Below are 134,843 nucleotides of genomic sequence, written 5' to 3' on the forward strand. Positions count from 1 at the left end.
TTAAGTACGAACGTAAAGCGCTAAATTAAATTAAATCGCAGGGTTTAAAGTCACGTTTAAAGCGCCCTGAGCGATGCCTGCACATAGGAGTCATTTCGGCGTGAGGGAGACCGACTCCGAAGGCCCTCAGACAAGACCGAGGTGGAGATGAAATGGATAAAGACTATGAATAGAGATTCCATTTTCCCCAAGTTAGAGCATGACACACACAGATACAGGGCACTCACAGAAAATCCATAAATGCAAATGGGTGTTTCAGATGCACCGTGGTGGCTGCAGGACACGAGGAACTGCACATCAACAAGCTCGTTGGTTCACGAGGGGACGAGTGGGTGCTGCATTGATTTCTGGCAAACACCTTAAAGTTGATTTACTTATTCTTGGATGATATTTATTTATTTACTTGCTGCCTGTCGTGTCTTTTTTTTTTGGTATTGTTCTGAACACTGAGTTAGGAGGTAGCCACACACTGAAGACAACAACTGTGGCTTTATTATCTCACATAGGTGCTTCAATTTTTTATCAGAACCGTTGGGAGGAAAATATTACAACTTAAAATTAGATGACTCACCCACAACTGTCTCTCGTGTGACAGCAAATAAATCATCACAAATTGGAAGTGTTATTAGATAAATCCTCGATGTGTCTGACTGTGGGTGTAAGGGATGAAGTGGCAGTGCTGGATTCAAATCTTCAAATGTCAAGTAGCTGTTAATTATAAACTGTATATGACCTCTTTGTCTTTTGAAGCACATGGCCACTTTTTGTTTTTGCTTTTCATCCAATGCATCATCCTCACTTGAGACCCTTTTTCCAACTCCCCAAAGCCTAAATGCCGCGAACAGCCTCCCTAGAGCTTTGTGATAGACGAAAACCATGAGGCTGCTATGAATAGTCTTCTTTTTCTTTCTTCCCCCGAACAAGAACATGAGACACGACCGTCACAGTGCTGGGAGAAAATCTATACATGCAAATCATGGTGTGTTTATTGTGGTAGCTACCGAGCAAGAGGATCTCCATATCAAAGCACGATTAGCTAACCGGTTGATGCAGTTCAGTGGTTTTCAGATTGATTTCTGGAAAAAATGATCACCGTGGATGTTCTTGTTTCCAGGGTATCGTGTTTCCTACTCACAGAAAGCTTGCTAATATTTCCACACCCACACCATGTGTCGAGATACATGAGCTACCTGTCTGACACCGGCAGTCAGGAAAACAGTCACAAAACAACCCCGAGCGACAGTAAATGAATACATAAAAGACGTAAAACTAAAGTTATTTAACTGAAGACAAAGACTGGACATAAAAAATATTTGTTTTTCAAAACTGCCAGAGAACAACAACATGTCACGATGTGCCGTAGGGCCCCAACAACCCCTGGCAGTAGAGGGTAATGTGCATATAGCCCATGAGGCAAAGCCCGGGGCAAAGAAGCTCACTGGATGCTACCAGAAGGTGTCAAATAAGGTTATAAATGTCTGGCTCCTCCTTTCTTACCTCCCGTGGATTTTGTTCAGTGAGACCCTGAAGAGCAAAAGTGGAGAACTTGGACCTTCTGCCCCCAATAACAATGTGTCTGTAAGAGCTGGTTTTAAAGGAACAAGTGCAAACTTGTTTCCACTTAAAGGCCAAAGAATGTAACAAAATATTAAATTCATGCTGACAAATTTGTTGAAAGTGACTTTCAGCATGACGTGCAAAACAGATGGTGCCAACGAAGAGACAAGAGTCTGAATAAAAGTACACGTCAAACAAAGTCGTTAAAACGATCTTCTGTGATAACGTTACTGCGTGATTTTAATTGTACAAGCACTTTATTTTCACATGAAGCAAAGCTGATAGGCAACATCTGCATCTACAGCAGCTGTGGCTCAGGAGGCGGGTCTGCTATGATCACAAGGTTGGTGGTTTGATTCCCAGCTCCTCCAGTCCTCTTGTTTACATCAAAAAACCTAAATAAACTGCACAATTTAGGTGTTTAGGCAATAAATTCACCAAGTATGACATAAATTCAAACTCATATATGCAACTTCAAATTTAATTCTTCTTTTTTTTTTTACTTATGAGAAGGTTATTATTATTTATTTTTTAATGGTTTCAGGGTTTAACGGGTTATGTGACCTTAGCCAAGACACTAAACTGCAAATTTCTCCTCCTGCATGCACAGGATTGTGTGGGTGATAGAAAAGGCGTAAGAGAGGATTTAAAGGCACATCATGAAACGGCTGTATGAAAGGCTGAATGTGGCTTGTAGTGAAAAAGTGCTCAGTTAGAAATGCAAGGCGCTATATGTAAGTACCGGTCTGATGAGGTGTCCCAGTAGGTGGGAGCTGCGACTATTTTTAAAGTTCATATTTGACCCCCTGGGTTAGCTCTGCCACTGTAGTAGTAAACAGACCTGAACCTGACATTGGAGCTACAACATAAGAGTGAAAGTCACGAGGGAGATGTACTTAGTCTTTATCACACACTGACTCATGTTTTATCAGATGGAAACACTATCAAATAGCTTAGCAGAGCCCTGTGGAGTTTCTGATTTGCACCAGTGAAATAAACGGTATCTTTTCAAATACGTTAGAGACAACAGGCCGTGTGATTCAAGTCCTGCTCTGCTAGCAGATACATTCGAGTGCTGCTCTTGGTCCACAGCACTGCTTAGGTGTCAAAATAACATCCACACACAAGTCAGGCCTCAAGGTTTACCAGCAGAAGGTTGCATGAACATTCATTGTAATATGAATCGGATTTACGTGCTATTTACATGAGATTTTTAAGCAAATCGCAAAGTAAGAAATAATAATATAGTGAATTTAGAGCCCAAAGGAGGAATCCACGAGCCAGTTCCTTTCTCACTTCCACACAGAAAAGAGGTCAGAGCTTCAACTGAGTGCAAAAAAAATTCAGATCCTTGATCAAGTAGTCCTGAGCTACAACAACAAACATACAAAATCCACACATTTGAATATGTAACACGATGCGTTTGAAGACATTCTGCATGATTTGAAACGGCAGCTTTGGAGTACGTGCTCGAGTTCATTTATATTTTACTGGGTGGATGTAAACTGCAATCATGGATTATTTATTATTGTAGTCAACATCTTTTCGCAAGCTTGCATGTCAGCAATGCAAATGTGAGGCATGTTATTGCTTTGGACTACGTGTCACATTTGCATCATGGCGGTCAAAGACATGTCAAGCAGGCATCGTCCAGAAATGTGACAAACATTTACACCTAACCTGACGTTTACCTTTAAAAAATGAGATTGTGCATTCAGCCCAGTCTTTGATGTATACAAGTAGACTTTATTAACACAGTAGCCATAATCAGGAAATGTATCAGATTTCAGAAGCATAAGTATTATTTACACACGATTACTGTCTCCACAATTTGACTGTTTCATAATAGGTTCTTAAGACTGAGTAAAGAGATGAATAGATGCAGACTTAACATCGACCACCAGTACGTGATTCAGTCAGAACGGTTTGCAGCTGTACTTAGAGAAGCGATGACTGCTGGCATTGGGCTGATTCAGCAGCTAAACAGGTGCTGTTGGAATTATATCAGACAGGATCCATTCATACTTAGCATATCCACACTTTGCATTAGGCAGCATAAAATTTGCAGGAGAATAATTGAATTATTAAATACTTTCCTGACATCAGGGTGAACTTGATAAAAGATCACCTTCACAAACCGAAGACTGAAGAAAAAAGAAACATTAGATTTTTTTACTACTTTAGGAAAACAGAGTTTCTGCTTTTAAGGCTTGAAATGAGAATATTTTAGCTCAGCAGGAGCACACACACACACACGCAGAAGGACTGCCTACTAGCTTTTAAAAACCCGCATCTTACATTTCCCATAATGCAACTTTTCAGCCACATTTGTCCATGACATATGTACATACATGATGTTTTGAAAAATGCTTGCTTTCTGCTAAAGTCTTCAACAATAAGTGAAGTCCAAGACGTAACAGGATATTGGTCAGATATAGCCTGAAATAACACTTCTGTGACCGGTCACGTATCTTCTACACCAAAACTATTTAGTTCCAAGTCACTGACCTCTTTAGATGAAATACAGCAGCTGCTACGAGAACTTCACTTAAGCTAAACAACCAGCTCAAAACTGCTATAAAATAACACGTTTTAAGCTCTGATGAGTTTTAGTCAATAAACAGCTGCTGTTATAGGGTTTGGCTGGATGTGTGAGATGAAGCTGTTATGATTATGTGGTCTTGAGCCTATGTTGGATGGCGACATGTCCTTTGTTGACTTTTTGAGAAATAAAAAGCAAAACAAGTACAGCAACAGACTTAACGAATTACCCAGACAAGGTCGGGGATCTAGAGTGAGCCGCTCAGTCAGCTTTTACGTAAAATAATGCTGATCGCATCTCGTGGACAAACGCTCTGCCAGCTGATTGCATCACTTGCAAAACAAAAAGCAAACTCTGCTTAAGCTGCTCTTTAGTTTTAGCTTTCTTGTGTTTCCATTGAGTTATTCTCTCCCACCAATGCAGCATGTTTATATGTAGCATCTGCCTGTTTGTTAGCAGTGTAGCATCCAAGGTATCATGTTCAAACTTTGTGAAGGTCGATACCACAAACAGCAGATTTAAATGTGGTCAAAATCATGTCAAGGACATACCAAATGTGACATTCTTTAAAAATATTATATCACCCACAAACTTCACAATAATATATCTAAGTTTCATTGCACCTGAGGAAAGGGCACGGAGAGATACAACATAATATGACTTCACAATGACACATACATGTGCATTTATCAATTATGCATATTACACGTACATGTTTGATACATGTAGTGTTTTATATCGTGTCCACTTGAAGATAATAACATCTTCTTGCATATTATGAAGAAATCAAAAGAATTTTGATTTTATTTGCAGGAAACAAAACCGTGTTTGTCCATGGACGTGTGAGATGTCAGGGAGTCTTCAGTTTATTTTCTATTTATTCTCTATTTTTGATTTCTTATGTTAAAGTTATGTAAGGTTCGTGTGTTATTCTTAGTTAAGGGGGTAGTTGAGTTATTTTGTATTTTTTGATTTACTATGAGATAATGTTAAGTTGTAGTGTTAGTATTAGTTTGTCTGGAGTCGTTTTAGTCTGATTTATGAGTCTTTCCTGTCTTCTGTGTAAGTCTTGTCTTTGTTTTACTCCCTTATCTGTTCCCATGTCTCTGCTTGTGTTCACAGGCTGTCTGTTCCACATCCTGTTGTCCAGCTTGTGTTGTCATGTCTACATCTCTCCATGTTTCCTGTTTTATTGTGAAAGTTCTGGTGTCTCCATGTTCAGTGTGTTTAGTTTTACTTCCCCTGTGGCGTCGGGTTCATTCGTGTCAGCTGTGTTTCCGGGTGTTTCCACTCCTCTCATCACCCTGCTGTGTATTTAAGTCTCTGTCTGTTTACTTCTCAGAGGTTTTGCTTTAAACTGTTCAGGTTCAGGCTCATGTCAGGTTAAAGTTACGTCACTTTCAAGGTTTTACATGCTCCTGTTAAGTTTTCATGTTATGTGTCACGTCGTGTTTTTCATAATTAAGTTAGTTCAGTCTCAGTTTAGGTTTTACTTTAGTTTCATTTCGCCTCGCCTTGTCTTTCTGGGTTTTTTGTATCAGCCGCTTTTGTTTAAACCTCAGTTCGTCTCTCCTGTGTCCGGTCCGCTCCACAAACCCACCAGCTGCTCAGCCGTGACAAGAGTTACAGATGAAGCCTCGTAGCTGTGCTTAATGATAATAAAATAAGCAGCACAACATCCTTTAAGGGCGAAGATGAGTGGAAAAGAATGGTTTTGGCTACAGAGATCGCCTTCTCTCGTGTTAACTTTGGCACTTTTAAATGATCAAAAGGAGCTGAGTGAGGAACTCGTGAATTAATCCACAATCTGCAAGAGGCATCGCTCGTGAATTGGAAGTTGGCACAATTTGTGAGGGTTTGTAAATTGCTTCTGTGGATCAGGCCCCAGAACACTCAAGTTCGAGTAAAATAGTGTGTAGGAAGTGTACAAACAAAATAGCTGTGTAACAGTTGTGTACGTTCAAACCCTGCTGACTTTGCCACCATCACACAACATCATCCGACAAGCAGTTTTGATGAAAGCATACTGGCAGCCTCAGCGCTATTGTGTGGGGAAGGTCGAGGTTTGGTTGTTGTTGGGTTATATTGAGCAAAGTCAAACAGAGTTGTGTAACCGAGAGAATTGTGATTATAATTGATTTGTCTGATGGCAAATGCCGAGCGGACGAGATCCTCGCCAGAACCTCAAACCAAACAGGACCTTGACCACATTCCTTCACATGGAAACATAGCCGGCCTCCCTGCTTTGAAAAATGTGTGGTGAACAGACTGACGTGACCCAAACATGATCTGGGAAAATGTGAGCTTGTTCTCACGCAGCTCGGAGCAAGACTACAACAACCCGCCTGCTCGCTTCGTCTCGTGTCCCCCGCTTGTGATTTATTGGGGCTTTCTGCAAGGTGAAAAAGTTATGGCTGACTTGCTACTCGTCTTCCATATTAATTACATAAACGGAGTCGGGTGAGAGGCAGAGATGGGCACCGATATTCCCCGGAGTTACACAGATCAATCAATATTGATCAACAATACCTTGATGTATGGCAACATCTCACACCCGAGACCTTGGGCAGCTTGAGTGATGATAGCGTCCAGAAATGGTGCTGTCTCTGAAACAATTTCTCACAAAACAGATAGGATGGAATAGAGATCTAAGACGCAGACGCACACACCTCCACACTGTCCACCTCATTGTTTCCCCTCCTTCTTACTTACTTTCTCTCACGGAAACATGATTTTGTCTCAGCGCCCCATGAAGACACGCTCTCTCGCGGATCTTTTTTCTCCGGGGTCGGCGAGATGAATACGAAATGAAATCCATATGCTTCTGTCAATATCATAGCTGCCAACACAGCTCCACGACTATTATAAGTGGCTACACCTCGGGCAATACGCTGGCTAATGAATAGTGCAAGCAACCAAAACGAAACATTACTTCATAGCAGCGCCATAAATGAATAAACATGAGTGAGAGGGTGCGGGGACAAAATGTTTACTCATAAAAATCCTGTTTCACTTAAACACATTTTGGATTTTCATTCTGACACTTCAATTTAACTGGGTGGCTTTTATTTAAATCAAATTGGGAGGAAGCGAGGAAATGGAAGGATAAGAAATTATGGGAGAGAGTAAACACGCATGCATCTAGTTCTATACAATCTCACATGACCACACACACACACACACACACACACACACACACACACACACACACACACACACACACACACACACACACACACACACACACACACACATACAAGGACAGAGGGGAATTAGCAGAAGGCGGAGGCAGGTCTCTTTCCCTGGTTGCTTTAGGCTATTTCAGGCAGCTATTTCAGGTCTTCTGTCTTCTTCCTGTGTCTCCTCTCTCCACATATCCATCTGACTGCAGCCGAGGGAGGACAGAGGAGTATTTTTAACGCTCTTTCTCAACAGGACCGTTTATTTATTTCTTTTCCAGATCTACCTCGGCTCATGGTTTACCACTTTCTGTAAAGTGAGACGGGGAAAAAGACCCTGCTAGGCTTTAACATTGAACTGCAAAAATGGAACATTTGACCGGCGTTGACACAGATGCCGATTCAGGCGAGCTTCACTGCTGCAAGACCTGCATGACCTGAACTATCAGGTCAACAAACAATTCTGCAGAGTAGAAGGACTTGTAGTACTCTAGACTTTAATATTAAAATGTGTTAATATATATAAATATCTCTCTATATATAAATATATATATTTGTGTTATATTTGGCATTTTCATGGGAGCAAATGATGTGTTTTTGCGACAGATGGCAGTGACAAAGTGCCTAAAGACACAATTAACACTGGTTCATTGCTAAGTTCTTACGCAGACACAACACTGAGTTGAATTAGGTGCATTTTGTGCATGAACAGTTCATAAGTCAGGGTTAACCCATTGAAAAGTGCCGTCGGGGTGGCTTCTTTTATTTGTCATTCTTTGGACGTCGGATTTCGCTCCACTGAAGGGGATGTTTTGTAACACCAGGTGACTACTGAACGTCTGCCGTTGTCCTCCATGCGACCTCCGTGTACAGGCCACAGTGTGGTTGCTGATGTCAAACTTCGACTCGTTACAGACGTTGTTTTTATACTGCTTCTATAGGCCCTGTAGTCTCATGTTTCCAGAGGGTGGAGGAAATGTTTTCTGTACAGAATCAGTTATGTGTGAAGAAATGCAGAGTGATCAGCTGACATCTCCAAGATGCTGTGGGCTCCTGAGCTAAAACGAAAGTGAGCAGCTGCTCGGTGGATTTTGCACAGAGAAATCTCCCCAGCTTCTCACAGACAGTTTGAAAACGTGCACATCGACAAAGACTGTCGAGCAGATACTGCAGTTCATACATACACAACTGCACAAATTTGTCGTTCTTACTGTCGCAACTTCTCTCAGTCCTGCTACCGATCACGACCACGTTCACTCGCTCCTACAGCTCTCGTCACAATACAACAGGATGCTTGTAAAAATAAATCATATATAGTCCAAACGCTCTTTTAAATGGATGAAATACATTGTATTTAAAAGGAATTCCAAAATAATTTTAAAATGTAACAAAAATGTAAAATAATTAAAAAAAACAACATATACTGAACAAATCATGTTACATAAATAATCTGTATGTATCGCATTGATAACAACAACACTGATGTTTGTAAATGAAAAAATATTACATTTAATAATCATGTAAATTTTCTGCACCTGCCATAGACGTCCAAAAAACTACCCATATGAACTTCATATTGCTGTCCAATTGTGGACCAAGTTTGGACATCGTGTAAAGCCAATACACCCACGATCTGCACTAACCGGCGCCCAGTGTTTAGTAAGAAGTGGCTTAACAAATAAAAGTCATTCCTCTGAAAATGGTCATGTGCAACTGAAAGTGAGAAAAGCAGCAAATGTCCGAAGAGGAACTTGGAAAAAAACTTCAGAAATCCTGAAGAACTTTCACTGAAGACCATACAAAATGAAAAACCATATCCCAGAATTCATAGCGCGGCCCAGCCAATTCCAGTTTCCAACAATGGCAGCAGCTACTTAGTTTTAATATTGCTCTTATTAATCTTTCTGGGTCGCAAAATGAACTTTTAGCATATTTTCAGGCGAGAATGTAGCTGAGTAAACTTCAAACATCTGAGCCGGCAAGAACAGCGAACTCCCGGCACATCGTTTTCAAACCCCCGCGGTCTATATATACGTGATATATAAGTCACTTAGATAACTTAAAAATGTTATTGTTTGGCTTTTTTCAGTGTTTTATTTGTTCCCGAGTAAATCGTTTGGCTGAGATTAAAGTTCTAGTTTTCACACAGCTGAATAAACGTCAAACAGAAAACTGTGAGACGGTCGAGAGTTTACTCCAGCGTCCTGTTATATTTTAGATCAGCGGTCTCCAACCTTTTTTGCGCCACGGACCGGTTTATGCCCGACAATATTTTCATGGACCGGCCTTTAAGGTGTCGCGGATAAATACAACAAAATCAAACCGGTACCGAAAAAAAGAAGATTTACTCATATTCAAAACACACGAAAACCGAGTTAACGATAAAAACGATAACAAAATAACGCTGAAAACTGATAAAAACCCTGAAAACTAAACATTTCACACCTGAGCCTCAACTCTTGCGGCCCGGTACCAAATGACTCACGGACCGGTACCGGTCCGAGGCCCGGGGGTTGGGGACCGCTGTTTTAGATAGCAAGGAGCAGACGGCTGAGTTACACTCCAATGAGCGAGCTCGTGACATAATTCTGAAGGCTAGACCGTCACAGTCGCTCACTTCCGGTGGTCAATGTGGGCCGGGTCCCACATTGGCCGCAAAGCCCCCCCCCCCCCCTCCCTTTTGGATGTCTCCCTAATTCTGAGGTGTCAAGGTTGGCAAGTATGCTCAAGACCACTTTTGCAAAGGGAATTGCACATCATCACAGGGTGCTTAAGAAATTTCACAATAATTTTCCCTTTTTCTTTGGAATTGGTCAAATGGACTGCAACTTAAGAAAAGACGAGCAAATAGAAAATTGCTGCAAAAGCACAAAACACAAGGGAAATGGAAAAAAGGCACCACATAAGCCAAAACATGCAAATTGTATTTAGACACACTTAAAAGAAGTTCATCGTGTTGTGAGGAAGAAAAAGATTTATTTTTAAATTTCAGTTGTCGAGTTCGTCTTTATCCTTTGCATTCGGTTCATTTTTCCTGCGTGTTTTGTGTCCTTCTGCAGCATTTTTTCTTCTTGCTGGTGATTTCCTGAGTTCCATTTCACCTTGCAGGGCCACCATATTGTTCTCTACTAAAGTCCATTAAAATAAATTTTTAATTACACATCACATTTCACGAACAGAGGAAACTTTTATCAGGAAAAAGGATTGCACAAAACGACAGCACCACAAACATTATTACACTGAATTAAACTGTGGACCTGAATCAGGGAAAACCAGCATGCAGAAAAATAATGATGACAATAATATTAATATAATAATAATGATGACACACTGACTCACTTGGGATCCTATCGTGTTCAGGGAAATGATGCAGCTTCATATAGTGCTGACATCTGTGTTTCACAATGACATTATATAACGGCAATGTCGTCCTGTGTTATGTAGAGAAACAAATGAAATCTCACACCTCTGGCACATTTTGTTTTTCACTTGCTGTGAGATAATTAGATCGAATGATGCAGCTGAGATGAGATGATGATGAACAGCACTGTCCTTCTCTGCTTTCACGGTCAAGAAGTAATGCATGAGTTATGTGGCTGCGGTTCTGTTCCCACGTGTTTGATTCTGATCAGACTCTCGAATATTTCCAAAGTGTATATGAGAATATTTGCTATTCTTTTTTAAACAATGCAAAGAGAGCAAAAAGGAAAAGAAAAGAAATGTATAAACTTGGCTGTGCAGCTGGCTGTTTGCTACCTTGCCTCAGGTACAGACTTCACAACCTTGTCCCAGTTGTTTGGCACAGACAAATGAACTGAATCCCAGTGTGTCTGGGACTACAAGCAAAACTGAAAGAGTTGAGCAGGCAGTCCTGTAGTGTGCTATGGGACACTTTTTATTTAGATTATGTCCCTATGTGTGTTTCCTGCTTTAAAAGCTCAGGTTCTGTCACATTACGTCCTTGTTTTAAACCATGTTTTTTATGTATTATTTATTTTGTAATTTCTGTATATGGTGTAAAGATAGTGCAGCCTTAAACATGGTTCAGTAGGTAAGACGAGATCAATGTTACAGCATTCAAAGTTAGTTAAAAAGAAGCAAGGCAGCACAGCATGCACTGTGTCTAAAAATATTTCAGACACAGAACATGTGCAATTCAATCTGAAAAGTGTTAATTTGTTGGTAACCAGCCAGCAGCACAAACGTTTCTGTGATTGGCAAATTAGCTGTTTGGTGCAAGCAGAAGCGCTAAAATGTAAAAACACATGTTAAAAACAGCCTGACCGTCAGGGCTCCCCTTGGGTTTGTCACACCAGCAACCTCCTTGCAACTAGTAAAAACCTGTGATTTGGAAACCACTTGCAAGTAGTTACGTGACAACTTTTGATCACAAGGCGATTAGTGGGAGACAGCATTTCTTCAAAAAGTCAAGATCCCACTCGACTGCAGCCACTCTCAGACTGACTGGTGAAAGTTGTCATTCATAAAGCTATGAAGCTTCACTTTGCAGTTGGAGACATGACTCACCTCATTGCCAACTGGTTGCATTATATTCCTGCATAAAAGCAAAGTTGCTGAGCACTTTTTTCATTTAAATCGTCATCCTGCAGCAACTACGTCAGTTTATCAGGGAAGTTCTGCTTCAAACCTGAGGTGCTGACTGGTCTCTGAATATAAATAATCAGTTTCAGTTTATATCGGTGAACATTGTGTATGCAGACAGCAGCAAACTGACAACAGACAGAAACAGATTTGAGGCTATTTCTCACAGACGATGTAATGCGTTTAATCACAAACTGACGGCAGCGTCCGCAGACCTGCGAAGGAGCCGTTTGAAAGTCACAACTTCGTTGCTCTTGCTGAACTCTACAAACGCTCTTTTGTGTGAATGAATTATTTGCCGATTGCTGCTAATTGCTGGCCCTTTTTGTGCCTTTTTGTGTATTTTCAATGAAATAGCTTGATAAATAATATGGATCGTGAAAGTCACAAGGATTTCTTCTCAAGGGAGTAAAATCCATCTAATGCATCTACTTATTGACATATTACAGCCTGGACCAAAGCCAAGGACCAGCAGACTGACATCAACACCACTAACATGGCCAAAAATCAATTAAGCTGCAAGTGCAGCTTTAGTCATTAGATTTTAACATCTTGTGTATATTAATCCAGTTTCTCCTGTTTTTCAGTATTCCGAGTGAAAAATGTGCTTTTGTTTTGATGAACTGTTCGATGAATTAGCTGAGACAGAATTTGAGGCCAAATTTGAACAGAGCTCCATGCTTATGAAGATATACCTGCTGTTCACACAGCAGTCGCACTTGGTTTCCTGTCGTTCCCTCGTAGGCGATATCAGCTCCCACAAAAACAGACGTTCAGAAGCAGTGCCTGGCAGCTGATGTTGGACCGCAGCTGCTTTATGGATCTCTGCCATTTCTTCACATTTCCCCAAGGGCTCAGTGACTAGCTGGCCAGAGAAGAGGAGAACAGGATGTATTGATCAGTAGCTAAGAGTAGAACGGAGCCACTCAGAGTGTCAAGCCCAAAGGGAGAGGACAGAGGAATTGTACTTCTACCCTGTGAGTGTGAAGAAGTTGAGGGAGGGGGGCTTTTATCTCCAGTCTGACAGGGCCCCTTGATGCCTCATTACAGTCAGCCATGCCTGTCCCCTCCCCATGTTTTTCACTGGACACTTCTGTCTTTCTTCGAGCTCTTGAACCAAATATACCGTTGCCTCTTTGAGGGAGAGATTTGGTGTAAGTAAATGTTCAGTGTGCTGAGCCGCATCACAAAGCCCTCCTTTCTCTGTATGTCTGTCTGCTGAATCTGCTTTAAATTTCTCAGTGGAGTGGGAACAAAGGAAAGTGTTTGAAAGGTAATCAGCATTTCTTTACTGGTTGTAGCTGCGGAGGGAAAAACTCATTTCATTTCATTTTCAAAGCGGTGGCTGTACAGCACCTTGCTTCGGTAATTGTTACCCTCGGAGAGCTGCCAAGTGGTTTGATGGTGTGCCAGATTAGCTGTGTGTGGTTTGTCTCTCACTTGGGCCCACCTTGTACGCGGCCTATCGCCCAGGCCTACGTTGGCACGGGCCCGTACCATCTGTCAGAAACTTGGGCTTTGAACCACTCCCCCGCTTTCCCCCATATGAAAAAGAAATCATTCTTGCACAGAGAAACGGTAACAACTGAAGACACCAATAGAAATATTCTTAAACTGTTCTTGCTGGTTTATTTTAGTTTGAATGCGTGTGAAATTTTATGTAAATTCACCATTTCTCAGGCAGTAACAAAGACGGATCAGGAGTTTACTTTTCTGTCAGCGCTCTCCTCAACCAGCCTTTTTTTCTTTTAAAGAAAAAACATAACAGGAACAGTAACTGGGAAGCAAAAAGATCTGAAGTTGATTCAAAGTGTCAATTTTTCTTTTATACGTTTTCACTGTAATTTTTAATACGATGTTCAAAGTGATGGCCGTGCAAGTACAGCAACCCATTCATTTGAGTGAAAAATGTAAAATGATCCTATCGGAGCGATAGCATACATTTTAGAAGTAGATAAAGAAAATATCTCTTCTTTAAATTTCAACATTAAAAGTCTGAAAGACTGCATGAGACAATTACAGTGGCCCAAAAAACCCTAAAAACTGCCAAACATGTAACCAAGTGAAGTACACTCTCAAGGAAGTAGGCTTATTATTGTCCCACCAAAATACACGCGCCTGAGTGGAAATACAGAGTTGACAACAAAGTGCAAACCACTGGTTACACTGAAGAACAGGAAGGCCAGATTACACTTTCAGATCTGGAAAAGAAAACCTCACACAGATGAAACCAGTAGCAGCAGAATGATGGCAAGGGAAAAGCACAGTGGGGGGGATATTATGGCTAATAGTGGTGTCACGGGTAGGGAGAGGACTCCAAAGTAAGGAATTCAAAGTTCAATACGACAGTTTATTTATACCAATATATACATGTAGGGGGGAAATCCAGGGAGTCGAGGGGTGATTCGGGAAGGGAAAGGTCCTCTCACACACTTGCGCTCCGCCACACAAATCCACACACCAGCACGCTCGTAATCCAAAGCAGGAAAGTGGGCAACTATCACAAAGAGTGACAACTCTCAAAAGGCAAACTCACTCCCGAAATATCACGAAAGCTAGGAACTAACACTAACGTGTCTCACGCAATCATCCAGCAACGACAGGAGCCGAGCCCCAGCGTTAAATAGCCATGGCGTAATCAGCTGAGCAATTAGAGCCAGGTGCGTGGGCCAAAGGCAGGTGCCCGCAGTTAGCTCCGCCCAGGCAGAGCGACAAGGGGGAGAGAAATCAACCGTAACAAATGTCAACTCATGGGGCCGCCGGCAAACACAGGGACCCTGACAAGTGGAACCAGGCACTAGTGTTTGTTGAGGATGTCATTCTGATCAAAGCAGCAGGATGAATTCTGAAATATGCAAGGCTATACTGTGGAGATGCACACGGCTGGAACATTTAACAAACACAAACTTCAGTAAAACAGCAACGATCACAGCACAGAAACTTTAAGGACAGGCAAGTACATGTCTTTAGGTCTGTTAGCAAACAGTAACTGAAACTTCTCTCTGTCTCCTGGGCTGAGGTCCAGTTCTGTGCAGACAAGCAGGGAAAGCTGGAGGGCTGAGGTGGGTCAGGCAGGTTAGCAGTGAACTATGATCAGCAGCCCCTTCAACAGGTTTACTAAGAGGAAAACAGGAGTACAAACACCAGCGATTCCACACACGCAGGTAAGCTGCAAGCTGACATACAAATTTCAAAATTTCGTTCAAGTACTAAAAGTGTTTGAATACTTATGTTTGTTTGTCCAATTAATGTTTAGCCTCCGAAACTGAGGACTGTGAATACATTCCTAAACAATGCAAGAAATTATGTAAGACAACTTGGAATAAAGCTGAGAGTCTGTACTTCAGTCACATTATCAGAAGATGTGTTATCGTCCAGCAAATTGTGAACTTAACTGTACAAGAGCTGCACAATGTGGTGATCTGGTAGCCGAGTGCGTGTTAGCGTCATTATAAATGTTTTGTTTCTGTCGCCGCTTTAGTTCTTTGACTCGGTTACATGTCGATGTTTAAGAGTTTGTGTATGTGTTACACAAAGTGGACACAAAGGAGCTTCTGGTATTTCAACAATTTCACAGAATGTTTCATGTGTCGTTCTACAAGATATCCTCAGTAATTGAATCCATTTATTGTTCCTATTGCAGAAACATTTTAATATTTTAATTGAAAATCTGTTTTTCTTCATTTATTGCCGCTCACTGTTGTACAAGTCCCATTCAATCATCAACCATGTGAGGAGTTCGCACAATCAGTGATCATTAAAAAAGCCCAAGCAAGGCTACTGGTTCTGCTTTGTTCGTGGGTAAATACCAGGGACGAGTAGTATACACAGAAGGTTTGAGGAACTGTCACTCACTAATAGGAAAGGTGCTCGAGAAAAATATGACGGCGCACATTAGAAAACATTATCCTAAAGCAGCTGTCAGCGAGATAATTTTCTCAGTGATCTGTGGAATAGTTTGCTCTGCCAAAACTGCAGATAAATATCTTAAAGTTAAAAGACTTAGCAATAAGTTTCCTGCAATTATGACAGAAATGATCTAATGAACAGTATATAAATCTTATGTCCTAATGTTGTAATACAGTTTATCGTGGCATAAAAGCTCCAAATGAACTGAAACTGTGCGTAATCATATGAATGTTAATGTTCAGCTGCATGTAGATCACATAACACTGGATTCTTTCACCACTGATCCACAACAGAGGCTTTAGTAAAAAAATAACTTTTTAAGAGACATAAAGGGTCAGTATTTGGAAGGCTGTCACTTCTAATCACACTTTGCAGGAGGGTCAAAACACGTAACCTCACCAGCCGCACTTGGCAGACTACAAGCGCGCTTGAGAGACAGCAGACAGTCTGGACCCAAAGCACTCCAGGGAAGGGCAAACTTGGCAACAATATTCCCTGCTGCACACAGGGATACACGTATATACACATATACACGTGCTCTTCTCTCAACCTCCTGCCCCCATCTCCAACATTACACAAAAAGCACCTTGAAAGAGCCACACCTGCTTGTCGAAGCCATGGTTTGAAACCCCCTGATCACTGGTGCAGATGGATGGCCATGGACAACCGGCAAGATACCAGAGATGGAGAGAGAGACTGGTGGAAGGGAAGAGGGGCGGCATCACTCTTTACATGCTGCAGCTCTCCCCCTCAGAGGAGCATGTAATGCTGCAGTGACATTAGACAAGGTTTGCCTAATCTACAACCCCATCAACTGTCAGTTGAACACACTCTTTCAGCTGCTACTGTTCCTAATTATGCACGCACAATGCAGAGCATCATTTATCGTTTCTGTTCTATCACTGGGCTAGCTCGAAAGCAGCTCCTTCTTCTTCATGCCCTGTTTGGACGAGAGAGGCTTCCCCCTACCCGAGCCCTTTGAATAAGTTGTTTTCCAGCTAATGATGGAGTAGATCCAGGGTGGAGATGCTGGTCTGCAAAACTTTTCACCAATTATCTCAGGCATGCAAGTCAAAAACAATAAGAAGTGCATGTAGTTTAAGCAGTAATATCTGTTCTGTAGGTAAATTGCCACTGTGGCTTTGTAAGAGTATCCTGTTGGCTTTGCACTACTTTCCACTCACAACACATAGTTGTTTTTGTTTTTTCTAAAGTTCAAAAATAGATTAACCACGTTACCCACAATGCAACTCCACTGTAGCAGTCTGTGCTTTGAGGGCGCCTTTAAAAAGAGTAAGGGGAGAAGTGAAGGTTGAAGAAGACCAATGCAGCGCTTTCCTCTTCACATGTCTGCACTGAGCTTCTTCAGAAAGTCACGTATCCATGAAGGCACATCTTCTGTCTCAGTGCGGCTTATCCTGACTAAATTATCCTTTTATCATTTTTTTTACATTATTAAAATTGTGTTTTAAAAGTTAAACCACATGTAATGAATTATGAAATTCATGCAGAATAGAAAGGGGAAATGGTTGAAGAAACCACACATCGGTGGGGAGCGTCTCCCCCCCTGTCGGAGCCCCGAGGCAGCAGCAGATCAAAACCAAGCCACACATGAAAGCATCAACTATCGTGTGATGAGATGATTTGTTTTGCAGTCTGAACTTTCAGAACTCTGACAACGGCAAACTTCATCTTTCAATAAATATCTGTGAAAGAAGAAAAAACCTGCATTGTTAATCACTTAGTGGGGGTTCAAAAGTACTTCATACCACGCCGTTACATGAAACACATGCATTGACCTCGGTGTTCAATTTTTGCCTGTTTGATCTAAAGCTGCAGGTCACAAATGCACCTTTCACTCTTTTACCCAGGTGCAGTGTTCCCAGAGCTCCTGCCACCCATAACATCAAATGAATGCATGATTCACCTGCAAGACCTGTGACTTTGGACACCGTCTAGGAAAGAAAATGACAGATTTTAATTGAAAGATTGCTTTGAGAAAAAGCTATTAATTGTGCATTGCATACAGCACGAAGAGCAATGAAAGCTATTAGACTGAGGCTTCCCAGCTGATGATCCAGTTAATCTCCGTACTAAGGTTACTCTCAGAATTGATCAAGCAGAGCAGCGTCCACATTAAGCAAATTGTGCAGGGTTTCATATGCTGTGGTTATTGGTGGTTTTATTGTATTTGATGCTGGGAGTATATACCCTTGTAGCCTCACTCTGGAACTGCATACTTTATGTTCAGGTTTTACAGATGCATCAGCAAAATGTCCTCAGTACCTACTTTAAAGGGCACCTATTATTCATTCTCTATTCCAGCTCCATATTTCTATTCTCGGAGTTGTAGCTTTGCCCAAGAGACAGTTTATACTTTATTACTGGGCTTTGGCGAAGCCCGTGAGTTCATCTTACTGCAGTTCCTTTAATCTGGTTTTCTTCTGATTGGCTGCCAGTCACAAACAGAAGGTTTGAACTGCAGATGGGCGGGGCTTCTTAGCTTACAGCTGCTCTCTATGACGTTACAGAAGTTTTAGACTGTTTTCAGTGTTTTGTTTTTTGGGGGCTTTGAGCTTTTGGCTCAGAAGGATAGCTTGTACATGTGCTGACATCATTCACTGAAGCTTGCTGTGATTGATCGATATAGATATAGATATAGATATAGATATAGATATAGATATAGATATAGATATAGATATAGATATAGATATATATGGGAGTAAATAAGGAAAACAGGCCATGATGGGCCCATTTCAAGTTAACTAAGTTCATTAATATAGCATTTTTTTTAAATGTCTCAGATATGAGGCAGTCATTTTTGTTCTTTAGCCTGTTTTTTAGCGTCAGCTGTGCATAGAGAACATATCGGCTCATGGCTGTTTTCTTTGCTGTTTGGAGGAAAATGATTCTCACTGTTCACAGAGACTGAAGGTGACTACAGAACCTAGAATCCTGATATTTATTCCCCATCATACGTGTGTCTGTGTGCACGCGTACTGTGTTTATTACAAGAAGAAAATAGAACGATACACATGCACACCTTCAATGTGAAGCGTGGTATTTGCTTTCTCCCCTTTTAACTGCAGCCCATAAAAACTTTACTGAGAGCCCTCCCTTCTGCTTTCATCAGCATATCACTTTGAGCTGCTATTATGCAAATGAAATCACAGCTCTATAAACCATATGTAAATGGAAAACACAAGCATGTCCAGACAAAATTACAGTCATAAATTTGATCAGGAGCCCTCTAATAATCAGAACAGTAAGTGAAGCTTTCCTGTTCTCGGCTATTCGGCGAGATCCTTTCCATTCATCAGCGCGACATGGCAGTCGAGACGTGTCAAATTGCCTGAATTTGAGGTCTGATTGTTGGGAAATATGTTGCAGCTTCTGCAATTGTTTACAACCTTTCTGAACGTCCTTTTTGGAGCACTCAGAGTAGTCTCGTAATATACCCACGGCAGATGAAAAAGGCAGTCAGCCCGTGTCCTTAAATCAATCGTCTGTGCATTATTGAGATTTTCAGTCATTTACTTTAAATGTATCCTCTCTCTGTTACTGTGATGTATTGATCAGCTGGATACAAATCTCAAATCGCATATATACTGTTTACACTTGAAAGCACAGAGATTTAAAAAGGCAACGCATCGAGTAGAGACCAGAGTGAGACGGAGAAGCAGATTTAAAGCCCATGCGAACTGAATGGATCCCATAAGATTCCCCGTTACACTAACAATAAATATAGCCAACAGTAGACGTCAGTGGGATCCGAGCCCGTGAAGCGATTGCTTTGACGGTGGGAATATAAAACTGATTCATCATCGTGGATAAGTGCTACACGTCCGAGACACAAACTCGCAGCTAAAATGTCTTCTAGTAGATTTCATTTGAAACTTGCGCATTCGGCAAACCTGAATGCAGCCACCTTAGACATTGGACGCTTCAAACTTTTGCAAAATTATTAAGTCTGCTAAGCGTCCCTGAATCACGTATACCTGCTCGTCTACTATTGCAGCAATCTGCAGTGACATTTGATACAAAGAAATAAGAAATCAAAAAAACTGTGACATGTTTACTTTTAGTATGTTTGCCCAATGCCGTTTGCAAGATATTTGATTTGTCTCAGTATCGATGTTTAAACCATTTCTTTCTCTCTCCTTTGTTCCAGCACAGAAATGCTCTAAACAACTCCTTGGCATAGAAGCAGTTATGGCTGATGCATTTGTACATAAACAGCATATCGGAGCATCGGCAGCCCTGATCCTATATTCATGTTTTTACCTTGGACACAGGTGCCTGCTGCCTGAAACATCACTGATGAGACTGATCATGCTAAAATAAAACTGTCACAGGTGTCAGAAAGTTCCAGTGTAACTCTTGCTTTTCAAATTAGAACTACGATCTGTTGCAATCCAGTACAGCCACAGCCGGCACATCAAGGCCCGATGCCAAAGAGCACCCCGTGCGTGTCTCTGCATCACCAGCGGATTTGCTCAGACTCAAAGTATTTGAAGCCCAAAGTTCACCAAAGTATAAAAAGGTGTTAAATGAATTTTCCACTGCAACATCTTCAAACACTCTCTGTCTCAAGGCGCCACTTAGCAAAACTCTGCCGTCTTTGAGCCTAAATTAAAATGGCAAGCAAGGAGCCATTAAAATAAAAGCTCTACAAAATAATGAGCTTTCAGATCAATAGCCAACATCGTTGCGTGTAAAAATCCTTAATGGTTAAAACAGAATTTATTCTTAACTTATATTCAACAAATCTGATGAGCAGAGAGTGTTCTCATATAAAGGAGCTGCCAGAAGATTATCAGACGGTGCCCTGGCTCTTTGTTTGTCTCCTGCTGCGTTAATGGGCGCTGGTCCACATCCAGAGAATGACCAGCCCAGCATGGCGCCGGTTACTTTAGCCTTCATAAGCTATGACGCTGTCACCTTTATAGCCGCTTCACAAGTGACTGATCGCTGTTTGTGTTTGGTCAAACAACGGATCTTTCTGTCTGTAATGGCAAATGCAGGGAAGGCTTTAAAAGACTCGTGTGTGGGCCGAGTAAAAGGGCACTAACAGTGGGTCTATATTTATTGTAGACATCACATGGCTGGGTGAGAAATAAGGGCGACATAGTTTGCTGGGTTTTGTTAAACAGCCACAAAACTGAATGCTTCACCCAAATATTCAGTTAATTTATCTGCTCATTCACTCATTAGGGAACTGAGACATTTAAATTGGATTTTAAAGGCAATTAGATGTGAACAAATGAATGGCTGGAAAGCATCATGGTGCCTACCGGGGATTACCTGCACATTAGAATTACTTAGTTGGGATTTTTTTAAATAGCTCCTAGATGCCATTATATGTAATTAATACATCAGACAGATGTACTTTCATGCATTTTTCTTTTTGCATATTTTTATAACCTCTTTAAATTATGCTAAAATATATTCTTAAGATGGTTAAATTGTCTCTTTTTTATGACCTAAATTAAAGGATCTTTTGTTACTAAATATCTCTTTTCTTTTGTCCCTTTGCTGCTTTAGGAGCTCCTTCATGAAATAACTAACTGTGATGCAGATGAGGAAAGAACTGATAACCTAACTGATAACCTAACCTGTGGGCCCCGAGCTGCCTCTTCCTGTTATAAGATTTTGCACATAACTGTGTTTATAAGGCACTGGGGGAAAATGAATACATCAAACTACATTTTGCGTCGTAAAATTCAATTTCCCGTGTCTGTGTTGGCTTCTTGGCTCTGAGCACCACTGGGCATGTCTGAACCTTTGAACTCGAAGCGTTAATTCTCCTGTGTCTATAACCGCAGTCTGACCCTGGTTGTGCAAACGCGGCGGTGACACGCTCCCTCTCTACAGGCTGTCACCTTCAAGTGAGCGTTCAGACAAGCCCATTTCCTTTTCAGGAGCCTCTCACAATATGCAAACAGCACCTCACACAACCTGCCTGCTCCACACATGAAGTATGAAGTCCACACACACATATGGCTTAAATAAGCCTAGATGTAAATGTAAGCATTGAGTGGTGGTGGTGGGGGGGGGGGGGGGGCACACACCTGCCCACCACCTGCTCATTTCCTCAAATACACTTTCTCGGTCCGCACACACACACTAACATCTCGGCTCTATCCAGCCTGAGGGCTGATCAAAACCGCCGTACAAAAGCTGTCTTGGTTCCCAGAACACAGATTCGCTCTCTCAGTCGCTCTCTCCCTCGGGGCTCCTGAACCGTCCCGCCCTGCCATCCTCAGCAGCCCAAAGATGAAACAATAATTCCTCACATATTGGGGTTACATGTCACATATCAAACAATATGGATTTGGCAAGTGGAGCGCGATCAGATATTGGCATCTTACTAAAACACTCTGCTCGGAGACTTGCTCTGCTAAGGAAACATCCAAAATACCATCCAGTCTCCACAGTGGAAAATGACTGTTTTAATATTTAATTTCTTCATATAATTTTGTTCTATTATATATAATTACATTTCTTATCAAATTATTTCTTGTTTGCATTTCAGACTTTTCTATGACCCTGTACTGCATAATAACAATTACTTTATGTCAGTGCATTCAAAGGGCTGCAATACAGCATCTGCACTTAATAGTGTAGTTATAAAGAGGCTTTTACTTTGACGGGACAAATATACATCACATGACTTGGAAATAGTGTTTATGTTGTGCATGTAGTGTAAGCTCAGGGTAATCTTTTTTCAATGGGACTTTTCTCCTTTTCCAGCAGTGACAGTGTTTAGTCTGCATGATGATTGTGTCAGTGTGTACGCCGCGCTGTATCTTGGTTTTCAGGCACAAAAATAATATTCAGTTGCCATTCTGCCCCAGTACACCTTTTCATTAGCACTGCTCATCCCAAAGCCAAGCTTTTAAAACCTCACAGTGCACTTTAAAGCCTCCGGGCTCACAATGTCCCGGACTTCAGTATTTTAATGCTTCAGGAATGAATGAGTGTCAGGCCTGCTAAAAATGTTGGTGCAGAAATGAAGTCAAGGATCGTGATTTTTGACAACGAATAATTCAAACCACACAGCAGCAAAATAAGCGGCTTCTTCTCAGACGCCTGTGTTGACTGCATTTTGGAAAGGATGTTCTCAGAGCATCTGAGTGGTCAGGCGTTAATAATAATAACCTTTATGCATAAATGTACAACCAGCAATCAATTTAAATAGGTCATAAATATCTATATTTTTGTGCAATGATGTTCCTGTGCTGTATTACAAATGCATAACTATCATATTAATGTGTTATTGTTACAAAATATTTTCACTAACAATTCAAACTAATACTAAATACACATTTAATTATTTTTCTTAATTTCCGATGATGCTGATGGCAAATAGTTGTTTTGTTTTTTTTCAAATATTAAGTATTAAAAACACAAAATTATTTTGTTTCAGTATTATTTCATGTGCTGCCCTATGCAGACTCGGTGCCCTTTTTGCCTGTACCTTTTCTTTGTCATTGCAAAAATTTGAGAAAGAAAGTGGATTTTAAAATACATCCTGTAATGGAGCTAAAAGCACCGTGAGTGGTTATTTGGCTTCCATCACCATACAGTTACATCAAAGTCTACAGAGGGGACAATTCTCCTCTCTTTGGGTGGCAAGGAAACAAAATATCAGCCCCTGTATGCAACACACGCAGTGACACTAGATGTAAATATAATACTCTGAGCCAAAATCTCAATCTAATTGGCAATTAAAGACAAATTAGTTTCATTGTCTGCCGCCTTTTTTTATCGCTGGGTTTTGTCACTCACTTTTAAATGTCAGCCCCAGTTTTGCTGGTGTTCCTCAGATGAGGTTTACAGCGGAAAATCGAATTACGTTGAACCTATTTAACCCGTAACTCTCTATTGTCTCCAAGTGGTTTGAAGCTTAATGTGAGGCTTTTTGCATTTCTATTTGTAGCTTTAAGACATTTCATCAGTTCACTGACTGAATTTGGATATCGATGTTGGAGCAGAGTCGTAATTTTACAAAATCATAGTGTCAATCACTACTTTAACATTAGCTCAAGAGCTCAAGACAACACAGTCGAAATGTAACTGTGTGAAAAGTGAAATTAAAACAGGTTGTTTTTGAGTTAGAATTAATTACATAAAGTCTGAACAGCATATGATCTACACGTGACAAGGAAAACAACAAATGCCTGGTCCTATGAAACATGTCTGCATATCAATGTTTAAATGAAATCTGTCTGTGGACACAAATCTCAGCAAAACATGCAGCAAGTCTCTTAAAAAGCCTGAGATTTATGTTGGGAGATGATTCTTGCTGTCAGCACACCACAGAGCACTACGCCTCTCATAAAGTCCGGTTCACATACGCTCAGGTAAACACAGTCACATCCAGACTGACAGCCTTGAAACTGGCAGAGTTCTGCATGAGTTGCTTCCCTGAGCAGCTTAGTTTGTAGCGTCCAACTGCAAACCGTTCAAACCAGGTTCCTCACCTGCTGCAGTGTTGGTTTGATGGTACATATATTACTACTGTTACTACGATTACTACTGACAATAATAATAATTTCACTATAATGATCATATATATGTGTGGGTGAACTATACCTCTTCCTTAATGGCTTTAATAGCTTCTAATAGCTTTTAATTTCCTTATTAAATTTTAATATATATTTTTTTAAACCTTTGTATTGTTTATATTGTCTTTTTTATTACTTAACATTCAGTTTATTTGAACCTTCGTGCACAGCGCTTTGCGACGGCCTGTCTATGAAAAGCGCTTAATAAATAAACTACTTACTTACGTATTATATATTATATTTATCTCATCATCCTCCCTGTAAATGCATAGTTATACTTTCTGTTTGTGTTTGTTTCTCGTGTCACGTTACGTGTATTTTGCCCGCACATAAAAGTCACCAGCAAAGAGAAATAAGCTCGCATGTTTCCCCCGTCAGAGACTCTGCAGTTTAAAGATGCAGTTAGTAATGTTAGGTTCATTGGTTGTAGAAGTGAATGTGATATATATACTGTATATATAGGGGTGCAACGATACACAAAATTCACGGTTCGGTTCGGTTCGATACTTTGGTGTCACGGTTCGATATTTTTTCGATACAAAAAAAATGTTCATGCCTTTTTAATTTGTCATTTATTAAAATTATAAATATATATTTTAACTCAAAAGTACAGTTTTTAAATTTAACCCTAACCCTTGTGCGTGTTTTTTATTTTGACAGCGAATGCGCACCTGCGGACCACTTATGTGCAGCCCTGGTTATTTAGCTCGTCATATTGCAGCCACAGAAATTCTTTTGTCCATGAAACCATAAAGCTGCACTTTCTTTTTGCCTTATAGTCTGATTTGTCATAACTTCTCCGTTTTGTGGTAAGCTTTTCTTTGGCTGTCACTTCTTCACCCTGACCTGTCTTATTTGGCTCAGCAGAACTAAAATATATATCCTGCTGCTTTTACACACGCACTCACATAAGCTCAGCGATTCTCTGCGCGATCAACCTCTCACATGTTTAAGCTGCGGGAGATTTCACTTGTCATGTTTGCATAGTAAGCTAACGATTAATAAGACGATGTCAGAGGAATTGGTGCGCAAATTATCATCACTCACCAATCAGTGCTGTCGCTCTCTATACACAGTTCGCGATTGCAAAGTGAAAGCAAAAAACAAGCGCAAATTCAAACGCGATTTCAATATGTCACATATTGACAGTGGCTCACCGATGCCAATGACATAATTACCCAGCTACATTTCGAAAGAATGCAAAAGCATTGACATATATTTTTCCTTCCTACAATAGCCCGACGGGCAGGGCAGAGATAGATTTTGGTAGCCCGACTGGAAAAATCGCTAGCCCCGGGACGTCGGGCTAGCGATTTTGCAAGCCCTGTATCTGATTGAGGAATCACTCATCTTTGGAAAAGAGAGTTTATTACAGAGAAATGTCTCTTTCCAAAATAAAAGCTATACTATCCGCTTCTTCTGGGCTATATTCTCAGCAGCATATTAAACTTAGAGCAGCTCTTCCTCAACCTCCTCCGACCACAGGTACAACATGCCCAGGACCCACTACAGTTTGCATACAAGGCGGGTGTCGGAGTGGAGGATGCCATCCTGTACCTCCTACACAGAGCCCACTCACACCTGGATGGGGGAAAAGGCACGGTCAGGATCCTGTTTCTTGACTTTTCCAGTGCCTTTAATACCATCCGGCCCTGTATGCTTCAGGAAAAACTGAACAGGATGGAGGTGGACCCCTGCCTGGTCGCTTGGATCTCCGACTACCTCACCGACAGACCACAGTACGTCAGGCTGAAGGACATCACGTCTGACACTGTGGTCAGCAGCACAGGAGCACCACAGGGAACTGTGCTGTCCCCTCTTCTCTTCACCCTGTACACCTCTGACTTCTGCTACAACTCTGAATTATGCCACATTCAGAAGTTTGCAGATGACACGGCCATCATGGGGTGTATCTGGGATGATCAGGAAGAGGAGTACAGAAGTCTGGTGAGGAACTTTGTCGCATGGAGTCACACAAACCACCTGCAACTCAACACCTCAAAGACTAAGGAACTGGTTGTGGACTTCGGGAGGTCCAGAGAAGGTCCACTGCCGGTTCAGATAGAGGGGGAGGAGGTGGAGGTGGTCAACAAGTACAAGTACCTCGGGCTGTGGGTGGACAATAAACTGGACTGGTCATGCAACACAGAGCACCTGTATAAAAAAGCCAAAGCCGACTGTACTTCCTCAGGAGGCTGAGGTCTTTTAACATCTGCAGGAAGCTCCTGAGGATGTTTTACCAGTCGGTGGTTGCTGGAGTACTTTTCTATGCTGTGGTGTGCTGGGGGAGCAGCACAGCAAAGAAGGACTCATCCAGGCTGGAGAAACTGATCAGGAAGGCTAGCTCTGTGGTCGGCATGAAGCTGGACACTCTGGTGACAGTGGCAGAGAAAAGGACATTAAAGAAACTGATGGACATTATGGACAATGCTGGGCATCCTCTGCACACGGCCATAACAACAGAAGAGTCTGTTCAGTGACAGGTTGCTTCTCCCCAAGACAAGAACTAACAGACTTAAAAACTCCTTTGTCCCACACGCCATCAGACTGTTTAACTCCTCTCTGGAGGGGAGAGGGAGGGGAAACAGGAGGACAAAGGAGGGGGGAACAACTAAGCTGTAGTGCCTCTTCACCTCACTGTGCAATACTTTTGTAAATAGTCAACAGTGCAATAGACTCAATACTTGAAATGTGCAATTCACTTGTATTTTTATTTTTTATTCCTATTTATTCTATTTATCCCCTTCGTATATTTTATTTATATTGTCTCTGTATTATATATATGTGTGTGTGTGTGTGTGTGTGTGTGTGTGTGTGTGTGTGTGTGTGTGTGTGTGTGTGTGTGTGTGTGTGTGTGTGTGTGTGTGTGTACTGTACTACAATGGTAGATTCTCCTACTGAACATGGCCAAAGTCATTCAGAGGCAGAGGAAAGAAGCTAAAACAGGGAAGACAGTAGGTGAGATGAGGGGTTGTACCAGTGACATGTAAGATAAATAAAGATGATTTTGAACTGTGACCCACGCCAAGCTTATTTAGTCAAGTAGAAGAATAGAAATGTGGAGCTGAAAATTGCTGTAATAGGACTGCTTTAAATGTTTGTCACTCATTAGCAATTTATGAAGGAGGGAATAAAGAAAGTGTGTGTGTGTGTGTGTGTGTGTGTCTGTGTGTGTGTGTGTGTGTGTGTGTGTGTGTGTGTGTGTGTGTGTGTGTGTGTGTGTGTGTGTGTGTGTGTTGTGTGTGTGTGTGTGTGTGTGTGGGTGTGTGTGTGTGTGTGTGTGTGTGTGTGTGTGTGTGTGTGTGTGTCAGACATTTTTGGTTAGATGAAAACATAAATGAAGCAGACACGTCTGTGGAGTGACTGAAGATTTCTTTCATCCTGTGCAGTTGTGTGTTTGCATTGCAGCTGTCCTGTGTTAACACAAGCTTCATGTACGCAGGTCTCCATAAATCATCCGTTTTTCAGATGATTTATTCATAAATCCTTCATAGCCACTTTTACACAATAGATATGAATTTACATGCTACGCCTCCAGCTGACCATGTGAGGAGAAATACAAAATGGAAATCACAGAAAGCAATATTTAAAATAAATTACCAACATGTTGTAGAATCCAGGCTTCTGCCATTTTTCAAGGCTGCAATGAGCAAGACCTCAAGTTGCTCTGACGCGTTCCCTTGAGTCAGATGAGCCGTGGATTTCACAGAAGCTGTAACGTACGTGACCCCGTCTAGAACAAACGCAGACACGTGCCCGCTACGGCCGCGGTGTGCTCGTGAGTTTGAAACCAGCATTTGTTTTCTTGTCTTCTTCTGTGCCCTTGAGTTTACTCTGCAAGGTGAAAAATGCACTGAACCAGTTTTAACATCTCCTTTTCTTTTCCTCGGGTGATCCTCCTGCTGGATGAGCCATTTTTAGCTTTTCCAACGGCACATAATCATTACATATTATGTGCTCATATTATTTGTCATTTTCTCTCATTTACTGCCATAATTGGCATCCCTGATATTTTTTTCAGGTTAATCAGCGCACTTATCTAACTGTGGATGGAAACAGTTGATTGTAAATACAATAGCATATTTTAAGTCACTCTCACAGTGTTTAGCTTTTCTTTACCTTTCCAGTCTATGCTGTATATTGTATCTCACTGAAAGGCTTGATACACTTGCACTTCATGCAATTTGCTTCTACTTCTCTAAGATTTGTGTATTAGATTGAATATTTGGAGCATTTAAATTCTAATCTTAAACAGTAACAGAAAAGATGTTTATTTATTCTCCGAGGGGTGTATGAGGAGAAGAACAGCGCTGTTATATGCTTGGGGTGTGTGTTATTTCCAGATCTGATAACTAAAGCCAGCACAGAAAATACTGATGCTTAGTGTCGTGCCAATCTTGTGTTTAAAAAGTCATAATTGTGCGTGGGTGCTGTGTCCCTCATCACAAAACAGGGTTTCACAAGTATCTACATCATTTTCACCTCCACCAAGGAAGTTATGTTTTTTGTAGCATTTGCATTAATGGCTTGAAAAGTTTGGATTCATTGGTTTGAATGGATTCTAATAAAACTTTGCAGAGGTGCAGAGTGGGGTCATGGTCGGTTGAAAACCAACAAAAAGCCTTATAGCAGACTTAATGTTCACACACACACATTCACACACACACATGCTGCACGTCTGTCACTCCAACCGTCATACAGGACACATTTCTTTAAAGTTGTACTTTTTTTTTAGCAACAACAGATTTTTCAGACTGCTAAGAAGATGCAAGCAAAAGATACTCTGAGTTTATTTTGCATTTGTTTTGTCCATAAAGTAACAGGTTGTAATCATTAAAATACTTGAAATAACAATTTTTCTAAACATAGATACATTTTCTAGCAAAATTAGAAAGTTGGTTATCCTGACATACATGTAAAGTAAAGCAGTTTGAATTCCTCGTGTCTGAATACAAATACATTTGACTGGCCTGGCTTTTCTACTTCTTCTTTGTTGTCTCTGATGTACTTTTACTGAGGTTGTTTCTACTCATTTATCATGTTAATGAATGCGCCTCTGCTGTATCCAGTGGATTTTACCACTGACTCTTTTACATGAGGGGCCACTTGGTTTCTTCTGTCACTTTGTGGCTTCTAGTAATGACAAAATCAACTACAAACAAGTGAATTTGTGACCTTTAAAAGTTTTGCTCAGCTCAGCTCCTCCCCCAGCAGAAAAAAGCAACATTGATTTCAGCCTTTGAGCTACAGTTTGTGAACTTTAAAGTCTCCTGACCTACAGCTGTATTTTTAAAAAGGTGACAGTATCAGTCATCTCATCGAAATCATAGATAAAAGACGTTTTCTTCCAGCACGTCCACAAAAACAGTTCCTCCCACTCTGGGTGAGGACACGCTGCGCAAATGCAGAAATCGTCTGCTCGTCCTCCACCCAGCTGGACGTGACATTAAGTGGACGCTGTTGACAGGATTAAAAAAATAAAAATAAGAGAAGACTTCCAAGTGAAATCATAACAGCCCGTCGTTAAAACTCCAAGCAGACGTCGAAATATGTGCTAAATACAGTAATGTGTCACATCAGCTCGTGACAGCAGCTCTTGTCGTTGCTCGTGAAGAGCTTTTGTGTGGTGAAAGAAATTAAAACATTTTGAGCAGCAGCAGCAAACAATGGACAAACCACTGCTGCAAAGACGGATTCAGATCGGCGCTTTGTTTTTGAATGAATTTACCAAAACTGCAAATTTCATATTGTTGTTTTTCAAATTCAAATGCAGCTCGTCTTCTGTTCTGTATTCCCAGAAATTATGTTATTTTTATGAGTTCCCCATATTGGTGTTACAAAAGTCTACATCTCTACTGTCATCAGAGTATTTTCAGTGTGCACCTTGGTCCACAAAACAACAGCAAAAGCCTAAATCAAAACTTCGGGGTGGAGAGATCGGTTTATCCGTATGAGCCCCCACTATCCCTCCGCCACTCCTTCAATTTACTTTGTTCTAGTGAAGTGCACCTTCATGCTTGCCTTTGCAAATTGCAGTTTTTACTTAACAGAACGCTTAATTGCAGGCACATGCTCGAGTGGTCACGGTGCCCATCAGAGGCAAAATGAGTCACAGCAGCGCAGCATAGATTATTCTGGAATCAGCAGCAGCCGTGCCAGGCTCCCACTCTAAGCTCCCCTGGTTGCAAACCAGAGCCGAGTCCATCTCATGGGCACCAACACCAGATGGCAGAGCCAGTAACAGAGCTGTTGGAGAGGAAAAAAATGGCAAGTAGGAATGAGAAATCGAGAGAGGAAATGAGAGAAAAGTCAGAGATTGAAAAGAGAGGATGGAATGCATTTGTGTTCAGTCTTATCATTAGATTTCTAAACTCAAACGGCTGCGGATGGATTTGCATAGCCTAAGGTTGGCAGTGGCCCACTTTCCCCTCACTGGCTTTCTGAAAGACTGCCAGTGCATTCCATTATTTGTGTCAAGGCGGGTTCTGTGATGAAGAAAATAACAGTGCTGGCACATCCTCAGAGTTTATGGTCTCGCCCCTCTGTTCCCCTCCTCTCCCGGTTTTCACTGTCTGGCTGACTCTTGAACGCAGATATCTGCTGAGGAGGGAAGGCTCGAACAATGCATGCAGAGGCAGAGGTACAAAGACTGGGAAATGATCAGTGGATGACACATCTGCACATTTCTCTGTTAAAGCTGCTAAACCTTATTTGATGAAGATATCTCATATGGTGAGGCTCATGAAGTTTGGTGCCTCGACTGAGCCGCAGGTCCACCTAGTGTGGGCCAGATGTGATGTGACGCTTGCACCACAGCTGGCCCTGGCTGCACTCGCCATAGCCCAAGTTAGGTCCACTTTTGTGCCACGACTGGCTCGCACCACATTTACCAGTGCCATAACTGAGCTGGAAATGTCAAAATAAAAGCCCAGATTATGTCCAGAGGTTTGTGCTATCTGCTCACATTAAGAGAATTTTATGTGCAAAATTCAATGCTCATCAAAAAGCTACTAAAAGTAGACGTTTGTAGAATAACATACTTTTTACACAAAAACATTATGCTGTCATCATAAGCTAATAGTGTGCATGCAAATTCACTTTGCGTCTACCTGAGCTATTCTTAAAATGACACAGAAGCACTTGTATCTGATTTCATTCTGCATGTGGGGCGATCGTGGCTCAAGAGTTGGCCGTTCGTCTTGTTATCGGAAGGTTGCCGGTTCCCGGCTTGGACAGTCTCGGTCGTTGTGTCCTTGGGCAAGACACTTCACCCGTTGCCTACTGGTGGTGGTCAGAGGGCCCGGTGGGCCAGTGTCCGGCAGCCTCGCCTCTGTCATCGATCCCCAGGGTGGCTGTGGCTACAATGTAGCTGCCATCACCAGTGTGTGAATGTGAATGGGTGGATGACTGAATGTAGTGTAAAGTGCTTTGTGGTCCTTAGGGACTAAATAAAGCACTTTACAAATACAGGCCATTTACCATATTGTTTGGATACAAAATAGCATACTGTACAAAATAGTTTATTTTCGAATAATGCTTATTACTAATATGATTAAGTAAGGACTCACTGGGGAATAATTTTGTTGTACATGGACAATGACAATAAAGGGCTATTCTATTTTATTCTGCTAAAACAGTGGCTGGAGATCACAGCATAGCCAAATTATTGTTATTATTATGCAACATACTTGATCTAATTTTCAGTGAAATGTTGCATCAGGACGGGAAGCAGGTCTGCAACCATTCGCAGAAGGTTGCTGTCTACAGAGTAACTTTGGTATCAGTCTGCAATCAGCTTTTTTTAAACAGGATAAAGTTGGGAATTGCATGCAAACTGTGTAATAACAGGGTAATTAACTGTGATAAATCAACAAAAATCAAACATATGTTGTTGTCTATTCCAAATCTGCATACATAGAAATTCATATTAAAAAAGAAATTCAGATTAACTGCTTACACTGACCAGAACCTCATAGATACAGTGGTGCAGATTCTGCAGGGCGCCAAACTGCAGAAGCCACAGGCCGCACTTTTCAGTAAGACTGTAAGGAGGATACAGCCAGATGAGTCGAGCCTCCTATTAGATGAGTTATTGCAACATGTTTAGTCGTAGTTTATTCTGCGTAAAGTATATCAAGTATATGTGTAAGTTGACCCTTACACTCCATAGTGTGTACATACTGTACCTGAACAGGAGAACACTTATTGGGACCTCCTCTTTCATAAAATGCAACAATCTGTCTGCGTCTATAAAGACAGATTAGAGAGTAATTATTTGCTAACCTTTACCAGTCGTGTCAGAGACTGAGAGGATTCGAGAGGGGGAACCTGTGCAATCAGCTTGCGATTAAAAAGTGGTTGCCCTGAGGTTGCACACTCAATCTCTGAGTCATCGAACGTGAAAACCATCGATTTCTCCTCGGAGCCAGCGCGTTGCTGCCCTATTTGTACTTTGGTGTAACTTTCGCATTAACCGCATTCTGGAGGTTTGCGGTGTTGCGTCTGACGGCGTGTGGCACCGTGCAGGTGCATGTCGGTGTGCACTGCGTTTGCTCATGACTGGCATTTCATGTTTTTGTTCTCGTGCTCCCGATTTTAATATGCGGTGTATAATGTGTTTTTATTTACCGCAAGGGTCAAAGTCCCCTCGCAGCTGCCTCTGAGTCTCACTGATATTCTGTGAATTACAGCCACTGTATTCTACACAGGAAGCTGTTGTGGTATGGGGCTATTGTTATTCATGGGCAAGGTGTTTTTCACTGTCTCTGCATATTTTTAGAAATTTGAATAACTATCCCCCTGTGGCTCAGACTCTGCTGACCTAATGAGTCAACCTGACTGATTGACACTGGAGACCATCAGAGCAGCCATTCATCATCGTGTGCGGTGAATAAACATTGGAGATTTCATCCTCCCGATCAAGAGTTATTATGACGGCGTATTCAGTTCATGAAAAAGCCCTTTCTGCTGTAAAATTGCTGGTAGCACTAAAAAAAAGAAGAAAATGCTTTATTTCCTTTTAAAAAACTAACTTCAGTTGACAAGTTTAAGAGAAATGTCTTTAGGACAGCAATGAAGTGCAGCACATGACTGGCTGCGGTGTGAGTAAAATGTGCTGGAAGCTGTTTTAATAATTTTCGCCTCTTCTGTATTCAGAGGTTCACATCAAGCTGTCACTGAGCAAGACTTCTCCTCGTACATCACTGCTGGTCTGCTTTTGCCTCAGAATAGAGCCAAACTGCCACCTCTGGCATTGTCCTGTCAACAGGGAAGATTGTTTTAGGTGGACGTGGTGATGCCATCAAAGGCTTTCATAGCTGCCCAACCACAACTGTCCACAGCCTGGACATCATCCTAGACGCCACCTTATCTTTGGCCTACACTCACCTGGAGACAGGTAATGAACAAGCGGTTCATAACTATGGCTAAATCCTGGTAGGTACTCTCATTAACCCACACTGGTTCCTAGTATAGTCCTGCATTATTTACAAGATTCTCCTCCAAGTCTTCCTCCTCCGTGCCCCTCGTGTTCTTCGTCTCTACACACCCTCCTGTAATCTTTGTTCTTCAGACCTTTCCGTGGACCAAAAGCCTTCCATGTCCGGGCTCCAGCTCCGTGAAACGCTCTCCTGAAATGTTGAAACCCAAAGACAATTTAAGAAATTTCCTCAAAACCCATTTTACAAACTGGCATTTGGTCTTCCCCACAACCCTGCCTGCTGTCCCACTTGACATAATCGTCATACTGTTAGCTGCTTTGGGTATCTCAGAAGGCTCTTTAGCACTAAATGCAAAAACAAACCTGGAAAATCGAGGTAAGAAAGGGAAATAGCACCACAATTATCTAAGTTGAGTAGCTTTTCAGTTTGAAGGGTGAGGTTCAAACGATTCAACGTGCTTTCATTTCACTTAAGTGGAAATGAGAGGTTTGTGTCCAAAGTCAAGCATTTAAATAGGAGGAAATATGTGAGACGCAGATATTTGGTTTGCTGTTCAGAGGCATTGCTTGACACTCCCGCTGTCTTTCTCATTGACACTCGGTTGAAATGTTAAACATCCTTCTTGTGGTTTTGTCAGATAGAAGCTATAAGGAGCACTTGGTTAGCTTGGTTAACATAAAAAAGCCTGCAAAGACGGCCATGGAGGTGACATTGTTCTGCTTATACAAAGCTACAGCACGCGGCTGCGCACAAACATATAGCAGTGGTACAAACCTTTGTGGGAGGGGCGAGGTGAAAAGTATCTCTGATGACTGTGAGCAAAACATCTGTTCAGTTAAGCAAAAAAAACAAATAAATGTGATGAATCGGATTCTAAGCACAGATTTCAGGCATGCGTATGTATGTCTGCATATTTCACGTCTAGCAATTAACTGACTGATGTGCAGCTTTTCTGATTTCCCTGAAATGTTTACTGCAGGAGATGTGGATTGCAGAAATTGCATGTAAATGTTTTTTGATGAAGAGGGCATAAAAACCCCTCTTCACGTCTTCATCAGCATTCTCCCCTCGCCATTTACACTGAAACCATTTATAAAGTAGCCTAATGCCGGCTCTCGCTGAGGAGTGTCCATCGCGTGTCAGCAGGAACTCATTTATACTGCAAGTTGGCCTGATTGCTCAAACTATTTAGCAAGTATGTGGAGTTTGTAGGGGAATTTTCCAACACCCCCCCTCAGTCTGAGGATGAGTTGAGCACAGAGTTACTTTAAAAACTGCTTGGGCTGGAAAACACACAGTAGGCTTGCCCTTTATATCTTTGGCAGTTCAATCGTAAAATCCCTTAGGGAGGCACACACCCATTTAAAAGCTGTTAAATGATGATTGATGAGGCATCTTCACGATGAGCGTGCCCCCTTCCACTACTTTGGAAACAATCTGTTATCCCCAAAACACCAAAGCCAGGCCACTTTGTTATATTAGACCCTCTAATTTTTTTGCATCAGGGGGAATGGGAGGCATTAGCCGTTTAAGTGACAGCAGAGATCTTCCAAGGGCAAGATGGAAAGCCCTTATTCTAAGTGGGGGTCAGAGTGCTGCCTGTTTGTTGATACCCTCAGGGGGGGTTTCTCACTCCACACTCACATGCTCCCTGTTAAAGATAACATATGGTCAGGAGTATATATCAGACAAAAGCAATGAGTGGGGCGATGTTGTTTACTCCTCGGTACACCAGGCGGAGATATCTGTTTTATTTCTTCTCATATTTGGTAGCTTTTGCTGTTCGGATTAGCTTCTGTATGTGACTCTGGGTTGTGCATGCTTTGTAGCTTTGCATCTTATATAACGTTAACTTTTTACAATCATCAGTCAAAGTCACCTTCAAAAATGTCAAACTTTGTTTTATTCAATTTGGTCATAAAATTCTATTCGAGGTAAGAAAGTCTGAATTTGCTGACATGTAAAGACAATAGCTCTTGGTTGTCCTTCAAACGGCACTTAGGCGATGCCACTCGAGCACAAGGTTTCCAGGAGAACAAAGGATTCTAATTATGTGGCACACTGGATGTACAGTTTCTGCCTGCAGTACAGTACCTTGGACATATTACACTTGCATACCAACATTACAGTTAGCCTGTTTTATACATGGGTGTAGAAATAATAATCACCATTCAGTTTATGTATGCTACAAATTGGTTTAAATTATTTTAAAACATCCGCAGTGTATTTTATTCTATTATAATTAACAGCAAACATGACACTCCAGCAAAAGATGTAAGAATAGTCGATAGTAGCTGATATTTAAACTTTTACACAAAGAGTTTTAATAAATCTATATGCAGATTTGCTTTTAGTGTTGGCATTTGAATTGTTTACACTATAAGCTACAACAGCCCTACCTTAGCTTTTAACGGCGGTTTGGCGAGGAAGGAGCGGCTACCAGGTCCAGCGGGCATGTGGTGTGCGGGTTGGCCGGACAACTCTGAGGCCAGTCTACAGAATAGCATTTCAGCCTTTAGCTAGTTAACGCAACCAAATTAGATTAATCTTGTGCTAATGGCTGGAAACCTGCATGCTTCTCTCATGCTAAAAAGATTAGGCAGCAGGTAGAAGTCTTTGCTGCAGTGCTTAGTGCAACACTGACACCCTGCAAATAGCTTGTTTGACTTTCTCTTATTGTCAAAACGGAGGACGATAAAGTGAGCACTTTGGTTCCACACGTCCATCAAAACTGACACAACCACAAACACAAATTGCTTGAGACGACAGTGGCAAGATGCAAACAACACATTAGAGGTAAAAAAGGCTTTTCATTGAGTCCCTGATGTTTTGAGCACAAAGCATGAATTTAGTACGCGTGGTATACATCCCACTTCGTTTCACATAACGCCACAAGTCATAGAAATCATTTCAGAAACTGCTGTGAAAATGGGCACAACATGCCCGCAGCTCTTCTCTGCCTCCTTACTTACTTTGAGCTGAGCTCAATGTAATCATTATCTTGTCCTTTAGTGGAGTTTTTCCTGTTACGACGAAGCGAACCCTGTGAACAAAACCACCTCTCACAGTAACAATGTCTCCACTTTTATTTGACTTCCATTTGCATTTGCAAATCCTCTGCTATGCAGTGTTCCCTTCTTGTGTTGATGTTACATCTGAAACATGAGACCGGGGTTCAGGTCGGACAAGGAGATAAAATAAAAAGAAATGTTCGTCATTGATTGAGAGAAGCACAGACACGTCTGTAAGATGTGAGATGAAATCAACAATGGAGATACATTTTGATTCGAGACGTAGTCTCGAGGAGAATTGATTGTCAGGCAGGTATTTTCATCCCCCTCCTGTCGCAATAAATTGTCCACTCTGGACTGGTATTGATGCCCCACAGCAAAGGTACAATATGTGAAAACAAGGGAGAGTAGCCCAAGAAATAACCCAAAGGATACTCTGAGAGATAGAAAGAGAAAGAATTTCACAGGGAGGATGAATTACCGGGAGAGAAACAAAGACAGAGGAAAATGAAAAGAGTGAGAGGGCTGAAACTGTCCCGGCACCCAATAGAAAATCCGTATTGGCTTCAGCAGCGTGAAAAGTTAAACCCTTTAAAGGATTTTCTTTCATCAATGCAACTAACACCGAATGCCCTGACTTATCAGACAGGAGCGCACTGAGCCCTTTGCCCTCACATTACAGATTTCCCACTGAGAGCAAATGGGAAAACTCGAGTCTTTGTTTTTGTTCTTTCTGGGCACGCAAACTCTGATTACTGGATGCATGTGAGGAGGATACTGAAGGAGGCTTTACTGAAGTTGCTGCATGTCTCTGGTCACTCACAGAACACAGCGAAAAGGCTGGAAAATGATGCAAGTACACGAGAGGAACTATAAAATGCTTGCATAGCTGATCTCACACTAAAGCTCTACTTAACACTCACTGATAAAAGTTCATGAGATTAGGAGGCGCATGCCCCGAGGCTCAGAACAACCAAAGCCTCTAAAGCTACAGCTTCTGTTTGTGGTTCATTCATTGATGCTTTGTGTTTAATATATGCAATTAAGGCTCATTATCAATGGAAATCTTTTGGGTTCTGTGTTAATACCGAGGTCTATATTCTCAGTTAGTATCTTGCTATGTGAAGCACAGATTTGTGTCTCTGCCAATGTCAGTAAAACAGAAGAAAACGAAGAAGTTACATAATAATCTGTGAGACGCCGCAGCACGTAATGGCAATAGATAAATATTTGAAAAGTAGTCAGTCTGACCCGAGTCCTGGAGAAGCTTCGGACCCAGATGAAGGCCGAGCATGAGCAGTGGTCAGAAGAAAGCAACAAAGGTACACTGGGCACAAACCGAGCCAAATCCGCTATACCTGGTGCTCAGTGAAAATGATCAGTATGCTTTTTGTGACATTTTCGTTTGGTGGTGTGCCGTGTGATTTTTCTAATTATGTGCCGTGGCTCCAAAAGCTTGGGAACCCTTGCTCTGCAGCTTCTGTGGAGACCAATAATAATTAATTTGCCAATTCTGACCATTAAATGAGTCTGATCTGTTCTTTCCACAACAACAGGTTAACACAGTAAAACACACTTTTCATGTGAAACTTTTGAAATTTGACGCGACAGCCAACACACCGACCTATCGCGTCTGTATCGATCTGACACCGGCGCTGTTATTGATGCTGTCAGTGTATGGATCGATCTGGCCTTTCAAACAGACGTTCCGTGTTTCACTGGTTTACATTCAATCTTGTTTTGTTTCCACAGAAAGATGCAATCAAGCCTGTTGGTAGGAGAACATTCAAAGATCCATCCAGGAAGCAACAATCTTTACCTGCTACCATTAATTAGTCTGTCCCAAACCTGCAGCGCAGTCTTATGTCAGTACATCCTGATCCATGTGTATGAATTAAACGCATGTTTAGTTCAATATAATCATTAATGATATTGCAACAGATTATAGATTTAATAGGAAAACTCTGACCGTCCTACCGTGTGCTGGTTGCGTGTGGTAAAAGAGGCAAATACTGCGCGCACATAATCAATTCAGCAGCCACAAAGCTCACTGCTCTCTGTACTCTCTACCTTGGGTCTCCTGCCACCTCTACCCTTTCCTGCCTCCCCATCCTCCTCCTCGCCTCTCACCTCCCCTGCCCTCACACATCCTGCAGTGTGGGCCCCAACCTCCACCCCACACAGTTCACATGAGGCTTTTCCTTGACCCTGAAGTCAACGGACACACTGCCAGTCTGATCATGTCAGATTAGTGCCTCTCCTTCTTATTTGACTCAGTCGCTCTCTCTCCCCACTTGTCAGTATCTTTGTGTCTCGCTGACGTCTTTTTCTATTTCTCAAAAGATAGCAGACAGCGTGAGGGAGACAGAATCAGGCGGATAAAGGGAGAGGCGAAACAGCCCATTGTGAGGGGCTGACACGACAGCCATTATCATTGCATGATGGCCAATTATAACCTCTTTTTCACTATTTGTGTTGGTGCAGTAGACGGGATTTCAAAGTGTAAGTAAAGTGTTGCCTCTTTAATGACAGTTTACAATGAGAGTTTCTCTTTATCACAAAAGCTTCCGCCAGACAAAGCCAAAAGTGTCAATTTAACACAGCAGCTTTAAGCCTCAGGCACTTGGCCACTGCAGGCTGTAAATGAGTTTCATTGTCATTGCAGAGCTGCAGTGACGACAGTTTAAAGTAAAGGCTTAAGCAAGAAAAAGCAAAAGTGGAGTAAAGTAACAATATGGTTCAGAATTATAATAAAACCCAGTCTGATCAACATTATTTCAGATATTGTTTTTGATAGTTCGTTTTAAGATTCCCGACATTTTCAAAGTGATTCTGAAGAAAAAGTAAATGTAAAAGCTCCTGTTACATTATCTGAACTTTCACCATGTCAGGTTAAAATATTCTGGAACACTGTGACCTTGAATCTTTCCAAAGGGATATCTTGACATTTAAGTACAGCGTGTAGTCAAGGCTCAAAATCCATGCAGCCTCCTGCCGGTAACCCACTTTTACCTTTTTAGCATGAAAAATGTTCTCGTCTCTTCTCAGGTTGTTGGAGCGGCAGTCTAACAGGCACTGACACGGCAGATTCACACTGTGCCACTAAGGGACTGTTTAAAAATGATTGGGGTGGGGACAGATGCTTGAAGTTAATTCATAAAAATACGCTGCTCTGTGCTAATCATGTCAGATATTCAAACTGCAACAGCGTCCCCAGCACCTCACGGTGGGAAATACAAACAGGATTCTGTTAAGGGTTCAAATATTGAGGAGGAGAGTAAAAACAACCATGGTCCAGAAGAGCTCGGTCAAACAACTGATTTTAATGAACACACGCAGCGTGGTGAGATGTACACTGCAAAACATCAGCTGTAGATCTCCGCCCAAAAAGACACTTCAGATTGCTTTTGATTCATCAGGGTTAACGCCCCCTCATGCGTCATCAGATACAATACATGCATACGTCAAATCAAAACCACAATGACTTTTAACACAGTTTGAAAAGAACATTGTCTCCGTCTCCACGGCAGGTGCTTCCTGTCCATCTTCTGACTCTCGCTTCTCGTCTGGAACATCCGGCCCACATTCTGCAAGAAACTGTTCTTTTTGCAAAGACAATTTTACAGTTGCAAGCAAACATGATTAACCTCTCACCTATAAATGAGTCTATCTACTGTGTGTGTGTTTGGGTGTGTACGTGTGTGTGTGTCAGCATGAAATGCACTCAGTTTCACCTCTCACCTCACCAGCTGAAACTTGTAACCTTTTCCACCAGACAGAAGGCCAGCACGTACACAACTGCAACTATACGTGTAATATATTGAATAAATGGTTTAATCAAGAACCTCTACTAAAAGCTTAATCAAAGAATATAAAAGTATAAAAGACAATTTGAATAACCTGGTTATTCAAATAGCATCATTCAAACAGCTCCTCAAAATGACAACCAAAATGCACACTCTACAGAGGGAACAAAGACATTTTAGAAGTATACTTCCTGGATGCAAAACATGCTCTGCAAAAGCCTGCGCTTCCTGTCTACTTTGGCACAGAGTGTACTCAGAGTTAGGCCTTTCTTTTATCAGAATCAGCACATACACATTTAAGATTATAACAAGCATTCAAAAGCATTTAAGATTATTGATTTAACTCAACAGTTTAAAATGGTTATAACTGCACCTGTGATAAAGGCTAATTGGGTACCAATATGTTTAAACATCTGAATACAATATCAATACTGTAAACTGTATTATTAATGCAATGGTAATGATGATGATTATGAACCATAGCAGTAAAATAATTTCTCTAATCTCCACAATTCCCAGATGTGCTGTAAGACTGTGCCCAACATATGAATGCTCATGTTAGTGCCAGCATGCTCACAGTCAATCACACTGTTGTGAGCAATTAACGGTAAACACAAAGTCATAAATAAAGAAAAAACACATTTTTGGACAGTGACAGAATTTTTGTTATTTGCATCTGCAGTGAATTTTAAATCAAGTAATCAAGACGTGAATGAAGCTTAGTTTTCAACAGAAGTATTAACTGTTTAGGAATTACGGTACTTTTTATACACAATCTCCCATTTTCTGTCCCATGTTTCAGTTGGCTGCCCTTCCCCGAACCTGGTTCTGCCATAGGCTGCTTCCTGTTCAGAGGGAGTTTTTCCTTTCCACTGTCGCCAAGTGCTTGTTCATAGGGCTCGTTTGATTGTTGGCTTTTTCTCTGTAAAATTATGCAGATGGTGTTTTTCGCTTACAATAAAAAGCACCTCGAGGTGACTGCTGTTGTGATTTGGCACTATATAAATAAAACTGAGTTGAACTGAACTAAACTGGATATTTATCCCATAATGAATTAAGTATCTGGAATTGATTCCAGTGTTTGAACCTGCATTTGGTAGCTTTTCACGGGAACTTTGAACATGAGATCCAAAGAGGCAGATGCAAGTGAGGCCCGCCATCATTAGACTGAAAAGGAAAAATGTTTGGATTCTTACATAGAATGACTGCAAAGGCCAGCTCAGCAAAACCAAAAGGCCCAAAAGACGATCGGAGACAACTAGCATGCATGAAGAAGTTATAATGAAAAAACTCCTTCACAACTTCTAGTCAAGTCCAAACCATTCTCAGGGAGGTTGGCATAAAGTAAACATGTTGCCCACGAGTTCAACATTTCAGACCGTCATTGGCAGCTAATGGTTTTCAACCAAGTGTCCAGTTACTTTTGAGCCCCTGAAATGAAGGGATTGTGTTAAACATGCTCACATGTTTATGCAATGTTTTTGTTCAACTGACTGAATTAAAGCTGAAAGTCTGAACTTCAGCTACATCTGAGTTGTTCCATTTAAAATTTATTGTGTTAGTGTAGACAACCACAGCTGGGACAAAAGGTGTCTCTGTCCAAATATTTATGGACCTAACTGTATTTGACCAGCGGTGGATCTGCTCCACTTGCATTTACTGTTGATGTGCTGCTGATAGTGGCTGGGTGAAATGAAGCGTACAGGGCGACACTCCCTGCTCGGATTCAGCCAAATTAAAAAGAAAACAACTTCTTTCATTTGGCTAAAGATGGATGAAACTTCTTAAACTGGGTTAAGAAATATCCAGTGCTTTAGTAAAACACGGAAGGTGGAGGTGAGACATCATCTTCAATGAAGACATTTGGTGAAATCATAAAAAAGTCAAAAAACATATAAGTGAGAATAAGAGAATTTCCAAACACACAATGCAAAGACTAATTAAAAAAGCTGTGTAGGCTTAAGAACAACACTCCCATCAGACTGCTGACAGAGCTGTGATCTGGCTTCATTTGGTTTGGTTGAGGTTCTGCTGTGTTATATCCACACAAACATGAGGTCACCTAAATATAACGATTAGGTTTTTCCATCAGTGGATGTTGTTCTTCCGTGATGGCGCAGAGACTGCATCGGGATCAAACTGTGACAGAGATTTCATTTTCACTCATGGGTTCCCCACCACAGAGTTCAGACCTTAACTCAGCTGAGAGTATTTAGTATGTCAGAGAGATTTTAAACAGTAGTTCAAGTCTCCTTCCATCAGTGCATCTGTGTGAAAAATGAATGCAAAAACCATTGTTGTCACACTGCCATTGTGCATGTGTGCTAAAGGTGGTCCAACTAAATATTAGAGAGTGGAACTTCTTTTTTTTCCAGTCATTTCCATATTTGCCTTCCTCACCTCCCCCCCAAAAAATGTCAGCAGGGAGGGAGGATGTCTGCCGAACACTAACAATACAATCTGCACCAGATCTGACTCCTTTGCAGTCGCACCCATGTATCCAAAATAAAACCAGAGCTAAACGCTCTTATTCTGACACAGTGGAGGAGACTCAGTGCACGATGCTCACTTCCAAGTGGTCAGAACTGAATTTCCAAGGTGTGATCCAAATGTAGCAGAAGCCCTGTGAGAGAAGAATGCCTGCAACAGATGAACCTAACAGACCAATTTAAACCGGGTACATATTTTGAGCCAGCCTCGGTAGCGACAGATCAGATGCCAGTGCCTCTGTCCTAGACTGCTGTTGACACACATTGAGCGTCCTGCGGGTGGTGGGCCTACACCAGGATGGGACCATGTCTTCTCTTCGGGCTGTGCCATGAGCTGAAGCTCAGCACCGGACCCAATCCTGGGCTGCATAAACTGGCCCCTTCATTTATTTCCTTTCATTGAGGCAGGCTCTTCGTCTGGCCCATCACACAGTACCAATTCACCTTAGGAGACTCTACAAGGGGCAAAAGCCACTGTAGCCCCCATGATAACTGGGACATACAAACCCCTCCAACCAGCTATCTATGGTTCAGTCTCGATTTAAGAAGTGGAGTATCTGACAGTGCAGCACCTAGAGAGGATTGAAGAGGTTTAATGGCCCTCTCTTCGCCTTCCTTTAAAACAATAAGAGCGCATTGTCGTACAGTCCCTCGCCTGCTTGTAATTTACAGTTTGTGTACGCAGGCACGTGCGACACTTTCAGCATTTGCACGATGACAGATGCAGGAAAGCGAAGCAGCCGCTGTAATAGAGTCAGTCTTTGCCTGTTGAGGGCATTTTAATGAGATGAGACGGTGAAAATATAAAACTGGAATCAACCCCCTAAACAATTACACATCTCCTTAATACCACAAATCAAAGCTTACATCCAATCACTAGGCCTGTCTTTCCAGTAATGTGATTGCAAGAGTGGCATCATATAATATCACAATTGCCTTTTCTGATTAATTGCCCTCCAGATGCGTACTGCATATAGCCCAGCACTCAACTCAAGGACAGCCACCTGGCGTCTGCAGTGTGCTGTGAAGAGAGGTGCCTGCTCATCACTGTTTGATCCTGCAAGCGCCAGCAAACCGGTGTTTTATCGGGACAGCTAATTATAGGCAGAGAAGGATGTGGAAACGGCATCCTGCCTCCGGAGCAACGCGGCGTGCCCACACATTCATTTAAACGCACATGTGCTGAGAGGCATCCGCAGGCTGACTCAGGCCTTCGTGTGATTTGTGAGTGTGTGTGCATGTGTGTGAGTCCTCTGAGGTTCACCACTACCCATCTATCAAGAGGACAGGACAGCAAAATGACACGGCTAACTGCACTGCTGTGGTTGGTCAGTGACAGAAACATTTCTCTGGCCTCAATCTGAGGCCCTTGAACTCTGCGGTCTTTGTTTGTATCCTCCTGTAACCCCTGGTTTGGAGATTTGTCGAGGTTGAACCCAGTTTGGAGAGGTAAACATCTCACTGGACTTAAGTGCAGCCTGCTCTTGCATGCCAAGGTTGCCAGAGTTCACCTGGAGCCCAGTTCACTTTGCTTTTTTGTGCACAGAACTGAGCTCCGTGAGGAGAATTGTGCCTTTAGCTTTGACAGTCACCAGGACGATAATGGGATTTTGTATTATTTATTACGAAAGATAAAAGCTTTTTATATAAATTGGGACTTTTCCTGAAGACAAATAAATAAAATTAGACATTTCTATTCATCATTCATGAATAATTAATAACTGAGTTATTTTTGCCTATTTTTGTTCGCTTTTTTATCTCAAATTACTTTTTTTTTAAAGAAAATTAAATTAAATACATTAAAAAACAGTCAGACAAACAAATCACAGCTAAAAAGTTGGGTTTTTTTCAGTCTCCCACACAAATACCAAGGCTGTGCTGCGACAAACTAATCCTGGGCTTAGCCACAGTGAATCTGGATCTGATTTCAGGTCCAGATTCACCTCTGCAGATGAGTTCAGCTCAGGTGTGTCAGCCTTCAGCCCCATGATCCCATCATTCTTTGCAGCTTCCTGTTTTATTTGCCAGTCACACATCAGGGGCTCACGAGTAATAAGGTCTGTGTGGAGTTGAAATGAAAATAATCCTCCGATTTTGAGTATGTACACTTCTGCGCATGTGTGTGTGTTGTGTTCTGCTTTCTGTTCAGACACACTCCCAGCATCTCAAGGATGTTGGGAGACGGCGGTCTTAACCTTGGATGCCTACTTCAGGGCACGAGCCATAAAACCGCTGCTTTCACCTGCTTTGAGTTTTCTTTTGCATTTTTCTCACCAAATTTCCAGCATCTCTCAGAACTCCTCCTCTGAGCGCAGACATGTCATATAAGTTATTATCAATAATTTTTATGGTCATGACAGAGCAGCGTGAGCTGAACTTGGCTCCTCTTTGCAGCGGAGGCCCCTCCGTAGGGTCCCATACGGAGCAGAAGATGGAAACACTGATGTGTGCCGTTCATCTTTATGTCAGGTTGTGTGCGTGTGTGCGAAATGTGTTTTATTGATAGATGTTCTGACAGCGCATCATCTTCAGACCTGTCTGAGGAAGAGGAGGCAGCCTGTTCTGATTTGTGAAGAGCTCAGAAGGCGCAGATGTCAGAAAGCAGAACAGCGAGTGGTTTGTGAATTTCTTCCTCTCTGTCTCTACTTCCATCCTCTGTTTAATACTTGAGCATGCAGCTGCAGCGCATTAATGCCAAGCGCAAATATTGACACAGTGGGAAGCAGATTTGCAAATGAAAGAATGATGAGTGAATAAGTGAATGGTTTAAAACCCCAAAGTTTCTAAAGGAAAGATTACCTGTGCTAGCTGTGGCTGAAATGTGATAAAGCATGGCAGCGTGCCACCAATCAGTGTTTGTGGTAACGAAACAATAAGAAAGTAAAAAATCTAAATAAATTGTGTTGAAAGCACCACACAGTCCTATCTGTAGACATCTGTATATAAAAGATGGTCGGAACAGCATATTTAATGTATATATTTTTCATTTTTTAGGAAACTGCACATCTGAACCAATGATAGGTGCATAGAGGAAAACAGTTTTGGGGAAAATAGTCTCTGTACCTGACAAAGGTCACACAGACCGAAATGCTGTAACTGAATGTGTGCAGACGTTCTATTATAGATTTGTGGAGCTTGAAACTTGCATATTTGAACAGGTTGTCTATCTAAGCTATCTAAAATATCAGTTCCTAAAAGTTCCTAAACATATCTGCTGTTTACAAAGCGTGACGCCAAGAATAACGAGTACTGATCACCTACAGCTGTCTTAGGACACCTGTCAATCAAAGCAGCCACACCCCTGTAGTTGTTATGAAGGGCTCAACTATTCATGGGAGCTGATAAAAGGCCAGTTGTTGTACCAGTCGTAAACGTACTATAACACTGTGAAGTTGGTCATTTTGATTTAGGAGTCTAATTGGCATTGATTTGCTGCAGGTGTGAACAACTGAACATTATAAGAATTGGAATTTTTGTCACTTCAGTATTGGTTTCATTTACGGTATCAGGCCCATCATGTATATATTTCAGCCAAAGCAGCTGTCTAAACAGACACGGCTGCCTTGCAACACAGTTTTACTGCTCCCTAGGCGCTGTCAAACACAGGTGACTAACATCTAATATCGTATCATAATGCCTGAAGGGCCAAAACTGCTTAAAACTGATTAAACTGTGTGGGTTGTCTAGACACAGCAACAATCGTGGTTGGGCCCTACAAGGAAAAAGGGTCTGTCCATATGTATTAATGCAGAATGGTGTCAGAAAAAGGTCCTCGCAGTTTAAACTGTTTCTGGGGACGTTTGGAGCCAGTGGGGTGTCTTTTTGCTGTTTCAGCGCCTGAGCGTATCAGTAAGTCCGTAAAAACGTGAATCTGAATAAACCTGAGCGCTGGGGAATCACCCTCTCTCATTAATAACAGTTTTAGGTTGTTGGTGCATGACTTTACGAGATTATCTGTACTACATTGCTGCTCTTTTCCGCAGAGGCTGCTTGTTAATTGACCAAATTAATCTTGAGGCTTAGGTTAGCGCGCCGTCACTGCATTTTGGATCAATTATTCTTGGGTCTACCTAGTTTTTCTCTTTTTTTGGCTCTTGGCAATCCAGCGAGGGACACAGCAGCGTGTAGAAAATGGACGTAAGCTGTAGGTCTGAAAAGGGAAGAGAAAGCAGAATTGCCTTAAACCTTTTTAGGGACCACTAGAGGGAGCTCTCAAGTCTTCCTGTGTACATGTGACATTAATATTGTTAAATTATGTTCTACTTTAGCATTAATTAACTCATTTTAGCCCAATTTGATCTCTACTGGGTTACACCAATAAACCTAAATACAGACATTTAATCATCACATTTCATTCAAGTACATTCTGTAAACAATCTCATTGCTAATGATGACCAACCGCTCTAATGACACAATCTGTTCTGAGCAACCTGCAACACACTGTGGTGCAAAATACAGTCAAAAGCCCACAAAATGTGTACTCCAGCAAAGGGCTTCACTGTTATTAGAACTTATTAGTATTTTAATTTTAATATAGTTTAATAATTAGCAAAGCTACACAGGCGGCTGTATCAGATCCTTTGTTGTGATTTGTCTGTGCTCACAGGTCATATGCTTGAAACCATCAATGATGAGTCGCTACCACACGGGTGTGACTAATGTCCGCAGGAGCTCAGTCACATCCACCCGTGATATACACCAAGTCAATAACATCATTCAGCTGTGGTCACTCTTGGCTCTTGGCCCCCAGAGGATTCACACTAAAGTCATTTTTAAGCTGAACACATGGACACAATGATGGAGGCCTCCACTGGCCAAACAGGCTGACTTCCTGTTAGCTCCCAAAACACAAGAATGGAATAAAAAATAAAATCAATAGTACAGCTCTTATTATTTAGGTTTTTATAAAAACAAAGGTTATTTGGAGTTTTAGATTGTGACACTCACTTAATTCATTTTAAATGCACATTTTCTGAGTGAAAAGTATTTTTTGAGCTGGATTTCCATGATGCATTGCTAACAGTCGACTTCATGGCACCAGCTATGCTCCTGGCAGGTTAGTTAAGTCACTGCAGCCCTACCCTCAGTGGTGCCTGTAATGAGGTTACCCAGATGTAAATGCAGCTGAACTGTTTACTTTTATTTTATTTAACCTTTTTTATCCCATTAATCCCATTGTCTCATTTACAAGAGAAACTTGTTCCAGTCAGCTTAATAAAATCTCAACAAGAAAAAGAAACAATAAAATAGCTAAAATTTTCAAAGCTTTACAGTTTCCCAGTGATGATTTAAAAAAAAAATCATTTATGTCTTTTTAATACTGCATGTCGAGACCCGCAAATCCCTTTGTAATGTATTCAATGAAGACAGAGCAACAAAGGAGAATGTCTTCTTTACAAACTGATTAAACTAATGACATCCTGAGATCTGCTGATCAAGCAGAAAATACCTGCAAAACTCTGATTTGTTACAATGGAATATTTCAACGTAAGCACTGTAGACACTTTATAATAGAGCCCTGCAATACTACAGATTTCTGTACTACACCAAGTAACTACAGGGCAAGATACCAATACTAATATTACCAGTACTAATACCAGTACAAGTAACAATGTAAATGTGTCTCACAGCACATTCTGTTGTTTAAATGAGATATTTTCTATTAAAATAATAGTTGTGACGGTCAAAATGTTCAGACAAGAAAGATAATTCATTTATCACAATCCAGGGAGCTACATACTGAACTCAGAGGATAGAAACAAAGTATCAATCCTACACTATTGATCAATACCTCTACTGTATAAACATTAATATGTCTCTATGATATGTCTCTGTAAGAACACTGGAGACTGTAACAGCTGTCTACGTGTCAGGTCACATTTCACTGTGTGTTATACCTGTATAACCGTGCATGTGACAAATAAAGAATCTTGAATTTTGACCATCACATGAACACAAATGGTACAAAAACAGAGATTTGCGAGTGTAAGCCGGTGCTACTGAAACATTCTAAAGCAAAGTATAGATTTACCTGCAGACGGCGACTGCCGAGAGCTGCATGAGGCCGTGTAATTCACTCCACGATGGACGTCACGATCGCTTTCAGCTGCCGCACTGTCACTGCTTCATCTTCTTTATTTCATGAATTCCAACACGATGCGCTTTCTGCTTCCCCTGACAACAACTCACAAGATAAATATATCAGAAGCTCAACCATGTGAACTGATCTGAGAGTACATCTGGACACAAACAGCCCAACTGGTCCCCGTGTGACAGCTGTGTTTAAGCTTGGAAGTTTAACGCCGCGTCATCTCTTTGATTAAAATAGACAAATTATGATGCAGTTTGCTTTCCATGTATTTTGTACACTGCTCTAACATAAAAAGAGACATTTTTACATAATACAAACACTCACTGGACACTAGATTGATAATATCAGGATAGACCTCCGTACACCCTCAGAACTGTGTTAATTCTTCAATAACGTTCAATAAGGTTCAGAAAGGTGCTGGAAATATTTGTTGCTGCAGATTTGTTGGCTGTACTTCCATCATACAAATCTGCTCCCACTGTGGCAAAGTGGATGAGCAGTTGTAATGCTCTCCACTTGTCCCAGATGTGTTGACTTGTTGTTGCGCATTATGCACACTATTCTGTCTCTATATTTAAAATAACAACGTAACAACGTAACAAAGTAACAACGTAACAACGTAACAAAGTAACAACGTAACAAAGTAACAACGTAACAACGTAACAAAGTAACAACGTAACAAAGTAACATGCTCTAACTATCCCGGGTTTGTTTGTGTAAACATTCTGCTGCTGGCAAAACAAACATTCTGCAAATGAAGGCAAATACTCAGGTACATGTTTCTTTATATTTTGTTGCCGATTAAGACATGTGTTCATACTTCCTTTGTTCTTTCTTTTCAGTCTTCATGTAGGTCAGGTGTGAGGGAAAGCCCGCCTAGCATTTCCTGATTTGTCAAACATGACATCAGCAGGTGGAACCAAGAGGAGGGGTTTGTTCTACCATAGAAATGCTTCCTTTTGTTTGTTTCAAGGTCTAAAGGGATTTGTTAGACTTTTTTTTTGTAAATAGAGCCGTTTAGTTGTGTAAATGTGATAATTAGAAGTGAGAGCAGATTTTTGTCATTTTTTGTCATCTGTGTAGAGTTTTAGGTCCCTCAGTTCAAGTGAGTGGTACTGGCTGGACTCATTGAGGGGAAATTGATGGGCATATATATAACCAGTCTCTGCCCGCTTCAGATGAGGGGGGAGGCGTGAGCTGTGTTACCGCATCCATGTACTTTTGAGTTTTGTTGATTAAGGTACTTTGGGGGGAGTTTTGTTAAGTTTCACGTATGATGGAGTCCACTGTGGAAACCCGAAATGTCTGCTTCCCTACCATCTTCCTTGACATTCAAGTCTGACTACTTCACACCCACATCCCACAGGTGCTCTGTTGGTTTGAGATCTGTGACTGTGGAAGCAGTTTGAGGTGATTTGAGCTTTGTGGCATTGTGTGTTATCCTGCTAGAAGCAGGCATCAGCAGATGGGTACAGCGGTCTAAAGGGATGAACATGGTCAGCAACAATTATCGAGTCGGGTGCGACATTTAAACAATGTTCAGTTGATACTAAGGTGCCCAAAGTGTGCCAAGAAACTATCCCCCATGCTATCACACCACCAGCAGAAATCGAGACTCATCAGACTAGGCAACATTTTTCCAATCTTCTTTTCAGCAGTTTCAGTGAGTCAGTGTGAATTGTAGCCTCGGTTTCTTGTTCCTAGCTGACAGGAGTGACAGCCCAGTGTCTTCTGCTGCTGTAGCCCATCTGTTTCAAGATTTGACATGTGCTGTGCATTCACAGTTGCTGTTCTGCATACCTTGGATGTAGCAAGTGGTTATTTGAGTTACTGTTGCCCTCTTATCAGCATTCAAGCCACTCTCCCTTGACCTGGCACCAGAAAAATGCTCACTGGATATTTCCTCTGTAAACCCTCGAGGTGTTTGTGAGAGAAAATCCCAGCAGATCGCTTCACATTCAAAGTCCCTAAAGTCACCTTTCTTCCTCGTTCTGATGCTCTGAACTTCAGCAGGTCATCTTGACCATGGCTAAATCGACTCTTCCCAAATGTGTCTGGCTGACTGCGCACTAAAACATGCTAGAACAGATTCATACTCCCCTTCATTGTCGTGCTTTGTTTTCATATTTATGGCGTCTGGATCTTTTCTAAAGCTGCAAATCATTCCAACCAGACAGTGATGTCTTTTTAACGTATTGCACGTTTCACATTTATCACTTGATGTCTGTAATGCCAGCAACTTGATCAGCACCTGGGGCACAGATGAAACGTATTCGAGCTTGCCCTGAAAGGTATTTTGAGTTAAGGTGTTTGAACTAGGAAATATTTCAAATGCATAAAGATGAATCAGAGTGCCTTAGCTCACAAATAAGTTTCTTTCCCTCTGAGTACTTTTTTTTTATTCTGCTTTTAGCGAATAATCTTATATCCTTGCCTTTTTGCTCTGTTGATTCAGATGTAATGAGCTGCATTAATATGCCCATGCAAACAGTGAGGCCCTGAGTTAACTGGATGTTTTGATGTGTGGACTCAGAATGCAAACATGGGAAAATGAATTTCTGTGATAGGCAGTTTCCCTCAGAGGAAGATGGATCAGAGCTGATAAACACCTCAGAGTCAGAGGCAGTGATTAGGACACACAAATGCTGCCTTATTTTTTTCCTCCTTTAGATGAGGTGTTGTTGATTAAGCCAAGCTTGGTCATTACAGACACCTAGAGATGGAAGAAACACGCCTGTGTGTCTTGGTTGGATGTTTTGGGAGGGTTTGCATCATAGGTTGCGCTCTATTAACAATTCAAATGCATCTACCGCAGCACGAATGCCACCAAAATGTAAAAGGCACATAAACCCGGTGACACTCTTTCTAGCTTTTCATTCTGCTGTGGTTTCACTGCTTGCAAAATCCACACAAAAGCAGAGTAAGCAATGAAAGCCTTTTTTTATCAGCACAGCTGGTGCCCAAATATCCCGTGAAATAGTATTTAATATTCTCTCCCCCTCTTTCACTGAGGAGATGCTGCCTCATTTCCTTTGTGCTCTTGTATTACAGAAAGTCAGACCTGCCTGCGCCTACCTGCTGCTTGTCATATGCTACTCTGATGTAAGCTCTTTTAAAGGTCCTATTAGCGTACTGTTATGATAATGTGCACTGTCGAGCTTTATGCTGATTCTAATAGCTATGCTTGTTTGCCTCTAACATAAAGCAAGGAGTTAAATATTGCCCTGTGTATCGTGATATAGCTGCGGGACCTTTTTCAGGCAACATTTCTTTATATTTGGACGTGCTAGCCAAGTGCTATCAACTACATTCACATTTGGAAAAACTGCTAATTGCTAAATTGCTCATTCTCAAGCAAGTTCTTGAGTGAACAAGTGTCCTTGTTCCTAAGTAGTTTTAAGGACATTTAGGTGCTCATCTAAGGTAGTGATCATGTTAATGTAGCTAAACGCCATCCTTGAGCGCCCCACCGGTGTGTTTAGTTCTGATGAGCGGGCGTGGATACCTGTGGTGCGCACATGCTGGTAGGATGGGAGGAAGCCCGAAGCCGCACATTCAAAATACAGAACTTGCGAGTTGCCAAGTGGCATCGCAGCAGAGATGGTAAGCTGTCTGAAAGCTGCTGCCAGCTAGTCCTCACCACGAGCCGCGTGTTAGTGTTACATGTCAGTTAGAAATCGTCCCTCTGTTTTTTAACATTTAGAAGCAGACGAGCAACACGTACAGCCTGAAAGCAGTACTGAAGCTGGGCAGCTGAATAGTACGGGGCCCTGCATTGATTAAATGATCAGGAGATGCTATTTAAACATGTGTTTTTCTTTGAATAATGATTATGTTAAATATGGTGCAAGTTGTGCACGTGTCATTTGTAGTTTTTCTATTTTAAATTCCTGATTTGAAAATCACACAAACTTCCTTCCTGATGATTACCAGACGAACGGGTGTGTGGCTGCGCTCACACTGTCCTCCCACTTCAATCACTCATGTGCTATATGTGCTATATCACTCATATTTACTATCATACATAATCTAGTAAATAGGAAAGAAGTGCAGGCAGCTGTGGAGACATTTCACGCCCAGAATTATCAGAATTATTTTCTATTATCTTTCTAATTATCTCATTGTATTTTATGCCATAGACTCCTCAACAATGCTATTTATGGACGGCCACGATATCCTTAATCTATCTCTACGGTTAAACACATGTTTTAAACACACATCTGCGTGTACCTGAGTTCATTTATAACTTTGGTGGAACTGTATCTGCCTACAAAATCATGACGCAAACTGCAGATGTGACTGTGCTATGAAGTACAAATCTGTAACATATTTGCTGTAAATGATCCCATTAAAGCAAAAATAAATAAATTTAAAAAAAATAGCCGTTTTTAGCAGGAGTCCCAGTGTGATCAAAGCTGCAAATGTTTAATAAGCAGCTGTCGTATGCGATTCCAGCTGATGTTTAAATAATTGTTTGCTTTTATTTTTAATAATGTTACTCAGGCTGAGCAGAAGGAAAGCATTTCTGTGAGCACTCTCAGCTCACTTGGCCTCTTATTTTTCTCTAGACCACAAACATCCAGGACACAATGGAAGATGGTCTGGGTGGACTACTTTTTGGCGCGTCATCAGACAGTTTTGTAGTCCGTTATTCGGTGGATGATATAGGCTTATGGGATCCATGTGATGTCAGCAAATTTTGCACCTCCTCCAGTGTTTTTTGTGTCTTATATCTGCACATTTATCACTTTTCATAGTGTTACATGACATGCAAGGGTTCAGAATAGGGCTGGGAATGTCATTTGCCCCAAATGCATGATGTGAAACAACACACCACAAAGCATAAAATGCTCCGAATAGCATTCCAGGTGCCTTGGGAGCATTTGGTGCCTTAGTCATACGCTGTTTCGTCATTTGGTAAGCTGGTAACAGTATTTTAGTACCAGCATGGTGCTTTGCTTAAATTTATCATACCTAACATACGTCCCAATTCCAAAATAGTTGAGATGCTGTGAAAAATGGGAATAAAAATGGAAAGCAATAAATATTGTAAATCTGTATTTTATTCAGAATAGAGCATAGAAAGCATGTTTAAACTTCATATAATGGACCGTTGTATGAAAAACATTACTAACACCACAGTGTAGCATCCCCCTTATTTAACAGTCTGCAAACGGGATTTGGTGAATTTCTGGGAGAGGAATATTGTCCCTTTCTTATCGCTGTTCTAAGCTGCTCTACAGTCCAGAGTCGTCTTTGTTGCATATTTTGTTTCATGATGATCCAAATGCTTTGAATTGGTGAATGCGCTGCACTGCAGGCAGGTCAGTTCAGCACCTGGACTTTTCTACTACAAAGCCAAAGCCTTCCATGAAAAAAGACATCATCTGAATGGGAACAGATGTTCCTGTAACACCTGTATATAGCTGTCAGCATTACTGGTGCCTTTTGCAAGCTGCCAGTTCCATAGGCACTGAATGTGCTGTCCACTCTTCCCAAAAAGAACTTAAAATGTGGATTTATCTGCCCACAGAGCAGTTTTCCACTTCTCTTTGGTCCATATTAAATTAGATTTGTTCCAGAGAAGCCGTGTGTTTTTCCCACAGAGATTTCTCCACATTCTCAGACTCTGAATGATGTTTTATAGATTAAAGTTTTTATAATTTAAAATTGAGGAATGTTACTCTGAAGTTGTTCAACAATTTCCAGGTGGAGTTAATTGCAGATTGGTGAACTTCCCATTTTTACGTCTTAAAAACTCTATAATATAAACTTTTGTTGTTTTTTTTTAATTTCATAACATTTCTTTTCTCCCTACGATATTTAGCTTCCATCTTCTTGTGCATATCCATTGCAGGGTCATGGGCGGGGCTACAGGCTATCCCAACTACCTGAGAGGGAGGGTACACCCTGCACAGGTCACCAGGCCATTGCAGGACTAACACAGAGACAGACCACCATTCATATTCACATTCTTGGATTCACCAATTAACCTAACCCCAGTAACTGCATGTCTTTGAAGCCACAGTACCTGGAGAACATGCAAATTTCCCACAGAAAAGCCAGATGGTGGATTTGAACCCAGGACCTTCTTGCTGTGAGGAAACTGTGCTAACGATCGTGCTGTGCAAATATTTTTATGACTGATTGTGTTTCAGAAATGATAACAAACCTTCAAATAAATGTGTCACAATAAACTGCTGTAAGCAGGAATAAGAAGCTCGACAGAGGCGACAGCACTATTCATAAATCTTAACTGAACACTGCATTGCGGTCACACAGAATTAAGCTTAATGCATGCTTGAGTTGGACTGTCTGTCTCGTATGGCTACAGAAGTTTTGAGTACATCTTTTAATTCCCTTTTTCACAGAGAAGAAGGGATTATTTCTTGGACATAACTCTGGTGGTTGATTAGTATTATATCCAGTGGGAAGGAGTAGTTCGGCTGTATGACAGGGAATGTCACCGTTCACTACTTCAGCCTTTCAGTGTGGCTAACCTTGAGCTGAAATACGGGCAGAGCACAATAACTGCCGGGGAGGTGCTAAGACATTTGTTAAAGTGTGACAATGAGCGAGGAGTTAATGCGAGCTGAAGAAAAGTGAGTGATTCATTTGCTGGCTGACTACTGTGACTGTCATTAGTGAAGGGAATGGAGCGTCAAAGCAGACTGAAAAGACTCATGAAATATTTTTCCTTTCAGAAGGTGGCTACGTTTCTGCTGCAGTGCCTCTATAAGCATATAACCAGAACTGATGGATAAAGGAACACTGGTCAGTTTCTGCCTCACTGAGCCCCAGAAAACTTTCCACAATGGCAGATAAATATCAAAAAGAGCTTTTTGTGACGTAATAAGACTTCTAAACTAAAAAAAGAAAAAAATCATCATATAATGCTTCACAGCAAATGCAAATGGACAAATGCATCTGATCTAAAATGTGAGCTGCTCATGTACCTTCTACTTTAGTGCTAAAAGATGCTGAAAGGTTAGCCTCGCGCTGGCGGCTACAAACCACATGGGTGATGGCTGTGGCACGCATCACATTTCTAAATATGAATCCTCATGCTAAGCTGACGAATAACAAGTTAACATGAGACGATGGCAGAAATAAAATTAAAAAAGCATCAGACCTGCTACTCATACTTTTCACTGTCAGAAACCACAGCCTGGTATTCTTATTGAAATCACCGCGTAACATTCAAAGCTGTGAGGACGATCACATCCCTTTCTAAACTCACGTGTGCTGGTCTTTAAATAATGTCAAAAAAATCAGAAAAATGATATGAAACATCCAAAATGAACAGTCTAGTAGTGCAGTCGCATGTATAGAATAGAATAGAATAGAATAAACCTTTATTATCCCACAGATGAGAAATTTTGGTGCTACACAGCTCTTATAGCAAGGGGAATATAAAATATAAGAGGGAGACACAAAGTGGTCCTGTAAGCAACTTATTGAGCCCTTATACTTTATACGCCCTGTTGTCTTAACAACAGGGCGTATAAAGGTTGGTTTTATTATTATGAAACATGATATATATGCTAAGCAAGAACAATTCATAATTTCCTAATAATGTTCTGTTTATATCTTTAAATCTTGAGAACATGGAAACAGCTTAGCTACCCTTCCACCGCCTGCCTCATATGCTAAACATCAACAATGACAAAGTGATATTATTATAGTCTCACATACAGATATTCGAGGGTTCAGGAGCCCAAAAAGAAAACTATATTTATGGCTTTTCTATATCTAAAAATGGTGTTTTAACTTCCAGTTCAGGTCATGCAGTAACATTTTACCTGATCATAAATTCACATGAAACAACAGTTCTGTCTCAGTCGAGTGAAGCTTTAAACTCGTCCTTACATTTGTCACCGTGTAGAAGTTTGGAGATCAACCTTTAAAACTGCTGCAACTTACTGCAAAAAACCAAAAAGGAGCCATATTAATGAGGCTGTTGTTAGGATCCTACTGAGCTCCTACATTATGTATTATGATTATTACTGGCTGGTTTATATAATATAGTGCAAATAATTTTCCAAACAAAATCAAAGTCGCTCCTACAAAAATGTACCGTTTCCCTTTTCTGATTTTCAAACCAGGGGAGCACAGATGATTGCAGCGTGGGGGTATTTATAGTGTCACTGTGCAAAAAGCTAGAAAACAGAAGGGGGTTAAAAGGAGATCCATTTGTGTTGCGGAGGTTAAATTATGGAATAATTCAGATATCAGTTTTAAAAAGTTTCCAAATGTATTTCTGAGGCTTACAGGTGCCGTTTCATTTACTTCCATTTTTAGATGGTAGAGGAGCTTTAATAGAGACTTTGGGCCTGACATGTGTAAGTGTGCGCCTGGCCACTCACTCCTTGGTACACGGACTGTGGAGTTTATGCAATTAGTGAATAAAAGAAGTCTAAGTAATCTAAAAGTTAGAGTCTGAATGTGCTGTTAACACCAGAGTTTGGAGAGTCCCAACAGTGAGCCAGACTCTGCATGTGGATTTAAGCCATTTCTGCCACGTAACCATGTGTCAGACAGCGTATTTTTATTTCAGCTGTCTTGGTTGAATTATCACCTCTCAAGATCTCCCTTGTCTGTTCCCGTGTTTTGCAGAGCCGTTAACGGCACTCCTACAACCTCAATGAAAGGTATGCGCGAGGCCGTATAAAGCTATAACTATCTGGAAGCAATGGGCCAGCGAGAGGGATGATTCATCTCGACAGCAGAGCTCATATCACTCCGGGTGTAAAAGGGACATTGCTGAGAGAGAGCATGCCATAATATGGATGCCATCATGAAAAGCTGAGACAATGCACTCCTTAGCGAGGAGCACACATACCGTGCAGCGCAGAGCACAGGATTGTCCTGCACACACACATCATTTCCACAGAGTTTGCTCGGAACACCTGAATAAACTTTGCTCAGGGTTTAGGAATAATAGCTCGGCGCAGTCCTAATATCTGCGATTATACTGGAACTGATTTCATAAATATGCTCTTATCCAGTCCGGGAAGTCAAATCAGTGAGTCCTTATTTAAAGCGCGAACAGCTTCTCTCAAAGCCAGAAAAGGTGAACACATCCACAAACGCAGGTTGTTATTTGGCTGCTGTTTTTTTAACACCTTATTTGGTGCAGCTGAATCAAATCCGGGACTGTTTACCCTCTCGGTGTTGGCTCCCGGCAGGAGTGGAGCACGAGCCAATCAAATCAGATCAGCATGAAACAACAGCTCCCCAGCCAGCCCGACACAGGTGATTTCATGCCACTTCCAACTGAATCCTGGAGAGGACAATTTAAGGTGAGGATCCAGTCAAAAAGAAATTTTTTTAAGTGCTCTCTCTGTAGAAAATCCAAAGCCTCGATCTCTCTCAAGTTTTAAAGACAGAGTAAAAAAAATGAAAATAACTTTTAAACTGTGCCTACTTATTTAATAAGTAGTGCTGTGCAGCAATGCAAATTTTGCTATAAACACAGATCCCGTCTTTAAAGAGCTTATACAGCTTATGTAGGGAGATGAGGGTCACGAGATGAATCATCATTCATTTGGAAATTCTGGACACATTTAGTTTATTTAACATTAGTTAAACACACCTTGGTTAATTTTGAAACTGGGTTTTTTGGAGCCCTGGAACGTAAATGTGTCTAACGCAGCTTCTATTGTTCAAATGTGCTATAAGCTATAAATAAAATAAACATGACAGTCAACACAAAAAGGTTCGACATGTTCCATGCTGCATGTTTATGTTGTCATTTTTCATTTCCAACAGTAAGAATAATTTAGCACAGTTCACTGTGCTGTTTACTGAACTTAAAGGACAGAAACAAAGTATCCTATTCTGCTAGTATCAGCGTAGGTATCAGTGCTATCGATATTTGGACTGATCCCCCCACCTCTGTTAATTAGTGCTTTATTGGAGCAGGTATAATACAAAAATCCTTAGTGTGGTTGCAGATTCTTGGATCTGCAGTGAAACAATATGTAACAACTTCTAACAGCAGTGACCTTTTCCATAATTTTCCACAATGTTTTATCTGATTTCCAGCAGCCGACCTGAGTAATCGTGTGACAGATTACAAATGGCCTGTTTAAGTGCTATTGTCCGCTGTTAATGGGAAACAAGACTGAACAAATGAAAAACAGCGAGACAATTTATGATTTGCTCTATTTCAAGCAAACTAGGTGGGAAGAGGTAAAGCTGTGAATCCCGCGAGAGGGCAAAAGCAATATCCACAGAAAAGGAGGAGGATGTTAAAAGAACCTTAGCGTGAGAGGATCGAGGGACTTTCTAGATATGAGGTAGTCTAGTTTGGCTCAGAACTAATAAAACAGTTTTTAAATGAAGCTGATTTCCGACCTCAAGCAAACATTTTTGTGAAGTCACAAAATGAGGCAGACAGGGATTTTTTATGGGGTGACTTTAGCTTTTAGATCTCATGACATCATAGCTGTGAGAGTTAGTGGCTGCTGGCCCCCTGAGCAAATCCTTCCTGTTGAAGTGATTTCTTTTTTCAGCTACCCAGGGAGAGAATTCGTGACTAAACAGGATGAGTGATTATTCGATGTGCAGATATTCAGGTTCCTGCTCGTGATTTGTATAAATTGGCACCCAGACCCAAATAATTCACCACCGATTCAATTGCACAGCTGCCTCAGAGAGTTGGATGAATGTCTACTGACATCTACTGGTTAAAAATGTAATTTCATGAGTGGGACCAATCACAAGCAGAGATGATGCAGTCAGAGTTCTATCAGCTGTTAAACATATTCAAAGTGCCATCAGTGTAAAGTGCTGTGCAGAAGCCACCAGTCATGTCTTTATATTTTTCTTGCAAAGACACAGACTTTTGGGTTAAAGTGCTCGTGGTAAATAGTTCTTGAGGCTTCCTGAAGGTCTTTCAAAGTTTTTCTTTGGATATCGGCTGTTTTTTAACACATTTCAGGCCACTCCTGGTACGCGATCATTTTCAGAGGAATGTCTTTTTGTTTGTAAGCCACTGCCACTGACCTGTGAATCATTCAAGCATGAAAAGGCGCCTAACTCAAGGAATGAACCAGCATTGTTTCTACACATGAAAGATAACTTAGTGAAGAATTTTAAATTGTCGCTATGTTACTGTAACAAAAACATGTCATTGGTTTTCATTTTTTCCAAAGTCATTGAAAAATGCCAAAGATAAAACTGTTTGACAGACATAAGATAGTATTTTTCCCACAGTCAAAGAGCTATTAACTGACAACTTGAAACATCTCTGCATGGTGTGGAGGGCAGGTGGGGGACGAAAGCAGAAGTGTGAGGCCTAAAGAAAACTATCTACAGCAGACTTTATCCATCTACTGTTCACTGAAGCCTTATGGGCTCAGTGGAAAGGTGGCTGTCAAGAGGCCATTGTTAACTGGGACAAAGGGGTGAGTGTATGTCAAGATACACAAAAACTAGACTGAAAATGAGTGACAATGCAGTGATGAATCCAAATTTGACATTTTTGGTTCAAATTGTCGTCAGTATGTCCAGAGGAGGTCAGCCGAGAGGTACAACACTGAGTGCCTACAGCCATCTGTAAACCACAGTATAGGCTCTGTCATGGTTTGAGACTGATGGACGTATGATCCCAGAAAGGTACAGTCAGATTTTGATCCATCATGCAGCACCATCAGGAGAGCATCTGATTACAGATGGCTTCATTTTGTATCATGACAATGATCTCAAACACACTGTCAATGCAGTAAAATCATACCAGTATAGAAAATCCACACAATGGAAAACTATCAGTCATGGATCGGCCTCCTCAGAACTCAGATCTTATCATTACTGAAGCAGCGTGGGACAGAAAACAAAACAAAGGGCAGCCAGCACCCAAAGAAGATCTTTGAATGTCCTTCAAGAAGCCTGGAGAACTAGTCCTGAAGACTACCTAAATATATTACACGAAAGCTTGACTAAGAGAGTTCAGGCTGAAGAATAAAGGTGGTCTTACCAACTATTTGACTTTCAAGCTTTTTAGAATTGTACAAACCAATTTCAATAAATCACTGTAGCTGGTTCTTATGTTCCCAGCAAAACATTTGTTTTAAATACAGTTGGTCTGGGACTTTTGCACAGCAGGGTAATAATATAGATAATTTATAATAATAGGCCATAATAATGTACTTATACATGAAATAAGGTTCAAAATGAAATGTTACAGCCACTTTAACAGATTCTTTGCCTCTTGGAATATTCCAGCAGGCTGTTCAATAATTCATTCATGGTTAAACCGTGGGTTAACATTAGTTTAAAGCTTTTTTAATGTTCTTTTTCTCTTAACTATAGCTGAGATTTAGTCCTATATTATGGACATGTTCTCTTCTTCCACTGTCTGTGATTATATGTGATTATATGTGACAATAAAAGTGATTTGATTTGATTTGATTTTGATTTTGATTACATGAACTAATTCTTTTGATTCCAGGATTGGAAAAAAGAACACTATCGCGTCAAGGCTTTAAATGTGAGTTCAAAGGGGACCAATTATGCTTTTCGTTTGTCTCTTTTATGTCATAAACAGTGTAAGAGGTCAGTGTATGCCTGTGAGCCTAAAACCCAGCGTGATCTAAATTCTCAGACTGTTTCTTCTACTCTTGGCTCGATAATGTCAGTGGGAGTGAATATCCTTAATATGGCCATCTTGGGCACGTGTCTCTGCCTGTGAGCACAGATGTCCCACCAGCGTGGCTGATAAACACTGTGTTTGTGAGGACAGACAGTCAGCAGAAATTTTCAATAGGAGGTCAAATGTATGTATTTATGTATAACTGTAAATAATGCAAACCGACTATAGTACAGTGCAAAGGTGATATTAACACATACCGTACAATATTTGTCTGAAATAAAAAAAATTTAAAAGCCTTCCTGTTTGACATGTCCCCTAGATATTTAGGTTGATCCACGGATATCCCAGTTTAATGGCAGGTCCGCACTTTTCTGGTTTCCGTGACACTGAGCACAAAACCAGGACCCTGAAACTTCATCACAGTCGCCTTTATTTGAATCCTGTGATTTCTCTGCTGCTGCTGCTGCTGCATGTAGCAGCGGGGAAAGCCTTGTTAAAATAACATGTAGTTGTAATGTATATTTTTTTATAATGTTACACCGAAACTATAAATGAAATCTAACAATAAACATTCAATATAAATAAAATAAATCACAACAAATACATAACAAGTCTGACAATAATTTACAGAAAGATTTCAGGATATTTACATATCTGTTTGTCAAACAGTAAAGACGCCTTTTATTTTCTTTTAATGTATTTTTTTATATTTTATTTTGATATTTGTCGTGAAAAGCGTCGTGACCGTTACGCGCACGAGGCGCGTGACGGCACTTCCGGGCCGGGCCGTACGGAGGCGCGACGTTGCTGTGGGCGCAGCATCCCGAGATACAAAGAAGACGCAACAATGGCCGATATATCCCTCTATCTCACCAACGTTAATGTGTCGATAGGACGGAACATGGACGTGCGGCCGGTCGGTAGTCTCGCCTCCATAATTACCGCCGTTAGCGAGGTGATAGCAGCCTTGCTAACGATGAAAGTGTAGCTTGTTGTCACTTGTCAGCTGTGTCATGGTTGTTCTCCTTGGTGAAGATGTTACTATTAGATATTTGTCGTTTTTGTTTGTTTGTGATGTGTGTTTGTTCACAAAGGCACCTTCCAGCTCCTGGTTTCTCTTATTTCACTGACCTGCTGTTTAGTCTGAATATCTCTGCTTCCTTGCTATGTCTCCCCAGAATCACAGTCCAAACCCTCCCAGCGACTTTGAGAGTGTGGAGCTGGAGGAGCTGGATAAAGGAGTGCAGCAGAAGGAGAAGGCACCCCGGCGGATCATCCATTTTTCCAGCGGTGAGACGATGGAGGAGTACAGCACAGACGAGGAGGAGGATGGAGAGGAGAAGGAGCAGGAGAGGAAGGACCTGCTGTCCTCCCCGGTCGATGCGGTGAGGGTGAGGACCAGTGAGCGGATAGTAGATTTGATAACAGAAACTGTGTCGTCTCTTTCTGTTCTTAAGTAACTGTTACATTTGATTCGTGCTGCAGTCAAAGATGACCTGGGGGCCTTACTTCTGGTTCCATATGTGGAGAGCGGCTACGTCCACCATCTCAGGTTTGTGTAGCAACATTTATTTTACATATGCTTTATTAAACTCTTTAGGACACTTCTGACTTTGGAACTGCATATGTCATCTTAGTTTTACTATGCATCGCATCACTTAGGCTCTTATTTTAGGAAATGTTGCAGAGGTTTAATAGAAACTGGAAAAGCGGTAATATTGCTGATAATATTTACCTCTTATTTCTCACAGAAATTTTAAAAAAAGCAGTGATTTGCATATATCTTTTAATTTTAGGAGATTATTGGTTTTGCACAGGTTCAGATCACCTCCAGGATGCGGTTACTTAACTTGCTTATTCATAAATGTGAAATTTTAGTCCTAATAGTCAATTATGGATGTTCTGCCACAATTTAAAGTTTTAATGAAGAAGAAGTCTTGATAAAAAATAAAATTTACTGCAGTGTCCTCGGTTATTTTATATTTGGATGTCATCATTTTCACCCAGTAGTGGGTCGTTACAGATGTGTTTCAGCTCCACAGTGTTACAGAACAAGCAACAAGCCATCAGTTTCTAAACCAAGATCCGTTTTATTTAGCAGTCTTCCCTCACATCCAGTATTCCAGGCGGGACACCGAGGCCTTCCTAACCTGGCTGAGAGCTTAATCTCTACAACATGCACTGGCTCCGCCTCAGTTTCTGCACACATGATGCCACTCGCTTATTTCAGATGACGCTGTGGCTAGCATCTGAGTGTTAGTGGATATTGGGTAACCTTCTGTTATATTACCCATCACGTCATTTGTCAGTCGCCTGTATCTTTTGCTCCAGTTTGGGGTTTTTTCTTTCGCTACAGAATGAGATTGTCAAGCAGGCCAGCACTGTCTCTACACCTGCCATAAATGTTGCCATACGATGGAGTCAGTCTGCTATCACTCTGTGATTTATGGTGTCAAGTTGGCAGTGAAATGTTTATCATAATACAGCAGTTACCTCGCCTTGTCATCAAAAGCAACACCTTCAAACTGCAGCCAATCATTTAATCGCCACAAGTTGCAGTCGGCTGCAGAGTGTCAGAAAATGAACAGACAGCGAGAGACAGAGCTCTGAATCAGCAGGTAGCTTTGTGGTGTTTCAGGGGCTCGGCTAACATTATGTCAGCATGGTGGTGTTCTTTGTAGTGTTGACATTTATTTAATAAGATATCTGTATTTGGTGCTCCTCTATCAATACTATATACGCGTGCAAAATATCGCAGTACTACGCAGTGATAAATTAAAGAAGCTTGCTTTGCGTTCTGCTGTAGGAGAAACCAGATTCACGACTGAAGAGCGAACACAGACAAGCTCCTGTCACAACACTGTCCAGTGATATAGGAGGGGCGGGTCTAACACAGTCCAGCTTTATCACAACGGACAGGTACGGCGTCAGCATCACCATCAACCTGCCAATCCTCTTTTTCATCCCTCCACCCCCTGCTTGTGAGGTTCTTGAACTCTTTCACTTGAGGCGGCTGTCGTCGGGCAGTTTGACAGGACCGTGACCTCTGACTCGGAGGTGCTAATTCTCATCTTAGCCAATTTGCACTCAGCTGCAAACTGCGCGACGTGCCAGCTCGAGGTCACCGCTTGATGAAGCTGACAGCCAGCTGTGAATGGCCGACCAAAGCTGGCTAACACTTGCCTGACTCACTGCTGCGTGACTTGATCAGCTTGTATTTTATAATCACGTATTCCTTTTGTTTCCACAGCTTGCGACTACCTCGGGGAGAGGATGGCCTCCCTGTTTGGGATAACATCAGCCAAATATCAGTACGCCATTGATGAGTACTACAGGATAAAGAAAGAGGTAGGAAGCTGTCTAATTCAGAGACGATGTTCATGATTATTCTGTGTAATTTAAAAACATGTTTGTGTCATTTGGTCAGAGGGAGGAAGAGAAAGAGGAAAACCGTCTGTCAGAAGAAGCTGAGAGATCCTTCGAACAGCTACGATCCCGGGAAGAGGTGGACGAGCCGATCACTGTGCCAGACCGCGTGGAGGAGGAGGCGGCGGCCGCTCGCCCTGATGTCACCTATCAGGTGGAGAATGAAAATCAGGCAGCTCCGAGCACCATCCGGGTCCCTGCCATCGTGACAGCAACCTAACTATCCCTGGAAGAAGGAGAATCTCCTCCCGGTGTCTGTTTTTTAAAGCAGGAACACTGTCTTGGTTTGTGTACAGCACAGCTTTAGATGGGCGGCACTGCTGCTTTGTGGTCGAATGGCGGTGGCAGCAGAGCTGCGACAGTGCAGGAATTAACTCCTGGATAACATGTAGCGTATTTTGATCTTTGAATAAATTCAAATTAACAAGAGGTGTATTGTTAAAAAGAGAGAGAGAAATATAGCTTGGGAAAATGTCATGTGCCAACTGCTAACACAGTTTTCTTTCCATCGTTTGCCCTTTTAGAGCAGGTTTCCACTTTGATAAGTTCATCCAGTGTACAGTGAAGCGTTGCTCTCTTGTGCCTCCACCGGTACTGTGCCTAAATCACCGATACAGCCAAGTCAGCGCCACGTGTTGTCATTGCAGACATAAAACAGCCTTGAATTTAGTGAGCGCACTCTACACTGGATAACGTGTTACACGTAGGTTTTGTAGTTTTTGTCGTTTTTGTCGTTCTTGGAGCACCAGACTGCACCAACCAGCTGGCCTTCCTAACACTCCTCACACGCTGATTGGTTCTCTGTTTTTGTGTTGATGTGTATTAAGCCTGCGTTACGTTTAATGTCTGTGGAAGCACTGAGCAGATTTAGTCCTGGTTACCAGAACAACTACGGATCACAGGACTGACATCTAATTTAAAAAACCAGTGGAAACAGGTTCAGCTGATCTGTGTGGCTCTTCTGCATCATTTACTGTAAATGTGAACACAGATGTGGCGCGTAAGCCTTTGGTAATGGCAGGGAGCATTGTGACACTAAGTCTGCAAAATGACTTATTTCTAACTGTTTTTATTACCATTTTTATATTTATGTATTTATTTTACTGAACTGACTGAGCACTTAATTTTGGGATTTTTCTGTTGTTTTTCATGATAAACTGTTAATAAATTTATCGTCTGACTTTTAGACTCGTCTGTGTGGGAGTTTTTTTAATTTCAGGACGGCAAACATAAACAAGATTAATAGAGGCAGCTTTCATTTTAAAAGTCGATGTTGGCAGCGCTGCTGATTCGTGTCCTTTAAAGGCTCAGAGCGCGGCCACAGTGCGAGCGACATGAGCGATTGGCTTTGTCAGTCCTGACAAACAGCCCGTGTCATTGTGTATGCAGACCGCTCTGAGGTCACAGACCCTGTCCGGCACAATGTGCCCATTTTCAGGCCAGAGGAGGTTTCTGTGGTCATGAACGGCCTCCTCTGCAGTCATTCTGATGACATAAACAACAGTAACGCACGCTTAGCTCAGCTCAGAGGTGGGAGAATATTCAAAACTGGTAGGGTTTTGAATAAGAGGGTGGCACGAATATCCGTCTGATAATATTTCAAACCAATTCAATACCAAACCACAGCTTTAGCACATTACGGTCATTTAAGACGAGCGCCGTGAGTTTCAGTAGGGCAGCAGGTGTGAAAAGGACACTGAGAAAAAAATGAATATTTCTTGAACTAAAGTTTTAGATTTACAGAAAAAATTCTCCAATATTCTCTGAGAAGTACTTATGGAAGAAACCCTGAATAACTTTAAGCTTATGAAGTCAAATAATTAATAGGAAGAAAAACTGTTTGTTTAAGTGAAGACAAAAAGTCTCCCTGTTATTGCTGCTAGCAATCATGAAATGAAAAATGAAAAACTGGGGAAGTTATCAGGTCGATTCCTGCTCTATGCTCAAAAAGGATGAAATTCTCCTTCCAGCTGTTTCCTGTAGGGGTCGCCACTACGTGCCTCTACCTAGTGTCCTCTTCTGCCACAGCAAACCTCTGCATGTCCTCCTGCTCTGCACCTTTGTGGTTTTCCTGTTTTCCTCCTGACTGGCAGCTCCATCTTCAGTATCCTTCCTTCAGCATGTGCACTCTCCCTCCTCTGCACATTTTAACATCCACGTTGTCTCCAAACCACTCCACAGTGAGCGTTCCCTTCGGATGCACTCATTTTCTTTCTTTCAAAGTCTTTTACACCTCCTGCGTGACCTCCTGTCTTTTGGTTAGTGCCGTCGTTTCCAAACCCTAAATCACAGCAGCTCTCACACTGCCTTGTCAAACTTCTCTTTCACTCTTGCTGCTATTCATCTGCCACAAATCAGCCCCGACATTCATTTTCAATTACCAGAAATTAATGTTACCAAAAAAGTAACAACATTAAATTGATGTAACACTTCCTATTTAAAATAAATACACCAGTTCCTTTCTTAGCCAAACTCATCCCTGTGTACACAAGAAGCTAATGGGCTAACCACTTAGCTTAGCAAAAAGGAGCTAACCTTGTTTCACACAAAGCTCCTTGCAGCTTCCTGTAAGCTGTTCTTCAGTTTTTATGCAGATTAAAAGTATTGATTATCCAAAACTGTGTTATTCTGGGGGGTTTGGAGTAAGTAAGGCTAAACTGGACAGCTGCTGGTTTTAGCTCCATGTCATTTTTGACCGATATGCAAATCAGTATTTTAGCTTATACCACGATGAGGCATTCAGCTGTCTATGCACAATTCATAAGAATCTTTAATCTTCTTAGAAGTGCTGTCAGAATTTACCTTTCACATGAGGATCACGTAATGGGGGCTCAGTGCTCAAAGTCAAGGTCACGTGTGTTTTTCCAAGCAGTGAGAACTGTGAGGGATCATTAGTCAAATGAGATACGTCATCGGCATTCTTGTTTCCAAAATGCTGAATTTTCCACCTCTGCAATCAAAAAGATCTTTTTGATAAAATATTGAGTTTCATTTTGATTTTTTATGCAAATCGAGTTTCCCCTTGACAGCGCCCGAAAAGACAAGGCCAGTGTGTTAAGGTTAATTAGTCAAAGTGGTGTTGCTAATGCTGAGAACAAATTTTAGAGCTCAAGAAACACTAACGTGACAAACCGGAGATTTTGAAGTGTGAGGAAATTCCGCTTTCAGAGGAGTTTCACTTATTTTCTAAAAATAAAACAGGGCTTGAAAAAAAGTAGTATGCCAGTATTTTGGGGCTTAATGAGAACCTGAATGACTTATGGTGTATGTTAGGTGGTGAGCACAGAATTTCCCCTTCAGCATAATTGCTGCTTTCTCTGTCCCTCTGGTCATTTTGACAAGCTGGGAAATGATATATGTGGACACCTAAAACTGCAAACTAGCAAACAAGCTAGGAAAGAAAAGCCTGTTGGTGCATGAAGCTCCATTTGGTGGTGGCTTACATATCACAGCGCATCATTACAGTGGTGCCATGATGAGACGGCTCATCTCTAATTCTCAGAAAGTGAAGTGAATTCACTCCACAGCCAGAGCCACACAAGGCATCCTCACACAGCACCCACGCTGGGAGACCGTACCACCCACCGACAGGCTGTGCAGCCCCGTACACAGTCATAGCACACTGATCATTCATTATGCTCATAATTCAACAGAGACAGGGCAGATTTTTAAATTGTTTGTTTCCGATGTGAGTTAGGCTGCAAGATGAATATTTTTGTTAGGAATATTGATGTTGTTGCGAGCCTGAAGGTTGATCCATATCAGCGCTTGTCCAACCTGCTGTAAACAAACCAAAAACAGCTCCTAGCTCATTTGATCTATTATTTATTTACGTGCTTCTGTATCTCCGTATCTGTACGCATACATTTCAAATCTCAGTTCAGCCTGGGGACTTTTTTATTTTAGCTGTAAAAGGCTGATGGGGCACTGTGGGCACGGTGGGATGGTTGTGTGGACATCCGATAACTTGAGAAAGAGGTCAGGTTTTCAAACATAGTCGCATCTAGTCCTCGGAATTTGTTGCTGAGGAGTTTCGGTCCACTCTTCCTTATAAAACTGCTTTTGTTCTCTGAGGTTTGTGAACATTTGTTTAAGCACAGCTTTCTCGAGGTCCCACCACAGCATCAGGCTGAGGTCTGAATTTTGTATCACCTTGACTCTTTTCTTTTTCAGCCATTCTGTTGTAGACTCGCTGCTATGCTTGGGATCATTGCATAAGAAATAAGAACCACCGGGGAACATGATATAAAAGTGTGTTATGTTGCATCAGCCATGAACCTCTCTGTTCTCTTTGTCTTTGGAAAGTGTGTCTAATCCAACCAAGCGGGGCACGTTGGCATTTGCTTGCCCTTTTTGTCATTAGCCCCCAATGAAAGGAAACAAAAGGCTTTTCATCTTTAAAAACCTCAAAATCTGATAAGTTTGAAAATATACTTACATTCGGTTTCAAAAACACTCAGCTCAAGGCTACATAATGGGACCTCCCTAATGAGGGGGTGACATCATGGCTAAATCTTTTATTCCATCTGTGGCGATTGTCAAAAAATAGAACCCTCAACCTAAAAGCAGAGTTACACTAACTTCTCTGTAACTTAAAAATGTAATTCATTATATGTTGTTGTTGTTGTTATACATACACACATGTGTCTGTGTGTATTATATGTACATAGTGTATGTAATACTTACAAAGGCGCTGTTACACAAGCACACCAGGACAAATCTCAGGTTTTAAGTTAAATTCCCATCAGTGCAGTTTGCAGTTGCAGCACCTAGACTCTGGAATAATCTTCAGAGTCTGTTCAGTCTTTTAAATCATGTCTTAAAACTCACTTTTTTACGCTGACTTGATTCAAGCTCAGTTTGAGTACCATCAGACCTGTTTTTTAATGTTAATTCATTCTGTGTTTGTTTTTCTATTTTTGTTCTTAACTGATTGTGACGCACTTTGGTCCACTCTGTTGCTTCTAAATGTGCTGTAGAAATAAAATTTGAATTGAACTGAATCAAAACATAGTATAAGTTAAAGTAATGGCAATATTTTAAATGACATGTGGACATTATTTACATTTACAGTGTACCCACTCACTACTACATTGCATTTCCTTCCTCTTGTACACCAAAAGTAGAGCAGCATCCAAACCAAACCACTAACTACCTCTTAGATGTTTTTCTTTGAGAATGGCTGGGCTATTTTTGTTTCTTTTACAAATTAAACAATTCCTTATGAGTCCAGCAGAGGGCAGCACTCTCTTTAACAGGAGAGACTAACTGAGGTTAGAATAGAGCGGGGGAGCAGCTAAGCTAAAACAGTGTAGGTGACACTGATCATGAAGTAAGTTTGTGGATGATATTGGGGTTTGCTTTATTTATTTATTTAGCCTCAAATGCAACAAAAGCAAAACCTCATTAAAACTGCAAACTGAATGTTCCTGATGAAATCTAATCACGATAAGCAGCACTGACTAGCAGCTGGATCAACAGAGAGGAAACGGTCTATCTGAGCTGCTTCCTTCATGGAGATGTGAGACACGTTGCAGTCATCGGGCACTCAGTGATTAAGAGGGAAAATCCAGACTTGAAAATTCACAATGCTTTTCCTTGTGACTTGTGTGTTTACTGGCGTTGGCATGAATGAGCACACGTGCACAAACATCCACATGCAAATGTGTGTGCACATTTAAAAGGGTCAGTCCCAAACTGCTGCTTAAACATTCATGTGCCAATCTCTTCCTCTCCCTTTCAACACGGCAGACTCTGTTTGTCTGCTGCTCCGAGCATACCTGGCATTTTTTGTGGGTTGTGAGCGGTGGGGGCTGGGAGAGAAGGTGTTTAGTGATCTGGAGGGAGCCATTCAAGCGAGCATTTTGGCTTCTGAATCACTCAGATGTGGTGCGCGATTCTAATCACGGATCCAAAAACAGAAAAGTAATACACCATGCTAGACTGCCATATGTGCTGATACCTCCAGTCTGCGATTAATCAGGGTGCACATGTTGTTTAGTCACTCGCAAATTACTGTTCTTACACAAGGCTTAGGTGCAGTTTGCACTCCAGATGTAAGACAACCTGCTAATCAGTCTGGCACCTGGCTGCCTTGTCCTTGAGATGCTACCATAACTCCTGAGTGTGAAAAACAGGCATGTATATAAATGGAAACAGAAGAGAGGAGGTAAGGACATCAAGACTGTGAGACATATAGAAAGACAGAGAGAGGGAGGATGATGAGAACAGCAGCAGCCCCTTTGATGTGGGCCTCAGCGGGGCCCTGTATGTCTAAGACGAGGCTGAGGGAAGGGGATTTCCAGCACTGCTCGGGCTTCTGTCTCACCCCCTTAGCCTTTGCTTCCTCCGTGGGCTACAGTTTAAAAACAGAGAGCCTGTCTTCAAAGACGAAGCCCCTGCAGCCAGGACCATCACTTGAGAATGACAGCTATTGTCATCCCAGTGATAACACATGGTTACAGTCCCACGTTCCCAAAGGGGACGGGGGTACACATGATAAAGTTTGGTTATGTTTGCATGCCACACAATGACACTAAGGAATCATTATTGTTCCGTGTATGCGTCGCAGTGCAACATTTGCATGCTTTGTTGCACTTTGTTGATTTTTTTCAGTGATTTTCGTTTTACCTCAAACACACGCACACAGACCCACACATATGCATGTGTTGATTTTTTGATTCTTTTTCACATGCATCGAAAATACACGATGCATGATTAGGATCTCCGCTTCACTACTGCCAAAGCTCTTTTTCTCACACATGTTGCAGTTCACACCACACTACACTCTCTGGCTGTCTGCACACAGTGCCCTTTGCACACCCAAACACACATGCACACACCCAAATGCAGAAACATGCACTTCACTGTCAAGTACTGTACGCACACACACACACACACTATGTGGTGGAAAGTCCCTGGCACTAGCTGCCTACTATCTCAGCTACAAGTTTGCTAGTACAGGTGGCTGCCACGGTGACAACAAGGCTAACACAGTATGACCTGTGAACCCACAGGGTACTTTACTGACCTGCAGGTGTAATAAACCTTGCAGGGGCTAAAATTAAGTAATAAACATCACATGTGCAATATTTTCATTACCTAGTCTATTAACTCATATTGCAAAAAAATAAAAAATACAAATTGCAGTGGGATAAATGCACAGAAATGTTTCCTAGTCTTTGCTTTGCACTATAGTTTTGGCAAGCAACACCATCGCTATAGTTAAAAAGTGCAAAACTCACTTTTACAATTCAAACATGCATATGATACAGAAGGAAATGTCTGCAAACTGTATTTTTTTCTGTAGGTCTTTGATGTTGATGTCTTCATGCTGCTTTATTGTTTTATATATATATATATATGAGTCAGTAAAAGCACCGGACAGGATATCATTCTTATCAAGCCATGACTCAGGCTCATGACACTAATCAAATCACCGTGTCCTTGATTACAATCTGTAAGTTGTCTTCATCTGGACACAAGTCATGGTAAGTGCTGACGCTTTGTGAAAAGTCCCGGCATGAGGCTGACATCAGTCTCATTTCCCAAAACCATTTTAAGGTTATAATGGTGGTAAAATCCGTTTTATGAACCCAATTTAACGTTTAGGTGTTTTCCAAAACCAATTGATACATGCTATATCACAAAATAGCTCTCAGAGATTAGAAAGAGGATAAGAGCAGCACAAAAAACTCACAGTTTGGTTTTTTTTTTTGGCTCATGCACATTTCCTGATGGAACATATTGCGGTTCCGTGTTCTGTGTTGTTTGCCATATGCTTAAATACCCACTGCAACAAACAAATGAACAAAAAGGGTAGCATAAACTGTTGTTTTAATGCATTCATTTCTCACCCCAAATCACTTTAGATTGGATTATCAAAATTATAGCAGGAAATGCAACAATCAAATAATTGTGCATGAGCAAGGAACTGGTGACTGTGGGGAGAAAGAAACCTCTGCCAGCACTAGAAAGGGCAGCCACCTGTTGCTAACAGTTTCCAAGTGTTGCGTGCGATGAAATAGAAGAGAGAAAAGAAGATGATAATCTTAAATCTGATTGGCTAACCTTCCAGGAGCACAGACCTAATTGATTTTTAACTGTTATTGAAGGCAGTGCAAATGAAGCACCGCAAACACGAATAAACTACAAAGTGATGTAAAAACTACCACAATAGAAAAAAAGCTACAAAAATGTAGGCAGTGTGGCTGCAAAGTGAGAGACAATGTAATCACAAAGCGCTAAAAGACTAAAAGAAAGACACAAATTGACTGAAAAAGAAACCAAAAAACCACCACAGACAGTAGTTCAGGGTTTTTTAGGCCCTGGGTTTTTCACTCGGGGTGTTTTGCCTCTATGTAGGAGGGGAAGGGGAACCATTTACGTGTCTGTTAATGAACCTACATTTTACTTTCACTATTCATGTGCTGCTGTAGTCGGGATGTAAAGTGCAAACAGGTTTAGCAAAGGTGTGCAAACTGTTCATCGTTGACATCTGCCTGACAGTTCAAGCGCCGTTGGAAGTTTGAAGGAGCAGCAGTGGGTCATTTTGGGCGTTTTGACTCTGAAAAAAGCTGAATGGTCAGCGAGTGCTGTGTTCTGCAGGGTGGAGGCCTGATGCTTTTTTTTCAGAAAGATTGATGTAACTGCTGGTCATGGCAAAGAGTAGTGAAACATCCTCTGCAGAATAATGTGCCTGCATGGGCGGAGTGTGGCACTGCAAAAGGACATTAAGGTCCAAATGTAAACTTTAGGTACTTTCCTCAGTAAAGAGCAACAACCACCCCCCCTCCCCTCCCCTAACCTCCCCCCTCCCACACCTCCAATGGTGTCTGTCACTGCTGTCAGATCTGAACAGCGTGAACATGGATCTGAAACAAGAAGGCAGTGAATATGTCAGGTGGCTTACGGGTCAGCTCGTGGTGTTTCGTGGGTTGCCGGTGACAAAAATAATAGGGACTCTATTTGTGTGCACTCTTTGAAACACTCTCGTTTTTACCATTCACAAAACAAAGACAGAAGTTGGAATGATAAATGTCTACAAAACAAAAGGGAGATTCAAGTTCTCTGCTTCTTATCATTCATTTGATAACCATAGTCAACGAGGTTAAGAACAGTGGGCAAAGCAATTGTGGAGCTATTTGTTTAATTGTTGCATTTTCTGTATCGTGAATATCCCGGCACAACATAGCAGCCCGCTGCAAGAGGGCTTTATTTTCTGAAATGACCGAGATCCTTTAATATGTGTCGGATGATGTGTTTTTTGTATTCTGTGTTAAGCTGGTGCCATGTTCTGTGCTGTGGTGTGCTGGAGCAGCAGACCGAGGGTAAAACACACCAACAGACTCAACAGACTGAGCTGCAAAGTCAGTAACACTGTGGGTGTGGACCTCGCCTATCTGATTGTGGTGTTTAGACAGTCCTTCCCACCACAACATGCTGGACAGTCACAGGAGGACGATCAACACAAGACTGTTTCCACGATGATCCGCTGCAGGATATCATTCCTACCCATTTCCATCTTGTTTATGTTCTACAATTTGTTTCATTTTACTTTAGAATATTTATTTTGAACAAATTGCACCTTGAATGGAATACCTTTTATTTACAGGATTTTCATATTTTCTATCTTTAACATTTATAGGTTGATTGACCCAACCGGTCGCAGCAGATGGCCCCGCCCCTCCCTGAGCCTGGTTCTGCCGGAGGTTTCTTCCTGTTAAAAGGGAGTTTTTCCTTCCCACTGTCGCCAAAGTGCTTGCTCATAGGGGGTCATATGATTGTTGGGTTTTTCTCTGTATCTATGAAGCGCCTTGAGGCGACTTGTTGTGAATTGAATTGAATTGAATTGAATTGAATTGAATTGAATTGAATTGAATTGAATTGAATTGAGCATGTGTAACAAAGCAACTTCTCCCCTGGCATTCTGACTTGAATTCTGATTGACAGTCAGTTACAGTGAAAGTGGGTATTGATGAAACATTAGGGCTTGAATTGCATATTGCACATAACACATAGTACCTCTTATTTTATTCCATGTCACATACTCTGTAGCTGAAAAGCCAATTAATTAATTAATTAATTAATTAAATAATAATAATAATAATAATAATAATAATAATAATAATAATAATAATAATAATAATAATAAAAGTGAGTACAGACTGCTACAAAACTATGTAGCTTATTTCATCTGTTATGACAACAACAGCAGCATAAAGTTAAACCAAAGTTAGCATAGCCTATCATTTAATATCATGGCCCTAGCTGACCAAGTTAGCATTAGCATTAGTCACCCATCTGCATTCTTATTCAAATATGGTCATATTTGATGGTCATCCAGCTCTGCAAAGAAACAAAATGTAAATTGCTACGATGCAAACGTCGAGACTGCCCATAAGCTACTGGGTGATATCACTGTGGATGCATCCATCTTTTATATACAGTCTGTGCTTATTTTCATGCTATAGCTCAGTTGTACACAAATGTAATGATACGTGCTATAAATAACATGATAATTGTCAAGGTCCTGAGTCTGGTGACCCAGTGTTTGTGTGTTTGGTTTAAGTTATACTCTGAATTATTCTGTTTGTATGATACTTAGAGTTCCTGGTTTCTAGGTTTCTGTTCTCCGTGTGTTCTATGCTTAGTCTTGGTTGTCTGTCTTTATGTCCTCCCTGTGCACCATGTCCTGTTACTTTTTGTCTCAGCTGTGTCTCCCTTACCTTGTGTGTAATTGTGCTTCTCTCTGTCCCTCGTTTTCCCCCATGTTGCCTTGGCTTGTCATCCTGTGTGTCTCCTCTGGATACCTCTTCTCTCCTTCCCCTCACATTTCCAGGTTTTCTACATTTTTGTTTCCAGTTTTCAGGCTTCATGTAGTGTTTAGTTTTCCTAGTAACAGTTCCTTTAGCCGCCTGTAGTCGTTCTTTGCTTAAATTTGTAGTTTTGTTCAGTTCAATAAAAACTCGCTTTCTTTTCATCGTCACCCTTTATCTCCGATTGCCTGTGTTTGAGTCCACGCTTCATTCATTTCATTTCGGCTGCCGTGACAATAATAAGAAATTAACAGGTAAAACTTCTCCTCCTATGTTAGATAACTAAAAAGCATATTCAAATAGGACGTTACTTTAAAGAGTATAAAAAGTGGTGGTGTGCAATACTCCAGATTTTGGCATTGATCCCAAGTAAATACAGGGCCGGTACTGACAATAGTTAATAGGAATGTATTTTTTCCTTTACTTTGGGTTTTCTCCTGGGTGCAGCACACCAAGCTGTAAAGAACAATTATATAAGCAACATCCTTCACTGGATTCTTGCTGAAAAGTGACAAATTAAAATAATAGGAATTCAATAAAAACTGGAAGTTTAAAGCAAATGATATAAGAAAAAAAAGCTACGGGACGCTAAACTGATTCCATAGAGGGAGATCATAATTCTCATTAAGCAGCACACGTCACAGCACAAACTGAGATCTTATAAAAATGAAACAGAGTTCAGCTTTAAATGTCATTCATTTCCAGGGTGCAGCAGCACTCCCGTGCTTTCAGTAATGTGGAATTCATAGCACAAAAATAGCATCTGAAACTCTTTTCATTTCATAGTGAGATGTACTGATCTTGAAAGAAGAACGTCAGCTCTGGTATTTATAGTGTAGCTTCCTGTCTGCTAACAGAAACAGATGTGACAAGACATGGTGGACAAAGCGCCACTGTTTTGAACGCCCTTCCACGACGGGATAAAAATATGTCTTTACCGCATCCACTTTACTCAAACCAGGGTGTGCCCAGTCACCTACATGTTCCTGAAGGAATAACAGACAAGAAGGCCAAATAAATAGAGAGCGTGACTCTCAAGGAAGTGGTAAGGTTTTATTAAAGGCCACGTGAGAAGGAGAATGGGAGCAAACCAAGCCCAGAGAGACACAACAGACCCTGATTTCTTAAACAAAGTCAGGTTCGTATTACTCGACGCCTTTTGTGCTCCCTGTTCCAAAGGAGTTATGCGAAGAGCTGCAGACTACGTTGACCTGCATCAGCGTTAACGAGAACATCCCGTTCCGAGTCTCAAAATGCTAATACAAGGAAATCTCCCATCATCCTGGAGGAGAGGAAACTCCCTGCTTTTGTTGTGCTGCGGCCAACCCACGCAGCAGCAAAACAATAGATATTTTTAGCCCCCTTTGTCAAATTTAACCCACTTAGCAGTGCCGTTAAACTAAAATTGCTATTTTCATTTCTGGAGGGTTTTCAGGCAAGCAGAGTCCTGTCTCCTGCTCGCTGCTTTGATGAAACACTTATGGCTGAAAAGCGTTTCTTGTTTTGCTTTTTTCCCTCCTTTGTCATAGGACGTGCGGTGAGGTGCACTCAGAGCCCACGGTACCAAACAAAGCTTCACAGTTAAGTGCTTGTTATGTCTGTGCTTTAGACGCTGTACCGTATATTTACAGAAAAAGATTTGGCTCTTTTATCCTCCCTTTAAATTTCCTTAACACAAAGGATCCCACACCAGCCTGTTTGTCTGTCTGTGGGGAAGCCGATCATGACACACGGGGGAAACATGAGAAGAAGAACAGAGGGAAGCAGTCGACCAATTCATTGTCCCGACTTGAGGATTCAGGGGGACGAAAACACACGGAGGCATGCAGTGAGAGAGGAATTCCCCTTAGTAGGTTCAAATGATTGCAGATGTGTGCCTGGCGGACCGCTACTGTGCACATCTGGGCCCAGAAAGCTGCCCCGCGCCTCCTCTTCCATCCGCCGAGCCCTCCACGTCTCATCTGTATAACGCTGCCCTGCGCTCTACCCTGGAAAAGTAATTAGGTGGAACACATGGCCGCGGTAAACTGCTGCTTGCCAGGCAGCCAGAGTACCGGCTGCGGTGGATCTGTAGCAGAGCGTGTATCACGGGAGTCCTGAAAAGGCCATTATCTTGGCGGCGGGGAGAATAGATTTTGGCGTGCGGAAAGTTTGGGGGATTTCAGAGAGGAGAGATGCAGCCTGTAAGCTTTGGTGCTGCTGGAGGTCAGCAGTAGTCTACAGCCTCTGCAGAATTTCAATTTTAGCATGTAGTTTTATGAACTCCAACACATGTGGGCATTTTGAAAGGCACAGTCTACTCTTGGTATTAAAAACAGAGGCATTAATGAGTAAGCATGCTTGCCTGGGCAGTTTGTTGCTAGATTTGGAGGACAGGATGTCCTCTTGAACAGAGAATTACTTTTACTCATCGACCTGTAATAACACTCATATAAACCGGAGTCATCGCCTGGCACCTTTTACCTGACACACACCTGTTTTATCTCCTGAAACGGAGCCGTGCACCTGAGTCAGGCTGGCGTGTTTGTGTTCAGTCAGAGACAACAGCCGTTTCACACGAGCTAAAAGTCACACGGCGCGCATGCACGCTCATGCTGCTGGGAAATTCCCAGCAAAAATTCCACTCTAGCAGTCCTCTGTGAACACATTCCTGAGTTTTTCATAACATCTCACAGCTGAAATGAAAGCCAAACTTGCAGTTATGGGGCAGTTTTGAAGATTCAGTTTACCCTCAAGCTAGCAATAAATCTTCCCAGACCAAGGATACTGCATGTAAGCTCATAACCCTGCTAGATTTCCTGGATGCAGCTCACTCTGGGAATGTCAGAGAGCTTGAAGGAACAGGCAGAGGATGAGACGAAAGGAATTCTCTAGGTGCTTGAAAGTATTTTTTTTAAATCTGAATGTGTATTAAGGTTAATTAACGAACCAGGGTCTATGCTTCTGCCACGCCAGCACCTTGTATGGTTTGTATAATTTTCAGGAACAGCTTTCTCATTCCAAATTCCCCTTGAATTCCCTTCACTGACTTCACAGCTATTTATTCCGAATCCCGTTTGCCTATCTAACATAACCAAATAAGGTCGATGAGAGCATGATTTCCATTTGCGGACAATGTGGATACACAATTAATGAATACATAAGTGTGCAAAAAGGGGGGATTTTTATAGGGGGGTAACTGGGATCTTTCATTTTCTCCTTATTAGCGCACCGCAATCTATCAAGCAGTGGTCACACTTCAAGGGTGCTTAATATTTGGTAGCACAACAGTATAATTTTCTTGTATGCTGCTGACACCGGTTTGATATTTCTCTTTCATCCTCGTGTATATACTGGTCCAAAGCCCAGTTGGTTTGGCCGCTGCTGCACGGTACAGTTGGCATTGCTGCGATTGCAGCAGGGTGTTTCCTCTCTTCCTAAGCCATCAGGAGATCACTGACTTCAGTCTGTTATTACTGAGGCCACCACCAAATAATGGCCTCCAAAATTACTTGACATGGGCTTTCCAGTTTTTTTTGTATCTACCATCCCTCTTTCTCCTGGTATTGTGCAGTTTTTCCACTTTATTGCATTTCAGAAATGACCCGCTGACTTCGACAGCTGAAATTAGAAATACAGACTGTAGCAGGCAATAGTCTCTTACTGTTGACACAAATTTAAGAGAAAGGCGCATGTTTTGTCTGTTTTGTTTTTTTTTAATAAATACATAAGGGAAATTTTCAGAGAACTTTAATAACGTTTAAAAAAAAGCCACACACACACAACATTACTGCTTTGTATACTTTGATCAAATCGTTTTAAGAAGTGCAAAAAGTTATGCAATGCTAGCAACTTTATGCTAGTTTATGTAGGTAATTATCATTTAGCTTTGTAGTTGTCATCAAGGCTGCTGGGGCAGTAATTACTCTTTAGCTCAGTTTTCCAGACATGGCTTAAACATGGTCTTAAACTAAACGTTTTATTCAAAGTCTAGGACTAAGCTTAATTCATGTCTATAAAACTGGCTAATACTGTTAGCTGACCTGAGCTTGTGCTAAGCCAAGCTAGCACTGGGGGCATATTTGAGTTAGCTTAGCAATTAGCTCACTAGATTTTCTTATTCTTATTTTCATTGTTCTTTTCATGCCATTTTTCTTAAAGCAGTTAGAAAGCAAAGTAACATTTGTTGGTGACTGTAGAGGAGCATAGCTGAGGCCTAGCTAGAGAGCTAAAAGCTTTTACAAGGTTTTGTTGTATTTGCAGCTGTCAGTGCCTCAAAGTTACCACAAATTAAGCCTACACTTTAATACATTGACTTCTGGTAATGAAAACTATTTAATTATCAGTCAACTTTGTAAAAAAAAAAAAAAAAAAGCAGCATAAACAGGAGCTGATCCTCCAGTTAAAGCCTGAGGTGCAATGACTAAAGTAGCACTCACTCAGCTTATGAGTAAGGCGTCTCAGCTGCATCACTGTACATTTGGCACTGGAAGTACACATGATGAGATCACTGCGCACGAGACTGCAGAGGATGATACAAGGACAGGACACAAGGCACGGTTGATAAAGCCTACTTGGAAAACCTGTCTGAATACGCCTGCTGGCATGTACTGAGAGAGGCTCTGCAAAAGCAGGCGCGAAAGCCAGAGGGGGCTTTGAAAAAGAAAAACAGGGTTTGGGTTTCATGCAGTCCTGTGACACAGACTGAGACATGTTCACTTCCTCAGCTTAGGAGAAAAGAAGCTCAGGTTGTTCTTGTTGGCTTTTAAGTTTGCCTTCTTCATTTTAATTCTACACATTCAGGCCTAGCTCTAGCGTAGCAACGCCCATAGTCTATAGTAAGCCCAGAAACAGGGCCTGTTTGAATATGTCCATCCTACAGGATAACTTGGTGATACATACAGGATAAAGAGGAAGTCTGTGGGAGTGAGATGGCTGTTTAAAACCACTATTGATCTCACCCACCACTCTCACATCCAGGCATGTGGGTTTCTTTGCATATTTGCGTATTTTTAGATTAGACAGAGAACGCATTGACTTCAAAATAAATAGACTCAGCGCCTGTGAATGTCATTTGTTTTGTGTCTGTCCAGGGGATTTCATGTGCTATTCATGTGTTGTTTAAGGTTTTTTTTTTCCTGAGACTTTTATAATAGGATATGTGGGTTAAAACCACGGATACCTCCCCTCCCCTCAACGCTCGCTCTATTGTTACCACAGACACCTGCTCTTAAACAGATCACTCAGAGAAACCCGTCAGCTCTTGCTCACTCGTCATATTATACCATATTGTACGATTCACAGACCCTGTTTTTACTGGAAAAAGAACAAAGAGCGGAGGTCATGTCAAAAAGCTGAACTTTACCGATCGTTACTGCACACTTACCATCACAAAGTCGTTAAGGCTGGAAACACGTCAAAGAAACCTCTGGGAGGTCACAGCCTTGAAATACCCCCTTACTAACATTTATTTTAAATCAGGAGAGGACTCGAGGGGGAACACAAAGGACTTGCATGTGATAAACTGCACAACTTGTAGTGTGCGGCATGATTGTGTAACCATCGTAATTTCTGCTCTTAGCAGTTAACCTGCCTTTGACTTTGGCTTAAACTGCACTGTCACTGCACCGCATCATTATCAAAGTTAAATTCTCAATTTTCCAGCTACAACTCAACAAAATGAAACGTGGATATTTTGGGGGCAACTGTATAAACATGTCCTAACCGCCTGACATAAACACTTGGAAAGTTGTTCATGCTGCATAAGAATTACGATGCTGGCCCCGTCACGTGGACCCACAGCACCAGTTGTTATTGGGTGGTGTGTGTTTATGTTTTCTGGGAGCAGAAAACCTGGATAAATGACAAAGTGCCATAAGTTAAATATATAATATTATAAAGGTGCAATGCACATATTTTACACATCAATCACACTTTATCAGTGACAGTGAGTACAGATTACCTCATGAAGACACTGGCATGATGTCTTTATGATCACCATGCCAGGTTCTTATTGGAAAGGCAGGCATGTAGACATCCCTACAGACCCTTGTGCTAACCTTCTCATGACGAAATGTACTAAATTTTAGCTGGATTTAATAAGGGGGTCACCACCCGCACCAATGTTTTAAAAGCAAATGCAAGATAAACTGTAAATGGCTTCTCTTACAGTGCAAACTAAGAAAACTGTGGGTTTTATTAGCACTAGCCTTCTCACCTGGTGGTCCGTACCTGTTCACTGTAGCGTGGTGAGCAGGATCCGGTTTTTGGAGACGGATCGTAAACCAAGTCAAAATAAAATTGTAGAAATTCACTCACCATAACTGGAGCACAGACTTCTGGATCTGGATCATCTGTTACTGCAGATTTTCAGCACAGCAAAAGGTAAAAAGGCACCAGCACCCCAAATACAGTGTGACCCAAAGTCTTACTAAAATAAAGAAAGGATAAGATAAAAGAGAGAAACTTGTTATGAAGAGAAATGTTAGGTATGTAATGTTAGGTATAGCTACCATCCATCCATGCGTTTTGTTGCACTTGTCCCTATTGGGGTCGTTGGAGAGGGCTGGAGCCTATCCTAGCTACCACAGGGCAAGAGGCAGCAGGCACCCTGGACCCTGGACAGGTCACCAGTCAGGGCTAACACAAAGAGACAGACAACGTTCACACTCACATTCACACCTACGAGCCATTTAGAATCATCAGTTAGCCTAACCAAACTAACTGCATGTCTTTGGATGTGGGAGAAAGCAGGAGTACCCAGAAAGAACACCTTTTTTTAACATTGACCCCGTACAGGAACTGGCTTAACTGCAGAGCCAGTCTCACGTGGCAACTTCAGGTTTTGGCATGTTTACGTTCGCTTCATTCTTCACCTCAGAGTTTCCTGTTTGGAGTAAGAAACGGATTCAGAGCCTGCATCGTCTTACTATGCAAATCAGCTGGACATATCAACAAACCTGTCGGGGCAAGCAAAGCTGCAAAGGTTCCGCCTGCTACAGCTACTGCCATTGCATTCATTATCGTTTACAAAGTAATTATATGGAAAGAACTGGCCTTACTGGTATGCTACGCAATGGCTGCGCTGTGTTTCGCTTTCCATTGTACAGTCAGTTTAGTGCCCCCATTTCCAGAAGAGATGAGTACCAAGTGTTCCAGTTTGATCATCAGAGCAGCGCCGTAGTGAATAGGGTCACACCAAGTGGATAGTCAAAAAAGTGCAATTTTCTTGCTAGTTAAGTAAATACGAGCCTATTCATTAACTGGCAGCCGGCCAGCTCACCAAAGCCGGAGTGCAGACGTTTGATGGAGGGGAAAGTTTGCTCTTGTGTCAACCACCAGATCATCACACCAGACAGGAAACCAAGGTTTATTATAGCTATGATATAAACCAGCTGTGATCTTTATCTCACGCTTATCTTATTTACATCTCAAAACCACACTTAGTGCATACTGTACATGCTGATCCCTGTCCAAAGCACAGCCAAAAACAAACCAAAACAAAATGTATGCAAACAGACGGGAACGACGGCATTCTCTGTTCTGCTTAATGCATCTCAGCACAACACGCAAAAGCATTTCCAAGTAACTGTGGCACCACTAATTGCAACACACCTTGAGGCTGCTGTTGCAACCATTTAAGCATTTGCAACATGACAAATCACTCAATAATTTACAAAGAACAACATGCAAATTCTAAAGAATATGCATATAGAAGAAGGAAGTAACACAAAGCATTATCTCTCTCTTTCACACACACACACACGTTCAGCAGACTTATATCATCTTTGCATCACTCAGCACTTTAGTGCACTTTAGATAAGCCGTTCCCAGAAGCTGCTCACAGCACTGGGGTTCTTAGAACCTCAGTGCTGTGTTTTGGTTTGTAAAATGATTTTTTTGCCTGCTTTATGTCTTTAGGGTTTCTCGCAATATGAAAAATTGAGGGGAAAAAAAGTGATTTCAGGGAAAGTTTTTCAAATACACATTTAAGAATGTTCATTGTCATGGAAAGAAAACGTTTCATACAAAGTGAGTCAAAAAGTGCTGACATTTCATCTTACACCGTCAAGGTTTTCAGAGAAGGGCTTAATCACGCCGTTCCCCTTGTTGCTTAATATCTAAACTTTTGAGCTTGGAAAACATTAACCAGGCTGTGGCTTTCTGAAAAAGTATTTTCATCGACAGCGGAGATCCCCCTGCACTCCAGAAATCAGCCCCACGCCTCTTTGTGCTGGCGAGGGGGTGGGGGTCTTTCTGGTTTCAGATGCAAATGCTGCGAGCGTTGCACCGATGCAGCTCGAGCTAGCCGCGCTTTCACGCACTCAGAACAGAAGCTGGAGGAGACAAAGAGAGAAAGACAGCAGAGATGGGGAAGGAAGGGGACAGGCATTGTGATGGTGGGGGCATCTGCAGGGGACGGTCGAGGTCATGAAATGTCAAAGCAAAAAAAAAAAAAACGAGAGGTGCACAAGCTCAGTGATTTCATACCATCATCATTTCTATATTTGGCCTTCTTTGATAGAGTCATGTAAAAAGTCCTATTAATAGTCATTTTTCTACAAACTGGACATTTTGGAGTTTTTTTTGTGCTGCACACTTAAAAAGGAGTGTTTGTGGTTGTGCATGAGTGGATGCATTTTTGTCTTTTTTGTAATACAAGGTTTTGAGCTCACATGATTAATCGCGTGGTCTTTATTTTTTACCATCGTATGACATCTACTGTGTGCGGGGCTGAGTCACAGGGTTAAATTCAAATGCCCTCCCATGTGTGACATTTATCACTAATTACTTTTCACTAAGTTTTTTGTTTTTTTTCCCCACAAAGATATAATCATAAAATTTTACAAGGAAGCCCAAGATTTGACTTCTGTTAATCATATCGACACGAAATCACACTGAACAGGTTTTGTGAGTCATCACCTGGATGTGGTAGTAACTCATAAAGAGGAAGTGATCATCTTTTGTTCAGCTGCATTAGACAGAGGGGAAAACCCGGCTGACACATGGACATTAGACGCTTCTTCATGAATAAGGAAATGGGAATTGGCCATTGACCAGGATACCCGACAGTGATTTTTGTTCCTTGAAATGATCATGTTGCCTCTGTTCGGGTTTTTCATTTTTATTTTATTGTTACACCGTGGCATCACTTTCACCTTGGCTTGTTATGTGATAGGGAGAAGTTGAAATCTATTTTCACTTTCGTGCAGCAGGATATCATTTTGTTTCTTTTAAATATTGTCTGCGCCATATTTTATTGGTGTCCAGATATAGAAAAGGGGAACTGGTTTCATTTGTGACAAGGCAATATACAGCTACAGTTTTAGCCTTTAATCTCATGCAGTAGTGCACAGTGTAGCGCATGAATTCATGTTGTATGTATTCAAAACACCAATGTTACAGTGTACATCGGGACTGCGCCAGACACAAGCTGATTAGATTCTGCACACAGAACTTACTCATTACACTGTAAGGATCTGTTGGTGTATCTGGTAGTACTCGTCACAGTTCACAGGAAACATTAGTGATTACGGAAAGAACACATTTTTATAAATGCTCAAAAATCCTGGCATCTCTCCATGCATGCACAATGTTTCAGTCAATCAGCAGCCATTTAAAACTTTTCCAAGTAAAGCCCAGGTGTGAACGATGAAACGAATCACTGGCTCTATGTATTGTAAGTGCTACCTCACTGGCAGCTCACACTGGGACACATAATGCTTTTTCTTCTACAGTAAGACAATAACATGTAGAACTCTAATAACTTTTGCTGAGTTCTAATTCGGCACGACATGTTTTCTGCATGAGTTTCTCAGTCTTTCACAACGCTGGAGGAGTTTTGGGCCTCTGTTCTTTACAGCGTTGCTTCAGTTTTGGGGCCTGCGGGCGTTCATTTACGCACAGCTCTCTTAAGGTCACAGGATTTCAGTCAGGTTCAGGTCTGGACCTTAACTGTGTCACTGCAACACCGTGATTCCTTACTTTAACCAAATCCTCACACCCCTCCACCACTGTCCTTGACAGCTAATATGAGGTATTTGTACTGATATGCTGTGTTTGGGTTTCACCAAGCATGGCACTTTGGTCTCCTCTGTCCAAAGGACATTGTTCCTGAAGTCTTGTGCCTTGTTAAGATGTAACTTTGTAAACCAAAGTGTTGCCTCCATGTTCTTTTTAGAAAGAAGAGGCTTTCTCCAGGTAGCCCTTCCTAATAATACTGTACTGCCATAAACTTGAACCTGCTAACTGAAGATTGTGAGATTTTATTCCTTTTTTTAGTTTCGCAATAGTAAATTTGCTGGGACGTCCCATCAGGGAGCATTGTGTTAACGCACACCTCCAGACCTGCAAACTGATGACATTTCTGCTTTTTACGGAGGTGCTCACATTTACTGATGGTCAATTAATCAAGTCCATTTGAATAGCAGCACCTGGCAGCTATTCATCTTTTTAATATCCATGGAAGCAGTAAGGGTGCACATAGTTTTTCTAATTTTATTTTCCCATTACTGATGCATACTTTTGTTGCAGGTTGCATGTAAGCAGTCAATATGCTGTAAGTGCTCCGTGCCAACGGGAAATTGTAAAAATACATCACTTCCTCATTGTTTCGGGTAATACAGACTATACTGCTACATATGGAACAGATACAAAGTCAGTTACTGTTACCACTATACATTTGTGTCCTTGGGCAAGACACTTTATCCTACTTGCCTACTGGTGTTGGCCAGAGGGGCCGATGGCGCGATATGGCAGCCTCGCTTCTGTCAGTCTGCCCCATGAATGTGAGAGTGAATGAATAGTGGTATTGTAAAGCGCTTTGGGTGCCTAGAAAAGCGCTATATAAATCCAATCCATTATTATTATTATTATTATTTCTCTTTCTTTGGCCATTAACTGAACTTAATTAATGGCTAAAGAATTTTAATAAAGTTAAAGTTGGGGTGAAATAGATCCTTACAAGCCTTACAGACTCCTATGTTTTAGATATCAACATAATAGAAGCATATAGGATTAGTGAGATGTGGTTCTGCATCACTGCTGACAGTAAGTCAGTTGGTGGTGATGTCGCGTGGTGATGTTTTAATGTTTTGTTTTGGGCTTTTTTAGATACCATACATATTTCATAGATCACTTTGTTTTTGGTAATCAACAATTTTCATTGCAATTAGTAATAATGACGTCAGAGTGTTGTGTTATGTATGAGTATAACACAAACAAGTGACAAGCGAGGTCAAAGAATGGCTCTTAGGAAACTCTCTTATCTTAAATTATAAGAACACTGAAATCGTGGTTTTTGATGGTAATTTTCCTCGCAGACAACTTTGTGATGCCTTTGGTTCCCTTGCCAGCTCCCTCTCTGCCACTGTTAGCAATTTGGGCGTGTTGCTGGATAGCTCTTTTAAATCTGATAAACATGTGTCCGCTGTAGTTAGATCTAGTTTCTGCATCTCATTTCTAAGGCTAGGCATTATATTCCACATAAGGACCTGGAAAAGCTCATCCACGCCTTTGTGACCTCTAGGCTGGATTACTGCAACTCCCTTTATTTCAGTCTTCATTCTGCCCTTCTTCATAGACTGCAAACTGTTCAAAATGCGGCGGCACGCCTTCTGACCGGAACTGGGAGGTTTGCCTCTATTACCCCTGTTCCAGCTGACCTGCACTGGCTACCCATTAAATACCGCATCCAATTTAAAATACTGCTGCTTACCTTTAAAATGATCAGCAACACAACCCTGAGCTACCTTATCGAACTCCTTAGCTCATACATTCCCACTCGAGCACTAAGATCATCTACTCAGTTACTCCTGGTGCAGCCAAGATCTCGTCTGAAGTCTAGAGGCGACCGTGCGTTTGCCTTGGCTGCACCAGATTTATGGAATAACCTTCCTCTTGCTATCCACGCGTCTGATTCTCTCCAGTCATTTAAATCACGGTTAAAAACCCATTTATTTAACCTTGCCTTATTTAATCTGATCCCTCGACTTACTCTATTTTACCTTTTAACATGTGCTTTTAACATGTTTTACTTGATATGCATTTTATGCTATTCCTGTGTATTAGTGACACTGACCTGTTACCATACCTGGTACTTTGTTATGGTCCTATAATATTTAATCATATTTAATATTTATAATATTTATGTCTTATTTTCTGTCTTTTATGTGAAGCACTTTGGTATACCATTGGTTTTAAATGTGCTCTATAAATAAAGTTGTATTGTATTGGATAAGCAAGTATGCTAGAAGAAGTACTCATACACTGTTTAGGAATAGCTCAAAACATGCGACATGCTACACTGAAATTATTTTTACAAATTTAAATTCAGTGTCTAAACCCATATGGAAAAGATATAAATAAATCTTATAAAGTTTGTATCTGTCTTGCGTGAAACTTGTATGAACAGATATAAGATCCCTTGAAAAATTATATGATGAAACTTGTGTGTTTTGGATACTTTGTAAAATAATATATGGAAGTAATGAGAAAGTGGCCACTTTCATGAGTAAATCATATACGTTTTTACTATTTCTTTTCCATATGGGAAATTTTGTAACAATAAAAATGTTTAGAGCTACACCAATTGCGCAGCCTCAGTTGTAAATTTGCATTATTCAACATCATGACAGTAAAATATATTTACTAATGCATTTTTGTGTAATGCAAGATCAAATGTAAATAGCATTTTTATGGTGAAGCTGAGGTGTAGCTACTTATAACCACTTCGATTCCTGATGGCAAGTTAAAGCTTGTGCTCATAGAGCAGTCTATAAAGACATAATAGGCTTGTAATCTGAAATAATAAAACGTTTAAAGAGATGACAATTAAAAGAATGTAGTGGGGGGACAAGACTTATGGATAATACTTGGAGAAATGCTCTCTTCACTGCAAAATAGCTGATAAGTGGACATGATGAGTAAATGTAACAAACTGGAAAACGAGCTTATATTTCTTTGTGAAGGCTTAAAAGATCGTATGTCATAAAAAGTAAGGACAGGTTTGACCACATGTTTTTGTGTTATTGTACATTTTTCCTTTGCCAGAAACCACAAACATCAGTAGAACCCTTGGTTTTATCACCATAGAAACGAAGCAGGCCTTTGTCACCGGATGAAGTTCACGTCCCTTCAGTTCAGTTCCGGGTAGAAATAGTGTGCATCAAGTGAAGTCTGCTTGCAAATTCATTTGGACGAACTTCTCGGCCAACTTATCCTTGTAAAATGTCTCGAGGCTCGAGTGCAGGGTTTGATCGACACATTACCATCTTCTCTCCTGAGGGCAGACTCTATCAAGTCGGTCAGTATGGGGATCTGTTTACATAAAAAGCCGGTTCGCTGGCTTACTTGTTTGCTAGCTAGCTAAATGCTCTGTCATGGTTCGCTTAGCCGAGGTTATAGTTGATTAAAAGCGACCCGCCAAATCGAAAGTAGTATGATATGTGACCACCACAGTCTTACTAATCCTGTGCGAGTTGTTATTATGGGGCTCCTTTTACGACGCTACTATCAAACTAAACACAGGGGATCAAAATAGCTAGCTGGCTGTTAGGCTAGTTAGCATAGTTAGCATTGCAGCCAAGCAAGCTGATTCATTGCTGAATGAAACAACGTGTTATTCAGTTAAATATATTGGCTAAATAAAGTATTTTTTGTGACTGCACTACATTTAGCTTTTTTGCGATTTTTCTTCGTCACAGGAATATTATTTTGTCTGAGAGCTGCTAGTTGGATGGATTGAAAGAGACAAGATAACATTTAATATTGTAAATTAGCGGTTTTTCCTCTAATAAAGCTGAACTGAACATGGCCATGAATTTTGTTGCTGTCTTCTAATCAGCAGTCATTCTACAGATGCCCGAGCACCTGCAGCAACAGTTAAAATCAAGTCAAAGGTTTGCAAATTTACTCAAAGTGAAGGGTTTTAAATGACACTATTTTACTACTACTGCTTTGGATGTAATGTTTGAAGCCAGACTACACAGAATTGGTACATAATTCGCTGTCAGCTGCTCAACCAGATGACATCTGATAATAGTTCTTCACTTGTGGCCCCAATTTTCCAGCTGAACAAAACAGCTCTCTGTGACTGTTAACCACGAATCCTAATGCTCGTAGCCATTGTCAAGCAAACGTGTGCTTAAAGACACCCTCTTTGTTCTTCTTTTGCAGAATATGCTTTCAAGGCCATAAACCAAGGTGGGCTCACGTCAGTAGCAGTCAGGGGAAAGGATTGTGCAGTTGTTGTAACACAGAAAAAAGTACCGGTGAGTTGATGTCAGATTGCTTGTTATTATTTTCTTACAGCCATAACAGTAGCAGTGTTATGAGAAGGGCTATAGATGTTCTGAAATTTGGAGTAGTAGTTAGAAACAAATGAATAAATAATGCAACCATCCCTCCATCCATCCATGCTGCTTCTACTGCTTTCTGTGCTGAGGTTGTGTGGCTTTTCTCCTGTTACTCCAGCTTCCTCCCACAGTTCAGAGACCAGCATGCGTTAGGTTAGTTGGTGATTCTAATTTGGCCTTGGTTGTGAGAGTAAGTGTGAATGCTTGTTTGTCTTTCTGCGGTGACCCCATGACAGACTAACAACCTGTCAACGGTATACCCAGGCTCCCAAAACCGTCTCATATGCATAATTCTGGGATAATGTGGAAAGTGACTCTCTTTGCACGAAAATATGGTCCAAGTAGTTGAACTGTTCCTAAGGCTCTTCGTCGCCCAATCTTTAAACATTTACCCAGCACAAAGTTGATGTCACACAGCCGGTAAACATCAGCATCTACCATGTGTAAATGCCACAGATGTTTGGCTGGTATATCTGTGCATCCTAAGAACTAACCGTTAAAACCTGCACCAATCAGGAGTCGCCACAGCAGATCATCTGCCTCCATTTCACCCTATGCCCAGCATCCTCTGTCACACCGACTCTCTGCATGTCCTCCTTCTCTGTGGTCTTCCCCTTTTCCTCCTGCCTGGCAGCTCCAGCTTCAGCATCCTTTGTCCAGTATATCCACTCTCGTTCATCAGCACATGTCCAAACATTCTCAGCCTCAGCTCTCTATGTTCGTCTCCAACCTGCTAAACCTGAGCTTATGTACTCATTTCTAATCCTAATTCTAATCTAAGACCAATTAGCCATTAGAACTAGCAGTGGAATTTGTACTTTACAATTTGCATTTAGCCCGGGTAACAATTGAGAACACAGATGGCCGTAAAACAAACAAACAAAAACAACTTTTTCAGAATTAGCACTGGACCAAAGCGCCCAGAGCTCCTGATTGGCAGTCCAATTAAGCTCAACAAGTAATTTGGGTTGGCTCATCACAGAGGTTTAAAATAGCTGATTCAAGTCCAACACCAGAACCACAATAGAAACTTCCAGTTTCCCTTATGTTGATCTGTGAATGATTGCTTACAGCATGTTAGTGTGATGAAAGCTGCAGTGCTTAATGGCAGTAAGTGACCTGCAAATAAGAGTTAATTTAGTTCATGATGTAATCATTTCGAAGCGATTAGAGGCCTTCTGCAAGCTGACCTGTAGTTACCAGCACGTCTGCCCAGCTTTCACGGCTCAGCGCGATATCCTGTTCATCCGATGGAAACAGTTTGTGCACTGGCAAAATGTTTCAGGCACAACTGGTGTAGTTGGGGACAAACAAACAAACGGGTTACAGTCCAGCCTGTGAGAGAGAAACCTAAACTCTGAGGGGAATTTAAGAGGCTGTGTTTTACACGGCACAACCCCAAATCGAACTGCTAATTTGCTTCGTTTGTCTCTCCAGCAGCTTGCTCCTTGTTGTGTTTATTTTCTCACGTAATTCTAAAAAGTTCAAACCTGATTGTTACTGATTATATTTACACTAAATGTTTGATAAGTTATGCGATACACTGAGTAATTTGTCAGTTTCACAGTTCTGTTCCTTTACATGTTCATGCTTTCCTCCTGTACAGGACAAGCTTCTGGATGCCTCCACAGTGACCCACCTTTTCAGAATAACAGATAATATTGGATGTGTAATGTCTGGGATGACAGGTAAGAAAAAGGCTCAAAATGTGTAAAATTGTATCAAATCTACTATTGTTACATAAAAATTGAACATTGAAACACCCAAATCCATTTTGTCTTTCAAATATACAGAAACAGCTGTTTAGACAAAGGCTGGTTTTTGATACATAAAGGGGGAAAAGCATCAGGGTACTTTTCCGAGTTAAACTTGGCGAGTCTTTCTTCTCAGTCCGAGCTCTTACGGCAGCTGACACTTCCTCTTTCCAAGTAATCATTTCTTTTGCAGCAAGAACAACTTTCTTACATAAGTGTGATGTTAGAGACTGGAAGTGTCACATTTATTGGCTTCTTTGGGAAAAGAAATTGACCTTTATTTTTTTTTCTGGTCCATCTTACGCATCATTTAATGTGTTACAGCCGATAGCAGGTCCCAAGTCCAGCGAGCTCGATATGAAGCAGCCAACTGGCAGTACAAGTACGGTTATGAGATTCCAGTGGACATGTTGTGTAAGAGGATTGCTGATATCTCACAAGTCTACACGCAGAACGCTGAGATGCGACCACTGGGCTGCTGTGAGTATTGCGCATTCACACTGCTGATTCTCCACGTAGCACTTCATGTCGTTTGAGCGCCCTTTCTAAATGCATGCTAACACGCAGGTATGATCGTGATCGGCATAGATGAAGAGTACGGCCCTCAGGTGTACAAATGCGACCCAGCAGGCTACTATTGTGGTTTCAAGGCCACGGCCGCCGGCGTGAAGCAGACAGAAGCCACCAGCTTCCTGGAAAAGAAAGTGAAAAAGAAACTGGATTGGACCTTTGAACAAACGATCGAGGTATCATAAAAGATTTTCTTTTGCTGGTGTAGCAAAGGTTCATACGGAACAAACACCAATGTGAAAGTAAAGCGTGTGCCTTTGCGGTGGTGGTTTCCAGGCATCCAACATTCTAAGAATGAAAATATCACCAACTTACCTTTTTTCCCCAACCCTCCTTTTTTTCCCCTTCAGACGGCAATCTCTTGCCTGTCAACTGTTCTCTCCATTGACTTCAAGCCCTCTGAGCTAGAGGTGGGCGTCATAACAACACAGGATCCCAAGTTCAGGTAAAAGTTCAGCAGCACAACTCTGTTGTATTCCTTTCAGCACTATGAGTCATTAGAGCACACAGTTAGGTTTATTTGAAATAGTGTATTTGCACCAACAAGGTGATTCCCAAAGAGGCCTATCTGCAGCAGATGAACAGCATCTTAAAGTTATGTCATTAAAAACTGAGAAGAAATTCAGACCTGCAAGATGTCTGGTCCTGTGACAATTTTTGCCCAAATTGTCGTCACTATTTACAGAGCAGGTCAGGAGAGAGTGAGTGTCTGCAGCCACCTGTAAAACACGGTGGAGGCTGTGTCCTGGTTTGGGGCAGTATTGTTGGAGATCTTGTCAAAATTGATGGAATTGTGAACACAGAAGAGCATCATCAGATTGTCCATCATGCAGTACTATCTGGAGAACATCTGATTGACAATGGCTTGTTTCAAAAACACTGCCAGTGCAATTAAAGGATACCTGGACATAAATAGACACAGTGGAGCACCATCGGTCATGCATTGGCCTCGCCAGAGGCGGACCTCAGCATTATTAAAGCAGTGTGGGATCATCCTGACACAGAACAGAACAAAAGGCAGAAACCTCCAAAGAAGAGCTTTGAATGTCCTCCATGAAGCCTGCAGAACTGCTCCTGAAAACAACTTAAAGAAACTGCATGAAAGCTGCCTGAGAGTGTTCAGGCTGTGCTGAAGATCTTCCAAATATTGACTTTTATTTAAATTGTGCAAACCATGTGTTTGCCTTATGCACTTTATTTCCATGAATGTTTGCACATGGTTAAACAAATTGCTGCAGCAATTTCACATTTCCATAGTAAAACACACAGCGACGAGACCTTCGTACAGTATTTGAAATGCTGAAGTACTTAAAAATATTTGAATTTAAGACATCATGTGCTACAGGTGTTTGGCATTAAGTGAAATATCACTTCATAGGGACATATTGTGCTTTTCATCTCATTTACTGTTGCTATGGTGGATGCCTAAATATGGGACGCCACACGAGCAATTGACCCTAATGGGAACATCCCTGTGTGCTCACAGTGCTTTGTTAGAGACCCTTTTTTTCTTAAACTTAGCCCATGTATGGTCATTAAGAGCGCAGAGGCCCCACCCACCTACTGTTCAAACCTTCCACTTACTAGAGTTAGCCAATCAGAAGAAAGTTGTTTAAAGGTAGAGTCAAGATAAACAAAGAGGCTCCACAAGAGCTAACTATATGATAAGTACGGCTTATATTCGACTGTGAATCATGCAAAGCCACCCTGGTAGAGGCCAAGAATAAAGATATGGAGCTGAAAGTAAGCATAAAATGTTCACTTTAAAAACATGAGGTAGATTTTGGAGTCTTTATCTTCATCTCATTTTTGTCCTGCAGGATCCTCGCAGAGACTGAAGTGGACACCCACCTAATGTCCCTCGCCGAGCGGGACTGAGCGAGCAGAGCGGCGTCGCCTGTTGGATTTAGTTAGAGCATGATGGGAAATGCAGTTCCCAGATTGGAGGCTCGTGTTATCTTTGTTTGCTGTACATTTACCCCACTGTTTCATTCAACAATAAAAAGAGGTTTTTTGAGTAAAACTATTATAAATGGGCTGTTTGCATTTTTTTATCATTTCTTTTTAGGTCCTCTGCTTGTCAACTGAAACCTTTTACTGTCTGTGTTTAGCAGCAGGGGAAACTGTTTGTGGGAACATGCAGCGCTTCTACTTTTGAGCTTCCTGTTGTGGCTCTTGGTGCACAAAAATCACATGACTTACAAAGGTGCTGCGGAGAGGTTATTCTACTACAAACTCGGTGATGCAGACTTGATTTGACCTTGTTTTCTCTACTTTTTTGGCTTTTTTTTTTTTTTTTTTCTACGCACATGTCAGAAATAGAATACTTTAACTTTCCGGAAATGTCACACAACACAAATAGTTTCTCTTTGCGAGGGGAAACTTTATAATTCAGAAAAAGGGGGGGACTTGTCTTTCTCAGCTCTCTTTGTCATCCACATGAGCAGAAATGATGGCGATGTGACCTCAGTGTGTCATTGTGAGTGGCTTCTAAAAAAATCCCCCTTCCATATTGGAATTCTTTGCAACACACCAGATTCTTTTAATCAGAGTATAAGTCTTCACATCTTCTTCTTCTAATCGAAGAGGAATCTTAAGTCAGTTACTCGACCAAATTTCCAGGCTGATATTCTGTCTGAAACTTCCGCTGTCCTTGACAAGTTCTGTAATCACTGGAAACAAAAAATCCCCATCCTACTGTAATAGTTAATGTTTACAAGCCAGAGAGGATACAGCAAACACAATTGTGTAACCGAGTCATTCTGGGGCATTCGAGCGTTGCTTCAAGGATAACTTTATTGGGAAATTCATTTCGGTTGCTTCAGATAATTCCTTTCTGAAAAATTCCTAAGTACCTGCATGTGTCGGCTGACAGGGACAGCCTGGACTTCCTTGTAAAGCAAAGAAAGTTTCCTGGTCCTAATGACACGGCGAAAAAGAAAAAGAAAGGGTCACTGAGCTCTCTGGAACGCTCGCCCATATTTGTAAAACATTTCCTCCTTGGTATTTCTACCCAGTAGCGCCAGTTCCTAGCTGCCACTCACAGCCGTTCCAGGGGAGGGTGGAATATTCAAGCACATCATGTTCCTCTTATGCCGCCCAGGGACTTTCAGCGCGGTGACTCAGAGACCCTGTGACCTCGCCCAACAAAAGGAAATCCCAGACTGTTCCAAGCGGCTGAGTGTGATCTTTTTGGGGTTTTTTATGTGTGTGTCTCTCTCTTTCACAAGTCTGGTTGATGACTGTGCTTCATCACTATAAGTGAGAAATGATGCTCGTATTACAGCGTGGAAAGGCCAAGACAAAGTCATCATCGTCATGAGGAAGGAAACGCACAGCAGCCGCTCAAAGCAGTTCATGTTCATAAACTCCTTTTATTTTTCTTTATATAGTGTTTAAAATTCACACACATGTACAAAAATAGTCTCTGTATTTACAAAATATTACACTCGTCTGTTCTGGTATATACACATTATTTTGTACAGTTATTACAGTAACATCAGGACCATACAGAAGTCATGGTCTTGCTTTGGTGTGGGGTTTTTTTTGGTACGGATCGTTCAGCGATCCCGACCAGACTGGGCGCCACCTTCATACTCATTCGTGATCCCAGGACCAGCACCTCTGGACTTGGACGGTAGAGGGTACGGTGGGTGGAGAGGGGGGGACGTGGGTTGAGCTGTCCCCCCGTTTGGGAGCCGTGGTTTCGACTAACCCAGTAGCAGCTTTACATCACCAGTGGACAGGCTGTTCTTGTTACTTTCCAAACTTTATGTCATCATAGAGCTGTAGAGAAGAAAAAAATGTTATAGATTCACGCCTTAAAGTGTTTTGACTCCATCGGATCTCAGTGTGATATTCAAAGCTGAGCAGATACTGACCTCGTCTTCTGACAGGTCCAGATCCTCCATGTCGCTGTCGTCCGATTCGCTTTCAGGCAGCTCCCTGAGCTCCTGTGCCGTTCTCTCATACAGCTGGCAGCGGATCTCCTCGTTCTGCCGCCCGTAGGTGAGGTGGTACGGGGCGAAGCCACCGTAGTTCAGGCAGTTGACGTCTGCACCGAGGTCGAGGAGGCGACAGACTAGCGTGGGGTTCTGGAGGTCAACGGCCAGGTGGAGCGCCGTCCGTCCACTGCACTGTTCCTGCAGGAAGCAACAGAAATATGAGGTCAAGTTTCTGCATGTGTGTGAATAAGAATAATAATCATAATAATCATAAAATAATCCAAATGGCTTCCGTGTTAGAGACACCTACCTGTGCATTGATGTCTGCACCAAGCCGAACGAGGCTTTCCACCAGAGAAATGTAGCCATTGATGGATGCCAAGTGGAGACAGTTATGTCCTATGGAGAGGGAAGGAAGTAGAGCAAACTCAGTTACACACACTTCAACAGCTGTGTAAGTGAAACATAAGAGTGAGTTTGTTTCTTAGGGCGCTATTTGAACTCGATGCTTACCACTGTAGTTGGGGAAAGACACAATGGAGGTGAGGTGACGTTGGCAGTTCTGGGTGATGACGCCAAAGCAGGCCAGGGAGCCCTTTTTACAGGCGATGTGGAGGGCTGTGTTTCCGCTGTCGTCGGCCAGCAGCGGGTCAGCGCCGGCCTTCAGGAGTCTGTCCACCAAGTGGGCCTGCTCTGTGATCACTGCCAGGTGGAGGGCGGTCTGTGTGGGACACAACAGAAACATATGTTAACCTGACTGCAAAGTGTGCAGGTTTCGGAAGGGATTCGTGGATCTGGCACAGTGCCGCTTATTACCTGTCTCTGGTGGTTCTGCACATTGAGGAACGGGTGATTATGAGACAGTTTGATCATCTGGACGGCATGTTCGGTGGCTTCGTGAATGACGGCCAAATGGAGCAGCCTGTGTGGGGAGGACAGAAAAAGAGAGGGGAGTTAAAATAGAGCCCTTCAAAGAAAAATTACGCACAGAGGAAGTGGTTCCAGTCAAATATGAGAGAACAAAGCCTGAGCAGTGGAGCGTTTCGCAAGAATGGAGTTTTGTCGGGTTATTTCCACCAGTTGTGGCTTGACACATCTGATGCTTTATCAGTTACTGGCAGCAGGCCAGGGACTTTCCTGAACGCGCAGAGCGGACTTTAGCACCGCCCAGACTGCACGCTCAGCCAACACACGCACACGCACACACACACACGACTATGCACTGCGCTGCCAACACATGCGCACAAAGTATTTTTAAGACCTTTAAAAGATGTTGTTTCCATGCAACTTTTCCGACATTTCTGTGCAGCTTTTCAGATCTTTCATGTGCACCGATCCTGCGCTCTGGTGCAAAAGCCGATTTCAATTTACGCACAAAGCGGAATTTTGCAAATGCGCAATTAAAGTTCGACTAATCGACGCACACACACATATACATGTTCATACTAAATAAATACATTGATTTTTTTTTAAAACAATAATAGTCCACTTACGTGTCACCGTCTTCGGTCACCACAGTTCTCCAAGGCTCGTATTCCTGCGAGTGATCCTCGCTCGGCAATCTTAGCTCCTCGAAGTCGTTCGCCAGTTCGTCTTCCTTAAGCGAATCCACACCGCTGTCAAAACGGTCCTCTTGGCAAGGCAGCATTTTCCCGTGTTTGGGCTCCATGTTGTCCAAGTTATAATCCATTTGGTTGTGGTTAGAAACTCTGTACATGCTGGCTTTCCTTTCTCCTATAAGCAAAAGCTCCGTCTGTTTCAGAGGGCGAGAGCAAAGTTGTGCTACTGAGGGAGGGCGCGCTGGGTTTTGTGTGCGCGTCTGCCGGGGCGGCGCCTAAGTGGGGATTTCCAATTGACTTATCTTAGCAAGGGAAATCACATCGGGCCTGTGCTTTTGTGAGAAAAATCCCCCCCAAACGACTCAGACTGAAAACTTGTAGTTTCCTATTAGACACCTATTTTCACCTGTGATGTAGGTTAGGGGACATAGATTTAATTTCAGTGAATGAGACATGATTGGCATGAATGATAGGGAGACAGCCCCTGACTGGCTCTTGAAGAATTCCCTACTGCACTGGGGAAATTATCTGTTTCAAGTGGCTAACCAAAGTAGCACTGCATACTTTCCTTCCTATGCTTTCAACCAAATCTAAATACTTTTTTAAATAGACAGACATCCAAATTTCCTGTGTTTCAAAAATTACGCATATCACGGGCTCTTCGCAGTTAACCTCAGCGTGAAGCCTATAAATATTCTGTGGTTGTAATTCTCAGTAACAGACAAACCTAATATTGGTTGCAAAGCACAAAGAGCCAAATTAATATCACGTGCAGCCAAATGTACAGCTCAAATATTTATTATTATTACTATTATATTATTAAAGATTTAGGACTTTGGCACGAAATACATAGACTGTATTAAAAGATGGACCTTTTTATATATGGTCTTCCATACATTGAATCCATACCTAGACACCTGTCATTTAGTCCCGAGTTGCACGCTCAAAAAATACCAACGTTTCACTGTCCAAAACTAAAACATAAAAATATTAAAGGTTGGATTAGTTTCAGTTACAGTTGTCACGAAGGCAGAAAATAACTGCAGAACTCAAAACTATATTTCATTTACTTGTTTATGTGTCCTGTAAACACGTAAAGTTGAGCACTTTAACATTAGAGTCTATGGAGACTTGGAGCTCGCCTGATGGATATAATCAAATAAAATGATAAGCACCTTAATGTTTCTCTTCCATAATCAAAATAACACCGTTATGATCACACATCACATTTAGAGACGTGAAAAATCTTCTCATGTTGTTTAACTGGGACAGATTTCGGTTTACGCTACAAAGTGAAGTTATGCAGACAGAGATTCTGGGGGGAAGATTCTAAAGTTTCCTCATGGAGACTCCCTTATGAAAGCAACACTGCATGTTCCACAATAGGATGTTCTGGACTTGCCCATTCAGCATTGCACATGCCTGACACCATGAGCTCCTGGAAAACACTGTGTTAACTCATGCAGAAAACTCTGCTGAGATTTTTGGGAGGAATTTTAGGAAGTTTTCTTGGTTTGATCTTGCTTGGGATCTTTTTTTTTTAAAGGAAATTCCTTTCTGTTACACAACAAGGTAGAAAGGTGCGTGACAGAGCTACCTGTATGTGCTCTCCTGACATTTCACATGAAAAAAATCCCAGGATCACTTCTGTTTGCATTGTAAAAGGTAGGCTTGGTGAAAACATAGCAACAGTATCCAAGCGCAGCGAAGCTTTCACACCTCTGTGGGGCGATTCTCAGTAGAGATTGCAAAGAAAACACACACACCCGGAGGAGGGTCTGTGATGTCACTATCTAGAAGCCTGCTGTATCCCTGTCTGAGAGTGTGTGAGAGTGCGTCACATCAGAAAAACGTCACCGCTGCAAGCATGCACGGCTTTTTCTGTGTCCTTTAGAAATTCCAGACATACTTTAACCGCTGCCAAGTATCAGAATGAGGAATCTGTGGACAAACTGTTCTTGCAGACCTCTATGTTTTCTTCCTGTTGCCGTGATTGTGTGCTTTTGTGTATATATGGTCACACATTCACCGTGTGTGAGAAATGCCGGGACTTCCACTTTACGTTTATGAAAGCTGCCTTTTTTTTTTGGTGAAGCTATGCAAGCGCTCTCGTCTCCACGGGCCATGTGTTTACCGCTGGTTTCCATGGACACCAACCACTGACGCTGTACATTGCCCTCTGTCTGCGTGTGGGTAAATTACCACTTATCTGAGTCAGTAAAATGCCTCAAGGGGCTTCACACCTCGAAAGTCATGAAACTTTCCCACTTTCGTAACTGACCAACTCCAACCTCACCCGGTGCCGGTTTATTAAGTCCAAGCTGAAACCGATGTGGTCTTACATAACAGCTCTGCAATAAATACTGCAGCCATGGAGGTGATAATGGTTTTTTTGCTTCCATCAAAAACTGCTAAATGCAACAAAAAACATCCAGGGTAACTTTGGAATGGCCACAAAGGGAACAAAAAAAAGAAAGCACACAGTGTGTTTTGAATTTTCTGAACTTGTTTTACAGTAATACCAAAAGTCTTTACTGATTTTACAGATGACGTGCATGGCTACTTTTTTTCCAGTAAAAAGATGACAATGAGGAAGTTTTGGTGTGCAGTGCATGTTTTACGTAAAGAGCCTGGAGTTGCAGGACTATATTTAGAAGCCGAAACAAGGCAAATTCTGGAAAGTATCTATTTTTGTGGCTTTAGCTTTCAATTTTGGGAAATGCACGCATTTTCTTTCCCGCTGATTAATGAAAAGCATCGAGTTCTCTGTACACAAAGTGTGAGTCTGAAGCCAGTCGATGGCCAACTCGTCTGGAGCAGGGTTACAGTTGGCCTGCATTCAAAGACACGCCTCTCTGCACCTTTCAGACACGAGAGTTATTATGCATAATCTGTACGCAAACCTGTTCAAGATCAGCCCTGATTCCTTCATTAGCATAAAGACACACCCTTATATTTGTTAGAATGGTTTCAGGGCATTTCAGCCTGTTGCCAGGGTGTGTTTGCAGCCTCAGTTTTCCTTTCTGTTTTTTTTGTCTCATTGTTGTTTTGCCCGTATTTCTGGTTGCAAAGCATTATTCACATTACCTGCAGTGTGTGACTACTTTCATTTAAAAATTTTACTAACTTGAAGACATTCTTTGTAGGCAAATGGAGTCTGGAGGTCGGTGGATTAGCCTCTGACTCCCGACAGTGTTTAGTTACCATTTCAGTCTGTTCTTGTTTTTAATTTTTTTGGGCAATTCAATTTCTTTTAAGTTGGAAATACCAATTTACCAGTCCTACCACTTATCAGTTTCTCATTCCATAATTAGCCTGCATACAGTATATTCTTTCACTTGGACCAGATATTATAGACGAGATAAAACATGATGCTCCAGCCACCAGATGGCGATAGCTGTGGCTGCAAAACCCTTCTGATCCTATAGAAATCGACGGGAAAACAGCTCTCCGTCCTGACGTCTGTAAACACTTAAATGATGCATTAAAGGTCTCAGTTCCTCATTTTGGGTCATACTGAACAAAAAATTAAGTGTGTTTTGTAAATCTACCATGCATCAAAAAATGGAGGATAATTCGGGGGGTGCCCATTAGCCAGTGAGCGTGCAGCTTCACAGTAAGACCCACCACTCTTTACAACGCGCGGTTTTTCATTTCAAGGCTGCAGAAACTAAGGAATGATGTCACCTTCCATCTTTTATTATATATTATTTATATTTTTATTATTCGCATTTAGCTGATGCCACGTTAGTCTAAGGCAGTGGCTCTGTTGGAGAGAGTGGTGACTTTTTATGACTAAAATGTCATAAAAAGCATATTGATCATTTTCCCATCCATTTAGCGGTTTAGTTTATCCCCAGTATATCTTTGTTGCTTTCTTCTGACCACTGCTCATGCTCGGGCTTCATCTGGGTCCGAAGCTTCTCCAGGACTCAGGTCAGACTGACTACTTTGTCTTTGCAAATATTTATCTATTGCTATTATGCGCTGCGTCGTCTCACAGCATGACTATTATGTAATTTCTTCTTCGTCTTCTTCTGTTTTACTGGAAGTTGGCGACCCGTTTAATTAGAGCAGGTAGTTGTACTGCTCTCTAATGGAAGAGAATGTAATTGTTCAGCCCGTTACTCACGCTGGTGGCTTAGAGTACTAATCAGGTGGAACCAGATAATCTTCCACGGCACACCTGATCGTTTCTCACGGTACACCTGTGTGCCGCGGCACAGTGGTTGGGAAACACTGCTCTAAGGAGCTCATAGAGGAGATGTCACATTAGTTTTTGAAGCCAGAAGTTATCGTATTTGGATAGCACAGTAGAGTGCCCTGGTTGGGGTTTGAACCAGGAACTTTCTTGCTGTGAGCTAGCATTGCTGACCACTGTGCAGTGGTACAAAAATAAGATAAATGCTCTCTTTAGCCTAAATACAAGGATGGGCCAGTGGCAAGCCCCAAAATGAAAGTAAACAAGAAACAAAAACTCCATACATGCATCTAGCCTCATTCCAGCTGATTTCTCAGCCATTTCTGACTGAGTGTCAGTTCAGGGAGTCAGCATTCAACATCACAACTAAGAGTGTAACTGTTCAAAGGTGGATGTTTCCAGATTATTTATAGTTTGTAACCTGAAGGCTACATGTTTCCTCCTGCCTGCTACCTTAAGGCTTCTAATCTTACTTGTGGCAGGAAATGAGATGTTTTTTTCTCTCCCCAAATGTGTCAGAATGCAAGTCTCTGAAGTGCAAGATAAAGGTAAACTGAATATAAGATAAGCAGAAAGGTTTTTTGTTTTTTTTACGTCGCTTGCATTAGTTGGTTGTATTCAGTTTAGCGTCTAAAAATAGCCTCAGCTTCCCAGATGTGGACCTGTCATTCATGACGACTTCCCTCCTGTTTCAGGAGGGAGCTATTACTTCATTTTTACAGTAATCACTCAGTGGACAACCTAAACAAGATCATTTTTTGTGTGGGCATACTGACACAGCAGTTCTACACCCAAAGTTGACACAAACTACACCCACCTTATGTTTTCATAATGTGTGGCTTGATGTAAAAAAGGAGTATTTTACTATGACAAGTTCACACATTGCTGTTTTCCATGGGTGATATTTGATAATGGGTAGGTAGGGTTCAATGATATGAGTCAGGATGTTTCTCTGTCAAAGGGACTTCACCGCACTGATGCAACATAATTAGTTGTTAGTGCATAACAGCGTAGATAACGTATCAGATATTATATATAATGCGCTTTAATAAAATCATTAGGATTAGATTAGTTAATGTGAGTGACGTTTGTACTTTTCCAGTGATCTCACTGCGTCTGCATGGCCGAGGAAATGCACTGACCCTGTGTGTTTCCCATAACAAATTGAGAAATGGTTCAAACAGGTTTCCATACCTGTTTCAGTGGTGTGTGCGGTCATAAGATTTTGTGTTTCCTTCTCTTTCTTCTGCTATAACTTCTGAAAAAGTTGACAGAAGACATCTGAGACTCAGTGTATTGACTGAAACTTTCAAAGTGAGGTGAAAATCTATGAGATCCTCCCCTTTCTTGACTTAGTTTCGTGCTGAATGCGCAAATGCATATTTACTTCGGGGAAGTGTAGGCGTTATTCGGAGAAGGGGTAATACCTTTGTTACCCTTCCCAGGCATTCCCACGGTGTTATATGTACATGCATATTGTAGCTGTAGGCTATATATATATACAGAGCAGGAATAAGGATCCATTTGATATCCTTTCCTCCTGCCCCACTGCCCTACTGCCACAGGCATCTCTCACAGCCAAACTACCAGGTTAAAAACACTTAGAGCAGCACGCAAACACATGAGAGGCTCTAACATCAGCTCTATGACAATATGACAGTCGGGGACAATTTTCTGGCCATTTCAGGACTTTTTTTGTTTTGTTTGTTTTTTTGGTCTTTTAGATGTTTGAGTTTCAGAGATTTATTGAAATTGTTCGGCATGTTGGGAGAATCTCATGCTTGTATGTATGTAGGCTACAGCCAGTAGCTCATTAGCTTATTTTAGTCTAAGAAATAGGAGCAGGGGAAACAGCTAGCCTGGCCAAATTGTACACAAAGTGTACAAACAGCAACTAGTACTTTTGCTGTTGTCATAGTCACAAGGTTGCCAGGCAAATTAGTGGGGTTTCCAGGAAGTCTTTGTCGTCAGCTGAGGAAAAGTTCCAGCATGTGACTCCCAGTAAATAAAAAAGGGGAAAAAAGAAAATAAAAAGAACTTCTCTGCATTAATCAAGCCACACCAGAAATTAATTTAAAGGTGCTTGTAGATCTGTTTTAACCATTCAGCTAAGCTAGCTGTTTCCTCACATTTACAATCGAAGCTATGCTAAGCTAAGTTTATTACTGCTGGAAAGGACTCAGAGGTCACAGATGAAGTGGGACAATGGTCTTCTATTCAATGAGTCATCATTTTAATCCCTCCTGGCTATTAAAAACAGTGTAAGTTTAGCATAAGTCGCTTCCACGTTAGCGTAAGCGATGTCTGTCTGTGCTCTTAATGTATAATTAAAATCACTTCCTGCAGTCTGGTTTGTTACAAATGTTGGAACTGTATTGGCGATGTGGGATACATACTAAAAGTTTCTATAAATATGCTTATCTTGCGCTAAAGGTAACTGGCATGTATGTAACGTTAAAAATTAATGTGCCTATTCTTCAAAGTTTCACTCGAAATGGGAGCTGCTACCAGTCGTTTGAACAAAGGTTTAGTTTCCCCTTCACCACCTCGACATGTTGCAAAACAGCTTCTTACCTGGGAAACATTAGTCCTTCTTCTTCATTCTTGGCAATTCATTCACTGGAATGACTTCAATAGAAATGAAAACATGAATTGAAATTCAAGGTTTTACATACTGGGACATTTAAAAAAACAAAACAAATAAAAGGTCCACATTTTACAGCAATAACTTAAAGCAATTTGCTTTCTCATTATGACTTTCTCAGTGTCTCACATCATTATAGAGGAATGGTTATCTGGGCGTATTTTTGATTCTTTTCTTTTTCAGCCATTCTGTTGTAGATTTGTTGCTATGCTTGGGTTTCTTGTCCTGTTGCATGATTCAGTTTGAGCCAAGCTTTAGCTGTCAGACACATGCCTTCACAGAGGAGGTCATGGTTGACTTAATGACTGCAAGGTTGGGTCTGCAAAACAAGCCCGAATCCTTCCCCTCCACCACTGTGCTTGACAGTTGTTATGAGCTTCTTGTGCTGATGTGCTGTGTTTGCTTTTGACCGAGTGTGTTGCTGCATTTGGTCCAAACATTTCCGCTTTGGTCTTGTCTGTTGTCTTTTGCTTTGTCCAGATGCAACTTTGCATATCTACGCTGCCATGTTCCTTTTTTTGAGGCCCGAGGCGCGCTCCCAGCAACCCTTCCTAACAACCTGTATTTGTTCAGTCTTTATCTTATTGTACTGTCATGAACTTTGACATTTAACATTCTAACTGAAGCTCATAGAGTCTGAGACGTACTTGTTGTTGTTGTTGTTTTTTTTTACCTTGGGTTGGATTTGCTGCGACATCCACTCCTTTGAAAATGGGCAACTCTCTTGAATATTTTCCACTCATGATAATCCCACTGCTGAATAATGGACTTAAAATAGTTTGTAAATGGCCTTATAACTCTACCTACATTGATAGGCAGCAATAACTGCACGTTTGTCCTCTGTACTATGTTAGCACACACCTGAATGCTCCACACCAGCAAAGTACCAAAACCTCTGCTTTATAAAGGTGCTCCCGTTTACTGATGATCACTTTATCATGTGCATTTGATTAGCAGAGCCTGGCTCTAACTTACCCTCTTAATTGTCACAGAAGATGTAAGGGTGTACTTTTCACACACTACTCCTACATTCAATAGCACAATAGGTCACTTAAATAATTTTAGAACCTGCTAAGGCCAGAATAGAATAGAATAGAATAGAATAGAATAGAATAGAATAGAATAGAATAGGCATCATTTTATCTGTACAATGAAATTATGGGCGCTCCACACCAGCTGTGCCAGAATAAAATATAAATAATGGACGGCAGGAGCAAAAAGCAAACAAGAGAAATATATACGAACGTGATGGATAACCATGCATATTTGTGTGAGTGTATAGTGTTTGTTAACAGTCCGAATGGCCCAGAGGAAGAAGCTGTTTGAGAGTCTGGAGGGGTGGAACCTGATTGACCTGAGGCGCTGACCAGAGGGCAGCAGGTCAACCAGGTGGTGGGCGGGATGCAAGGGTCACCTGTGATGGCCTGGCTTTCCTGAGACAGGAGGAGCTGGCCATTGTCTCCAGGCATGGCAGAGGACACGGAGGAAGTGCAGCCGCTGCTGGGCCTTGGATGAATTCTTTTGTGTACTAATACATAAAAATCTAGTGTACTTTCACACAACATGTAGAATCCTAGTCTACTGGTTATGCCAACATGCAGTTCAGCTTAAGACAGCTGTGGGGCTGTTGGAGCTCTGCCTTTACACGTGTAGTGAGTGAAACAGGCTAACGGCAGTTAACATTGTAATAAAAATTTCAAAGTGTTAAGCAGAGGAGGAATGCTAATGGAGGGGATTTACACCATTTCAAAGCTTCCCACAGCACAATGAGCCCAAGAACTCAAACTGTCTTTAGAGTGAGACGATTAGCTCCAGTGGTTCAAAGGAGACAGAAGAGAAAACGCTTCAAGTGACGAATAGATCATAATTACAACTACAGGTGATTTCAGCCACATTTTAATGATGTCAGAAAATAGGCAGGGCAGTGACCTGTGCACACAAGCAACTCTGAGCTCATGTATTTACTTTGCTTTACACATTATTATCACAGTGCTGACAGCCATGTGACTGGACATGCAAAGCAGTTAAAGCAGGTGACAGTGAGCTATGATTCTTCCAGCAAAGCTTTAAGTAATACAGTTGGAAGGAAATTAGGAAACATGCAGCCCGACCACAAACTGTGATTCTCTGTTTAGTTTTCTTTCTCTTCTCTCGAGTTTCTCGTTGATTGTCTGTTGTGCCAACCCAGCATTGTATAAGACTATGAGAAACAAAAAAAAACATTACAAGTGTTCTGAAATAAGCCACAAAGACAGCTCAGACTTTCTGCCTGAGTACTATACTGCGCTAAATACAAATTAAACAAGCCAAGTTTCCTGACACACTTAGAGCCGTGTGAAGCGCTACGCACTACGGAAATAGTGAGTCTACAAGATAAGCCACGAATCAACTGAGCAAAATCTTTTACCGTCTAACACTCTCCCGTATATTTCTGCATCTGCCGAACATCAGGCAGGCCTCCTGTCAGCTTTGGTGTCGTGCACTAGCTCGTGCTGCTAGAATGACCCGTACTGTTAAAGGAGTTCAGAGAATCAGCAGTCGCTGGTAAGACGACTGGAACATTCTGTGTGTTTTTGGAGAGAGGAAAAACAAATGCAGCCAGCAGACACATAATGGATTCATTACTGCGTGTCAGACCACCCGAAAAGCCACAGCGTATTTTTGGCCTCCACCTAAAAAGTACCTTTGTGATCTGCTACAGCCTCCCCGTTCAGTCTAGCTGCAGTAACACAGTAACAGGAGACACAGAGAGACGTCCAGTGCAGTTAGAAAGCATGGAATGGATCAGATTGCATCCGAGATGTGGAAATCATGAACAACTGGCTTAAAAAATAAAGGAGAAACTAAGATGATTTATAAAGGATAAACTCAAGAGATAAGGGGGGAAAGGAAGGGGGGGAATCTTGTTTATCTACAGTTATTTAAATGTTTTGATTAATCATTTATTATCACTATCAAAGCAACTATAGCACCAAGACCAATATGGCAATGTGGCCAGTAGAGGATGCTGTGGATGTGGATAAGGACTGGAAGTTCCAAAGAAGGACTTAATAGACACAGAGGGCAGGCCAGGAACAACTGAAATCACAGCTGCTTATAGATTATGAACACAAATGCACTGATTCAAGACGAGGCCCAGATTAAATTAGAAAAATCTTTGCTTACTTTTCTTTCTTCTTTTTTCCACAGATAAAGAGTGAACTGAGCCAAAGGGATCAACACTCTCTTAATGTGCTTATTGTACTGTTACATGGGCAGCAGCTTGTCTCTGGGGCTTTACCCTCTGCAGGTCGTATCAGAGGGTTCTTATTGCGCTCTTGACATTTATACCTCATGGAGGCCAGGCTTGAGTTTCTGGGCCTGAATGTGACGGTACAAAAATTGCCTTTAAAAAAATGCAGCAGTATGTATTATTTGACATTGTTAGTAGATCTGCATGTGCAGCCACCACACAGAGAATAAAAGCTCATTAAATGACTTTAATGTAACTTTAAAAGAACATTAAAAATTAAACGGTTTTTCTTGTCTGTTTCCTGATAGTGCAGAAATGTTACAAATGTCTACACGGGGAACTTAACACACCTCTTTAGCCCCCTAAAAATAGCCATGTGCCGTCACCTTGAGGCCTAATAATCAGCTGACTGTGAAAACAACCGGTTTAATTCCCTGAAAGCTCACCCACTGCCTTCCTTCTTATCCCCCCGAGCATATGATACACTGGGTCAACCTTTATGAGAGGAAAGCCAATAATGCCATCCCACAATGGGACACACTATCCACTTGTTTACAATGCAAAAATGGATGTGAGACATTGTTATTCAGGTGACCCTCTTTATTCATGATGGCTAAACATAAAAATGCGGTGTGAGTGCAGTCGGATCGTGTGTTCCCGAGTCCTCTCTGAGATCTCATCCTTCGCCACTGTGGAAAAAAAAAATCTGAGGAAAGACACAGAATGTAATTTTTAGCTCAACCGGCCTAAAGACAGACGAGCCCACGCCGTGACACATCCGTCATCCCACCGGTTCATCTGTAGTTCACAAAAATTGCTACTCCTACAAACACAACGAGCACCTAATGGGGTTTTTTACTCCTAACGTACAGAACAAGATGCAATAGTTAGCACGGTTGCCTCACAGAAAGAAGGTCCTGGGTTCAAATCCCCCATATGGCCGGGGCCTTTCTGTCTGGAGTTGTTCTTCCTGTGTCTGCGTTGGTTCTCCACCTTCACACAGGCCAAAGACATGCAGTTAGAGGGGTTGATTTAATTGGTGATTCTAAATCATAGGTTGACTGTAACGGTTGTCTCTCTGTGTTAGCCCTGCGACAGAGTGGCGACCTGTCTAGGGTGTAGTCTGCCTCCCAACATATGGCAGCTGAATAAGAGCCAACAACAGAATGTATGTATGGAAAATGATAAAGCAGGAAAGTCATCAAATGCCAAATACTGATCATGGAGGGAGTGGTCCAGTGCAGCGACATGCCGTTCACATATTTCCATGTATTTTATGGTTACTACTGATAATACTCTTGAACTTTGTTTAATTCGGTGAATTAGATTGAACTGTTCAGGGTATGAGCTTACTGGATTTCTTTGTATCCTAATTCTCATTGGTTTGTGCAACACAGCCAAACAAGTATCACCATCTTTCTGTGGAGTTGTTACACCTCTGCTTTTGACTGTACTCTCAGGTAAAATCCTGCCTAATCCTGAGACTTTTGTTAAAGGGTTAAGAAATTCACAATCCCTGTCTTGGGTAGAGCTTTGCTGTTTCATATTTTTGTACCATTTGTGCAGCCAACAGCAAGCATATTAAGTTTATTTGTCTATTGTGTAATGCAATCAGCTATTCGTAGTTAAATTGTGTACTATTTTATTTGTTTGAGTTTATCATTATTCTTAATTGTTTCTCTTTCACTTGAGTGATTTCAAGAACAGAGGAGCTTTGGAGAACCACCGTCAAAGGCCTCTATCGCCCTCGTGTGGTTGAAAGGTGAAGATTGTGGGCTCTGAGTGGATATTGTGTACAGCACTATACTAAGTCGAATATTGTACATTTCATGAAAGCAAATGTTTAAAAAACGTAAACTACCTCATTACAGGACACCAAAATCCATTTTCATCAGACATCAAAAAGCTGCGTTTACATTTCCAACAAATGGATCACTGTTTAGTCAAAGAGAGCTGTGCACAGATCTCTCCTGGCAACAAGTAAATTAATAACCGAAGGAGCTCAAAATAAAGACAATACTATCACAAGTGAGGGATCATTAAACTGCGTTAAAAAGCAACTTCTTGTCAGGTAATCACATTTTCTGGCTTAGTTTCTGTCTTCTAAAGGTTGCAATTTCATGGTGGTTATTCTGTAAATACCTAAGTTTAATATCTGTATGAAAGCCTGTATGGGGTTTGTCTCTTATCCCTGCATGTGCAAATATTAAACAGTGTAATTGAACACCATTCGGCATGTACTGATTTTATTTTACCGAAGTGCTGAAATCTTCTCCAGTAAAAGAAAATGCACTACTTTCATTCTTCCGACTGTCCATCACCGCACAACACAACATCACGACTGCAGCCTCCTCTCGCTCCTCAAGTCATCCATCACTGCCACCCAGGTGAGTGAGAATAGAGTCAAGCGTCGAGCCGTGACAGCTTGAACCCCGAGGTGCTTGAATCATCTGCCACTCAGCTTGCAGAGGCTCTCTAACACCTCTGCAATGTGTTCCTGCAGCTGCACCGGGTGCTTGGAACCTGTCTGGTTCCAGAGCCAAATAAAGGGTCCAGACCTGCAGGACTAACACGCTGTCATTCATGAGTCAGCTCCGGTGAGACTTTCTCTGTGCTTCCAGTCTCCATGTTCATTAGAGCTCCACACCTGCAGCTCTCATATTCCCTGCAGATGTGAGTTACTTTTAACTCCTGTGAAAACACTTCACAGAGCCATAACTCAGGTGGTATTTACTATTTAAGTGCAAGTAACAACACAAAGAAACATGAATAGTATCCATTTCTGTTGAGATGGGTTTTTTTTACAGCTTTAAGGTGGAAATAACAGCCTTAAAGGTTAATCGTGATCTAACCAAAATGTCATCTTGCCTTTTGAGTGAGTTCAAGTTATTGAATATATTATATTACATGCTTTTTATATTATTATTATTATTATATAATAATAATAATAATACATTTTATTTGAGGGCGCCTTTCAGAAACCCAAGGTCACCTTACAAAAAACACAATTAATAAAAGGAACAATAGTCATAAAATACATAAAATAAGTTAAAATTACAAAACAGAGCGTGACAACAGATAAAATCAGCATTAACAACACTTCCCACAATACTTTTCCAACAGCTCGTAGGATGTTTGAGAAGTTTCGTTTAGATGATTTGCATTATGAAGTAAAGAAAAGGGGCAACACAATAACCATTTGGAGGAACTTATAAACCCCTACAGTTGACTTACACACTGATGAGGTATAACATTATGACCACCTGACTAATATTGGTCCCTCTTTAGATGCCACAACAACCCTGACCCACTAAACCTGAAGGTGTGCTGTTGTATCTGGCACCAAGATTTTACCAGCAAATCCTTTAAACTGTGAGGTGAGGCCTTCATGGATCAGACTTGTTTGTCCATCGCATCCAAACGATGGTCGACTGGATTGAGGTCTGGAGAATTTGGAGGCCAAGTCAACACCTCAAAGTCATTGTTGTGCTCCACAAACCTTTCCTAGACCATTGTTGCTCTGTGGCAGTGCGCTGTTCCTGCTGAAAGAAGCCACAGCCATCAGGGAATACAGTTTCTATGAAACCATGTTAATGGTCTGCAACAATGCTTAGGTAGGTGGTACGTGTCAGAGTAACATCAACAAGGATGGCAGGACCCAACAAACTGATGCACGGTGTATTCTGACACTTGCATTAACTGTTTTGGTCATTTGAGTTAGCTCATCTGTTAGATCGGACCACACGGGTCAGTCGCCACAACCTTACAGTCATGAGCGAGCCTTGGCCGCCCATGTGCCTGCTGGTTAACCACTCTCCCTTCCTTGGGCTACTTTAGCCAACTTTCTTCTGGTTGGCTGCCCATCACAAACTGTCTGTATTGGTGCATTCACAGAAGCCTGAAGTCTGGGATTACACAAATACGTCCAGATACACTAAACTTATTATCTGAAAATGTGGCTGTGTAACTATCAGACAGAAAATAGGAAAGAAAAACTAATACAGTAACAGTATAGCTTAGATACTACAAGTAGCATCTAGTTATAGTAGATTTATGGGTTAAAAAAATGACCTCCAAAGATAGAAAATGAAAAGGATACAATTTTTTTAAAGGTATGGATTTTGATCAGCACCAGAGACTGCAGTGCCAGCCTGTCTAAATCAATTAAAGATTTGTAATATTAACAAAAGGTGCTTGTCATGAAATATAAATATAGATGCATTTGTGTGAGAGTCTCTAAACTGCTGTCAGGAGTTAATGTTTAAGTTAAGTGTACAAGAATTAATCTATGGACAAAATAAAGAATTAATCCTCACAACAGACTTGATATAAAGAGACGTTTTGAAAAAAGTTTTTTTTTAAAGACTACAAATCCCTGCAAGCTTCCGGTCGCAAGCTCGTTCACAGAAGCATTTGATTGGACAAACTCAGTAAAGCGCCTTATGATTGGTTGACGGTGGCCATGTTTGTATTTCCAGCTGGTAGATGCGGGCTAGCTAGCCGGTTAGCTACCGCTGCATTTGGCTCTTTCTTCGGGGTGAAACATTGAAGAAAGGCCGTGCCACCCCGTTAACACCGGCTTATCTGACAGTCGCAATGCCGGTCCACTCGCGGGAGAAGAAAGAAAGCAACCACGAAGAAATGGAGGTGGACTTTCCCGAGCAAGACGGCAGCACCACAGACGAGGAGGATACCGTTAGCTCGTCCGTGTCTGAAGATGGAGACAGCTCGGGTGGGAAAAATAGGCCTTGAACATCAACCAACAGTTAAACTCGTGTTACATACTCGAGTGTAATTGATATGTTTAGCAGTGCGCGTGATTTCTCTTAAAAATGGGCTGACAGGTTGCTTGGGTGTGAAGTGCAGTGTGGGGTTGTCATGTGGATGAGGATAAAAAGCAGTTGTGGTGTGGAGGGGTTGTCAAAGCTGTCATGTCTGTATGTGAACAGAGATGGACGATGAAGACTGTGAGAGGAGGAGGATGGAGTGCCTGGATGAGATGACCACACTGGAGAAGCAGTTCACTGACCTGAAGGAACAGTAAGCTCTCTGACATGTTTCACACTGAAAGCAGCTCTGACATCTGGGACTCACACTCTGAGGTGTTTGTCAGATTCACTGGGATATTCCCAGTGACATGGACCGTGGATCTTGGTCCATTTTAGCCAGTATTACTGGTCAATATCATGGATTTGTCTTGTTGCCTTCAGGCAGTTTGTATAAAGTACTGGTTCTGAAATGGTGTTCCAGTATGCTGTGAGGCTGTGAGTCCAGAGGCCTATACTACAAAATAAGTTCAACATACCCATGCAGCCATCTACCAGTTTGCCCCAACATAGAGGTTTGTGGAGCGAGATCTGGAAACTATCCCAGCTGTTACAGGGAGGGGGAGACATGAGCGTAGTGATGCTCAAACACAGCTATAAACACTGCAGACTCGCTCACTATCTGCACACTGAAGTTCACACAGGATAGTTTACAGGAATGACTGACATAACCTGCTCTGGAGGAGGTTGTAGATTACCATGGCAATGTACCCCGCCATGACCTGACTGGGACTTCTGTGCATGATCTTTGCTGAGCCTACGACATAACCTATACAAGTGGCCGATGTCATTGAAACATTTATGCTTGTGCTAGTGCATTACATGCTATTTACCATGTCCTTTCTTCCCTCCGTCGTCCCCCGCTCTTTGTTGTGGTCGGTTTTTCCAGGGTTAACATCTTTGTCCCTCTAGTTTTCCCACTGCTTTGGACATTGTCCCACAGCCCTTCTGGTAGTGTCAGCAATCAGTGCTGAAGGCCAGTCGCCATAGTTGTGGGCTGCCTCAACTGGTCGTGTAGCTCCATTTCTAGAGAGGTGCTACATTTCACACCAGGTTATGCCATAGATTTCCTGCTGAAGCATAATTCCCCAGTAAGAAGTGAGTCATAACACACCCTCGTAACACTGAAAACCCAAAGGGTGAACCTGGATTTGCATCGATAAGCCCCAAATCTTGCTTCACAGTACAGACCTCCAGTGTGCCTTTGGATTCTGTGTCATTCCTGGGTTATTACTGTCCAGTCCAGGTACTTACTTATGTCATATTTGGAGAGATTTCTACCTGTCATTCACCGGGCCGGGCCATGCCAGTCACATTTATACATCAGTTCTAAAATGGGTTTGACAACAGACATTACAACACGGTTTTAAAATGCAACTATCTGCCGTTCAGGTTGTATAAGGAGCGTTTGAGCCAGGTGGACATCAAGCTCCAGGAGGTCATGGCCGGTTGTGCCCAAGAGTATCTGGAACCTTTAGCCAACCTGCAGGAGAACATGCAGATCAGGACCAAAGTGGCCGGTGAGTCTATAGTTGTCATGGAGACGTATAGGTCTGACTGTGACCTTGACATACAAAGTTTACATTGTAGTTTGTGAACCCAGTTGGATTAACAGTATTTCTGCAAATATTACTTACAAAATAAGGTCTGACCTCCATCTAAGTCACAAGTCCAAGCAAAGATGGTCTGACTGAACAATACTGAATCATGCAGGCTGGAGAAATTAGGTGCATCCCTGAAGTGAACTTGTTTAACAGCAGTAATCTCCATCAGAGCGTTTCTGTAGCTTCTTTTCAGATTTCCACAGATTTCATCTGTGCTTCAAGCACGTGTGTATCGATCTTGATTTATGTGTAGACATCCTGATCATTTAAAGGGTTCACTATATTTTCTTGGCATTTTAAATGGGAATATAAACTTTGAAATACTATCACCTCCTTTATGTACGACTCTCAGCTGCAGAAAAGGATCTTGTCCTTCCTGCAGATTAGATTTGTATGATTTTTTTCCAGGGATCTACAGGGAGCTGTGCTTGGAGTCAGTAAAGAACAAATACGAGTGTGAGATCCAAGCAGCGTGCCAGCACTGGGAGGTGAGAGGCCAAGTTAAAATACATCTTGTTCAAAAACAGAGAATTCTTTATCTTTTTTCTTTCTTTTGAAGTTTCAAATACGTCTGTAATTTTAGATTTTTGAGATGTTTTGCTTAATTGCGGAGTAAATTCAACTCAATCCTACTAGTTTAAGCTATTTGACCATTTTTGCTCAGTATTGTTGTGTGTGTGTGTGTTTTCTGCCTTCTAGAGTGAGAAGTTGCTGCTGTTTGATACTGTGCAGAGTGAGTTGGAGGAAAAGATCAGAAGACTGGAGGAAGACAGGCACAGTATCGACATTACCTCAGGTAGCAACAAGAACATCTTTTTTTATTATTCTGTATTTTTATCAGGTATTTATCCAGAGTTTAGTCAGGAATTGCCAGACATTTGTCAGAAGTTGGGTCTATGGTGACCAGAGATGGGCAGTAACGCGTTACTTGTAATCCGATTACTTTTTTCAAGTAACGAGTAAAGTAAGGGATTACTATTGCAAAAACGGTAATTAGATTACCGTTACTTTCCTGTAGGAATGCTGCGTTACTAAAACCGTGATTTTATTGCGAGAATGTCTCATGACAGTGACGTAAGCGAGTGCGACGTTCGTGACAACAGCTGTGTGCAGATCAACAATGGATCACATATCGAGTGCAGAGAGAGTATGAGCGTGCAGCGTTTAAAGCGTGGAAGTACTGACCTTACTTTGAGTTTGATTCCATAAAAAGTGACAAAAACATTAGTGTCCGCTGTGCGTGGGAAGAAAACTTCTTTTTACAGCGAAAAAACCCCTAAACTTCCAACAAGCACCGAGTAGCTACGACGTAATGGGAAACTCACAGAGAAACTCGCGGATTCTTCCACTGACCGCGGCACACCTGCACCAGGGTAACCCTCCGCCTACCCCACTCCTGCTTTACAGGTGAAAATAGAGCAACAGGACCGCTGAGTCTTTGACTTTATTTATTTTCTGCTGTGTTTTACTTGCATCTATTTGAAAGACTGAGTGTAAACACACAAAATATTTTATTTTATGTGCTGGAATGTGCAGAAAATAGGTTTAAATGTTAAACTAATTTCTTCCAGTCAGAGAATGTTGCAGATAATTAAATTTTGCTTGATGCATAAAGTTAAAAGATTAAAACTAATAAAACAAGTTTTAAAAAGAGACTTTTCCATTTGATTACATTTTGTATGATGGATTATGCAGAAAAAGTAGAATTGGGCTGAAAGATCTATCGCTTTATCACCTATTCAGGTTGTAAATCGTGTTTTTAAAAAGTAACTAAGTAATTAATTACTTTTGAAAATAAGTAATCAGTAAAGTAACAGGATTACTTTTTGGGGGAAGTAATCAGTAATTAGTTACTCATTATTTTTCAAGTAACTTGACCAACACTGATGGTGACTCACATTTAGGTTGCCTAGCTGTACTATACTGTAAATAAAAGATGGACGGGTACAGCTTTAATTCTGCAATCCTTGTGATGACCTGCGGGGACCCACAGCTGCACTGCTCATCTGATTTATAATCCAAGTAATGACATCGGATGAGTTTACTGTCAGTTAAATCTACACTGTTTCAAAACAGACAACCCCAAAACAGGACTGTTGTTTCACTAGTTTTGCATTCGACCAGGGTCAGTGTCACTGCTCGTAGGTGATCCTACACAGGTGGCCTGAGGGATGGACATTGTCTGGTGGAGCCTTCCTGTTCTTATGAGTATAGATATCCAGCATGATTTTGATCCTTGTTGAATCTGATGTGTTGTTTTGAGCAGTGTAGAAGGAAGTGGTCAAACGCACAGCTGTTTTCCGCTCTCTCTCCGTTCTGCAGAGTTGTGGAATGATGGATTGCACTCACGGAAGAACAAGAAAAAGGACCCGTTCTGCCCGGTCAAGAAGAAGAAGCCCGTTGTTGTTTCTGATATCCTTCGCTGCTGTTCTGTCCTTGTCTCATTCATCTCCACACACAGACGTGCTGTTAAAACCAATGTTTTGTTTGTTTTTCCTGTTTTTTTCCTCAACTTCTATCACGGCCTTATATTGTTTACATGCTGCAAGACCTGGATATCCTTGAAGACTGGACTGCAATAAGAAAGGTATTCTTCTGAAAAGCAGAGTTTGTCACCTGCTGAATGTGTCCAAGCTGTGATTTTAACCTTTCAAGTTGTGTCTGTGTCCTCCCCTCACAGGCAATGGCATCACTGGGGCCCCACAGGGTGAAGGTGGATGGTAAGAGTTTCTCCTCGTCCTTGGTTACAGTCGATACCTGGCTGAGTGTGGCGATCAACCCGCACTTACACACGAGGAGTTTTGACTCAGTACTTTGTGCTCAGAGGAGACTCCCTCCTTTTTTAGAAGACTTTTTATTTCTTTTAACCTTACTCTGTCCCCGTCGCTTGTCTTGAAACCTCTCCGTCTCTTCCTCTCTTTCCTGCTCCTTCTCCAGTGCCTGCAGTAAAGCCTGACAGACATCACCACGTGGCACGCTCCGAGGACGGTCGACTTTTCTATGACAACCAGTGGTACTCCAGGGGACAGGCCATCTGTATCAACAGGAAGGACGAGTACCCAACTAGGTGTGTGGGAAGGGGGTTTATTGGAAACAGCTTCTAGTATGAATTCTGAATGTGTGTGCGTCTGCTCGTGACACACTGTGCAAGGCTACGTGACTGAATGGCTCTCTAGTCACATGCTGGGGAGACAATGTGCCTACGAGGCTGAATGTGGCTGCACATTCTGCATCGCGCCCTGTGTGCCGTCTGGAAAGGATGCGCTGTCAGTTGAAGGCACGCAATGATGCCACATCACCTCCCCCTCGCTTTTACCGCCACCACTGAGTGGCGAAACAAGCAGGTGGCTGTTATGAGCAGTTAGAGCTGTGATATGGCAGCCATGCACACCAGACAGTATACCCCAGGGCAGCTGTGGCTACGACTGTAGCTGCCTCCACCAGTGTGTGAATGTGAGAGTGAATGAATAGTGAAATTGTAAAGCGCTTTGGGTGCCTTGAAACGCGCTATATAAATGCAATCCATTATTATAATTATTACAGGTAATGTACTTAAACTTATACAAATACACAGGGGCCAAGTTAAGTATTAAGAACTGTAACAACAAATGCAGCTGTTTTCTGCAGATGTGTTCCAGCACTGTGCTCTTGAACTACCATCTTCAGCAGGCCGAGGACGACAGTGTAGTTGGAGTAGCTCTGACCATGTGATGAGATCCTTCCTGTGGAAGCAGCTCAGTAATGAACCTGAACATCACTTCCCTGTCTGTAGTAGGAACTCATTTGTTTTATGCAGGTGTGAACAAATTCTTCCTGTGTCTGCCTTTCACAGAAAAGGTGCTCAACATATCTGCTGTACTGCAGTCGTAGAGGAAGCTCTTCTAATAAAGGACTGAATGAAATGTTTTACAGAAGGATGATGAAGCAATTTACAAGCAGTTAAACATCTGGTCCTTTTTTAAACCCTTTACCAGGGTTAGAAATGACTAATCTACAGTATATTCCACTTCCAGATCTCATGTAACAGTAGTACAGTAAAAGGATACTGCAACAGTGACAGAAGTACAAGCAGTTTCATCCATGTGTAGAATGAATCGTGTTTCCAGTAATGCTGGAACAAGGAGCCAGTCAGAGCAGCAAATGAGCTGCTGAAATAAAAGCCAGGAGAAGTGCTCACATGACCAACACTGCTAAACACAGACACCTGATATACTTGGACAGCTATTCATTAACTGGTCAAAGGATAAAATGTTCATGTCGTTATTTAGGTTTTAGTCCTCCTGTGCAGCTCTGGACTCGCAATGATCCAGTTATTTTTGTTCTCCTGCATCAGGGATGACCTGTAGACACCTGAGGCTGGGTGTATGAAACGCTCGTATGTTTGCAGCTCAGATCTGTGAGATCCAAAGTGTGGACACACGGTCTCAGATTTATAAATCTGTGTACACTCTTTGTTAGTTTAGATTTAGAACTCATTATTAAACTTATTAAACCACAAATTAGGCCACTACTTATTAAATTGTTCTGCCAGTTTTATGGTCAGTTTTCTTCATTCTTCACTATTATTTGCCAATGATTGGAACACAGAAGTAACCCAATGATAACAAAATAAAAATATGTGTTTTTATAACTGTCTTTAGGAAACTTTGGCCATTCAGTGGAATATATGAAATGGTTTGTTGCTGTTTTTCAATTAAGCTCATCTACTCGCTCCTGCTCATCCTAGTTTCAACCCGTCTGTCCACTTGATTGTATAATGTCTGTATTAGAGCAGTGTTTTTTGGTGTTAGTGTTTTTTCTCTGCTTATAGAAAGTGTGGAAGCTAACGGCTCAGGGAGAGTAAGTGAGGTCACTTCTGCACTATAGACTGTATTTAAAAGATGGAGCGCTACCACGATGCCTCCAACAGTTTAGATACTTTCACTGTGCAGCAGGGTTTAGGTGTGCGAAGACGTCTGGAGCAATGTCCTTTGGACAGACGAGACCAAAGTGGAGATGTTTGATCGTAATGCACAGGTCCAACATATCAGCACAAATGCCTCATACCAAACGCACAGTGGTGGAGGTGTGATGGAAGGAATCAGTTTGCCCAGTCACAAGTCCAGAGATTATATCAAAGTGATTGATATGCTGTGGCGGGATATTTAGGACAGCTGTGCATAAATGAATGGCCACAAGGCTCTGTTGTAAAGACGAGGGCCAAAAACCCTGAACGACACTGATAAACTAATCAAGAACATGTTTAGGACACATCTATTAAATCTTTATTGCTTTCTAACCAGAAGCCTGCTGAGCATTACAGAGCAGGTTTGACTTTGGCTTCCTGCTTAGAAGCTGCGTCCTCCTGTGTGTTTGCACACAGTCATCACACACGTCTTTGGCATCTGAGAGGACTGGGGGGCGATTGTTCACTGACGTTGTTGTTGTTGTTTTTTGTGTGTCATGCAGTGCCATCATCACCACCATCAACAATGATGAGGTGTGGTTCAAACGACTGGATGGTACCAAGTCAAAGCTGTACATCTCCCAGCTGCAGAAAGGCAAATACACAATCAAACACTCGTAAATGAAAAACACGGCCACATACATAAACCATCATCTCTGCTGCGTTTGTCTTTCTCAGTGTCCTTTTCCATGTGGTATTTTTGTACATTTTACTACTACTACAACACACACATACACATCTCATTTCACTCCCTCTGTGCACAAGTTGCAAATACATAAACTGACCCTTCTGCTATAAGGAGACGATCTTCTCTGTAAATATGTATATGTATCTTATCGACAAGGTCACAAAGTGTCATTTTCTCTGGAACGGAGATCAATGCAAAGTGCTGCTAAACAGAAAGGTGAAGAACCAGAGCATTAGCAAACTGTGAACCACAGAGCTCAGTCGCGTGCCTTTCTGAGACTAGACAATGCCTCGGCTGATGGAGGGGTTTTGGGGGGGGGACAGAAAGTCCTGAACAATATCAACGCAGTGAAGCCATACTCTGTACTGGGTTAGCACCAGGAGCGGGAGAAATGAAGCGGGTCAGCGAATGTGTGAGTGAGAAACACTAACGCCATCAGCAGTGTGTTTGATTTGCCTCTCCAGACGCACCAGTTACACTTGAATTTCATGCTCGTACAGAGCCTGATAGATCTGTATTGGGATCCCCAGGGACCCCAGACCAACTTTAATTTAGTTTAAAAAGTGTAACCGAATCAATATTATGTGAGTAGTTATATTATGAACACCATGAGATTAAAGCACCCCAGAGGATTTATTGAAGGGGAGACACTGTACTAAACAAACTCTTGGTCTTTTAGGATTATCTTTTTTTTCCAGCACTACATTTTATTTAACTCCAAAGTAGGGCTGCCACAAACGATTATTTTGATAGTCGACTAGTCACCGATTATTTTTGCGATTAGTCGACTAATCAGATCATCATCCATTGGACGTAAAACTACAGCTTATTGCACCAGCAGCATCTGCTCTTATATAACTATCATTAGCTTACAGCTTTAAGTGTGTAAGGTCTGTGCTAACTAAAAATAAAGATGATAGTTTATTAAATGTTAATGAAATTTGCAGATTGTTTCGGTGAAGTTTAATAAACTCCTTGCTATCTAAAGTATAACAGGACACCGGAGTAAATTCTCCAGCATCTCACACTTCTGATAATCAGTTGTCTGCTTGATGTTTATTCAGCTGTGTAAAAACTATAACTTTAATCTCAGCCAAACCGATTTACTCAGGAACAAATAAAACACTAAAAAAAAGCCAAACAACAACATTTTCAAGTTATCTAAGTGACCTATATAGGTTTAACCTGAGCAGTGAAAGACGGCGGTGGGTTTCAAGACAATTTGCCGGGAGTCCGGTGTTCTCACGGCGCTAGTGACCTAGCCCCCGGCTAGCTATCGAGCTAGTGGGTAACAGACGTCGAAAACGTCGGAGCGCTTTTGAAAATATGCGGTGTCCTGATAAACTGAGCAGATATTTGAGGTTTACACAGCTACATTCTCGCCTGAAAATATGTTAAACGTTTATTTTGTGACCCAGAAAGAATAATAAGAGTAATATTAAAACTAACTAGCTGCCGCCATTGTTGGAAACTGAGCTGGGCCGCGCTATGAATTCTGGGACACAGCTTCTTCTTCTTCTTCGGGGTTTAACGGCAGCTGGCATCCTTGTACATGCAGTGCTGCCATCTTCTGTTTCAGTCCGTTATTACACTCTTAAATCCTGCTATTATTCCTGCGTCTTTTGGGATCTTACAAAGCTTCAAACGACGCGTCGACTATTAATTCAGTCGTCGACGATTTTGATAGTCGACTAATCGTGGCAGCCCTATTCCAAACCGATCAGCAAGGCAAACACGACAGTTTAAATTTACGACAAAGAGAGCTGCCCTGTACATACAGACATCTGTTTGGTTTGTGATTCTTCTGTCTGCCTCCTGTCATGTTGCCATTTCTCTGACAGTGCCTCAAACTTCCAGACTTTAGGTTTAAAAAAGAAAAGAAAGAAACCTCCACCTCCCAGGTTCGAGCTGCTTTTTTATGTGCTGGTGGAGTCACAAAAGACTCAAATCTGTAAATCGTTCCATTTCATGCAGTTTTTATGTCGTGTTCCCCGTCCTCCCTTCTTGTCCTTCATGTCACCCCTCTGTCCTTATTCCACTGTGTCTTCTTCTTTGCTGTAAGTAAAAAACAAAAAACAGTTTGTCAGCATTGATGTATTTGATGTGATTTTGGTTTTCTTTTTTATGCGTGTGTACGATCCATCCAATCAGACGTCCCTTCGTACGTGTAAATTAGGTTTGATTAACTGAAGGAGATCCTGCTTTGCATTGCGTTTACCGTGCTCTTTGTTTTTTATCTTTGCAAACATGTTTTTAAATGATGACTTGCCAACAGTATTGTAAAGAGAGGTGCTTGCAACATTCATAAAAGATGAAAAAAAGTATGCGTAGTCCTGGTGCATCAGCGTACATGTTTTTCATTTGTTTTTTTTAACCTTTTTATGCATCACGGTTCTTTTTTTCACATCACAGCTAAAAAGAAAAATAAATAAAAATGTGATATTGTGCCAATGCATGTACAACTGATTAAAGACTTTGTGTCATTTGATTTGAAGAGTCTAATCTGCACATTCACATCACCGTGGCCTGACCTTCATATGCTAGTGTTAGCTTCACTGTTCTTTCTATACTTTTAAAGAAGAAGGAAAAGGAAAGCGTCTGTGCTTTGAAGTGATTACAGTATCACTGTGCACTGCTCAGCTTGAGTCAAGCTAACTTCTTTTGATTTTGCAGCTTTAGATGAAAAAAGAAAAATTTGAGCTTTGCATAGAACTGTTATATCCTATTAGATTTGGCCTAGCATGCACAAAAAGCCCAGATACAATCTTACATAATACGCCACTGAACAAAGAGAGAAAGTCCCTGACGGTGCTCAACCCAAAGTGACCTCTGAGGTGCGGCGAGCCAGGCTACGCTCCTCTGTGATGGAGGGAAAAAAGTAACGTAATTTGAAGGTATTTGCTGATCTAGTGTTGTTGGATAATGGCTCTTTGCTCTGCTGTGCTGTTCAAACTCTCAGTCATGTGTTTCTGCCAGAGGGCCAATCACTAGATTAACACCACATTCTGGTATTAATTGAGAATTGGCGCTGATGTACCACTTACCACATACAAGAAACCACTGCAGCCTCTGATTGATCTATCGGGAGTATTGATCAGATGCAGCAGTGCAGCCTGGAATTCAAAGGTACCATTGCAAATCAGTATTTTCCATATTTTCTATGGCATATATGCACCAATCGGGTATAACATTATGACCACTGGCACATCTGAATAAGACTGGGATATATTTGGAAGCAAGTGAACATTTTATTTCAAAGTTCATGTGCTTAGAAGCAGGAAAAATGGACAAGCATAAGGATTTGAGTGAGTTCAGATAGATGACTGGGTCAGAGCATCTCCGAAGCTGCTGGAAAAATAAATGCTGGCTTTGATCGAAGGGTGTCAGAATCATCACAGTTTGTATGCTGCAGACCAGTCAGGGTGCCCATGCTGACTCATGCTGGTCTGGTCTGATGAATCACGTTTTCTTTTATATCATGCGGATAGCCGGGTGCATGTGCGTCACTAACCTGAGGAACACCTGGCAGCACTATGGGAAGAAAACAAGCCAGCAGAGGCAGTGTGATGTTTGGGGCAATGTTCTGCTGGAAACCTTGGGTCCTGCCATCCATGTGGATGTTACTTTGATACGTACCACCTACCTAAGCATTGTTGTAGACCATGTGTACTCTTTCATGGAAACCCTGCCAGCACAACAAGTTTGAGGTGTTGACTTTGCTTCCAAATTGCCCAGATTTAAATCCAATCCAATCAATCATTTGTAGGATATGCTGGACAAACAAGTCTGGTCCACAGTCCCACCTTACTGCTCACGGGACTAAAGGATCTGTTGCTAACATCTTGGTGCAGATATCAGAGCACACCTTCAGGGATGGTGGAGTCCATGCCCCAAAGGGTCTGTTTTTGCAGCAAAAGGGGACGAAGAGAATATTAAGAGGGTTGTCATAATGTTGTGCGTGATTGGTGTATATGCTCTTACAATCCTGAATACTCACATTAAACATGCCCTAAGTTTCAAATAAGATCAGAGTAAACACTCAGTTTCAGGGGTTTTTTTCCTCATGGCTCTGTGTGATGTCACTGAAACAAGCCCCACCCATCTATTGGACAAGAAGAAGAAGTAGCGTTGAAGAGACGGCAAACAGAGCTGTAACGGCTTGTTTCAGATGAAGCCGCACTGGAGCTGCACGAAGGCCCAGTCCAAGATGAATAAGGCACGGTGTTGAACTCCGACTTATACACAGCTGTTCTTCAGTCTGATGGTAAAAATGTGGAAGTGGCGAATAAGAGGTTGTAAGAAAATGACTGCTATGGTCATACCAGGTCAACATCATGAAGTTTAGAAAATCCCACAGTTCGAACTGCCACACGTTGTGTCCTTTGTCTGACCAGAAGGTGTCAGTAGTGTTCCACAATAGAGAGGAAGCATCATCTGCACTAGATGGGAGGAGGGAGGTGGCCTGTTAATCTGGGGCACCCTGCTGCTGAAGCCTTCCAGCTGATGAGAGGGAGAGGAGGGATGAAGGCACAGTTTGATCACAGCTCGCTGGCCACGTCTGCTACCGCAACAGAGAGAGAGGGAGAGGAAAATCCCCATCACCGCGTCAAAGGCAGAAACAGCAGCAAGCACGGTGCTGTCTGTCTCTGCACAAGCCGTGCAGCACTCTCTCTAGAGCTTTCTTTGAATCTGCTTTACGTCTTCCTGTCAATGTGCACATGAAAGCATGCATGAATGTGGTCAGGGAAGGATGGATGCTGTTAGCTTCACACACGACAGGAAGAAGAAAAACGAGGGGTTTCTAGTGTCTTGATTGTGTTTGTATAAGTGCTTGTTGAATCCTGCGGTCGGTCCTGAGGTTCTGGATGGTTCTGGGGAGCCGCCTCCATGACGAGTCAGGTCCCGACAGACGAGAGAGGTTGGGCCATCTTCAGCTCCATCTATACTTAATGAGTAACCAGAACTGCGGGGTCATTGGGACGTGTTTACTGCAACACTGGGGCTAATTAGACCGTGAAAGTGTCACAGTGTGCTAAATTACTTATATCCCTGCCCCTTTGTGTGATGTATGTGCTCCATGTGTTTTCAGGAGAGCGACGCTGTGCATTGTGCATCTCTGCGCATGCATGCATGTGCTGTGTGCCGAGCCTGTGTGTGGGCGTGCGGCTTTGTTAGCGATTGTGTAAGAGAATGTTAAATGCACGCGTCCATAAGTTACCATCAAAGGCATGAAGCATCACCTGCATAGATGTGGAGGGAGACAGAGAGTGAGGTGGATTCAAACGGACAGGGCCGCAGCACGCATCCTGCGCTCCACACGAGCCTGGCTAATGCTGGCAGTGGGCAAGGATTCACCATCAGCGCCCAGTTTATCTCTGTTTCTCTATCTTGTCGTTCAGTCGTGGAAGCAAATCTGAATGACCTTATGTGCTGTTACAGATTTTTTTCCCTTGATGCCGTACTAACTAAAAGATCAATCTCTGTAAATGTTTGATGGTGACCGCCACATGCTCAAAACAGTGGGATGACAACAGGAAGTAATCAAGCGTCTTTACCCTCAGTACAACTACTACTACTGTAGGGAGCTCAGGAAGTAGAGGAGGTCATCTACTAATTGGAAAGTTGATGGTTCGGCCTCTGACTGCTCCAGTCTACATTGGCGAGATATTGAACCCCATTCAGTAGAAAAGCATTATGTAAGAAGGAATCCATTACAAGTCTCTCTATTTTCTACATTTTTGCTTTTTGAAAAGTGAACTATAAAAAACACTCGAGGATGAGGCTGGTGGATGAAAAATGTCAGACTCATGCTGTCTAAAACACAGCAGCACATCGTGAAGGACAAAAAGAGCATTAGTCAACTTTAATTGGTCCAGGGTTGGCTGGAAGAGGAAATAATGTCAAGTCCCCCCCGAGATTACCCAAAGGTCTATTTTATGAGGCAGTTGTGCTTCACGTGATGTTTGCTAGCTTTGCTTGTAGGCTTACTTCCTACCCATGGGAACAATCTGTGATGGCTCTGAAGTCTCAACCAGCACTTATATCAGCTGCCAATCAAGCCCTACAAAGCACAAACATGGTTTTTACACGATTTACCTGCTCATTTAATGAACCAGTGTTTGTAATGAGGAACACGGAGCTCCACGCTCCAAGACTTAACGTGAACAAACAAGCCTAACTGGGTCTTATCCAGTATCCTGGCATCTTCAGCCTGCCCCCAACATGGTGTGTAAACACTATTTGCTGGATGAAGCAGCGAGGATGAGAAGATGGGTTTGAGATCAAATGAGTTGTAGCATGAAAGGTTTCCAGAACTACTTCCTAGATGACAGGCGGTGGTGAAGGTTGGAGCCGTCACTGAGTCCCAAGCTTCTCTTGCTGATCTCAAATCAGCTAGACGTGATCCATGACAGCAGTGATATAGCCAGGTCTTCATCGGTGTCCTGCTCTGACAGATTCACTGTCACCACGGGGTCATCTAACCTTAGGAATAGACATGTTTGCTGAGCTGTGGACACCTCCATACTAGGTTGAGGCACACAGATGGGGGCCTCACAGATGAAGGGCAAGAGTGCCCTTCATCTGAGACTCCGACATAAACAGGATGCATCGTGACCCCAGCAGTGGAGGGAAAGAAATAGTGTTTGTCTCTTTAACAGGCAAAACAGCCAGGCTTTCAGAGGCCGTGTGAACAGAGGGAGCTGGCCCAATCTGCTCTGTTCTCCCTTTCCTGTCTGTCACAGGAAAGGGAGAACTTAATCTACTATTAAGGTGTATGCATCACTGATCTGTTCTTGTCATGAGGGGTTTGGGGAGAGTTTATTTTTAGCCACCCTCTACTGAATTTGACTAAAGCATACTACATCCTGTGGTTCACTCCTCTGCCCCTCAGTAGAAATTGCCAGTTTTTACCCATTGGGAGAATACCTCTGAAGCCGTTATCCATCAAACTTTGACAATAGCTAATAGGGTGAATAATTCATGCGTCGTTTTGTGCTACCCAAACTGCATCCTTGTTGAGATGTCTTGGGGAGGTGCTGCCAGAATCTGCTCTCTTGGCCGAGAAATAGTAAAAGGTTGTTTAGGTGCACAGCGGCTCAGTTTCAGTGCTTTTCCTCTGCAGTTCTACGGGGGACAGAGAAATGGAAAATTAGTAGCAGACCTTTCTCCATGTTGCAGAGTTACTAGTAGAAACCTCAGGTGCTACCAGTGGCTGTCCAATGGGAACCTCGGGCTGCAGTGTTTGCTGTGTAGGTTTAACAAACGAGTGCGGCGGCAACAGGTTCTCTCAGTGAAACATCTGTTCAGGACATCTGTAAGTTTGTGATTAAGGAGACTTAGCACAAATTTCCTCTAACCAGGCCGCCTACAGCAGTTACAAAAAAACAGTATCATGCACTGGTGCACCATTTTCATTTAGACTGCATCCTGTTGGATTATGCCCAAAGGTGAATGTACTTGGAAAAATTTCCTCTATGCAAATCTTAAACGTACAGATGCATGAGAACAAGTGACAAAGCTTTTGGAGTTCACAGAGTTTACAGCTGTAAATGGTCAGTTTAGCTAGCTAACACTGGTGTATTTCCAGTGCTCGATGAGTGTACGCAACCTGTTTGTGGATTTTGGTGGCATTCCTCATTGACCTTTTTCTACCTAAAAATAAGTACCTCAGCCTCCTTCGAGACTCTGCTCTTGTTCTGTGAGAGCGCAGAGATAATTCATTTCCAAAGTTATGCCTCCTTCCGACTCGATAGCTCAAAACTGAGGAGCTCCAACAAGCTCCCGGGCTCGTAAGTGTCAGGTTTATTTAGCTGACCAGACGAGGTGGCAGTATCACCTTTCAAATCCACACCCGCTGTCCTCAGACACCATACAATATCTCCTCATTATGTCAGGTCTGATATGCAAAGTAGCCTCGGGAACTACTGTAGCATGGCAGTGGCAGACAGGGATAGTGTGTCTGTCTGTGTGTGTGTGCGCACATTAGAGAGGATGTGTGTGTTTGTCCTTCTCTGTTTGTATTTTTGTGTTTTGAAGGTTTCCCAGCTGGTGGCAGGACTGTAGCAAAGATTTTACATGGAGAGGCTATCGGGTTGTCGTCATTGGCTCAGACAGATAAAACACACACACGTCTTATCCTCTCGGAGACTCGGCCTTAATATGAAAATGTAGTCAAATGGCCAACTGGCATCAGCAGCTGGAGGCTACATAGACTTGGAACAGGCAGCTTTGCTGCATACAGCCTTCCTTTCTTTCACATACGTTTCCTGTAAGGCACACTTGTGCAAATGTAAAGTGGTGTGAAAAAGTGTTTGCCCCCTTCCTGATTTCGTAGCGTTTCGCGTATTTGTCATGCTTACATGTTTTAGATCATCAAACAGAGCCATTATACACAAATGGAGAAAACTTTTGTGTATAACTGGTGAAGCTTCCCAGGAGAGACCGGCCTTCCAAAATTACTCCAAGAGCACATCGACAACACATCCAGGACGTCACAGAAGAATCCAGAACGAGATTAAAGAACCACAGGCTTCACATGTCTCAGTTAAGGTCAGAGTTCATGATTCAACAATGAGAAAGAAACTGGGCAAAAATCGCCTCCATGGGAGAGTTTGAGGAGAAAGCCCCTGCTGACCAAAAAGAACACAGAGGCTCATCTCACATTTGCCAAACAACATATCGATAATCCTCAAGACTTTTGGGAAAATACTCTGTGGACTGACGAGACAAAAGCTGAACTTTTTGGACAGTTTGAGTCCTGTTACGTCTGGAAAAAAACTAACACAGCATTTCAGAAAAGGAACATCATACCGACAATAAAATATGGTGGTGTTAGTGTGTTGGGCTGGGGCTGCTTGTTGCCTCAGTACCTGGAAGACATGCTGTGGTAAATGGAACCATGAATTCTGCCGTCTACCAAAACATCCTGAAGGAGTGTCCGACCATCTCAAGCTGAGGCGCACTTGCGTTCTGCAGAAGGATAATGATCCACAGCACACATAAAGACTTTGGAGTGGCCTAGCCAAAGTCCTGATCTGAATCTGATTGAGATGCTGTGGCATGACCTCACAAAGGCAGTTCCTGCTTCAAAACCCTCCAAAGTGGCTGAATTACAACAACTCTGCAAAGATGAGCGGGGCAAAATTCTTTCAGGGCAACATTGACTCATTGCCAGTTATCACATACCCGTGACTGCAGTTTGTGTGTGTGTGTATATATATATATATCTATGTATATATATGTATATATAGATATATGTATATATATATGTGTACATTTGGCCTAAAAGTGCACATGAACTTCTTTACCGCCTGCATGTTTGTGCATGTATAGTTTTAATGTTTTATTTGGGAACAGAATGGTGTGTATGTGTAAGTTTGGTGATGGAGTTTTTATTATGAATGAATGATGAATTTTTACGAATTATTATGTCTATTTTTTATGTTTAAGGACAACAGATGGAAATTAGCCTTTGGCTATAATCTGGCATGTTTACATTCATGTAATTTTTTTTTACATTTATGTTCATTAACATGCACTGTCCTAAATAAATAAATAAATATCTCAGTGTGTATGTTTGTGCTGGACACAGGATCAGTGGAGTGAGAAACAGAAAGCTCACCCAGCCATTTGGCTGCAGTCCTAATTGGCTGCGTGCTGTTGACAGGATGCTGACGGAGCACATTGCTTAGACAGGTACTCTTTTTCCTCTCTGTTTCATCTTTTGTGTTTTTGTAAAGATCTCCTCAGAGGACTTTCCTGCTTTACTCATTTTAAGCTTAAAAACACTGAAGTGGTGCCCTTTGACAAGTCACAAAGCTCGTTTTTCCTTTGTTTCTGTTGTTCTGATAGAGAAAATGGGAATGTGGAACCTGGAGTTAGTCCAGCCTTAATGAGACTATTCTGTGCTGCTTGTCGGGCCTTGTGGTTTACTGTTTGGTGACCTGGTTGGCCTTTGAGTGTCTGCATATATGTATGTGTATATACAGGGATTCCTTTTTATGTTTAGCATGAGCAGGCAAAGGTATACATGCATATCGATGCCGGTGCAAATGGCTAATCGACTTTGCACTTTAAAATATAGGAAAACATTTTCCCATCCCAACATCCTGAGCTCACATATGAGTACCACTCATCATAATGGCATACTTGACTCTAAAGAACACACATGCCCACAAGAGAGCTTTTGATAGACGGCAAAGACCACAGTGAGAACGGAAGAAGGGGAGGGGATATAAGCAACATCTTAAATGAAGCATGTCAAAAGACGGGACAGCTCGCCGCCTCGGGATGCTTTTACCCAACACTTTATTTTGATGGGTCACAATGCTCGCATATAAGGCACTTCTTTCTCACTCTGCCTGTCATTCATGAATACCTTTACTGAGTCTGAGACCCCTTAAGGTTTCTGTGCACGCTGTGTACATTTTGCGTAAGGTTATGTCACGCACTGTATTCACTTCAGAGGTGTAACAGTGCTGCATTCAGTCAGGTATGTTCAGAAAGAATAACTCGGCATCATCGTATCTGTCAGTCAAGACTCAAGAATAAAGGAGATGTGCTTTTTGCCGTCAGGGCGTCGTAGTTCTGAAACATCAGCTACGTCAGGATCACCCTGTATTATTTTTCCTAGCTATTTCCTGCTCTTACATTTTTTGCAGTGTTGGGATTTTTTGTTGTCTTGGGGGTGTTTTGTGCACAAAGTGATAGTTCACCATTTTTGTGGTAAAACAGGCTCAAGTCCTTTCAGACCTCCTTTCCACTAACCTGAAAGTCAAAAATTTAAAAAAGTCAGCAGATAGGCCTGCAAAAGAATTTGCACTCTCACTCTCAGACATTTCTAAAAGCACATTTTCCCCATGTTCGCTACGCTGCACACCTGCACATCCCTTTTAAAATCTCTGTAAAATTCAATGAAGGCAGTCTGTGACCAGTGTTGCCAACTTAGCGACTTTGTCGCTATATTTAGCGAGTTTTCAGACCCCTTAGCGACTTTTTCTCTAAAAAAAGTCGCTAAAAAAAGACGTGAAAGCGTGTATCGCTTTTACTCTCAACAAGCAGCGGGTGCTGTAACGCAGTCAGTTCTTCTTTTACTCTTATGCTGTTTTGTGGATCACAAGGTTTAAAACTACTTATAAACACACACACACACACACACACTCCACCAGAGTGCCTGTTTCGGGTCACTTTTGCCGGTCCAAGCCCGGGTAAAGGAGCAGGGTTGGAAATGTGCCTTAAAAAAAACAATAATTGCTAAAATAAATTTAATTTGTAGTTCTAAATAAACTCTAAATGCATTTAGGACGTTTTTTACTCACTTTATGTCTCTTCCACGATGTTATTTCTCTCTCCAACAACATAGCTTACAATTAGATTAGCATGACCAATTATGCAATTTAGGCGATGACGTCATTTAGTGACTTCTAGCGACTTTTAGGACAGCCAATAGCGATTTTCCTCACTGAGGAGTTGGCAACACTGTCTGTGACATTTCAACTCAATGACCACTAATAAAGGTAAAGGGCTAAAGTTTGCTTGCTGCTTCCAGCTGTTTCCAGAAGTCTTTCCTTGAAGTTTCCTGCAGCATCAGGCAGCAGCTTAAACACTTCCGGTATACAAAGGTGCAGTTTATCTCAACAATGCCGAGCATTCTGCCAAGATCAGAGTGCAGGTTTTCTGGAAACAGTGTTGGAGTTCGGCTCTGTGAGAATCAGCCGAAAGGTGAAGTGTCAGGAACTGTGTGTAGATCAATATGTGTGGTCAGGTGGAGTTTGCCTGTGTGGATTTTCTCCACAGAGAAACACAAAGCATCATTATTACCGTAGAGCTTATGCTTTTGGTAGCGTTTGCGTGTATGCGTGTCGTCGTTCTGTCTATAAACACGGAGGGGGAGGGGGGGTGTCGAGTGGGGTCATTTTAACAATCCATTAAACTTTGGCTTACATCCACCAAGGCCTTCAAAGTCAACTTTCAAATATATTGGTTGAAAATTGACAAAAAGCCTTATAACTTAGAAACTCACTAACTTAGCACCGTATATAGATTTTATATATCGTGTCACATGTGACCTCTTCTTCAAGGTCAAATAAGATCAAACTTTTATAAAATGGTTTTTACTGTGCCACATGCAGAAATGTGCCAGTTTTTTTTTCTTTTTGTCATATTGTTTTTTTCCTGCACATTTTACAGATGTTTCACGTGGTTTGTAGCAGGTTTGATGCCAAAGACAAGGAAATACTGCAGCTGTAGTAAATCTATGCTCAGTCAAGAAGACGACTGTCGTATAATGAAAAAAGGACTTTCACTGCTTTTAAATAACGTTTTGTCATGATCATAATCAACATTGTGGCGTATGGCCTCAGAATTATTGTTAATTGCGTACTTCTTTCAGGGAATGCTCTAGAAAAAGCCGGAGACTAATGTGTAAGGCCCGTGGGAGCGTCTGCTTTGAGAGGAGCTGAAGCGTTCTTAATTCCCTTAAACTGGAGGGAGAGTTTAAAAGGTGAAACTGCTGTTTGGCTGAGTGCAGGAAGGAAGGCAGACAAATTTCAGAGCCATCAGGGGATGACCCCGCATTTTAAAGTACAGTCTCTTCTGTGTGTTACGCCCTTTGACTACGATGACCTGGATGACTGAGAACCTTCACAGACATTTTTCTGTTCCTAACCATTTACTGACTCAGCAAACAGCAGTAATAACAGAGCAGCTCACAGATTAAGAGGTTTAATTTTTGAGTCTTTATTTTTCCTGCTTCAGATGAGTCACTGACTGACAGGATGACTTGGAGACAAAATGGCTTAGAGGACACAGGATGGTCCAAAGTTCAGTACACTCAGAGTGCTGAGAGCACACCTCCTGTTACTAAATATAGCTTTTTAAAATATTCAGAGGATGTTCCAATTTTAATAAAGCTCTGTCACCAGAACTGTTCAAACCAAGTGAGCTAATAACATGTGACATCTGTGATCCCTTGTGTTTTTCCCCATTTGAGAGCAGTGTTTTTGTGATTTTCAAATACATTTGTACCTGTCCTCAGTGTGCCATCTTCCCATATTACTACAATATATATTGTAGTAAGCTAATGACATTAAATATGTGAGTTTATAATGTCTTCCTTACACTGGAATTCTGGGAAGACATTTGGGGTTTACCACAAGTGCATTAACAAAGGCTGGTGCCAAAGAGGGTATTACTGTGTTTTTCTCCCCTAAGGGAAATTATTATCATTCTACAAAAACATGTGGCCTACATGTGACTACAGATATGCAGTGGAGGACAGCAATTGCTTGTGATCACACTGCTTATGTTAGAATCTGCCATTTTTGCATATTTCCTAGAGGCTGTGGCCTCAGTTGCCCTTACTCTGGTCACTGTTTGTGGCTGGGCTTTTATATAAGACCATACTTGTGATTTTATTATCTGACATTAACAGATAGATTGTCCGCTGAGAAACCCCACATATTCAAATTTGAGTCCCAATAACAAGAGGAGGAACTGTAATATTTTACACGGTGGCTCAGAAATCAAACAGTGGGTGATGGAGTGATGAAGTCAGTCAGAGAGATCCACAACTTTAGTCCAACATGAAATATCGTGAGTTTATTTTCCAGCGTATTACTTTGTTAATACGTTGTGTCCAGAATTCGCTACTTTCAATACTCTTGTATTTTCCCTGTTTGCACAGTGCTGTGCATGAATGTGTGTTCTGCTAGGAACATTGGAAATAGGTGCAGTGATTTGTTGAAACTTGCACTTATGTGGAAATACAGAATATAATGCAAAAATATTTTGCATATGTGTGATAAGTTTGAACGTCGATGTATGGGATGACTGCCTTTATTATCCAGGTAGATTTGCATGACATTAGCAGTGTGTTTGGGATGATTGTCAAGCCGCACAATGAAGCTGTTACCAATCAGACATTTTCCAGATGGTATTGCATGGTGGATCAAATCTGACTATAATTTTCCGTGTTTATATTTCCATCAATTTTAGCTAAATCCCCAACACGACCGACTGAAATGCAGCCCCAAACAATGACATAGCCTCCACCTTTACCTCCACCACAACCTTCTCCCCAGTTTCTTTTCTTAACTATGGTTTCTTCACAGCCATCCTTCCACTGAGACCATTTCTGATGATAGAGTAGATGGATCAAATGAAGGACCAGATGCTTCTCTCAGGTCTTCTGTTAGGTCTTTCCTGGATTTTTCCTGTTTCTTAAGAACGTAACTTTTTACTGTTTGTCAGCTGTTGATAGCTTTTTCTTCTTTTGTCCAGTTTCCTCAACTTTTTTTAAGGATACACTGCACGCCATGCCAAAATATGCTAGCTGTTCCACTAAAGGTTCTGTGGGAGTCACCTCGCTGATGCAAAAATACACTTTTATGCCTGTCAAACTGTTGTTTATGGCATTTTCCATCAATTTAAAGTAACATTTGGGAACAAATGTGTGCACTTGTCAAAGCTGTCTGTATTGTGTGCTTAAATGATCAATAGGTCAATACTA

General features: G+C 41.7%; 4 protein-coding genes and 1 long non-coding RNA gene across 9 annotated transcripts; 3 read left to right on the forward strand and 2 right to left on the reverse strand.

Moving 5' to 3' along the window:
- Nucleotides 1–62,535: 62,535 nt before the first annotated feature.
- On the forward strand, nt 62,536–66,403 carry zgc:153383 (protein FAM177A1). Of its 4 annotated transcripts, none has more exons than XM_014332032.2 (5): nt 62,536–62,746; nt 62,970–63,176; nt 63,277–63,343; nt 65,042–65,139; nt 65,219–66,403. In XM_014332032.2, exons 1-5 carry the CDS (start codon nt 62,639–62,641, stop codon nt 65,435–65,437), a joined length of 699 nt encoding a protein of 232 aa, XP_014187518.1. In that variant the 5' UTR covers nt 62,536–62,638; the 3' UTR covers nt 65,438–66,403. The 4 variants fall into 4 exon arrangements, with proteins under 4 accessions (XP_014187518.1, XP_014187517.1, XP_005917156.1 ...); XM_014332031.2 differs by having other exon boundaries at nt 62,537–62,746; nt 62,970–63,182; XM_005917094.3 differs by having other exon boundaries at nt 62,540–62,707.
- An 8,651-nt stretch (nt 66,404–75,054) lies between these two features.
- On the reverse strand, nt 75,055–83,712 carry LOC121814151. The gene is made up of 3 exons (XR_006054131.1): nt 83,075–83,712; nt 82,786–82,899; nt 75,055–82,652 (listed from the first exon to the last, which is right to left on the reverse strand). It is a non-coding gene; the product is annotated as an uncharacterized LOC121814151 (long non-coding RNA).
- Nucleotides 83,713–89,117: 5,405 nt separating this feature from the next.
- On the forward strand, nt 89,118–94,724 carry LOC102314202 (proteasome subunit alpha type-6). The gene is made up of 7 exons (XM_005917092.3): nt 89,118–89,316; nt 90,189–90,283; nt 91,974–92,055; nt 92,446–92,601; nt 92,689–92,867; nt 93,042–93,136; nt 94,512–94,724. The coding sequence occupies exons 1-7, from the start codon at nt 89,241–89,243 to the stop codon at nt 94,567–94,569; spliced, it is 741 nt and encodes a 246-aa protein (XP_005917154.1). The 5' UTR covers nt 89,118–89,240; the 3' UTR covers nt 94,570–94,724.
- Nucleotides 94,725–96,045: 1,321 nt separating this feature from the next.
- On the reverse strand, nt 96,046–98,438 carry LOC102313910 (NF-kappa-B inhibitor alpha). The gene is made up of 6 exons (XM_005917091.2): nt 98,129–98,438; nt 97,452–97,557; nt 97,149–97,356; nt 96,946–97,034; nt 96,573–96,833; nt 96,046–96,477 (listed from the first exon to the last, which is right to left on the reverse strand). The coding sequence occupies exons 1-6, from the start codon at nt 98,350–98,352 to the stop codon at nt 96,448–96,450; spliced, it is 918 nt and encodes a 305-aa protein (XP_005917153.1). The 5' UTR covers nt 98,353–98,438; the 3' UTR covers nt 96,046–96,447.
- A 14,284-nt stretch (nt 98,439–112,722) lies between these two features.
- On the forward strand, nt 112,723–121,119 carry LOC102313106 (breast cancer metastasis-suppressor 1-like protein-A). 2 transcript variants are annotated; one of them, XM_005917090.3, is made up of 10 exons: nt 112,723–113,003; nt 113,221–113,311; nt 114,490–114,617; nt 115,110–115,189; nt 115,401–115,497; nt 117,024–117,113; nt 117,224–117,288; nt 117,382–117,421; nt 117,639–117,768; nt 118,329–120,143. In XM_005917090.3, exons 1-10 carry the CDS (start codon nt 112,868–112,870, stop codon nt 118,351–118,353), a joined length of 882 nt encoding a protein of 293 aa, XP_005917152.1. In that variant the 5' UTR covers nt 112,723–112,867; the 3' UTR covers nt 118,354–120,143. The 2 variants fall into 2 exon arrangements, with proteins under 2 accessions (XP_005917152.1, XP_005917150.1); XM_005917088.3 differs by lacking the exon at nt 118,329–120,143 and adding an exon at nt 120,150–121,119 and having other exon boundaries at nt 112,725–113,003.
- The last annotated feature ends 13,724 nt before the right edge of the window (nt 121,120–134,843 follow it).

Source organism: Haplochromis burtoni, unplaced genomic scaffold (assembly GCF_018398535.1).
Source record: "Haplochromis burtoni strain Fernald_Lab_line unplaced genomic scaffold, NCSU_Asbu1 Contig_22, whole genome shotgun sequence".
NCBI lineage: Eukaryota > Metazoa > Chordata > Actinopteri > Cichliformes > Cichlidae > Haplochromis > Haplochromis burtoni.

Bases quoted from the DNA above. Each gene is read 5' to 3' on its own strand.
- LOC102313106 (XM_005917088.3), top strand. From the start codon at position 112,868: ATGCCGGTCCACTCGCGGGAGAAGAAAGAAAGCAACCACGAAGAAATG. The intron at 113,312-114,489 runs GTAAGCTCTCTG...TCTGCCGTTCAG, and splicing joins TTCACTGACCTGAAGGAACA to GTTGTATAAGGAGCGTTTGA. The intron at 117,769-120,149 runs GTGTGTGGGAAG...TGTGTCATGCAG, and splicing joins AAGGACGAGTACCCAACTAG to TGCCATCATCACCACCATCA.
- LOC102314202 (XM_005917092.3), top strand. From the start codon at position 89,241: ATGTCTCGAGGCTCGAGTGCAGGGTTTGATCGACACATTACCATCTTC. The intron at 90,284-91,973 runs GTGAGTTGATGT...CCTCCTGTACAG, and splicing joins TAACACAGAAAAAAGTACCG to GACAAGCTTCTGGATGCCTC. The intron at 93,137-94,511 runs GTAAAAGTTCAG...TTTGTCCTGCAG, and splicing joins ACACAGGATCCCAAGTTCAG to GATCCTCGCAGAGACTGAAG.
- zgc:153383 (XM_014332031.2), top strand. From the start codon at position 62,639: ATGGCCGATATATCCCTCTATCTCACCAACGTTAATGTGTCGATAGGA. The intron at 62,747-62,969 runs GTGATAGCAGCC...ATGTCTCCCCAG, and splicing joins TAATTACCGCCGTTAGCGAG to AATCACAGTCCAAACCCTCC. The intron at 63,344-65,041 runs GTTTGTGTAGCA...TTGTTTCCACAG, and splicing joins GGCTACGTCCACCATCTCAG to CTTGCGACTACCTCGGGGAG.
- LOC102313910 (XM_005917091.2), bottom strand. From the start codon at position 98,352: ATGTACAGAGTTTCTAACCACAACCAAATGGATTATAACTTGGACAAC. The intron at 97,558-98,128 runs GTAAGTGGACTA...CTCCCCACACAG, and splicing joins GTGACCGAAGACGGTGACAC to GCTGCTCCATTTGGCCGTCA. The intron at 97,357-97,451 runs GTAATAAGCGGC...TGTCCCACACAG, and splicing joins TGCAGAACCACCAGAGACAG to ACCGCCCTCCACCTGGCAGT.